The sequence below is a fragment of the Parasteatoda tepidariorum genome, chromosome 12, assembly GCF_982258835.1.
Source record: "Parasteatoda tepidariorum strain Cologne lab strain chromosome 12, Ptep-v5.0, whole genome shotgun sequence".
Lineage (NCBI taxonomy): Eukaryota > Metazoa > Arthropoda > Arachnida > Araneae > Theridiidae > Parasteatoda > Parasteatoda tepidariorum.
The window spans coordinates 32,469,052-32,577,324 of NC_141766.1; the positions used below are offsets into that span (position 1 = coordinate 32,469,052).

The 108,273-nt window shown below is 28.7% G+C and overlaps 3 protein-coding genes across 8 annotated transcripts; 1 reads left to right on the plus strand and 2 right to left on the minus strand.

Moving 5' to 3' along the window:
• Positions 1-12,561: 12,561 nt before the first annotated feature.
• Positions 12,562-43,078, minus strand: ICA69 (islet cell autoantigen 1-like protein). The gene is made up of 11 exons (XM_016053998.5): positions 42,955-43,078; positions 42,008-42,159; positions 40,375-40,447; positions 37,090-37,213; positions 26,882-27,080; positions 25,997-26,221; positions 19,813-19,919; positions 18,313-18,566; positions 15,379-15,633; positions 14,297-14,379; positions 12,562-13,918 (listed from the first exon to the last, which is right to left on the minus strand). Exons 2-11 carry the CDS (start codon positions 42,152-42,154, stop codon positions 13,814-13,816), a joined length of 1,572 nt encoding a protein of 523 aa, XP_015909484.2. The 5' UTR covers positions 42,155-42,159; positions 42,955-43,078; the 3' UTR covers positions 12,562-13,813.
• A 58-nt stretch (positions 43,079-43,136) lies between these two features.
• On the plus strand, positions 43,137-66,721 carry shams (glucoside xylosyltransferase 1 shams). 5 transcript variants are annotated; one of them, XM_043041008.3, is made up of 7 exons: positions 43,137-43,259; positions 43,940-44,102; positions 46,824-46,958; positions 47,912-48,104; positions 48,718-48,867; positions 50,017-50,189; positions 51,304-59,839. In XM_043041008.3, the coding sequence occupies exons 2-7, from the start codon at positions 43,959-43,961 to the stop codon at positions 51,448-51,450; spliced, it is 942 nt and encodes a 313-aa protein (XP_042896942.1). In that variant the 5' UTR covers positions 43,137-43,259; positions 43,940-43,958; the 3' UTR covers positions 51,451-59,839. The 5 variants fall into 5 exon arrangements, with proteins under 5 accessions (XP_042896942.1, XP_042896940.2, XP_087012068.1 ...); XM_043041006.3 differs by lacking the exons at positions 43,137-43,259; positions 51,304-59,839 and adding exons at positions 43,285-43,749; positions 66,591-66,721; XM_087155942.1 differs by lacking the exon at positions 43,137-43,259 and adding an exon at positions 43,285-43,749 and having other exon boundaries at positions 52,804-59,839.
• LOC107440924 (cathepsin K) lies at positions 60,329-102,990 on the minus strand. Of its 2 annotated transcripts, none has more exons than XM_043041010.2 (9): positions 102,870-102,990; positions 78,896-79,011; positions 76,579-76,728; positions 72,889-73,044; positions 70,117-70,240; positions 68,075-68,175; positions 66,064-66,224; positions 65,616-65,726; positions 60,329-60,496 (listed from the first exon to the last, which is right to left on the minus strand). In XM_043041010.2, exons 2-9 carry the CDS (start codon positions 79,001-79,003, stop codon positions 60,349-60,351), a joined length of 1,059 nt encoding a protein of 352 aa, XP_042896944.2. In that variant the 5' UTR covers positions 79,004-79,011; positions 102,870-102,990; the 3' UTR covers positions 60,329-60,348. The 2 variants fall into 2 exon arrangements, with proteins under 2 accessions (XP_042896944.2, XP_042896943.2); XM_043041009.3 differs by lacking the exon at positions 102,870-102,990 and adding an exon at positions 83,238-83,562.
• Positions 102,991-108,273: the final 5,283 nt, after the last annotated feature.

Below are 108,273 nucleotides of genomic sequence, written 5' to 3' on the forward strand. Positions count from 1 at the left end.
GATCAGATCGTATTTTCATATCTTATAATTTGATTTTTTATAGTTAGTAAATTAAATATGTGTTAATTTTTTTCTGCCAAACGTTGAAATATATCTTAAACGCTTTTACAAAAGGAAGTTCCTTAGTATTGTTCGATTGTGTGTTATTTTCATATCTTATAATTTGATTTTTTATAGTTAGTAAATTAAATATGTGTTAATTTTTTTCTGCCAAACGTTGAAATATATCTTAAACGCTTTTACAAAAGGAAGTTCCTTAGTATTGTTCGATTGGGTGTTATTTTCATATCTTATAATTTGATTTTTCATAGTTAGTAAATTAAATATGTATTAATTTTTTTCTGCCAAACGTTGAAATATGTCTTAAACGCTTTTACAAAAAGGAAGTTCCTTCCTTAGTATTGTTCGATTGGGTGTTATTTTCGTATCTTATAATTTGATTTTTTATAGTTAGTAAATTAAATATGTGTGAATTTTTTTTGCCAAACTTTGAAATATATCATAAGAGCTTTAACAAAAAGGAAGTTCCTTAGCATTGCTCGATCAGATCGTATTTTCATATCTTATAATTTGATTTTTTATAGTTAGCAAATTAAATATGTGTTAATTTTTTCCTGCCAAACGTTGAAATATATCTTAAACGCTTTTACAAAAGGAAGTTCCTTAGTATTGTTCGATTGGGTGTTATTTTCATATCTTATAGTTTGATTTTTTATAGTTAGTAAATTAAATATGTGTTAATTTTTTTCTGCCACGCGTTGAAATATATCTTAAACGCTTTTACAAAGAGGAAGTTCCTTAGTATTGTTCGATTGGGTGTTACTTTCATATCTTATAATTTGATTTTTTATAGTTAGTAAATTAAATATGTGTGAATTGTTTGCTGCCAAACGTTTAAATATATCTTAAACGCTTTTACAAAAGGAAGTTCCTTAGTATTGTTCGATTGGGTGTTATTTTCATATCTTATAATTTGATTTTTTATAGTTAGTAAATTAAATATGTGTTAATTTTTTTCTGCCAAGCGTTGAAATATATCTTAAACGCTTTTACAAAGAGGAAGTTCCTTAGTATTGTTCGATTGGATGTTACTTTCATATCTTATAATTTGATTTTTTATAGTTAGTAAATTAAATATGTGTGAATTTCTTGCTGCCAAACGTTTAAATATATCTTAAACGCTTTTACAAAAGGAAGTTCCTTAGTATTGTTCGATTGGATGTTACTTTCATATCTTATAATTTGATTTTTTATAGTTAGTAAATTAAATATGTGTTAATTTTTTTCTGCCAAACGTTGAGATATATCCTAAGCGCTTTTACAAAAGGGATGTTCCTTAGCATTGTTCGATCAGATCTTATTTCCATATCTAATAATTTGACTTAATTAATAGTTAGTAATAATTAATAATTTAACTTAATTAATACTTAGTAAATTAAATACTTGAAAATTATTTCTACGTAAAACAATTTTTGGATAAACGAGTTTAGTAGTGCGTGGAGAAAAAAAAAAGCAACGATAACCCTTAGGTCCCTAACTTTAAATTTAGCTGAAATATTAGGACCACAATTAAGGCTGCACTCAAGAGGAATGTGTCCAGCCTTGACCACTTAATGCAGATTTAGGCTTCTCACCAGTTTTTGATGGTCGAAATTCCAACGTGAAAAAAATGGTTATGAGACGTAATAAAAGTTATTAAGGAAAAATAAGTTTTTTTTTCTTTCTTTTATTATAGGTATTTTACTGTGCATGCTTAAATCTTTAAATTTTAAATTTCTTTTCTATGATTTTCAAAAAATTAAGAACAAGATATGCAGAGCGCCAAAAAAAAATAATAATAATAAAAAACACTTTAAATAACTTTTGGCTTAACGATCGGATTTTCACATTCTAAGACTCAATCTTAATGGTTCAAGAGGGTAACCTCAAATATATTAATTAATAAGTGCTGACGATATACGAAATCAGACACAAAAACGTACTTTCTCTAAATAAACATACATTTTTTTCGACGGATTCGCACATTTGACTCCCAAAATATAGGGAGTAGTCGCAATCTGTGAAATATGGTCCCAATAGTTAGTAGAGCTTTCCAAAGTTTTAAGCAGCTTCTTAGAATTTTTTTTTCTTTTTTTTTGCATACTTCGATATATTTCGAGAATTTTTTAAGCGAATTTAAAAAAATTTTGCGCACAATTATAAAGTTCTTTCATCTAAATATAAATTCATGCAAAAAAAAAAAAAAAAGGTTAAGAAAATATTTATTATTTTTTATTATTTTATTTAATAATGGTCGAAAAAGTTTTGAATCGAATGGAATACAATTTTTTACAAAATTTTAAAAAATGGAATTTTATGTGACAAAATAGAAAATTTGAGCACAATCGGTCTTATAGTTCCTGAGAAATCGAATTTTAAGTACCTGACTTACTACAAATTCAATTTTTCAGGAACTTTTCGACCGATTTCGCTCAAATTTTGTATTTTGTCATGTAAAATTACATTCTTCAAAATGATGTAAAAAATTGTACACCTTACAGTTAAAAACAATTTACGACCATTATTGAATAAAATTATAACAAATAATAAATATTTACCAATTTGGTTTTTTTTTCTTTGTATTTCTTTTTTTTTTTGCATGGAGTTATCCATGAAAAAACAAATAAACAATTTCTATAATTGTACGTAAAAATTTTTCGATTCGCCTAAAATATTCTTGAGATATAGCAAAAAACCCAAAAAGTAAAATTAATATTACGGGGTTCAAACTTTGGAGCTCTATCCTAACCAAACTATTGGGACAATATTTCCCAGATTGAAGCTACCCCCTATATCTTAGGGATCAGAAATCCGATACATATAAAAAATGATAAGTTTATTTGGAGGAAGTGCGTTTTTGTGTCTAATTTCGTTACTTAAAATATCGCCTGTACTTATTAATTAACATATTTGAAATCATCCCCTCCAGCCATTAAGATTCAGTCCAAGAACTAGAAGTTCCGAACATTAGATCACAAGTTATTCATAGTAGTCTGTTTTCTATTTTGCTCACTGTATATCAAATGTTATTCCTTTCTGTGAAGAGCATAAGTTACGGCAAGTAAAAATAAATCTGAACTATGTGAAAAATAAAATTATTCATAATTACAATAATTTAATTTTTATAAAACGAGGAAAAGTCGAATTGCATCGATTTCTCTAAAAGTAGTGATATTTTAAAAAAAGTATTACAAAATACAACAAAATACAGCAAAAATACAACAGAATAATATAACAAAAATGCATTTTAATTCAAATTTTTTTTTTAAATAATCATTCAGCAAAATATATGCTTTTTATTATTTCAATTAGAAAATCATTAAAAGATAAGAAACGTATAACTATAAAAAAAAATTAATATAACATGATAAAAACATTTATAGATGAAGAATTTTTTTTTAATTTCATTATCAAAAATTGAAAAAAAAAAGGCAGTAGTTACAAACAAAAGATATATCTATTTTCCTAAAAATGATGAATGTTTTTTAAAAAAGTGATATTTTTAACAAAAATGTATTTTGAATGAAATTTTAAAAAAAAGTTCGTTCAACAAAACTAAATTTCAGCGTTTAATTATTTCAATTGAAGTGTCATCATTCCATAAGGAACAACTCAAAAAATTAAAATAATATAATAAAATCTCTTATAAATTTTTTTTTTAATTTCACAATCAAAAATATAAAAAAAACTGATGAGAGGTTAAAATAAACGAAATATCGATTTTTCAAACAGTGATGCATGTTTCAAAAAAGTGGTATTTTTTAATTAAAATATATATTATGTTTTTTAAAAAAATCGTTAAGCAAAAATTAGTTTCTGGCTTTTTCAATTTCAAAAATAAATAAATAAAATAAGGAAGAAATTTTTTTTTCAACTTTTCATACTTTTTAGAGTGTCATCAAACTTAAAAAAGAATTGAAAATAAAATAATAAAACATTTATTTTTTTTAAATTCATAATAAAAAAAGAAAATTAGTTGTAGGAACAAGTAAAAAAACTGCTTAAATTTTAACTGTTTAAATTTGCAATCGTAAACTGTATAAATTTTTCTCTTAATATTTTATTTCAAAAGAATTTGTCATAAATAACATTCTTGTTTAAACTCTCCACACAATTCTTTTGATAATAACGATTAATCAGAATAGAATGTACAAACATTTTACGTCTATTTGATTTCATCTGACGTTAGAGGGAAGTTATCAGGTGATTCGGATCTCGTGTTTTTTCTCGGCAGCTCAAAGTGGTGTAAAGAAAATCGAAATTAAGAATAAAATAAATATTTTAACAAAATTAAATTCGATTTTCATTGATAAATACCCTGAGTATAATTTTGCAAAATCCTTATTGAATATATTAATAAATTGTAATTTACAAAATTTCATTTAAGAAAATTAAAATGTATGTATATTGAGAGTTCGAAAAGTAAGAAATGTTCAAATATATTGCGAAGTATTCATTGTATTAAGAATCTGAAAAATATAAGCATGAAATATTTTCGAAATTTATCAAATATTTCGTTGTATTCCATTATATCAAACTCGACTACCTATCTATATCTTCATCAACTGAAAGTGGAATGAGAGCGAATTCAAAATCAAAAACAAGAATCCGTATTTTTTTTCTTTTTCTGACAATTTTGAATTTTTCAAAAAAAAAAAAGGGGGGGCGAAAGAAAGAAACTACGATTTTACCAACTGGTTTTTGAGTTTTACAACACAGATAGCGCAGCAAATTGTAAAACGAATACTGGGTATAAGCTGTTTTGTACACACTTGTATTTTTAGATTTTTAATTCAATGCGTATTTCATGATATATTTGACCATTCTCTTATTTTTTGAAAGCCTAATGTATTAGATATTTCTCAACTTTAAACAGGAATCCCAGAAAAAAATATCCCAATTTAACCAACAGGTTTTTGCATTCTAATTCGAAAAGATGTTTTGTACTCACGTGGTTTCTTTTAAATTTTTTTTCTTCTTTTTTTTAAAGATATTTAAGACTTCATGAGATATTTGACTGTTTCCGTACTTTTCAGACAGCCTGAATATCAGATTCCTCAAAGCGATCGCAAGGTTTTGCATTTTGTTTTACAGATGGCACTGTAATCGGAAAACAAAAAGGAGGTATAAGTTGTTCCGCACTCAATTGTATTTTCAGATATTTGACCCGAAGCGTATTTCATGAGATATTTCACTATTTCCATACTTTTCAGTCATCCTGAATATCAGATTCTTCAAAGAGAAACTTCAAAATCTTGAACAGGAATCCCCATCTTTTATTGCAGATTTAAACTCTCTAGAAAACAAATACCCCCAATTTGATTGACAAGTTTTTACATTTTACTTCACAGAGGGCACTGTAATCGCAAAATGAAAATGTATAAGCTGTTCTGTACACATGCGTCTTTTCAGATTGTTAATCGGATGCGTATTTCTTGCAACAGTCAATCGTTTACATACTCTTCAGACACCTTGTATATCAGATTCCTCAAAAGACTTTGAGGAATCTTTTTTTTTTTTTTTTTACCTCTTATAGTATGATTTTACACATCAAAATTTCTGAAAAAAGCATATTGAAAAAAGCAAAATTTCTGTAAAAAGCATATAAAGATATTTAAAACTAATTATAAATAGGGACTGTTTCGATAAGCAGGTATAAAAATTAATTTGAAATAAAAATCACAGACAGTATGTATTCGTGAACGAAGAAGTATTAACCCCTTAACTCTGTGCTGGAGTTAATTCGAGCGCGATAAACAGGCCAAATTGTGCACACTCGAGATAATTCGAGCGACGTTGTATTTTATGCTGATATAATTTTTCACACTTGAATATAATCGAGAATTGAAAATAACAATGTGAAAGCTAAGAAAAAAAATCGATTTATTGATATTTATAATTTACATAGGATTCAAGAATAAAATCTAGCCTTTTTCCATGGAACAAAAGCGCAGTATATCAAAATTGTCCACCAGAAGAAAAGTTGAACCAGAAGCGGCAACAAATGGAAACCTTGTTCTAAAGTGTGTTTTTTTACATAAATAAAAAAATTTATTTTTCTTTGGTCGGTTTCTTTCAAACAATCTGTGCGTTAAGGGGTTAAATTAAAAGGGGAAAGATCACTGAGATTTCAAAAAAATCTATTTTATTTTTATATATTTCAACAAATGCCTGCTTTTGAGAACGTAGTCCTAAAAATATAAGTTTACACTCAGGCTTCTTAAGGGTCACCATTTTAAATAAATGTGGATATATGTCTCAATGAACTTAGTTCTTTTTTCGACAAATTTTGCTTATGATACAGCTTGATTAGCATACTTAGGTAGGTAGGTGCTTTATTTACGTCGCACTAGAGCTGCACAATGGGCTATTGGCGATGGTCTGGGAAACATCCCTGAGAATGATCCAAAAGGCCTGGTTTCTTAGGACAGGACGCTGTCAGCTGGAAATCAGCACTAACCTCTGATTGGTCCATTTGTGAGTTTGATAGTAAACGTCATCGAGTTCAAGATGAGCGTTCGATGACGTATACTATCAAACTCACAAATGGACCAATCAGAGGTTAGCGCTGATTTCCAGCTGACGGCGTCCTGTCCTAAGAAACCAGGCCTAAAGACATGCCATCGCAATTTTGATCCTCTGTAGAAGGCATGGCTCCCCTGCTTTGGTAGCCCAACGACCTGCGCGCGAAGTAGAGCACTGTAAGTTAAAACAGTGTAATTCGTTCCCTAAACAGGCTGATCAAAGTGGTCACCCACCCGCTTTCTGACCGGAGCCAGTGATGCTTGACTTCAGTGTTCTCCAGGGAACCGTGTTTTTACGATCAGTCCACTGCGGGGCTCTACACGTTATGACGAGGGGGTAACTAATGTCGTTAACAGAGGTATCAGTATTCAATTAAATAAAACAAGATTCCAGGGCATCAAGATAAGTTGATGTAACTGGGGTGGTATTCGGCCAAGTGCACACTAATAAAATATGCAAAATTAAAAATATTTATTTTTAAAAAATTTCACAGTTGAAAAGTCGAATTAATTATAACTTTTTAAGTTTGTAATTAAAATTTTTTAATTGAATCAAAGAAAAATTTCGCAAATTTACGGTGTTATAATTGATTTTAAGAGATCATAGTTATATAATGTTTGAAGCAAAGAAAAAACATATATTTTATACCCGTCATTTTCTCGTCTCTAAATATTCCTGGAAGATGACGCAATGATTGTAGAAAATTTTTTCCTAAATAGGAAACATTTACACAGTTGGCGGGAAAATGATGATTTTTCATGATTTTCAGCAAAAATCAGGGACTTTTTTCTTCGTCTTTCTTAAAACTATGATCCGCATCATGCCTTTCTCCACTTTATTAATTTACTTGTAATTTTCAAATAATTACACATGTTTACCAATAATTACCAATGTTGCAAATTTTCATTGCAATGCAACTATATTTATATTCAATTAAGGTATTTTTCTGTACTTTCAGAATTTGAATACCAAAATTTTTTTTTAATTTCTGGTCTAAAAATTGCATTTTGGACAGAATTTTTTTTTTCCGAACCTTTTCTCCTAAATTTTTTAACAGTTTACTCAATCATACAAGTTATTAAATTGGGCAAAATTATCATAATTTTATAATTCTTTTAAAGCCATTGCAGAACCAGACAAAAATTTAAAAATATACTTTACTTTATGCATTAAAAACCTAAAAAAAAATTTAAATAAAAAAAAAATTCTCAGAACACCAATTTTTGGTTAAAATTACAATGCTTATGGTGATATTCTAAAAACTTAAGAAATTTTAATTTATATGTATTAAAGTAATTTAATTGTAAATAGACAACAAAGGTTTATAATCAGAAATTTTACATTTTAAAACAATCACAGCATCAAATAACATTATTATGAAAAATTTTAAAAATATATGTTCATTTTTTATTTTATTTAATGAAACCATAAAATAAAAAATATACGAGTCTTATAGACTATTAAATTCACATTCCATTTGAAATGGACCAAAATCTCTAATGGACATTCTGTTTGAAATAGGCCAAAAAAATTCAGTTGCTGCCATGTTACAGATTTTTACGATTTTTTTTAAAGGAAAAAGTGCATAATGAAGAGACTAAAGTTTTTAAGACCAATACTAATTAAGCGGCCACATTGAAATTAGGCTCAATTTAGTAAATGGGGTAATTAGAAAAATGTGGCTCCTATCTATCTATTAACAATGAAATTTTTTTTCCTTGCGAGCCACTTTTATCAATTTTGGTGTTATCGGAAAGGAAAAAGGGAAAACTATTTATTAAAATGCTGAAAATATATTTAAAAAATTTAATTTAATTTTTTTTCTTCAAATTTCAAACATTTTTTTTACAGGCAAATCACAATTTATACTATCTTAATTCTTCTTCATAGCGTTAAATATGACACTTTTCAACATAATAAAGGGTATGATTTGTCATTAAAAAACTAAAAAGCGGGTTTTAGCCAAAATACTTGAAGATTTTTCATAGCCCCCCGAAGAAAAAAAACATTTTTATCTGATTTTTTCTTATAATGTTAAATATCACATAATACAATATAACAAAAGCTAAGAAGGCGTTTTTTAATTTGTATATTCTATATGCCTGAATCGTGTATATAATTAGTGGATGGTACTTTAGTTTGAATAACTGAATTTTGCGATTTTATTAATTGAAACAATAAGTTGTTGGATCTATATCTTCCGATTACTGGAATAGATTATTTTAAAATCCGCATTTGTACTAGTAGAAAATGGTATGCTCTGAACATTAACAAAAATCTAGAATATCAAGACAAAGTACTAAAAATCTGAACAAAATATTTTTTTAACGGGAATATCAAGACAACTACAAAAGATATACAGATAAAGTTTTTGGGACTTTCCTAGCTATTCAGATGAAAACTAGAGATTATCTGCAAGTATTGTGCAAAACAAAATTAGAAAATTCAATAAAACTGGAATTGTTTTATTTGGAAATCAAATTTAAAATAAACATTTATCAACAAAGATTACAATATAATTGCATTCAAACAAACAAGAAAAAACTTAAAAGTGATAATACTGCACATAATCTTTTACCCATCACACACACCATTAACTACACGCCAAAATAATGCATAAGAATTTAATATGGTATTCACTAGTTTATCAATATGACTAGACAAAGAAATGCACTCAATAATTTTAAAACAGAAAACAATGTTTAAACTAAAGAAAATGGAAACAATGTTTACAACAAAATTGTATGTATAAAAATAAATGCTTTAAGTAATACATAGCATTAAAACTAAAGATCCTTAACATCATGAAATATACATTTTTCTAATATAGATCAAGTCCTCAAAATAAGTCAAAATTTACCAAAATACATATCACATAATACAAAGGGCTTGGAACAGTATAATGATAAGTTACAATAATACAAGATACCATTTTTTAAGAAACTCTCAATAATGAGTGTGTTTCTGTGCATTGCATTGTTATAAAGTGGAAATTCCAGAAAATTGTAAAGTACCCTGAACTAAACCTAACTGAAATAATTCAATCAAACAGTTTGATGAAAAAAACTTATTGATATAATGAATTAAACCCTTCATATGTAAACAAATGATATTTCCAGTTCTTTTAAAATTAATATAATTCATTAAAAATTAATATAAAAACTGAAATAATAGTAATTAAAATATTAAAAGTAAAGGTTAATACTGTATTAGGAACATCTATTTGTACAATTTAAATGTATAATTCAACAAAAAATTATCAAGACAGTTACTATAAGAATAGCTAGTATTTTGTGTATAAATCGAAAACGGTAGAAAACAATAACAAAGTTCTATCTACCTCTTATTGACAAAGAAACTAAGAATTTATATATATATATATATATATATATATATATATATATATATACATATGAGCTTGAAGATTTCTAGTTATATGTTATCTGAACATAAGATAAAAGCAATGCTAAAACCCATGGAATCTACACCATTCAAATTTTACTAAGAAATGCAAACACAAAATCTAAAATTTAATTATAAAAAAATTTCTGGTGAAATCTTATTTATTCTTAAAGTAAAAAAAAAATAAATTCTGAATTTCTGGAATTCTGCAGACTTTATCTGATTGGGTTTTAAAAACAGAAATGGTATTTTTTTTTCAAGTATATTTAACAAATAATAATACATATGTTAATTTCATAGCCATATGTTTAAAATTCTCCTATTTAAAAGACATACAGATTAAATTATTAAGTGTTTTATCAATTTTAAAATATTAAAAGTAAGTAACAATTTACAAATATTAGAAATGTTTATAAATTGTTAGATATTGAATTTCTAGCTATTAGATCAAATGAAAATCCTCAACAGCAGTTAAAAAATGTAAATACTCCCAAGAAGGATAACAATTTGAAAGATAAAACTTCCAAAATTATTATATTCATCATAAATAATTATGACCACATTCTTCTCGAAATCTTTAAATTTTATAATTCTTAATTTAGAGCTTTAGAAATGAAAAGTTTGCACACTAAATTAGATTATAAAAAGAAATTGAAAACTAATTTCATTAAGAGTGGAAAAGAATTTACATCTTGATTCATTTATTTAATTAATTAAAGTGACCATAGCAGTAAAAAGAATGAGTAAGTTGCAAATAATTTTGGAAATAACTGATTAAATGTTGTTGAGCATTTTAGATACTAAGCAAGAAAGCAATCGAGTTTTACCTCTAATTATCAAATCTTTCATTTTTATGACTGGAAATCCCCATTAGAGTTACAGAAGTTTTAAAAAATAATCTACTTCACACACAAAGCAATTTAAAATAATTTAAATACTATAAAATACTTACTGACAATGTCAAGTCAAAAAATCATAACAAATAATGAGAGCAAATGAGAAAACTCATTAATGCATATGAGAAAATTCAATTATGAAAATTAAACAATTTTGACATGTTAACAATTGCATGTTCCTAGACATAGCTAATGTGAAATCCTAACGATTGCAAGTTCTTAGGTTTAACAAATGCAAAAATATAATTGCAGCTAGTTTTTTTAATAATAAATGGAATGCATAATTAATATAAATTAGGAGCATTTCTTCAGATACTTTTCAAGTAAAAATATGCACAAGTTTTTCATCATTGATGGAGTAAAAAAAATCCTCATTAAAATAATGCATTGATAAAATAAAAGTATAAACAGAATAAAATGGGTCACATCAAATGAAAGATAAATTATAAAATTTATTATAATGTAAATCAACATAAGGTTTCATTGAATTCTTACTCAGTTTTGGAATACAAAGAGTAGGGGAAGAAAGTTAACAATATGTTTATGAGCATATGTTTGTTAATATGCAGAAGCTTTTTGTCTGCATATGTCTTATTGTCACAAACAAACTATTATGTAATCTGAAATTCATTGAGTAACAGTCAGTTTTTAATAGACGATGGTTTGAATTGGATGTACAGTTTATAAGCAATCAATAAATCAGCTAAACTTAAAATAGTAAAATTAAATGATGCAAGAGAAGAGTGAAAAAAATGTAAAATGGTAATCATAAGGAAACCAGACAACTCAAAGTTGTGAAACTGTGTTCACTAAATAAAACAATTCACCAGGAATATAATAGGCAATATCATAAAACCTTTAGACTCATTGAAAAAGGTAAAAACATAAATCTTCAGCTCCTGTAAATCATTTTAAAGTCACAATAAACAATGTGAATGAAATTAGAAAGGATCTAATATTACAATCATTGTAAAATAATAAAACTTTTTAAATTAGTCAAGTTGTTACTCATAATAATTAGTAAAAAACGTCATTCTTTTTAAAAAAAAGTCTTTTTAAAAATATATATAAAATATTATCATCAAATTAAATAAAGAATGATAAAAAAAAAAAACATTTTGAATTTTTCACTAAAATTTTGCAAAAGCTAGCCATTTTATCATTGTAAAAATAAATAAAAATTAATTTTTAGGACATATATGTTTCATTTATTTTTCTATAAGACTAGAACAGGATTTAAAATATCACAAACACAAAAGAAAAAAAAAATGACTAATAAAATGAACACCTTACTGCAACAAATTGATTTAAAGGACTAGAATTGAACAAATTTGTTAAAAATAATACAATAAGCTAAATTATAAGATATTCCACTAATAAGAATTAACATTAAAAAAAAATACTATTTTCATAACACATTCTAATCAATTGAAAAATATTTCTTAATTAAAGATTTATTTTATATTAACTCATTTCTATTTGATATTATTTGCACAGTCATTGACCAAATGCTATCATTTTTTGGAGTTAAATTTTTGTCATTTGGCTACTGGTGACTAGCTGCAAAATGACAAAATTATTTTGTTTTTCTTATGGCACAATTATATAATTACCTACATATAAGTTGTTATATATATATATATATATATATATATATATAGATATATATATATATATATATATATATATATATATATATATATATATATATGGTAATGCCAACATAAAAATAATTGCAAATAAAAAAACAACTATTTAACAATTAAAAAATTTCAAATTTATGAAGTGAATATGAAACATTATTATGGCAAGAAGCTATTGCAAGACAGAAAATGTGATAACAAATAAAATAATAGTTTCATACAATAATATTCACTTAAAATCTGATGCAGTCAACAAATAATTTGAACATACCAAATGTTTTTGATATATAACATCATATACACAATAATTTGAAGATCAAAATTTTTAATTTAACAGAAATTCTTTTGTAAGTGCATAAAATATAATTAGATGATTAAGTGACAATAGGGTGAACTTTCAAAATTCTTTTACACTTTCTTGTAGGATAAATAAAGGCATTGTGTTTTGTTAAAAAATGTTCACATTTAGTATATTTTAAAAAAATTTCACTTCCAATAGTAAACGAAAATAAAATTAATAAATCAGTATATTTCTTTTCTTTTAAAAACATAATTAATACTTATTAAGAAAGAAAAGCTGTTTTGCTTCTAAATTCAAATGACACATGAAAAACAGTTTCAAATACAAATTAATTTCAAATTAATAAAATTTCTCTTGATAGTACTAATATAGATAAAACTTTATAAAGTAATAACTTGAAAATAATAAATAAATAATTTAAAGATAAATATATTTAACAAAAGAATAAAAATAATGACGATATAGCAATTAAGCACACATAATATCTAGAGGCAATATATTTTACAGCAAACATTTAGGTCGTCATTTTTTTCATTAACAAAGATTTCACATATTTTTAGCTTTTAAAATATGATATATGAATCAAACAATTTCAAATTGATAAAATTAAATTGATTGATTATTTAAGAATATAAAACAATATCCTACAATCATATCATTTGCACATTGATAAACTAATTTTAGACAACATAAGATTTTTATTAATCAGTTCGGTGATGTTAAATAAATTTCTCTTACAGATTTTAAAACATTAATTGAGTTGACTCATGCATGATTGACAATAAGAAGAATGATAATGTAATAGTTTTTTTTTCAAAAAAGACAATAAAAATGCATTTAATAATTGAAATGCAAGATTGCTGAGATAGTTTATATCATGCAAAGGAAATATATAAATTGAAACAGATAGCCATTACAAAACATTTGTTTACAATTCAGTAAAGAGCAAATTGAGTATATTTATAAAAAAATATGCTAATCTGTTTAAGGTCTCTAATAAAACGTTATTAGCAATTAAAATCATCAGCTTGTTTCTTTCCGATCAAATCAGGATTTGCAAAAGGATCTAAATCAGCAAATAAATTGTACCAACTAGACATATCCTTCTTTTCCTAAAAATAAATAAATAAAAATAGAAAACATTTATTTTCTTTGATTTAGTATGGCTTTAGTGCAAATAGAGGTGTAATAAAAAAGTTGAAATTAAAATAATAGTAAGTTAATCAAATAAATTTAACTCAAAATTCAGAAAAAGCAACTCCTGTGTCAGCTAAAGTACATAGTATATTTATGAAAATAAAATAAAATTTATATGGAAAGATGAAAACTAATATAAGACTAATATTAGGTCACGATTAATAGTAAGAAAGGTATGACATGTATACCACAGTAAAAACTCAGTGACAACGTAATTTTAATATTATTTTGAACTATTTTTTTGCAATTTTATTTGTTTAAAAATTATACATTATAAGGAGATTAATAGTCACCTTCTTATTCTTGCCAGCAGTAGAAGAAGTATCATTTGACTTTGGTATGCTACTAGGAGCATTAGGAATAATTCCTGAGTTATCTAAGTAAATAACAATCATTAAATTTATTCTGTTAAGAAAATAATACAATAAAACACATTTTAACAGATTTTAATGCACACAAAAGATATTCCTGTAACTAAACCAAAAGAATAAAAACCGAAGAAGAGTTGCATTGTGCAATGTAGCCAGGCATAAAAAAATTTCTGTTGAACAAGAAGACATTTTTTACATTCATGCACATAAAAATTAAAAACAAAAATTATATTAAATTGTGTCCTTTATGTGTAGGTCTGATGTGATTGTTCTCAATTTAATAACATATTTGCATTAAATCTTAGTTAAAATAATCACCTCTTTCAAAGCTGAATTTAAATTATATAAGATGCACAAATGGTGATTTAGAATAAACTAGTAACTGCTTTCGGAAAATAGCTAAAACATTATTGAAAATATATGCAGTCTTAATTGTTTCAGTGGTCTTTCCTTCTCATTAGCATAGCAATATATAAATGCTGAATTATGATCTAAGAATGTTGGTCGGAATCTACCCAAATTGTTGTAAAAAAGCTGATTATTATTTATTTTTCATCATTTTTTTTATTTGGCACCCAAGCTTTAACGGGTTTTACATATTGCACTATGTTAAAAGATTCAATCTAAATGCACATTAACAAAGGCCTTGAAATGATAAGACAGGAAAACTAAAAATATTTTTTTAATTCTTTCTAGTTCTAAGTTTTTTCACTGTACTGCTGTTGAAGATGTTACTAGCATCAGAACTATCAAACTAAATCCTAAAAGGTCAAATATTAAGAATAGATAAAAGTTTTCACCTTACTTTCATTGAAACAATTATGAATAAAGGAGAAACCAGTACATTTGATAGAATTTAACGGATAATGCTGACGGAATATTTAAAATTATTTAAAAATTGCTAAAAAAAATTGTTTTTAAGATAATTAATGCAGGACAGATGATACATGACAGATTAAGATAATAAATACACAACAAACATTCATAAAAATTTAAAATCTAACCTTTTGGCATGTCTATTAGCTGTGATGGGAGATAGTATGTAGATTGGCCAGCAGCAGTCATATCAAAAATAAATTTATTAAGATTGCTCTGCTCGCTTAATGGTGAATTTGGAAGCAAATTATCTTCTGAATTTAGAATGCTATCATTAGAAAAAGTAAAATCAGGCTTTGCATCTAAAATTTCATTCAATAATTCTAAATCATTCTTATCTACTTCCTCACCACCCAATCCTGTAAGTAAATCGGAAGAAAATCCTGAAAAAAAGTAAAGAAAATAACTTCATATTTAATTCATGAGATAAAACTTTAAAATACAGAAATAGACATAATCTATAATATGCTGATTAGTTTTGGCAGACTCAAATTCTATATTTGAATAAAGTTCAACCTGTTTCAAACGCCAGATCAAGTTTTCCAAAAAAAAAAAGTACAGAAAACAGCAGGTTGCGTAGCCAAATTTTTTAACAAAAATAAGCACCTTTTAAGCACGTTTCAAGCCCTCAAAAAATATTTTGAAGCACTCTGAAAAATATCATAATTAGACAGGGTTGGCAAGTTTTTGACAACTGATGGTTTTATTCGGCTTTATTTACAGTGACGAAGACGATGGCGCGTCAAGAACGATGAAATTAACAAAAGAAATGAAACATTCTATCACTAATAGAGTGAAAAAATTGACAATGTTTAGTTGGTCCCCGTAATCAGCAAAAATTCGGGAGATTTTTCGATTCTATTACAGAGGGCGAAAAATGAAGTCTGAAATTGAGAATCTCTTGCAAAATGCAGCAGGGTTGCACATGAGAGTAAAAAATTCTTACCACTGAATCCAGCTCAGTATACGCAAGTGCGGACCCGCATCAACCATGTAAAACGAATAGTGTTTTCATACACTACACATCGGCAGTACACCGAAATAGATTGGGGTTAAATTAATTGTGAAAACGTTGAATAGGAATGTCTTTTTGCATAATTTGTGGTGAAAATCAACATGGTAAAGAAAAATATCACATTTCGGAAAAGGAAAAAGTAAGCATTTTTTAAAGACACCCATGGAAAAAAGCACCTTTAAAGGCTTTTACAGAACGAAAATCGAAAATATGCACCTTTAAGCACTTCTTAAAAACGCCACGCACCCTGTACAGCCATTAGAATTATATGAAATTCAACATATATAATTCATGAAAAGCAGATTTTATTGAATTATTAATGCAAAAAGGTACATATTACTTTTTTATGTGTCAGGAGTTACACAGTTCATTTATAACTTTTATCTTTTTTCATTATTTTCAATTGAAAATACATATTGTCTTAAATATTTCAGGCTCCTTTATATTTAATTTGTATTGATTCAATAGAGAAAAAAATTCAAGTAATATCCATTTTATAAAAAACAATTGGTACAAATGCTATAAGTTGTAATATGGTTTATAAAAATAATGCTAAAGTATGACATTTTCATGTGCACCAACAATCAAGGGGGAAATTACTCCTTAAATGCTACTAAAATAGCACTTGGATATAATAAATATTCATTTGCATGTTAAATGAAGTTGAAAAGTAATGTAAAAACACATTTAAAATCTTCAAATTATTATATTTTTTTTAATCATGTTACATATTTATCGAAGAAAAGTGGGTATTTTTTAGTTGTTTTTGACAAATTAATAGTTAAAAAAAGGTTTCTATGGTATACATTTTAATGGTTTAATTTGGACTTAAAATGGATTATTTTATCTTTCGTTTAAAATTAAAAAAAAAAAAATTTAACCCCCCCCCCAAAAAAAAAACTAGTTTCAATGTACTCAGTTATTTTCCCAAACCTACTTATTTCTCTACAGACAAAAGCACTTAAAGACAAAAAATTGCTTTTTTTTTCAAAAGGTTTTAGACTTGAGAGCAGAACTGGAGCTTCATGCAGATATTGTTCAGAGAATATTAAAACCCTATAATTCCTTGAACCATGCCAAGATAATTACTTAACGATCTTATTCCTTAAGACCAGCTATAACCAGTAGCGGGACTAAATAGTTACAGGTTTATACTGACAGAACTATCACCAAACGTTAGAACAGGAATATACTCATTCGTATTTTCTTTTCTGTGCCTCTCAGAAATCAAAAAACCATGTTTGGCAGAAAAATAATGGCTGTTTATGTAGCACTGGAACAACATACCCCCGCCCTAACTGACTTTCACAATAAAGTAATTTTACTGTGGTAGTTTACCCCAAAGCTGCCATTCAGACTATTGAGTTAAAATGTCTGTTTTAAAATATCTTAATGTGTCTTTAAATATCTACATACGTCTGTCTTAAAATATCCTTGATTGTCACATCTTCCTTGAGCCTGAAGGATGACAAATTATCCTACAGTGACTCCCAAAACATGCAGTATTTTTAATTTTTTATTAAACAGGCATTTATACTGTTTAAGAAGGTCAGGTAAATAATTCAACAACTAAATACACGCAACTCTTTGCATTGAGACTAAACGTAAAGTGTTACTCACTTTCAGCATCTCTTTTAAAGTCGAACATTTTCGACCATAATATTTTGATATTTCGACCATAATATTTGTCGCAAAATTTAGACCTGTAGTGACGCACAACTGCCACGTACACCACAACAGCATTTTTGACAGCCTAAATTGCCTACTCTATGAAATAATACTAAAGTTCTAGACACTTACTAATAAAACAACGACAGTTTTGTTGTGTTTCAAGTTTATTTTTCTGTAAGAGTTTGTCCTTTTCTCTTGTCATTGGCAATAAAAAAAAACATGTTTACTTATTATATCACATAATAATATTAAGTGTCAATAAATTAATATTTTAAGGTAGCTATAACCAAATGCATTTAGGTTATATAATATTTATTTGGTTGGTTATGCACTACTTAAAAAAAAGTAGAAATAAAAATTTAAAGTTGAATCATACTTCTGGAGTTATCTTCTGTAGTAGGAGTTTGCAAAGAAGATAGGCTAGATTGAGAAGAATTTAAAAGTTCATCTAAATTAACTAATGGAGAATCATTGTTTTCTGCATCCTTTTTTCTTGTGTTTTTAGACTTATTTTTTGTTTTTTTCCCAGAAGAAGACTTAGATGTTTTTTTCTTATCAGAGGATTTATCATTTGCAGTTTTTGAATGTTTTTCTTCATCATCATGGTATTCAGATTCAAAAAAGAGTAATCTAAAAAAGAAAAAGAACAAATTTTAAATAACAGCTTTAAAAAATATATGGTACTGTTTAAGAGAAAATGGCAAACCAAACACACCACAGGCAAATTTTAATAAACATTTCAAGACTGGTTTAAAATATAAGTTCAAGAGTTTTCAAAATGTTCTTCAGAGAATATATGATTTTTTTCTCCTTCAATTTAATGAGAATACAGAATTATGGTTTGCCTTGAGAAATTTCTTAAAATCAAAATGTCATGCCACAATATGTCCTTGAATTATATTTAAACATATGAAAGTAGCTATAATTTTTTTTTTTACACTAAACATTGACTTTACACTGATATCATTGAAAGCAAAAACTAGTCAAGTGTTTTTTTAGTAACTCAGAACTGATTATCTGTTGTCAATTAAATTATCCATATGTATTTTAAGATGTGTTAAAGTTGACATTGTTTAATACATTTAATTATCTACACGTATTAAAGTTGACATTGGCCAGCTCACTGAGTTACAAAGTAATTAAGTCAATTATGGTTTGAATCTCAATCTGGATATGCATGCTTATTTTCTTTCTTTCTATATTATGTGTATCTTTCTAAAGGAGATAATGGGAAATTGTATTGAATAAAAAAATGATAAAATTAAAAGTAATAAAATAACTTCCAATGGAAACATTATTTTTACAAAATAAAAGAGACAAAAAGAGCAATAAACAGTAATTTTGGAATAAGACCAAATAATTCATTTTAAAAATAAACAACGAAAAAAAGCGAGAGCTTAAGTTTTTTTAAATATAAAATTTATAAATGACTGAGTCTCAGAATACTATTTAAAATAAAGACCTATAGAGGTGAATTTTAAACAACACAGAATTTGCAAGGTAAATGTAATAGAACCTTAAGTCAGCTTGGATGATATGCAGTAAAAACAGCAAAAACCAATGAAATTTTTAAAAAATCATGTTTCTTAAAACAAATGACAAAATATCCCTATTTTACAGATATCTATAGATAAAAATAATTAAGCAAATATAACTGAGGAAATTTGTATGACCTTTTACAATAAAAAACAATTTTTATTTATTTTTGAAAAAAAAAATATCTTAAGTAATTTTAAGTAAAATATGCACCCTGTTCTAACAAAATTTAAAAAAAAAAAAAATATTAGTTTATTTAAATTCTAACAAAAAGAACATACATAATAGAGGGAAGTATAGAAAACATATCTGACACTTTCAAACCTTAAGATAAACTTACACATCTTTATCATCTGAAGGGACTAATCCATGCTCTTCAAGTAAAGGTATTGTGTTGTTCATTTCTGATGTTTCTTCTGCCAGCTTTTTACTAGTTTCAGTAAGTTCCTAAAACAAAAATTAAGATTATAGAATTAAGTAATATTTTTAAAGTATTTAACAAAATTATTAGCTTCTTGAAATAGCAATTCAGTGCTTTTTACACCTTAAACTGGAATCTACTCATGTTATTCAAAGTAAAAAAATTGTATAGTGGACAAATTTCAATCCAAGGATAGCCCTCAAAGAGTTTATGGGATCAAACTCCATTTAAAAGCAAAAAACTTAAAGAAGTAACGCAGTAATCCCCAACCTAATAAAAGATAAATTTTAATGTCTAACACCAGTTTTTTGGAGTGATTCGTTTCTCATTCAGATGTTCTTTGCTCGTACGTACTTTGTTTTCGTCAATCAAATCGACTTCCATCGTTAAAATGCATTAATCTTACGATGCACCACCTGAAAAGGACACGAATAAACGAAAAACAAATATGTGCACGGACAAGTGCAAGAAAGTACAAAAAAAAAAGAACTTGCGGAATCGAGAGTACTATAATGTATGGATCTGCAAATTCAACAAGCGTCACACCAAATAGGAAAATGCCGGATCACATATCGACAGCCGATATGGAACTGGTTAGAACTCAACAACTAAGAGCCCCATATTTTCTGCTGTACAGAGGAAGCCACGGTTGTCAAGGTAACGGTGCACCTGCTCAAGTTCCACTCATTTTCTCCAGAAGATCATTCTTTCTCAGGCTACTACAGGCAAAAACAGTTCGTCCAAAGTACAGCTATCATTTAAGCAGCTTGGGTTTTGGCTGTTACGTGTGTATGGAGGGGGGTTCTGCAATAAGTGGATCTCACAAAAAACTAAGTTTTTGTATCATTGTCACTAAAAATGGAAGGGAAAACGCACATTTCCGCTTTTTTGTGGAGAATTTTCATTCCTGAATGAGATACATTGTCAATTAGCTAATTGAATACAATAAAGTTATTTTCTTATTGTCATATGCATATAATAAGTATCTATTTATCATTAATATCATTAATGTTTACTTGCATATTTCATAGTCAGTGGGCCTCTAAGATTCTTTTACAAAATTGGTATTTTCTACAGCCAGGATTGGCTGATTTAAAAGAAATGTTTTTCGTCTTCATCAAAAAACCTTAGCCTGTTTTTTTATTAATTAAATTTTCTATTATTTATGCAAATTTCTTCAGTTTGATTATAACCAAATGAAAAAAAATGGATTAAAATTTCTCACAATTACTTGGCACTTGATTACTTTATACAATTTAGAGTTTAATTTAGAATGGTAATCAGTATTACCTTAAATAAACATAAATCTGCAATTTTTAAATGATTACAGCAAATTGGGTATCTGCGTAAAATAAATTAATGTGTGCAAATTGAAGATAACGTTATAATGTCTTTTAAAAATGCTTAAGTTAAAATATTCCAGCAGTAAAATATTGTTAGTTTTTAAAATTAGTTTAAATGTAAAAGAATTTAAGCTTCACAAACTTTAGTTTTAACAACTAGTTAAAGACATATTGTTTGCTACAATCAAAAGAAAAATGGAAATGGGGTGATTTTCCAAACTTAATTTTACTGGTTTAATTTTAGAATTATTTTCAGTAACCAGTGTAACAAATTTATATTGTATATATGCAGTATGCAGACGTGCCAACCTAGCAAAATTAACATTCAGGAGTTTCCCTAACAAGAATTCAGGAGATTTCAGGAGGGGTAAAAAAAGGTGCATGGTATGCAACATTTGGCACTTCTAAGGAATTTTAAGTAAAAAATTTATTAAATATAAGAATGCAAGAAATTTTACACACTAATAGAGCAATAATTGTTTAAAAATATTAAATGGAAATAAAATAATTAAACACAGATTTAGCAACACAAAACTATATTAGGTAGATACTCTTTAAATAAATACCATTTCCTTAATAAAACATTATTCAAAAACCCGACACTGTAATAAAAATACACAAAAACTTTTAAAAAATAAACAAATTGAATAAGTATTTTATTTTAAAAAACCAATTCAATACTAATGTCTGTACAATAAAGAACCAATTATCCGGGATGCTCGGGACCATCGCTATCCCGGATGTCTTAATTTCCCGGTTTCCTGGATCGACAAAAAAGTGTCGTTAATCGATGTTTTATCAAACCCAAATTACAAGGAAAAAATGTAAACACATTTTAAAGTAAGAGAAAAAAGAAAAGCACTCCTAAATCTAAAAAGGAAAAAAATTGTAGAAAAATAAAATTTAAAAGAATAAAAAAATTTGCAAGTTTAGACAAGAAAAACAAGTTTAAAAAATAATTACGATTCCTAAATCAACTAATAAACAAAACCAATGATTAAATAACGCAATATATTTCATGGGGGGGGGGGGCGAAAATAAAAGGAAAACCTATTAATCTAAATAAAATCAACACTTGAAAATTATCGAACCGAAACGATAGTTAAAAAACGGCACCTAGAACAAGGCAAGATCAACGGACTTTTAAAAAAAAAAAAAAAAAACTAATGAAAAAATTTGGTAATACAAATAATTTTATTGAGTGCAAAATTTATCATGAAAAAGAAAAAAAAAACGTAGTGGAATCAGAAAAACGAAACTGCAATCTGCTTCATAAAATAATTGTATGCTTAAATTAATAAACAATTCTCCTTTTTTTTTTTTTTTTTTATAAAAACGCGATTTTTAATTAAAGCAGGTGTGATTCCACATCAAGAAAAACTTGCGAATGATACCGCACTTCCAAAGAATCAGAATTTATTCAAAAGAAAAACATTTTATTTTTATTAATCGATGTCAAATAGATAAATATATTTTTCTCTTTCATCTTCTGTTCACTGATATGCATGTGCAATGCATTTTCCCCACCCCCTCGTAAATCAAACTAGCAAACGAAATCATCATGCCACTCCTTTGAGTTTAACGACCTAAAAGAGAATAAAGATCTAAAATCTTCAAGGTCGCGGAAGAAATGACGTTTCTCTGGGTAAACGGGGAAAAAAATTCTTCCCTTCCTCACATTTTCCTCTACTCAACTTCAAGGATTAGTCCAGTTTCCGCTTTTTTTTTTTTCATATCGTTTTAGTTCAAAATGGCAGGAGAACCAAGCAAATTTTTTTTCCGGATTATCTGGATACCAGATAAGTGGTTCTCTACTGTATGCATGAAAAAAAGAGTTGCAGACTTAGCTCTCCGCAATTAAGTCTTGCTAAAGTCATTGGTACATGATTTGTTGAAATTGATCCATACTTCCGTTTCGACTTAAGACATCCTTGAATTTTTTTTTTTTTTTTAAATATACGAAGACTAAACGAATAATTGATATCACGTTGCTAGTTTACGAGCTTGTTGCCAACCGTGGAAAAATACGCATTAAAAACTATAAAAACAGCAAGATACAATATCAATTCCAACTATCGAGAGTACGAGTTTCCCCACTCCTGAACGGACGTCACTCGATAACGACATGTGACGTCATTGCATTCAACTCCACACGAAAGAAGAGGAAGATTTCACCCGCCCCCAGTGTAAGGGGGCGGGTGAAATAGGAATGTTTTTAGAGGTAACGTTGAAGAGGGGGGAAAATAAAGCATGTTCAGCTAAGCTTCAGGCAGATGGTAGTTTGATAAGAGGGGATGGAATTCAAGCTGAAAGAAAAACTTACCTTCGCACTCGCGGAAAAATTAGGTAATTTTGAGTTTGGCCGTCGATCGCAGTAAAATTCGGGAGTTTTTCAAATCAATTCCGGAGGGCGGGAGAATAACTCAAAATTCGGGAGACTCCCGCAAAATGCGGGAGAGTTGGCACGTCTGAGTATGTTTAGATACAGAACTGTAGTATTTTCAAATAGCATTTTTATATTATATTTAAAAATAATAAAGAAAAAGTTTAAAAATAATCCTAAAAGTATTTTTTCATATTTAATGCTATAATACATCTACAAGAATCATTAAATTTAGAACCCCATTATGCTAAAATAAATAGAAAAAGGAAATATATTCCTTATTTTTCAAACCATTAATACTAAAGTATGTCTTTATTTTTTCACAATGTTACATTTACGCAGCTAGTTTGTCTTTTATTTATTTTCCTCATTCAATTAATTTTAGATATTTTCTAAATGAAAAATATATTGCCTTAAATATCTTATGCTTCTTTTATATTAAAATTTGAATAGACTCAATAAATAAAAAAAATCTCTTAAAACAATTAATAGATATTAATGCTACAAATTGTAAACTGATAAATAATGACATTAATATAAATAATGAAATACAAAATTTTTATACCTATTGGCAATCAAGGACAGAAACTAATTTTTACATACATACATTACTAAAATAATATTTAGATATAAAATCTTGCATGTTAAGTGGAGTTGTGAAGTGATAAATAATAAGCAGTTTAATAATACCAAAGTAAATCTTTTTTAATAATACCAAAAAAGACTTTCTTTGCTTTTTTTTAAAAAAAAAATAAAAGCTGGTTTTATTCCAACCCTGCGCACGACTTAAAAAATATAAAAAATAAAAAAATGAAGTAAAAGAATAAGCACTAGCTAAATATTTACAGTTTTCTAAACCAGTGCTCCCTAACATTTTTATCACCACAGACCAATCAACTTTTGATAATTTTATCACAACCATTTGAGTAGGCGGATGTTGCTTGTTTATATGGTCTTGATTTAATAATTGCAATTTAATTGTATTCAATCATTGTAATTTAATTGTATTTAATCAGTTACACATGAGATATTGGTTTGATTTTACCTTAACCTCTCGGCCATAAAAACTCACACAAACCAGGGAGAAATATACCACAATAAATAAAATGGATATAATTTTATATTCCTTGGGCAGCCTGGTCCCATATTATCCATCAGCATTGGTGCCAGGGCTTGGGAATCACTGGTTTAAGCCATATAGTTTTAAATGATAAAGATCACTGAGATACACTAAAGAATGCTATATAATAGGTAGTAATTCTTATTATGAATAATACTAAAAATATTTATATTTAATATAAAAATAAATCAAATCCTTGAAATAATTTAAAAAAAACAACATTTATACTACAATGGGAAGTCGCATATCCGGAATCGGCGGGACTTTCCGAAGTCCGTATATTTGATTTTTCCGTATAATTGACCTCCAAGGTAAACAAAGCTTAAAATGATCTGAATCTAAGAAGCAGAAAATAAATAAACATTATTTTTCGGGCAATAATGTTTTTGTATTAGAATGATATCTAATCAATCATAAACAAAATATTAGAAAAAAAATAATTATTGCTATTCTAAAAATAAATATAGAAAACGAAAAAAATTCCCAGTTATGAAAATATTAAGTGCTCTCTCCACCATTTTGAACTAGAACGATTCAAGCAAGAAGGGGAAATTCCCGTCATTCAATAAGGTGGGTAGGTGGAGAAGAAAAATTCATTTTCTCCTTACTTGTCATTCAAGTTGAGGGCGGGGTAGAGACAAATTCTTATTTTCTCTCCCATCATTGGCTATCAATCAAGCATAAAGGCGTGGCATGCTAATTGGGTTCTCTTTATTTTTTCTTGTGTGACTAAAGGGGATTCCCCCTCCACTTTAACATTAAAAAGGTTCCAGGAAATGCCTCTTTTACTTGCCAGCTGCATAGGAAAGAAGGGGGAGGGAGGGGACTCAGTTGTGCTTTTTTGAAAACAACCTCCCCCCCCCTTTCCTGCATTCCAGAGGAGGAGCGTCATGGTCTTAGTAGATCTTCTGCTCTCTTTTCTGTTGATTTATGGGTTCAATGCATAGATCTCTAGAAGCTGAGAAGGGGAAAAACCTGTCAAAAGACTTCGTTTTTATTATTATTTTTTTTTTTTAAAGAAGGGAAGATGAAGAAATGTTTGTTTATTTTGATTGTTAAAAAGTGTCCGGGAAATCGACCCTTCTGGAAAAGGGACGTCCGGATATGGGACGTTACACTGTAGTATAAAAGTAAAAATAAGTTTCCCAATAAAAATATTTCCTTACTCTAAAATGAATAAAACAAAATAATAAACCTGTAATAAAAATTAACCGAAAAACGTTATAAGAAAAAAAAAAACAGAACATTTTTACTTACTTTTAGCATTGAAAATTCATAATGCTGATAGCCTTTAGTTGTCTCGGCTACAGAACTCATAGTATGAGACATTTTTTCTGAGATAGCAATTAGAGTATTTTGGTAAGCAGCTAATGCTTGAGAAAAAAGATTACAGCGTGAAAATGACAAAAGATCAACTTTCTGAAGAGTATCAAGCTTTAGTTTATCAAATCTTGCTTTTGTTTTCCTAACATTGCTTTGAACCTAATTAACAAATGAAAATAACAGTATGAATAAAAATTCAATGGGAAAACACAGACCAAAAAGTTCAGAACTTCTTACAATATTAAAACATAATCAAAAATCTCACAACAGAAAAGAAATGAAGTAGGCAATGAAATTGAAAAATTTATAAACACCTATCATGAAGTATTTTTAACCTTTAAAAACAGTCAAGTTAAACTTATTTTTACTTAATCATTCATGAAAAACTCTTGTTGACTGCTATCACACAAGGAAATATTTAAATAAAACACAAACAAAAAGGGAAAAAATAAGTTAACATGCAAAGATTTTAATAGCAATAATTAAATTATGACTAACTTGAATAAATGAATGACAGAAGTATTAGCATAGTAAAAATAGATGATAAAAAATTATATTCTTCTGCATATTTTTTGAAATGTCTATACATTTTGACATCTGACATTTCCCAGATAAATAATTTTACATTTTGAGGAAATATAATTATCCTATTCAGATAAGTTAACTTTCTAATAGAAAATGTTTCAAATTTATAACAACTTTATATATTTGAAGTAAATTTTATTATACAGAACAATGTTTACTCGATTTCTATCAGATTTATAGTTCAAATTATTCTACTTATTACTGGTTACTTGTAAGTATCTAAACTAATTCTACCTTTCGAAATTTTTCAAGCTGTTTACAAGTATCAGGGTCAAGCTGCTGAGAAACATCTTTCATCCACATTAATGCTCCTCGATAGGCAGTTCTTGCTTTTTCCATCTTTTCCACAGTTTGCAAACTATCTACTATTGCCCGATACTGGAAAGTTTCGACTTCATGATAAAGCCTCACAAGAGGTAAACGAAGAGACAATCTAAATAAAAAATATCAGTTATGTAACTTTACATGCAAAATTAAACTTACAAATAAAAAGTTTAACTTTTGAAATCACCAATAATGAATAATCAAGTTTTTTCAACAGAAAATCAAACATGTTATAACTAATATCACCGAGAAAGGAAAGAATTGCAGTCATTGAAGCAAGAAGTAGCATAAAAGTAGATTTCTTTGAATCATAAAATGATCTACAGATATAGAAAAGATTAATAGTTAAAATAATTAAATTACAGAGAACTATCAAATCAAAATCCCTAGCCCTCCACAAAAACAAAGTAGTAAAGATATAACAGTTATAAAGAGATAATATGGCTGACAGGCAGCATACTTTTTAAAAGTATACACAGCAAATAATGTTTCTGTGTTTGTAATATCTTGTGGCAAGTAAAAGACATCTTCCTCTTATAACATACAAAAAGCTTCAGTTTACGCAATATCAATATTTTCCCATTGACAGCATACAGAATCATCAACTGCAACAAAATAACTGAATTTCATATAATCAAGCTCCATGAGATTGGTTCCAATAATTTTCTGCACAATTTTTCAAAAAATTAAATTCTGAAATTTTTTTTTTTCAAATTTTTATTTTTTTTCCCTTTATATTTATGAGAAAAAATTAAATATATTAAGGTAATAATAAAAAAAACTATCTAATCATGATTTATTCAACATTACAAATACAGGAAATTTGAAAGAAGACTTGTCTTTTTTAATTAAAGTTCAGGATAGTAAGGTTAGACTATCTCCCGTCATCACCAACACATATTGCTCCAGAGCAGCAAGCAAGCTTCAGTGATACATAAAAAACAGTATCACTCCACCTCCAAAAAAAGTGAGGTTGGTCCCTGAATTCGATGCCAACCTAGCACCCCATTGCTTGTTGATTTTGGTGGTCAATCCAAGTTGTCAGCTTTGTTTGGTTTGAATTAGATCAGACATTAGATATGGATGAAATAAATATATTTTGGTTAATATAAATCAAACTTAATACTCTTTATTTTTATTTGAAATTTATATGACTGGTGCAACTTATTTTAATGTGTCTTATTGTATGTCTACTTTTGTATGCATCTTTTCAAATAAGTGGCTTTGTTAATTTAGAAGATTCAGATATTTCTTATTTCCTGATTTTAACACTAAACATACCATAACCGATCAAATGATCGTTTAAGAACTTTTGCATCGAAAATGTGCTTATCATCTTATCGTTTTTGCACAGTTGACTTCATGACTTTTTCTAACAATTATGTACAGTTAATATTCCATCATTATTTTATGTTTTTGTATTTTGTTTGTTTTGAAAAATACTTGTCGTATACCTATTTATACCACAACCAGTCATTTGAGTGGGAGAATATATATATAAGGTTATTCAATCAGAAATTAAGATGTAATGCGTGTTCAACATATTGCATTCGATTAGTTGCACATCTCTCCAAAGACTGTTTCGTAGTTAGTTCAATCAGAATAACTGTTAATTCAAAACTCAAGATAATACCTAAAATTTTAGATTGGCATTTTTGTGTAAGAAAAAGTCACAAAAACTAAATGTTTTGGTAAGTAGCTAATATTTTATTTTGATAGCTTTACTTTATTTTTATTTTAACTAACTGTTAGTTTTTACCCGGCTCAAACTGGTGATTACAAGAGTATATCTTAGAGTTTTGTTAGATGATGTGGTGGTCAATATTATTTTAAATCAATTGTTAATACATGAAGTTGACTACTACTTTAGAATTATTGCTTGTAAATGATAACTAACACATGAGTTGTTAAGAAAAGCTAATGTCTCTCTCTATTCTTTAAGCCAAACTATTACTACTTTAAAAAATCATTTCAAGGTATATAAAATTCAAATCACAGATCTTTTTTCAACATTACACCAAATTTTAATAACTGTCTGACTAAATCATTCTCACCTAAACAACAGATTTAGGTGAGAATGATTTTTTAAGTAAATATCTATAACTAACATGCATATGCTGATAAAACATATATAATAAAGTCTAAGGGAAAACTTAAAGAACAGTGAAAACATTTAAGAAAAATGAAAAATAGAATAGATTAAATCCTTTTATTACATTATTAATTTTAAAGTATATTGTTAAGAAATAACACAACAAACAGGATTTATAATTATATAATTATTAGAAAAAGAGGTATGCACAAGATTAATATTTCAGTCTCAGTAAAAACTTTAAAGTCATCAGTAATTTTCAAAAATAATAAACATTTACTAGATCAATTATTACAATTATGAAAATTGTAAAAAAAACTTTTATTTACAAACTTGCCATACAATACCTCAAAGTTTTGGTACTATTTGTGGAGACTTCGTAAGGTAAGAAGTTAACTGAATATGGAAGAATTTACCTCGACCCGCCCTTATTTAGGGCATACGGGTAAATGTTTATTAAAATTTAATGTTTTTGGCAACAGCTGGTAGCCTCTGTTGCATACGCTTTTTCTCGCTCCTTGAATATTTTGATTTTACCCATTGTTTTAAGTCTAATTTCACTTATAATTATAAAAATTTGAAAATATCAATTTAATGTTTTAGTAAGCAAGCTTTCTATACATAAATATTGCTTCAAACAATGTCTTCGTCAAAAATTTTGTGTAAAGCATGTGCCGAACCAATTCTGGAAGACTCAGATGGATTAACATGCAAAGGTGAATGCAATTCTGTTTTTCATTTTCAATGTGGTGGTTTCGCTGAAAGAGCTTTTAGAAGACTTACTGTTGATAAAAAACAAAAGTGGACCTGCGCACAATGTTCAAAATCACAGGAAAATCCAACGAAAATAAAAAGTGCAACTAGCCCAGAGATTCTCGAGGATATCTTACAGCAAAATAAAGACCTAAAAGAGTTAATAACTAACAAATTCAATGACTTAACCCGTTCAATTGAATTCAACAGTGAAGTAATTCAAGAGTTGAAAAATTCTATCACAGAGCTACAGAACGTAAACAAAACTTTACAAGCAAAAAATGATCAGCTAACTAGAGAAAGCGCAGAAATAAAGAAGGAACTGAATGAACTAAAAGAAGCAGTTATTGAACTCAAGCAATATTCCCGAAGATCCAACTTTGAAATAAGTAACTTACCCGAATGTGAAAATGAAGACATACAACAAGTAATATCCCAGATTGATAATGTTGCGAATACTAATATATCCGAAAATCTGATCACCGCTCACAGAGTCCCCAGCTTTAATAAAAATAAACCTAAACCCATCATCGTTCAAGTTAAATCCAAATCTGTACGTGATGAGCTCTTAAAGAAACTGAGAAATCGTAAACTTTCAACCTGCGAAGTCAACTCCAGATTCACTGAAATGCCTGTTTACTTCAATGAACATTTGACTCCCGAACTGAAGCATCTATTTTATCTTTCACGTAAGGCTAAATCTGAAAAGGGATTCAAGTTTTGTTGGGTTCGTGATGGTAAAATATTCCTGAGAAAAGATGAATCGTCCAAAATAATACGTGTGAAATCATCTCAAGACCTTAATACTCCATCCAACTGAAGAAACATTTTTATCTGTGCCGGACTGCCTAAAAATTGAAAATTTGGACGATTTAAAGTTTTTTATTACCTCAACCTGTAAGTTAAACATTAATATTTTACATATAAATATTAGAAGTTTAAGAGCCAACTTTGATAATTTTATTTCACATATTTCTAGCATGATTGAAAATATAAGTGTCATAATTATGTCGGAAATTTGGATTTACCAAAATGAAACTAATTTTTACTCAATAGATGGTTATAATTCATTCTTTAATTGCAGAAATAATAATCGCTCTGGAGGTGTTTGTGTTTTTATTAAAAAATGTCTTGATATTTCAGAGTTAGCTATACATTTTGTTTCCGCAGAATCTATATTACTTTATTGCAAATCTTTAGATTTATTATTTCTATCTTTATATAGATCTCATGATTTTACTGTTGATTTTTTTAATACTGAACTTAAAGTAATAATCTCTAAGCTTAAATATCCTAATATAATACTGATGGGTGATATAAATATTGATATTCTAAGTGATGATTTTATTACTCATGAATATATTAATTTATTATGCCAATTTGGATTTCAAAATTACATAGACAAACCAACTAGAGTAAATTCCTCATCAACTTGCATTGATCATGTATGTCTTCGTAAAAACAAATAAATTTTCAATCAAATCCGGAATATTCATAAATGACATAAGCGATCACTATCCAACCTTTTGCAGTGTTCATTACGATGAGGTAAATAAAATTAAGGTAGCTGAAAATAAAATTTCAATCAACTATAATAAGCTCAATAATTATCTGTCAAATTACAAATTTAATTACAATCCTCAAGATTCTCTTGATCAACAATATCGAAGTTTTGTTTTCAAACTCAATAATTTAAAAAATAATTTTAAATATAAGCATAAATCAAACAAAAAAGCCAAAAATAACTGGATGACTAATAATATCTTGATTTTAATTCGAAGAAAGGAAAAACTATTCAAAAAAACTAGAAAATATCCATGGGATATTATTTACAAAACAGCATATAACACTATAGTTTCTGAGCTTAAGAACTTAATTAAAACAGCAAAATCAGAATATTTCAAATTCAAATTTTTAAATTGTGATTCAAATAAACAAAAATGGGATCTTGTAAATGGTATTATTGGTAATCAGAGCAAATCACTTACTTTACCTGATATTTTAACCGACTATGAATCTTCTGATCAATTCAATAAATCATTTGCAAATGCCTACAATACCTCAAACCCAAATTTAAACAGTTTGCAAATATATATTTCACCAAGTTTAACCTCGTTTGTTTTCCTAGAATTGAATGATTGTGAAGTACTTCACTTAATAAATTCTCTTTCTAATAAAAACTCCTTTGACTATGACGGTATTAATGTAAAATTAATTAAACTATTTGCTCTCAATAATATAAATTTTATAACTAATTTCATCAATACCTCAATCAAGTCATCCATATTTCCAACTTCTTTAAAAAGAGCAACCATAACTCCTATTTTTAAAACCGGCGATAAAAACTGCCTATCAAACTATAGACCAATTTCAATATTACCTGTTTTTTCCAAAATCATTGAAAAAGCTCTAGCTGATAAAATGTACAATTATTTAAAACATACAAATTTTTTCTCTGTTAATCAACATGGATTTATTAAAGGCAAAAGTACAGAAAAAGCTCTTTTGGAATTTTCAAAATTTATTCATAATAGTATTGCCGAAAATAAGACAACAGTAGCTATATTTCTTGATATATCAAAAGCTTTCGATAATGTCAATCACAATCTTTTAATTAAAAAATTAGAATTTGCTGGTTTCAGAGGAATTATGTTAAATTGGTTTGTTTCATATCTTTCAAACAGAGAACATAGAGTTAAAATCCGAAGTAATTTTAGTAATTATATTTTTTCAAACCGTGGTGTTCCTCAAGGATCTATTCTAGGACCCTTATTGTTTATTATATTCATCAATGACTTTTGTCAACTCAAACTTTTTGGTAAGATAATAACGTATGCTGATGATTCCGTAATTTTGTATTCTCGCACTGATTTAAATCAACTAATTTTTCAAATTCAATCTGATTTACGCATAATTTCAAAATGGTTTACAATAAATGACTTAAATTTAAATCTAAATAAAACTAAATATATTTATTTCAGTTTAAGAAAATCAGAATTTAACTTAAATTTAAAATTTCACTCTCTCTCCTGCAAAAGTACTAATGAAAATTGTCAATGCTATATTCTACAATCTGTAAACAATATCAAATATTTAGGACTATATATCGATTCTAATTTAAAATGGAAAACACATATTAACAATTTAGTTAAAAAATTGCGTTTCGTTTTAGTTAAATTTTATCACCTTAAGAATAAAATTCATTTTAATTTTGTGAAAGCACTCTATTACTCCTGGTTTTATTCTTTAATTAATTATGGTGCGATAATATATGGCGGTGAATATAAAACTAATTTACTTCCCTTAATCTCAGTTCAGAATAAATGCTTCAAGATTATTAATTCTCTAAATATAAATAATTCAAGTGTAACTACTACCAATATATATACAAGAATTAACCTATTACCATTTCGCCATAATGTATTTTTTCGTATTTTACTCTATTTACACAACAATAAATTAATATGCAAATTAAAAACTAATGTGTCTGAAAGGAGACCAACTGAAATGTATGAGATTCCCTTCTTTACAAAAGAAATTTCACGAAAACAGTTTTTTTACTTAGCACCTAAATTATATAATAAATTACCATTTCAGTTGCAAAACATCAAAATATATTCTTCTTTTAAGCGTGTTTTATTTCAATTTGTGATGAACATTGACGATTTAGATCTCTATTTTTCACTTTAAAGGAAGCATTTGATTTTTTATACCAGTCTTGTGCCAATCCAAACGAATTTCTTATGTTACCTTTGTTATTTTTTTTTATTTATTTATTTATTTTTTTATATATATAGTTTCATGCATTTTTTTTTTGTTTTCTATTATTACAGTGTTCAACAATATATGACGTCTTATGATGAGCAAAATAATTTATGATTGTATTTTTTTTTTTTTTTTAAATTTCTATTTTAAATTTATTGTATTACTTTTCTTTGTCGCCTGGACAGGATTTTCCTCTTGACGACGAATATATATTCTTTGTATTTATGTGTTTTTGTTCTCAATAAAGTTATATTTGTTTGTTTAAAAAAAAAAAAAAAAAAAAAAAAAAAATCAAAAAAAAAATATCCAGAGAACAGTAGAAACATAAATTACATAAAATACACATCAGACATGGCAACAGCCCATGAACATGGCGGGCGTAGAACAGCTAAAATCATGTAAGTTGCTAAACATTAAAACAGCAATATATTAAAAGTGTCAATTAAAAGAATAATTTAAAAGAGCAATTTAAAAGATAAACGTGCAAAAATTACAAGAGAACAATATTGTAAAACAATTAAAAGCATTACTATTAAAACCAATTAAATACAGTACAGAACCCGTTATCCGGAAATCAGAAAACCGGAAAACCAAAAAACCGGAACGAAATTCGATTAGTTTTCCCGTCATTTTTAAAAAAAAAAATTTTTTCCTTATAAGATTTTAGGATTTTTCGTTCTTTTTTGAAAGATGTTTACCTTACCATCATTTTGGAAAAAATCATTAATGTATTACTTAATCCTTTTTTCTTCTTTTTAAGATTATTTGCAATTTTTTTTTTTTTTTTAGTTGGGTTTAACTATATAAAAAAACGGCTTTTTGTAGTGATTCAGAAAACCGGAAAAATCAGTTATCCGGAATATCGATGGTCCCGATCGTTGCGGATAATCGGTTCCCTACTGTAGTACAAAAGTAAATAACAATAAATTGGAGCAAGTAAAAGAAGAATAGTTTATAAAAGACATAGTAAAAAAAATGAGACACCCAAGCTGGAAGGAACAAGTTCCGAGACATTAAGGACCGTCCCCCAATACATCCTCTAAAGTTTGTTTAATAATCTTTTTTATGATATTTCTACAAGTCAGGTTAGCATAGCATTGATGTTGGCCAATATTATTAAAGTTATTGCCCCGGATTGTCTGGAATTGAGAACAATTTATTAACAAGTGATCAATAGAGTGATATTCACCACAGTAATTGCATTCTGGAGTTTTGTGGAATAATTTATATTGGTGTTCTCCAAACACTCCGTGGCCTGTTAAAAATTGATTGAGATAGAAGTTTGCTTGTAGTCTATTTAATTTCGGGTCTTTAAAAAATTTGAATGTCTGTCTCCCTTTCTCGGAACTCCGCCATTCCAGCCCCCAGCGCTTCATGCTATATAATTTAACCTGAGTTTTAATTTGGGCGATGGAGCTTGGGACCTCAAGGGCAACCCGGCAGAGATCGGTGGCTTTCTTAGCTGCTCGATCCGCCTCCTCGTTGCCTTGAGTACCTATATGAGCTTTAACCCAATTGCAGAGTATATTGGATCGCCATAATTGTTTAGTGTTTTCAACAATTTTTGAGCTTGATACTGGGTTTTGTAAGGCTTGCAACGAGGAAAGCGAATCAGTATAGATAGTGGCGTCTGGATATTCTTTTTTAGAGAGCCAGAGAAAAGCATTATTAATTGCCACCAATTCTGCCATGTAAACACTACTATTGTTTGAGATCCTGGTGGAGGTTGCTTCGATTAAAGTACCGTGCATTTTAGTAACAATGCCGAAGCCAGTTCTATATTCTGTGGTATCAGTAGCGGAGTCGGCAACCTCCATCCTTGATCCATCAGTAAAAATTTCAAGGCCGCTGTTTGTTGGGAGTGATCTACCGTAGGGAACGGAAATAAGTTTTGATGGGTGAATCCTAGTTGGTGGATCATCCATATGTGCTGTGAGGAGAAAGTTAACTGAATACGAAAGATGACATATTGAAGCCTTTTCTTCAAAAGAAAGTAACAGCACTATAATGATATAAATAGGAAGATCAAAGACTTTAGTAAACATTTTCTTAAAATTGAAAGACAATTTTGGTAAAAAGAACACTGGGAGAAGACCCAAAGCTATTTCCTCAAAGCTAAAAGTTTGCAGACTCTTTGGAATATTTTTGGAACCTACCGGAAAATACTCAATCAAAGAAACTTATTCAAGTAACATGTTTGGCTGTTTGTCAAAAAGCGATGCATAACACAATCAGAAGATTTGTTTCTACAGTAAAATTGGCTAAACGTAGGTTATTGCAGAGGCAGAATATAGAGCATTCAAACTTCAACTAGCAAGTCATGATCTGGAACAACCAATGGATACAAAATAAGTAACCACACTATAATGATATAAATAGGAAGACAAAAGACTTTAGTAAACAATTTCTGAAAATTGAAAGACAATTTTGGTAAAAAGAATACTGGGAGAAGACTTAAAGCTATTTCCTCTAAGCTAAGAGTTTGCAGACTCTTTGGAATATTTTTGGAACCTACTGGAAAATACTTAACCAAAAAAACTTATTCAAGTAAAATGTTTGTATGATTGTCAAAAAACAATGCATAATACAATTAGAAGATTCATTTATACATCAAAATTGTATAAACATAGGTAACAGAGACAGAAAATAAAGCAATCAAACTTCAGCTAGCAGGTCATGATCTGGGACAACCAAAGGATACAAATAATTTTTTCTGACAACAAAAAATTGACTTTAGATGAACCAAATGAAAAGATGCACAGTTGGCATGATTTATGAAAAGAAATATTCTCCAAGCAACCCATTAGGTAGAAACTCAGTGATCACCCGGGGATATTTTGCTTAAAATGGTGTGGGCTCAACTGCATTCATTTCGTACAAAATGAATTCACCAGCATATCAAAATATCCTAGCAAGTCATCTTTTAACAAATGCAGAATCTCTTGCAGGAGAAAATTGGGTACATCAGCAAGACAACACACCTATTCATTCAACTAGTAGTAAAAAAAATTGGTTTGAAACCAGTCATGTTGAAACTTAGAAATGGCCAGCTAAGTCTGCAGAACTAGAGAACCAAATAGAGAACTTATTGGGTGAAAAGTATATACAAATAGGTGGCATTTGACATCATTAATAAAGTTGAGAAAACTATTATCTAAGACAAATGGTATAAAACAGACCCTAAACTTTGTCAAAATCTAGTTTCATCCATGAAATCTAGAAAATTTGAAGTAATTCAAAAAAATGGTTTTTACACAAACTTCTAAATTTTGTATTATTTTTATATTATATTTTTATATCATCTTTAAAGTTTCTACTCATGCTGAAATATTAATTTGGTACAAACTACGTTTTTCTGTTAATTACAAATCCTGTTTGCTACATCTCCTAACAATGTACTATAAGAATTCATACCATAATATATAAACTCCCTTTACTTTTATTTTCTCACATTTTTTTCACTGGTCTTAAAAGTTTTTACTCAGACTGTAATAAACATGAGTCTTACTTTTGCTGAGCACTAAAACTCAAAGCTTTCCCAGCAGCAGTCATAACTTTGCCAGCTCTAGTTTTATCATACTTTCCATTTTCCTTTAAAAATCTACCTAAAGCATTCTCTTCTTGTGCTAAAGCTAAAATTATTTTTAAAAAAAATATTAGCTGTTACATAAACAATACAACAAAAACAAGTTATGAATAAAAAAATCAAATAAGAAATTGCAAAATTAAGAAGTGAAGCAAAACAGAAAAATTTACATAATATCAAATGTATTCCATGAAAATAATAATTTTAAAAACATCTATTTAATCAAGAATTTCTAAATGAATATTGCCTTATCCATTGCTTCTGTAAAATTAATTCTCAAGGAATAGAAATTAGTTTATATGAATATACCACATATCTATAAAATTACAAAAACTCTTCAGTATTAGACGTTTTCATTCATAAAATCAGTGAGACTTTCATTTATTATAATAAACAATGCTCAATATTTATTGAAGACAAATTTGAATATAATGTAGAGTTAAATAACAACTTTATTATGCCAAACTGAAAGTGGAAGCATGTTATTCACCATTTATTAAAAACAAGATTTGAATGAATGTATGCTTCACAGCACAAGAGCCACATGTAACTAAACTTTAAAGTATTGCGATTGAATGCAGAATTATAACTATATTTTTTTTTCGAAGTTTATCATTATTAGAATTGTTGACTGCAATAATTTTTTGTTTTAGTTAAAGTGCTGCATATTTTTCTCGAAAATGATAACATTCCAAATTGAGATTTTTTGGTGCTTATTTAACTAAAATTTGCAAATTCTTGTGTATTCCAAACAGTAGAGATTTTGCCGAGTGTATATGTATGGATGGTGCTTTTAGTATAAATGTAAACAATAACAATCTCCAGCTCAATACCTGCTCTAGTTCCGGTTAGAAAGTTTGCAACTGCTTACTACAGCTTATTCCGCGAGGCAATATTTTCAAATGGATAATTTTGTTTTCAATAAAAGAAGTAAACTAGATAATTTCTGAGCACAAATCTGCCGTATATCATAAGATATTAATGTTATTAAGTAGTTCTGGTGAGTTTGAAATGAAAATTTGTTTTAGTTATTTATAGATATATTGTTAAAAAAGGTGACATGGTTGCTAGATTTTGAATAACTCGCTATTTTGGCAGTCCTGATTTGGCCTCTTTCCATTTGTTTATTACAGTTTGTTCTTGTTGCAAGCTGTGCACCATCTTATGTTAGTGTTAGCAGCTTTAGCATTGTAAACACTTTTAATAAGTAAGCAAATACCAGGGGTGATTGTGAGCCCAAGTCAAAATTCCGGAAAATTTCTTGAGTTAAAAAAAAAAAAAAAACAGTTTAAACTGAAAAAAAATTTAAACAAGGTTTTTTTTCCCTATATTTCTTAGTTTACTTAAAATATATTTAAAATTTTACACATACCTATACCATTTACACATAGCTATGATGACCTGGAGAGGTAATTAAAATTTACAAATATGTCTTTCTTTCTTGAGTTTATGATTATAACAACTATTTATTGATAAAAAAGGAATATTAATCATGAATATAAGCTTATAAAGTATCTCTCTGGCTCTCCCTTACAAACAAATAAAATAAACTGTGTTTTTAAGTTCCACCTTTGAAAATTTGATTTCCGGAAACTTCTGCGATAAATGATATTTTGAAACGTCTGGACCTTCGATCTCCGGAAACTTCCAGATCACTGTTTGCGAAAATTCCGGAAATCCGGATTTTTTCCGGAGCACAATCACCCCTGAAATACCATGTTTGCAAGACTCTCAAAACAGAATGATCATGTTGTAAGCCAGATGGCTTTAAAATACACGGAAACAGAAACCCGGAAATATAGGCGGTATGGAGCTTGCAGCGTTCACTATTGTAGAAAACACTGTACATATTCTTATTTTCACCTAAACTTTTTGGAAAATTGCTTTTAACAACAACAAAATTCTATAACAAAGTTTAGTAATTCGATGTACTTCTGTAAAGAATGTTTCAAGCAGTAGTTTAAATTTAAAGAAAATCGGTGAGATTTGGAGTTATGAATTTGAACTACTTTCGAGAGGCTACACAAAAATTCTAAATTAAACACTAAAATATTTTTCATGCTCATAAGCCTTTAAGTTAAGGGACTAAGCCCTCTACCATTTTAAAGTAATAATGTTTTAACCATAAAAAACATTCAAAATTTCAGTGATAATGAATGAAAGGAAAACCAACATGCAAGTTAGTAGAGCAGTTCAAAAGAATTATTTGGCATGTTAAAGTCATGGGACACTTTACTTTCATAACATCTTTCCCTAAGCAGAGAAAAACTAAAACACAACACAAATTGGTTCATCCAACTACTTTCATAACATTAATTAACAATTTCTTCCATTTAGCAAACAAAACAAAAATGCAAATTAAATTGAATATGAATGAGGCAATTACTGATCAGTATTTATTTTTTTCTTTTTCATAAAGAATTTTCACAGAGTAATTTAGAAAGTTTAAGACGCTAACACTTTATAGGCTAATCAGGTTAACTAAAATTCTCTTTTTATTTTGGCACTTTTAAATAACAAAACTGCGTGTATTTATTTTTTGCATTCTATTTTGACAATAATTCTAATAAAAATAATTAATTTTTTCTCCAAATAGTTATCAAGCTTATATTGTTATTATTATAATTATTACTTACCTATAGTTGATAGAAAATTTAACTCTGAATGGAATAAAAAAAAAGTTTTAAAAAAAGAAGCAGAAATAATTATTGAAAACGCTGATACAGTGCTTTAGGAAACATAAATTTATGGAATATTTCAAGAGAGCAATAAAACAAAAAAAATTATAAGGAGGTATTATACTAATTTACATAAAATAAACTCCAGTATACTATATATGTACCCAAATATTAATAATGATATACCCAAAATTAATAATGGTTAGTAAAATACTCCAGTGCAATTAAAAAAATAATGCAAGTACTTCCTGATTCTTTTTGAGAAAATCTTATTTGCAGCTCTTTTCTTTCCCCATGTAATACAGTGAACACTAAAATAAAATTTCAGAAAACTGCTAAAAAATATATTTTTTTATTTATTTATTTACAATATGTAGATTTTTGTATAACAATTCTAAACGCATATAAATCCTAATTTTGAATTTTCTTTTGTCATTTACGTTGATTTTATTTTATTATCAGGTAAAATAAAAAATCTTAAAAAAAGAAAATATTGAATTTCAGATGTTACAAATTTAAAGCAACTCACAACATAATTTATCTTGATAATTTTCTAACACTCTCATTAAAGTCAAGAAAGATTCTTCAATAGTTTGGAATAGCTGAAATAAAATAAAATCATTGAAACTCTTTCATAAAAAGAATTTTTTAAATTATTCAATCACATAGGAAATAACAAACATATTATGAATACACATAAGCGTCCACTAAATTTTATGTTAAGCTAAGGTGTTTATACTTAATTTTTTTAAAATATCCTTCCAAGAATAAGTAAGAAGAATTCCAACTGAAATTTGATAAAACCCTAAATGATGAGACTAAATTTTCAATATGCATTCTTTAACCCATTAATGCTTAAGTCAAAATTTTTAACATTGTTTAGCTGTACAATATTAAATTTTGTAAAATCAATAAAAATGTTTAAAAAAAAATTTTAACTGCAAATTTGTTTCAACATAAAAAGTTGAAAAATTTATAAACATAATGTAAATTACCAAAAATATACGCAAATCTAAAACTACTGAAAATTCTAAGATAAAAAGTATCATGACAGTTGTATTAAATGAAATATTCACTGAAGAATTTATTTATTAATCAATACCTAATTTTAACACACTACTTCTGGATATTGTGGAAAACTGCTATTAATATGGACTTACTTTTATGTTAAATGTTTAACACATGAAGTAATTTCTAAAAATAAATTAATACAGTACTGAACGTGTTACCCGGAAATCAGAAAACCAAAAAACCGGAACGAAATTCGATAAATTTTCCCGTCATTTTTTTAAAAAAATTTCTCTCCTCATAAGATTTTAGAATTTTTCTTTCTTTTTTGAAAGATGTTTACCTTACCATCATTTTGGAAATAATCATTAGTGTATTCCTTCATCGTTTTTTCTTCTTTTTAAGATTATTTCCAAAAAAAACATTGTTTTTTTTTTTGTTGGGTTCAACAATAAAAAAAACGGCTTTTTGTAGCGATTCAGAAAACCGGAAAAATCAGTTATCCGGAATAGCGATGGCCCCGATCGTTCTGGATAATCAGTTCTTTACTGTATTTCATTGCTTATAAATTCAAATTAAATTTATATAGAAAAAATACTTTTAAAAGTGTTATGATGCAGTTTTGAATTGTCTTGAATAGGTTAACCTAAGGTCTAGATGCATATTTCTTAAATCTAATAAAATATGTTGTACATAATCTATGCACATTTTGGTGATTTATCAATGCTATGGTGTAAATACCAGCATATCTGATAACAAAATTGTAAATTAACATTGTGACTACTCAATGGCTAGTTTCAGTGGAGAGAATAAAAAAGCACTAAAATAGCTAGGTAATTCTTAAGATTCAGAGACAATCCAGCCACTTGTAAGCAAATGTTAAACTACAATTTAGCAAAATTTAGGTTATATACAATAAAATTCCATTCTTAAGCATTATACAGAATTTAATCCTTTTTATTTATATTAATTTAAAGCCTTATTTGTGAAATATTTTCCTTAAATAGGATAACCTATCCCATGGAATATATCTTAAATAAAAAGCAAAATACTAATTATAATTGAATAAGAATCATTAAATTAAAATCATAATATTTTACACACATCTTTAATGCTAATTTGTCATAAATTATGATATTAACAATACTTTTTACCTCTAATTTTGCATCCAGTTCTGCATCACTAGCTATTATGCAGTCATCTTCTTTCTTTCCCAATTTTTTAAAAACAGCTTGTTTGGTAGTCCAGTAACGTTCCTGCATTCGACTCAGGGTTGACGATTCGCGAAAGTCATTCATCATTTAACCTATCAAAAATTCAATTATATCTTATCATTACTAATCGCTAAAATTGATTTTTCCTTTCTTTTCCTAAATTTTTTTGTAATTATTATTATTTGGAGTTGAGTTACACAAATTTATATAGAAAAAGAATAGCTTTATTGTTATTTCATGCTTTTTAATTTCAATTAAGCTATGTGTAATAAATATTTACTTGAATCTTAATATTGTTTAAATGCCAGGTTCAGCTTTTAATAGTTTTAATTTACTTATTTCTAAGTTAGATTTAAATTAAGAAATGCAGCCCAAAATAATAAGCAACATAACTACTTACTATCATTTAAATAATTTTTAAATTTTTCATAAAACAACTGATTGAGAAAGTAGTGAAATTAAATCATACAATCAATGTATTATCTTAAATATTTAAAAAGAAATTCACATGCTGCCGATTGCACTTTCCCAGTTTCGTAGGTGATAATTTGTTTTATTACGTTCACATTTTTACTCGATCAGCAATTCCCAGCATAGAATTAAAATTTAAATGAAAACCAATTATAGTCTTTCAATCCTATTTTAAATTCAAAATGAACAAAACGATGAAAAACTAAGAATATACAGTAAATTATCAGTTTGAGCTGAATTATTCTTTCGAGAAAATTAATAACAGAAGTTTTATGAATATTGCTTTCATAAGACAATTTATAATTGCCTACATGTGTATCATTGATTCGTATCAAAGAAGAATTAAGTACACTAACAAAACTTTTCAAAAAATAATCATATAACTAATGAAGTATGATCAACTGAAATAAAATTACCTGCGATTAATTAATTAGTTAACATTTAAAGAAAAAATCTGTCACTCTACATTTGAGATGTTTACTGTTTACGTTTTCTTCCGAAACCTCGAAACCGAATATTCAACTACTGTTGCCAAATGAATATGAAACAACTAAATAATTGAATTAGCTCTCGGCTATCGAAAAGATCGCATTAGCCTTAACATAATAAAGTTTACAAGTACAGAACGTTAAGAAACCACCGGCTTATACTAACCCTATTTTGGCGTGTTTGGCAATGTAACAATCTGTCGCCATCCAAGTTAAAGCACTCATGAAAGCAGGTAAAAAGAGCAATTGTAGCCAAAATATTGGCAAATTTTGTCATTACTTGGCGCCTCTTTCCTGCTAAAGCTTTCTGTTTATTTACAAATTTCAAACATAATTCCCGCGATTATGGGAAAATATTTCATTTTTTATTATTATTCAAAAATTATGCTAGTAGTTGTGAGAAATGACTTTTTTTAAACCAATTATTAAACTAAAAATATAAATTATGATATTTTTACAGCGAATACAATTGTATTCTAAATTAGTAATACTACTGTTATTTATATCGACAATTATTTTGTATTTATATGTCACTAATAAAAGTCCTTATTTAAAATATAGCATACTTTCACCTGATAGGATAGTTAATAAAGATTTTAGAATTCATTTTAACCAAAATAATGATTCGAGTCACAAAGGATTGTTTCCATCTGCGAAAAATTTACCAAAAACGAACTCTAATCTTAATAAAATAATTTCAAATGAAAATGGAAACATAACGAGGTAAATAACCATTTATTTATATATTATTCTTAGTACATAATTCAAATGTAATGAAAAGTGATTATTAGTATTCTACTACTTGTTTATTTCTTAAAGTTCACCATGACAATTTTGTTAGACTTTCTATGTCTTTTATTTTATTTTGTATCAGTAGGATTTTAAATTGTTTGCTTCAAATGCATTTATTTAGGTATGGAAATGGTACCGAAATGGTGAAGCTTGCTGTTGTGCTATGTGGAGACCGATTAAACCAAACACTAATTACCCTTAAATCTGCTTTGATATTTTCCAAAGCACCTCTTCATTTTATAATTGTCCTTGATGAAGATAATCGTCAACTATTGAAAGAAAAGGTTATTTGTACTTTACTTTCTTAATTTCATGACAGATTAATAATATAAAACTATATATATATGTATATGAAAGAAATATTTAAAATACATTTTTACACATAGGTTTGAGCAAAATGTTTGTTTTTCTAAAGTTACAATCATCAATTTTTTTTATATAAATATAAACTAAATCTGAAATGCTGGTTATTAAATATAAGTATATAATATACCTCATTAGACCTATTTAATATTAAAATATTTACATTAAATATTAATCGTGGTACCCAAGTCTCAAAACTCATAGTAATATTTCTGAAACTATTTTTCGGCATGCTTATTTTGCGCAGATTTCATCTTATAATATAAATAAATATGATTTTCTGATCGACGATCATGTCTACAGATTTCCACATGGATTAAAAAGTCATAATTTTTCAATGTCTTATTAGTAAGATAAGCAAAATTCAGATTTAAGTAATCACTTTTGAAAATCTTTATTTGTGCTGATTTCATCATGAACCCAAGTGATTTTTTGACCATTTAGTTGGCTCTTATTCCTTCTGATTTCTGCATGAATTTTAAAATTCTGATATATTTTGAAGTTGGTCTGAAATGCTTATTAAATAATTGAATGCTTATTAAATAATAACTTTTAGACTTTATTTGCGTCGATTTTATCAATGATATGAGATTTTTTATCATAGTTATGCAATTATTTTTCACTTTTCCCCATACTCTTAAAATTGTCTATGTTTTTTATACAATTTTATGACACAAGTTTTAGGGTGACCCGGGGTAATTCACGATCACTCTGTTTCTGGGGTAAATAATGATCACCTAAGTTTTATTTTTAAAAAAAAAATTTTTTTTTTAAATTTGAGACATGGACAATAAAGCTTGTACACTTTACTAAGGTATAACTACATTTACTTAATAATAGTTTTTTGTTTAATTTAACAAAATAAGTATCTTTTAAAATGCTTTCTGCATTTTCCATTTCAAAGATGGGTTTCAAATTGTGCGCATTTCTGCAAAGATCCCCCTCCTTCTCTTAATAATAAATATTTTGAGTTACTTTCTTTTTCTTTGATATAAAAATAGTGTAAGCTTTTGTTTAATTGTTTTACATCTACTGTAAACATTATAATTGATTATAGGAAACTATATCAAGTGTTGCCCCCTACAGATGGGGTAATTATTTATCACTGGGGTAATTCCTGATTATTTTCATTTCTTCTTATAGTATAAAAAAATAGCTAATAAATAGTTGATTGTCTTTTCTTATATAACAGTTCATATTTATTAAGTGGAACAACTATAAAATATATTTTAACGATAATCACAAAATTTGTTTTTAACTGTATACAAGACAAATGTGTTCTGATATGCACCATTTCTAGCTTGTCTTACCTTTCTTCTATCTTATTTTTATGTGTGTACATTGTTAGAATAATTTTTAAGTTGATAAATTAACCTTATATAAATATGGTGAGAAATTATAACCCTAAAAAGGGTACTAAGATTCTAGAAAGCAAAAATAGCAAATTTCTTTTAATGATTGAAAATGAAAATTTCAGTGTGAGAGCTGCTGCCAATCTTTGTCCAATCAATCTGCCTGAAGTGTTAATCTTTATTCCGGCTTTTATATAAAAACGTTTTAATAGCTGCTTAAAAATATCTTTTTGGTTTATTTGTTTGATCTTAATGTCTTATTTGTTAATTACCATTGTATAATTATTTTTAAACAGCCCATTTACTATAAAAACTGGTGATCAGTAATTACCCCAGAAATGATCAAGAGAAGGGGTAATTCCTGATCACTAAAAATTTAAAATCTTTTAAATTCTAATTAGATTTTCAAACAAAAGAAGGTAGTATAGAACTCATCCCATATAGCCTCAAATTTCCAGTAAATATTAAAATTCTATCTTGAATAGTTTTTTCACAAAATAGATGTTTGCATTTTTTGATCAGGAATTACCCCAGGTCACTCTAAATCTTACATTTAAATAATTTATTTTAGCATCCTTTATCTGTGCAGTTATTGTAAAAGCAAGTGGTTTTTGATCATTTTTATAACAGTTAGCGTTATGCATTTTCACATGATATGCAATATATTTTATTAGGAATTGTACAATTTATTATAATATTTAATTTACAAATTTAATGCAACAATAATTGCAACACATTTTATGACTTACAATTCTGTTTCTAATTTTTTAAGGTCAAAAAGTTTAGTTACAAATTTTGGGTTAATAAGTTTTGTTTCGTGCTACTAAAAATACTTAAGCCTTTCATTGGTCAACTTGCTGTTCAAATGGCCCTTCCCTCAAAATATTTATGCGTCACTAATCTAGTGTATGTATTGTACAGTTACAGTAGTTTAGTTACACAATTTTGCAAGAAGTAATCTAAGTTTCTAGCAAGAAAAGTAAATAAAATATTGGATTTTAATTTCAGTTTATTAATTAACAGCTTGTTTTGCAATGCTATGGGAGAAAGATGAATGGACTAGAACCTCATCTTTGGTAACTTATCAATTTCAAGCAGTTTTTCTCAATTCTGAATATGACTTTTTGTTTCTTTATAACATTAATCTGGGATTTAATTTGTGTTGTACATGTACTTCATAAAATATGCTCTATTCACAAAGAATTTTGTTATATTATGTGATTTTCAACCCCAATATCCATTTTCATAATTCTTTTAACATAAGTTCTTAATTTTTTTCCTATTCTAAAGATATTAAAATGGCCAGAGAAAATATTAAAGCGAATATCCTTTGAGATTCATCCTATAAGTTTTCCACTTGGTGAAGAAGGAAATGAATGGAAGAAGCTCTTTAAACTATGTGCCTGTCAACGTCTCTTTTTGCCGGTAATTACGCAGTTTCTATTTTTGTGTAATTATTTGTTTGTCTAATTATTGTAAAATAAGTTATTTAACTTTATCTTGCATTATATTCAATTCAATATTATCTTGCATTTTTATTTTAATTTTAACTGTTTCAAATTATTCTTCCTTTGCTGACTAATATTCCTGAATAGATTGAAATATTAAATGAAAATTTTAAAGCAGTTTTTTTTAAATATTGGTTTGAGAAATATAATATTTGTCAAATAATTTTTCGCCAAATTTTGAAATGAATATATATAGGCTATCTAGAATATATCAGAGATAATTTTGCTCCGAAAAAAATCGGGATTTTTCAGTAACCACAATCCAAAAGTTTCTGGGAATCATCAATCACATTTATGTATAGAAATTCTTGTATATTTTATTTAAAAATCTTAGATCTAGAATTTATACTTGGCATCTCTTTCATTTGTAAATATTTATTTTTGATAGAATAATAAATGTGATTACAGATTAAAGTAAACTTATACATAATTATTCATTTAAATTATGCTGCATATTATTAATTTAAAATTTCATGTTTTGAAAATATCAATGATTTAAATTTATAAAGACATTAATTTTTTGAAATGGGTCATTAACGGTTTTACTCAAGAAATTTTCAGGATTTTTGAGTTGGGCTCAGAATTAGACCTGATATATAGATTTTTTTTTTCAGGTCTTATCTATTTGTCAAACAAAATAAGTTCTTACTAAATAACATTACCTAGTAGTGTTAGATATAGAAATATTTACATAAGAACCAGGTTTAACATAATATTTGATGATATCCAGAAACTTATATTCAAAATGTGTATTCATAGAAAAAAAAAAACCAATTGATTCAGATTTAGCTGTGAAATTATATTTTTAATGTCATAACAAAGAGAAAAAAAATCTTTTTGTAAAATAATAAATAATTAATTTCCTTTTAGTCCTTGCTTCGACATATTGATTCATTGTTGTATGTTGACACAGACGTGGTTTTCATCCATCCTGTTGAGGATCTATGGTTGCATTTTAGCAAAATGAACAACAGTCAGATAGCTGCCTTAAGTCCAGAGCATGAAGATTTTGCCACTGGATGGTATAATAGATTTGCTAGACATCCTTTTTATGAACCATTAGGTAATTAAGAGTTTAATTTTTCTTAAGCTTTTTTTTTATTATTTATTTCCTACCTTGTATGTATCAACCATCAATGTATCTTGAAAACAATTATCATAATTAGTTTTAGTAAATTATACACATTTCTCTTTTACGTAAAAAAGGTAAAGGTTATCTTCAGAAATATTTTATAATAATAAAAATATTTAATTTTTAACAGTCACATCTTGTCATATTTCTAAAAATCTAAAATGTATGAAGTTTTCAGTGTTATAGTTTTCAGTGTTTATAGTATTGACTACTTTTTTCTCTTCTTCAAAAAATAAAATATATAAATTTTTTTCAGGAAATAGTTATAAACTTTATTTAGTTTGTTGAACTTTATTTAAATTTGAACTCAAAAGCAATAAAAAAAAATTTATTCTTTCTAACAATGTTACAACTTTTATATTGTTCAAAATTAAGGTTTCTCCATATTGTTGTGTATAGTGTATTGATACTCAGTTGTGTATCGTATATTGATAAGTTTTTAAATTCAGAATTTAAATATTTTTGTTACTAATTAACAAATTGCTGTTTTTATTACACAAATGTAATAATTTATAATAAAATTTGAATAATCTGAACTTTTTAGGTGTGAATTCTGGTGTAATGCTTATGAACTTGACTCGGATGAGAGCATTTCAATGGGAAAAATATTTGACACCAATTCTGAAAGAATATAAGCTGAATATTGTTTGGGGTGATCAAGACATTATTAATATAATATTTCATTTTCATCCAGGTTTGTAAAAATGTTTGTTCAATGTGATATTAAAAATTAAAAATAAATTTTAGATTATTTGGTGCTAGCGATTCCATTAAACTTAAGAAATTAAAGATCCTTAGAACCCGAAACCAAAGAATTTTAAATCAAAAAGAGTTATATCTGAACTATCAAGTCTTTTTATTAAGACTGATCAAATACCTGCATCAAGAAAGAGCAAAAATGTAATTTGATGCTCAGAATTGTTCTAATTTTCACTTTCATCTATTAACAAAGGAAACGAAATTTGTGTTATGTATATTTAAAGTTTGGTTTTAGTTTTGCCAACATAAATTTGCTAATGCGCTATTTTTTTTTCCCCTCTGGGCTGGAAAATTATAACTTCCAAGGGATGCATCATAACTTAATTTTTGGGTTTGCTATACCGTTTTCAGCGTGTTATAGCGCTTAAACTGAATCATTGAGTAAAAATATAGACATTTATTTAAAAAGCACTTGTTAAACTGGGATGCAAGTTTCAATTTCAGGAAATAGATTTTATATATTTAAAAAAATTTATCATTGTTTGATTTAAATCATTTCTGAGATCACTGCAAAACAATATAAATTTGGGTTAGTTAAACTTAATTATAATTTTAAAATTGTAAGAATTTACTAGGTCAAATTGAGAGAATGTACATAAATTACACTCGAGATATTGATGCATCTTATTGTTCTATTTTGTCCAAGTTCAATTTTAACAAGTATGTTGTTCTGAACTTTTAAAACTCTTGAATAATATTATAAATAAGAAACCATGCTTAGTAAAATTCTTCTCTCGTGAAATTTTTCATACTAAATTTGGAATTATTTACTAATTTTTTTAAAAAATTAAAACAAATATATGGTTTGGCCTTGTATTTGGTAATGTATGGTTTGGAAAACTTGTTTCCGAAGTTTTATATCATCGTCTTAAGTTAAGCTGCTTTTTTTCATGACTTCAGGTTTTACATAATTTTTATTGTATTAATAAATATTATGTATCTTAAGATTTCTGTTGACAATTTCGAATCATCATAATTTCAGTTATGAAATAATATACACTGTGAATATACTTTTGATTACATCTCACCAGAATATATTTCAACATTTATTTTAACTTCTTTCTACTAATCATGTTTAATTTAGATAAGCTGTACATTTTTCCGTGTGCTTGGAATTTTCGCCCTGATCATTGTATGTATTCAAGTGTTTGTTCAAGTGCAAAAAAAGATGGTATTGCAATAATCCATGGAAATCGGGGTGTATTTTACAACAACAAACAACCAGTGTTTAAATTCATCTATAAAGAAATGCAACAGGTAATACTTTTTAGTTACTTATAGATTATTTAGTTTATTTTTACTTATAAATTAGTTTAAGTACAATATAAATGTCTTACCACCATTTTTATAAAGATACTCTTCAAGTGAACTAAAATTATTTTCAAAAACACCAAAATGCTGATTGAAGAAAATGTTCACTAAAAAATTTACTCAATTGGAATGAAAGATAAGAGATAGACAAAATCCTTTTAACTAAGACCTTGACAAAAGTTAAAAACAATAGTCAAATCATGGATTTTATACTATTTTGGCAAGGTTTGATAGCATCTAAAGCTTACCACTTATATGAAATTTTTAGTTTAATATAATCGTTTTTCCATCCCTTTTCAAAAGCATATTCCATTCGCCTCTCTAAATTTTTATTATTTTTATTCGACATTTAATGAGCTCTGCATTAAAAATAAATAGAATGTATTTTTATGATATGTATCATACATCTATGAAACTGTGGTAAATAAGTATTTCATCCATAAATTTGCTTTTCTGCACAATAATATTGTTTTCACCTATATTTAAAATATTGTTCACAACTAGCTAAAATACCAGCCTGTCTCTATCAATTAAAAGTAAACTTTTCAGTTTTTATTTATTAACATATGGGCAAGGAAGCATTTTTTAGATCTAATTTTACTCTACTTCCACTTCACAAAATATCAACTTTTCTCAAGTAATTGTAGGTAAAGCTTTTAGTATTATAACAAGTTTCACACTTGTCACTGAAATTTAAATTTTATATCAATGGTTTTATACCTACATAAGAAAAAACTAGAAAAATCTGTAACAATAAACAATTCAGTTTTTATTTCATGCTTACCATTTTGCATATATTTTATAAAATAAATTAGTACAAAATAACTTAAAAAATTCTCATTTCACAAAATAAAGCAATGATTATTCGAAGTGTACTACCTACTGAATTATTTAAATTATATTTATTTTTCATGCATTTCAAAGAATGGGAAACATATTTTTTTTTAAATTTAATTTAACTGCTAATCAATGTAATTTTTTACTTAAAAAAGTGAAACTAAAAAAATATTCAATGGCTTATATATGTATATGTTTTTTTTTTTTTTTTTTACATACAAAGTATGATTTGGAGAAAGATGTTCCTTCCATGTTCATACTACAGATTCAGAAGTTACTGAAAGAATCAGAAAATACTAATTGTGGAAAACATTTATCTGCAATATTCTCATCTATAAGTTTAAATAAAACAAATGTGTATAGCAGATGATATTATAAATTATTATATAAATTCATATCTCACTTTTTCAAGACTTCTGTATTTTCAATTTGCTGAATGTGATGAAAATAATATCTTTCAAGGTTTTACCATGTCGTAAACTTCTTTTTTAATTCAAACATTGAAATTTATTTTTAAAACAAGGCTTAAAATTGTGAGTACTTAATTTTCTGTTTAAAGTGTGTAAAATTAACAAGATTTTTAATATAACTTCTGACTCTAGTTTGTCATGTATTTTGTTTGAATATTTAAAATTAATTTGTTGATTTTAAACATTGCTGGAAATTCTTATTTGAAAAATGTTTGTAGAGTTGTATTGGTTTTATTTTTGATCTAAGCTAAAATTGCTTGTTTTTTTTTTATCTTTTTAAACTATCTCAGCTCGCTATGTTAATATAAAGTGTATTCATCAACATAAAATGTATTCATTGATGGGAATCATCCATTTTCCGCTTCTTTTTTATTTTTTCCCTCCTTCTGATTTTTGTTCGATTTTAATCTGATTTCCGCCAATATGTGAAAAAAATTGGATATCACCTAAAACGAAATTCCGCATTTCACTACAATGGGAAAAATCGCATATTTTTTTCATGTCTCGCATAAAGGGATTTATACCGCCAAGAATTACACACTTAATTTCAGAGTGCGCAAAAATTTCACATTTTGAAGAATTACGAATTTGAGATGAAATTGTCACAACTAAATCGGGTCATTGATTGCTCAAAAGTGTGAATGTGGAATTTGCAGATCATAAGATTCTGTAAAAAATTAAATCTACATATTAAAAAATTTTTGGAATACCTAAACTGTTGAAATGGTGATCAATAAAACCACATGAAGAATAAGATCATCACAAATCTAGTCATGAAAAAGTAATTCTATAAAATGTGCGAATTTAAATTTGCCATGTATGATAATGAAGCATTGAACTATGAAAATTGGTAACAACTGGCAAAAATGCAATTGTAAATCCATGTGAGATTTCAGGGGGGAGTCGTCAATAATTGAGTACGAAATACGCAATTCGGAGTTTGGTGATCAAAATAATCTATTAAAACATTACAATTTTAAAAATAAAGTGAAAATCCATTTCAATAGCTACCAAAAAAACTATTGGCAAAACCATGTGGATTCACTGTGGAATCGTCCCTGATCGAGTAGATTGAGAAATCGTTACTAACTGAAATGCCGAATTCGGAATTTGCATCCAGATTTTAAAAACCATCTGGAAATCTGTAACAAAATATTTCAAAATACCACAACTACATAAGCCACGTGAATTTATTCACTGTTTATTGAAATTGACGTTAATTATTGTCTATTTGTTGTTTTTTATTGATTTAGGATGTTTTGATATTTGTTTACCTTAAAGACTTATTATCCCAAAAAATCTATTTTCCGAACTTGCTGAAGTCCCAACGACTCCGTATATGAGAATTTTCACTGCATTTCACTATTAGATTATTCCAATATAAAAACAAAGCTTTTGTTTGTATGAAAGAAATCAACTACGAATATCTATTTCCGATCAGCTTTTAACATTCCTGTTTATAACATTTTAAATAATTGTTAAATAAATGATAAAACCATTTCTCAAAAACTTTTGATAAATTAATGTCTGAAATTAGAAAAACTTTTCATCAAGAATCTATGCAATATGGAATCTATGCAATTTTATCAAGAATAGTTTTTAATGTAATTTGTAACTTATTTGATTCTAGAGTATAAAATTTGTATAAATGCAGCAAAGCACCATTTATATACATTTTTATTGAACTAATAAGTATGTGTTTTTGAGTAGAAATGAATATAAGTGAATGCATTACTACTCCAATGGTTCTGCACAAAGAAACCATCTTTTGATGTACATTCTTCTCTCATATCAAACTACTTTTTTTCATATTAGGTATGAAAATTGTTCATCGATGGCAAAAAGTCTTAAAAATTAGCCCTTTAACTTGAGCACATGAGAGCTATGGTATTTTCATTCAAAATATTATTATGTTTTACTCGTATAGGATATTTCATAATTCTCCATTTCCTGGAGGCTATAATCGAAATTCTCTGACTGATACAGTATAAATGAACCTTGCTCAAAATACAAAAATCAATCAAGTATTTTTTTAAGATATCTCTTACAGGTACAATCAAATTTGCTTTTAACGAGACCTGATATAACATAAGCCCAAATTTAGTGAAGAAATCGGAAATACTTGATTGGTACAATGTTAAGTCTATTCGAGCATAGCTGGCTTTTAACGAGCGAACCCCAGTTTTAGCAAGCAATATTTTTATGATTCATGAAATTATTACCTAATTCAGTTGAGCTAATCCCTTCTTGGAAAAATTTCTTTTTGATGTTTTCCGGGTTGTCAAATTTCCTTTCAATGCTTGTCAATGAATTCTTTTGATATTTATAATGTTTTTCAGGTCACAAATCTTATCTGAAGAACAGTAACACATTTCAAAGCAAATTAACTAACTTCTTTTGTACTGTAAAAAATAATAATAATAATAAATCACGTTTTATATTTGTATTGTTAGCTTATGTTAATGAACATATATGATTTTTTCACAAACCCATTTTTACGAGCACTCAGTTGTAATGAGCCAATATTACAGTTCCTTTGCACTTGTTATAAACGAATTCAATTGTATTTGATAAAGAGAATTCTTGTTGTATGGCAAGCATTAATTTGATTTGGTAAAAATCAACATTTATTTCTTATAAGAATTCTTTCAATATGGTACAGTTGATGAGTTTTCTAAAATATTTGTTACTAAAGGAAAATGTTAGCTTTAGATAGCAATAGGGCACATCCTATTAATGCCATCATTGATGGAGAAAATGCTATTAAGGTTATTTTTTATCTGGTGCTGTTTTTAAAGGGTTTTGTGTGTGACCATTCACCCGTAAATTCTATTTAAAAAATCCTTTTTACCCCCAAAAATTTTTTTACCAAATGCTTGTAAGAACTTGAATGTTTTCTCCTTTTAATCTAAGGACACTTCATCTGTCATTGGCACAGTTATTTATAATAATATTGTTATTTTAGTATTCTAAAATCAGGCAAGAAATTATGAGTTATCTTGCATTATGAGTTATCTTAAATTATGAGTTTTAAAGATCTATAATTAATAAAAATCTAAAAATTTTTAATTCTTCATTATATAGTTTTTGGAAGCTTTCTAAAAATAGCAGTTGAACTTTAATGTTCACAATAACTGAAAATATCAAGTTCTCTATTTTTACTCTTATTAAGATTTAAGCCTTTAGATAGGATTAAGCCTTTTTGTTTTAAGTTTAGAACCTTATGCAAGTTAGAAAAAAAATTTGCACTTTTACTTTGAATTGTATATTTTCTTTATTTGACTTATATATTATTTTTTTAAAAATATGTTGTCAATGTTTTGTGTTTAAAAAAAATTCTGCAGAATTAGAAGGTAAAAACAAGATTTAACTGTATAACAATGGTAATTTGCTGTATTAATTTATTTTTAGCTCAATTTTTATGTTCACTTAAAGTACAGTAGTGAATTTCTGTGCATAGAGAAATTTTTAACTGATAATGCATAAGATAAAATTTATTTTGTATGAATATATGCAATGAATAATTTTTTTAAAGTATTTCAGAAAGATATTGTAATATAAATCTTTGTTGTTTAGTAAATTCTCAAATTGGAAAGAGAAAAAAAAACAGTCATAGTTAGAAAAAAGTTAGTTTTTTGCCTTATTTTAGCCTAATTTAGCGAAAAGAAGTTTAAATTTTTTTTATTTAAAATGTATACAACTTAATCATGTAAGCATTTAATGTCATTAATGATTATTCAATGATCATTAAAAATCTGTATCACCTTGTATTAGAGAAAAAATGCTGCCCACAAATCAATACATACTTTTTTCAGATAAGTTTTTTTTTTATATTAATTTTTAAGAATTAATAAAATCATTAACTCCCTTGTAAACATTTAATATTCTTTGATGTTTTAGTTGCAAAAAATTTAAAATTACATTGCTACTAGAACTGTCCCTGGCTGGCTAAGTTCCTTTGGTTTTTTTAATATCTTGGTCACTTTTTTTATGTAAATTAAATTATAATAAAAACAATTGACTGTTTTTTTTCTCATGTCTAATTAGTTTTGTTGTCTATAATTTATTCTGTAGTAAATGATCTCATTTTTTGTGTCAATTTTTTTTAATATTCTAGAAATATGAATTTTTTTTTTTTTTTTTTTTGAATTTTAAATATTATAATTCCTATTGTTTCAATATTGTAATTCCTATTGTATTGTCTTTTTTCTTCCTAATTTTTGAATTCATTTTTTGTGTATCCCTCATTTTTTTTGTTATTATTTCTCACTTTTTCTTATATTTTTCTCTTTTAGCATTTTTTTTATTTTTAAAATACAGTGAAACCTCTTGGAAAGCAGTCTGTATCGACTGTCTCAATTTACGACAACTTTTGGGAGGCACAGAATTTTTTCTATAGACTTTGTATTGAAGAAGAAACCTTTAAGGTAAACCATTAAAACCTCTCCAAGCGACTGGGCTAACCTCTGCACCAAATGCAGAAAAGCTCAAATAAGGAAACACTAAGTAATATCAAGACAGAAAATATTAACAAAACAAATAAATAGATTAAAATGTATTCAAACTATTTATGTGAGGTTCTTATTTTGAGAGGTCTTTTAAACCATCTTTGAAAGAGATCTATAACCTAATGTTGCATTCAAAGTGCACTAATGACAATGCTATTAATGATTTATTTTTAGAGTAGACAGCTAAATTAGAAAAAAAAAGTTATTTTGGAAAAAACTTACCATCTCAAACAAACAAACCTCTTCTCATATTTTAAAGCTAATAATTTTGTACTATATAAAATTAAATGCAAACTTAAACAAAAACATAATTGCTTATTTAAAATAGTTCTATCATTCATAATTACTAAATTTGTTTTTACACATAATTATATGAGTAGGTTTAATTTTTATTGATGCTAAATTGTATTCATTGATCGGGTTTTCATGAGACGCCCACACAAGTGGCATTTCCGCACCAAGAAAATGACACTGACTAAATTTAAAATCGTTTGCGAAACAACAATGTACCTACGATAACATTTTGAAGTCAATGGAGGTAATCCCTATGAACGACCAATCTATATTAACGACCAATATACTGTGGAACAAAGAGTGGTCACTTCTGAGAAGTTTCACTGTATTCTTTATATCAGTTTTAGTATATATCTACAAGTTTTTTAACTCTGACATTAGGCACTTAATTTGGATATAAGATCATTAGATCTTCTCTTGTGATACTAAAGTGCTTTAGGAATTAATACTGAGATGTTTCATTACCATATTTAATTGTGATGCTTTAAAATTTCTAAATGGTCTTCATAATAATGTAGATACTTCAAAAATGTATTTTTGCTGACCTTGTTTTTTAGAATCTCTTTTAATGTTTTAATATTGTCATTAAATGATAAATTTGAAAAATTATATTGTTTTTAATTTTTTTCTGTTTTTGTCACTGTTTGTAACTGTGAATTTCATTACATTTCCTTAATTTTTCCTTTTATATTTATCCTTTACCAGTGATTTATTTTGCTTGGAGATGAATTACTACTTAACTTTATCAACATTGCTGTTACAAATCATTTCGGCTATTTTGATGTGTCCCATATTTGAAAATCTTTGAATATATATATATATTGATTGATCATATATATTTGAGACTAAAATCAATGACGCATTCAAAATTCTTTTAATAGTTTGAAAATAGCTTGTTTTTTTATATCATTGGTTTCTTCTTTATAACATATTTTTTATCAGTGTTTCACCTTTTTTACTGAGGAAGAGCTGTCCATTTGTATAATTTAGATGGCTGAGCTTTTAGAGGTTGTTAAAATTAGCTCTTAATTGCAATAGTGAATTATATTTGCCACCAATATTTAATTAGGTGTATTTTTAAGCAAAATTGCTTCAAAAGTAATTGTCATTGAGAACTTAGAAGCATAAACTTAGTATTTGTATCTTATTTCATCAGAGCTTTGAAGCGTAAACAATTTTTATTTTATTAAAGCAATGCATAATTGAGTGTAAATTGATGAAAGTTTAATTTAAAAGATTATTACCCTTATCTTCAATAGAATTTGAAGTCAAAATGTATAGATTAGTTTTTATTAATATTTTTGTTAATAATAAGACTTTGGAAAATAAAACCATATATAATCTTAAAAAGAAAATTCAAATTCATGACGAATAAAATATTACGGGCAATCTCTTTCAATGAAATGTACTCCGTTAAAAAAGTGATTGAATACTAACAGCTTTTAATCAAAGTGCTTATTTCCCTCTACCCACATTTGAAATTTGCATTGACAACTTAAAATTTAAACAATTCTTTCGATGACAAACTGAAGAGACAAAACAATTAATATAACCATATAAAGATCCCAATTAGTTCAAATTACAAATATTGAATGCATGCCTAACTGATACAGTGGTGTGAATAGGCCTCATCCAGCCACATAATTTAGTGTAAAAGCTCCACCAATGCTCATTTCTTTACCCATTGATAAGACTGAAAGTGTTATAAACGGACCTTATCCGGTCATAGGAAGAAGGCAGTGGTCAAAAACATAAGTTTATTATTGGAAGAGTTTGGAGATAGGCATTTTTCCTTCATTTTCTAAAAGAGCCTGCTATGTTTTCTCGGTTAAAGGAATTCAATTTGGTTTTGGTGGATTCTCTTGAGCAAAAAATAAATAATGAATGCTCTAAAACAGGCATCATTACTTTTCTTTTATAAAATCTGAACTTGGATTTGTCTGGTGTTTTCCAATTCTTTTGAAGCTACAAGCTTGCCAGCTACTCTACTGTGCTTTTGTAAAATATTTTATAGAGTGATAGATATTTAAAAACCACAGCTTGGAGAATTTTTTGTCAATATTTCCAGCATCTTGAAAGCCTCACCACGAAAGAACTGGAAAAAAGTGGCATTGCATTTGAACTTTTAGATCATTTATATGTAATGGTGTTGAAAATTTGTTTAAATGATCAAAAAATAATGTATCAAAACATTAACTAAGCTACAACTAGAATGAATTTTTACAAAAAGCGTAGAAAGTTGACAGCCTTGAAGCTAAGAAATTAAAAAAGGTGATGTGCGATTGATAAGGAAATGAGACTTTCGTTATTTTGCTTTTGATAGGAGAATCAAATCTAAAATGTATGTAAAACCAGACTGTGTAAAATTAAAACAATATGAAAAAGTACAAAAAATATTATATAAGGCATACAATCATTATATTACTTAATTGAAGCTCCTTTTTCATTCTTAAAATGGACAAAGTTAAGAATATGTGCCATTACTTCCATGTTTAAACAGCGAAAAAGGGACTTCATTATAATTTATTGAAATTATGGTATGTTTTTTTGTGTGACATTATTTGTATGGGCTTTTTCAAATTTTTATAACTTATTTGAAATGCATTTTAAACTTGACCCTTCTTTCTTAAATAACCACAGTGACCTTAGCAGCAGCTTGTTTTCGTTTCTTTATTTTTTTCTCTTTTGTACTTTTTAAATTGGAGATGAACTGAGTATATCTTTAAGAGGAAGCCTTCCATTATAGTGCTTCTGAAATAGAATAATTTAAAAACTATGTCAAATTTTTATATAGCCTTCAAAATGTTCAGTGTGTATAATCACTCATGCTAGGAATGTGGCTGGCTGTTAGGAACAATTCCTCTTTGCCATTTTCTTTAATATTGCAATTCTAGTTTTTTTTTCTCTCTTTTTGCTTTTTTGGTATAGTGTTAAGGAAAAGAATTGCAACCCCAATTTTTCTTATTTGGACTGAAGCTTATTTAGCCAGATACTAAACTGTAGGCAAAAATATGCCTTTGTATTTAAAATCCTTAGTGTTCATTCATTTTTTTACTGTTTGTATTTGAGGTAATATTTTTTATCATAATTTTTATATGTACTAAATATACTGCTTGCTATTTTCTGAATTTCAAGTCATTTGATGGGAAAAGTCTATTGTGCATTTATTTTTATTTGTAATGTAGCATTTGAAAAATTCAAAAATTCTGCATTTAAAACTTGTAGATGTTCTACTATTTATTTAAATGTAAAAGTATTGTAACATGTTTAATTATAATTATCACAACTGCAAGAAACTCCAATAATTTATTTAAATTACTGTCCTCGACGCACTTGATTGTATTTCTGTTTTTTGTACCTTAGTTATTTATTCATTTACTTCTGTAGCCTTTACAACATGCTATGCAGTACAAAACCCTTTCCTTTTCATTGCTTTTTGTTATCATGTTCTCATTGTTATAATAAAGATGTATTTTTATGATCTGAATTTTGTTTTCATAATTGTTTCTTAAATTACTGTTACTTATTATGCTCTCTATTTTTATATACAGTACAGAACCCGTTATCCGGAAATCAGAAAACCGGGAAACCAAAAAACCGGAACGAAATTCGAAAAATTTTCCAACCATTTTTTAAAAAAAAAATTTTTTTTTCCTCATAAGATTTTAGTATTTTTCTTTCTTTTTCGAAAGATGTTTACCTTAGAATCATTTTGGAGATAATCATTAGTGTATTACTTCATCATTTTATCTTCCTTTTTAGATTATTTCAAAAAAAAAAATTTTTTAGTTGGGTTTAACAACAAAAAAACGGCTTTTTGTAGCGATTCAGAAAACCGGAAAAATCAGTTATCCGGAATAGCAATGGTCCCGATCGTTCCGGATAATCGGTTCCCTACTGTATATATATATATATAAATTTACTATATAATTAGGAAATATGAAGTGAAAAAACGTTAAATTATTGTTCAGTTTAGTTTTGTAATTACATAATAATTTATTGAGCACGAGGTCCATTCAGTATTGGCCTTCCATATTCATCTTTGTGCATAACTGGGAAAATTGCTCTACTTGCTAGTCCACATTGGTTATTCTTATTTCGTACCAATTTTCCAAATCCTCCTTGGCCCCATGATTTTCCCCAACTGAAAAAAAAAATGCCATTTCAAGAGTCAGAAAAAAATATGTCATTCAGAAAAGTCATTTTCAAATAAATAAAAAGCTTTTGGTGAAAATTGCATTGAATAGATATCCATTCATGTTTAATATTTTATTAGAACAGTAAAAACCTTACCTTATTTACTAGGTCATTTTTCATTATTTTTAACACTGCTTAAAAATGTAAGTCGAAGCTTATAATTCTGTTATCAATAATTGAATTTAAATAAAGTGGCAATAACTTCGTTCGATGTTTCAATTCTAATTAAGTAATCTGCACCTATTTTACATTACTTTCCCTCTGGCTTCCTGTCCAAATAGTTTTTGTTCAAAATCAATTTGTCTATTTAGTTTTAATCAAGTTTGTTATATCAAATACCCACTTCATAACCATCACATTTTTTATAAATACTTCTACAAAAATGTGATATTATCGTTACAGAAATTCCATTATTTGATGATTAAGTATTCTGTCCCTATTTTACCATAAGCTTTTAGGCCATCTAGTTTGTATTTGTTAGAGCTATTTAAAATTGTATAGCATGCATTTCTTATTTAGAAAAAGTTTAGTGATGTCCTACAGAATGTCTTAACAACAATGTAAAAATTAAGGCATACATATGGGATAAAAATTAATTAGGAAAAAATATTTGTTAAAACAATTAATTAAAATGAAAACAATCAAACCCAAAATAATGTAACCTCTTTTCCTAAAGATGTTGTATATTCTCATGATTGTTTTTCCTTTATTTTAATTAATTAAAATTTAGTAAATATTTTATATGAGTTTTTTGAGATCTGTTCTTGTTTTCTATTTGTGATCATTTTCTTATATATACTATATATATATATATATATATATATATGCGTGTGTGTATAGCAGGATAATAATTTTGTCAAAATCTAATTATATGTTTATATATATATATGTATATATATATATATATGTATATATATATATGCATACATACAGACATACATACATAGTTGAACTTATTTATTATGAGGCTCTGATTTGACAAGGAATAAATGTTTCGAAATTTTTTCTAAAAACTATGCATATAACTCAAGACAATCACGACTTATATTTAATGAGGAAATTTTCATAAAAATCTTTAAAATTCCTTACTGAAGCTGACAGAAAAGAAAAAGCTGACTTTTGACTGTTTAGGGTGATTTGATTCCTTTCAAAAGGTTTGAAAAAAAAAGCTGCCTTGTGGTTCAAATTGTATTTAAGCAACAAAAGATGTTACAGTTCCTGTTTGAGAGCTAATTACAGGGATGTGATTCTTCCGCGGATCCGCGGATTTCCGCTTTTTTCAGATTTTTCCAAATCTTCCGCTCTTTTTTCATAAATTTCCGCGCGGAAAAATTTTTTATGCAGTAAATGATATTTTGTTGAAAATTTTTTCTTTTGTTGAAAATCAATTCCCATTCACACAATTTAATAATTCAATATCGCGATTTGTATTTAAGCGCTTTTAAAACCCAATATCGCGATTTGTATTTAAGCGTTTTTAAAACCCAATATCGCGATTCATATTCCCGCTAGTTTAAAATCCGATGTCGCGATTCGTATTCATATATATTTTTAAATTTCAATATCGCGATTCGTTATCACGCGGTTGTAATATCAAACATCGATATTCGAATTTATACGCGGTTTAAACATTACTCGTTGCGGTAAGTATTCACGGACTCTAAAAATTATGCATCGTGATTCTTATTTACGCGATTTAAAAATCCAACATCGCGATTCTTATTCACCCTATTTTAAAATCGAACATCGCGATTCTTATTCACGCACTCTTAAAATCCAACATCGCGATTCTTATTCACCCTATTTTAAAATCGAACATCGCGATTCTTATTCACGCAATCTTAAAATCCAACATCGTGATTTTAAAATCCGATATCGCCTCATTCACGCAATTTTAAGATCCGGCATCGCGATTCTTTTTCACGCGATTTTAAAATCGAACATCGCGATTCTTATTCACGCACTCTTAAAATCCAACATCGCGATTCTTATTCACCCTATTTTAAAATCGAACATCGCGATTCTTATTCACCCTATTTTAAAATCGAACATCGCGATTCTTATTCACGCACTCTTAAAATCGAACATCGCGATTCTTATTCACCCTATTTTAAAATCGAACATCGCGATTCTTATTCACGCACTCTTAAAATCCAACATCGCGATTCTTATTCACCCTATTTTAAAATCGAACATCGCGATTCTTATTCACGCAATCTTAAAATCCAACATCGTGATTTTAAAATCCGATATCGCCTCATTCAAGCAATTTTAAGATCCGGCATCGCGATTCTTTTTCATGCGATTTTAAAATCAAACATCGCGATTCTTATTCAAGCGATTTTGAAATCAAACATCGCGATTCTTATTCAAGCGATTTTAAAATCCAACATCGCGATTCTTATTCAACCTATTTTAAAATCGAACATCGCGATTCTTATTCACGCGATTTTAAAATCCGGCATCGCGATTCTTATTCACGCACTCTTAAAATCAAGCATCGCGATTCTTATTCACCCTATTTTAAAATCGAACATCGCGATTCTTATTCACACAATCTTAAAATCCAACATCGTGATTTTAAAATCCGATATCGCCTCATTCACGCAATTTTAAGATCCGGCATCGCGATTCTTTTTCATGCGATTTTAAAATCAAACATCGCGATTCTTATTCAAGCGATTTTAAAATCAAACATCGCGATTCTTATTCAAGCGATTTTAAAATCCAACATCGCGATTCTTATTCACCCTATTTTAAAATCGAACATCGCGATTCTTATTCACGCGATTTTAAAATCCGGCATCGCGATTTTTTTTCACGCGATTTTAAAATCAAGCATCGCGATTCTTATTCACGTGATTTTGAAATCCAACATCGCGATTCTTAATCTAAATGATCAAAAGTCTGCAAAACGCAGTCTACAGTACAGATCAGTCATGTTAATAAAAGACCATCGGAAAAACAAAGAACTGATAAGAAAGTCCATAAAGGTCCTTTGACCATTAAAGAAATGTTTTTTAATATGATGTGATACATAAAATCGTGCTTATGCATAATTAGTCAAAGTTTTCTAAATTATTAAAAAAAAATTATTTTAATCAAGATTTTATTTAAGAACATAATTACCATTTATTTATATTTATTTGAATAGATAATAATGTAATCATTATCAGATTGGTTATTGAATTCATATAATTTTTTCTTTTGCACGTTTAATGCTACAGTTATAAACTTCCTCTTTTTTGTGTTTTTGTCAATCACATCCCTGTAATTATGGTCCTGCGTCATGAAGCTACAGCACTTAATGAGTGAATTACAATGATGTTGCTCTGCAAAACACAGAATCAATTCATCTTTTGTCATGTGAATGTGTGTATGTTTGAAACGAAATGTTTTTTATTTTTCTGAATCTCACATTGTAAGTGTTTGGAAATGATTGCTTACGCTGATACTGAGTTGAAACACAAACAAAATTCATGATTTTTTCCAACTCAGTGTAAATTATGAAAACAAATTTTAACTTATATAAATATCTTGCTCATTATGTTATATTATGGTCAACTCAGGTTTAATGAGTGAAATTTTTGGGAGGAAAACAAGTTCGATTGTGTGTATATATTTTATTTAAAAACAAATTTTTTATTTTATCAGAAAGTAGACTTGTTGCTATTATATATAAAGCTGCATACCAAGTCAATGTTTCTTGTAGATTTAGTAAAGGAGGCAGCTTATAACCATCTTTCTTCAATTCATTGGTCATGTGATCAGCCATATGGATGACGAAAATTCATGGGATTTACAATTTTAAACTATTTTTTCTGGGATTTTTTAAGTAAAAATTTATATGATCATTTAGCCTTTAGAAGGCTTTAATTATTTAATATTGTAGTTAATTATATCTTATAAAATTTTATATTTTATTTAAAAGGAACAAACACTTATCAGATATGTTCCATGCATAACTTCAAAATGTTTATAATTAAATAAAAATTTCAGCATTATTGAATGGTGAAATTTTGGAAAATTTAAAAGAAGTATACTCTGATTTTAATTTTTCACCTTTATGAAGTAATTATATATATATAACATAAAAAGCTTCAATTGATCTTTTTATGTTATTCCTTTTCTGTAAATCCTTTTCTTAATTTATAATTCAAAATGAAATGCTTTCTCACACTTTTAAATTCACATCTTGTCTTCAAATCTATTTTTGGTTCAAGTATGCATTAATTAAAAGTAAGATATTTTTCCCTTTGCTCTTAGTGGGAATCTCGTGACCTATTGAATATACCAATTACAGTTACTAAGTTTTCCCTTATTCCCTAAAACGAGACATTTTACGGATATCCTTTGCAAGATTTTCCCAAACTTTTATGGAAGAGCACAACAATTTATCATCACTCTCTTTTTTCTCATTATCAGATAATGATTAAATAAAATAAATTTGCTCTTTTTAAAATCCTGTGCCTGTTTGTTCTGCTCACACGACTGCTAACGTTATATATATATATATATATATATATATATATATATATATATATATATATATATATATATATATATATATATATATATATATATATATATATGATAAACTCTGAATTGTCAAACTTTAGATTTAATTGTTCTGTGTGTGTGTGTGTGTTTTTTTTTAAGTCTTTATATGCTAACAAGTCCGGGACCACTAGGCCTTGAAAAAGAACATTAGGTTCTGCAACCAATTGTATCAGATGGCAATTAAGCATTTCATCACACAAATATAAGTATTCCAACAAATCAAGAAATTTAATCGCCAATTGGGATGTCAAATGAGTTGTTCTATCCATATATGTTAGATATTCAAAACTAAATAAAAGTTTCAATGTTATTTTTTTAAAAGAATTTTATTCTTTTTAGAATTTTAACTTTCTACCTTTGTGAAGATATTCTATTTGGGAAAAAAAATCTAGCTATCGAAATATTAGTTTCAGGGAAAACTGAAAACATTCTAAAAAGAAAATGTGAGTTGTATTAAAACTACACTAACTTTAAAAAAACAAAAGCTTTAGAAGAAAAATACTTACCTATTTTTAATAAGCCAATAATCTGTTCCCATTTCAGTGCCGTACCCTATTACTGTTACTGCGTGATTCAATGTTGTATTACTACAGCCATCATAGTCATAAATACCACCCCTGAAGAAATTTGTAAAATAATGAATATCTATTAATTGAAAAAAACACAATGGACCTCTTATAATAAAATGAACACCTTTTTATAATGGAAAACCCACTATGAAGTTTTCAAAAATCCTTTTTTTTTTTTTTTCAACATAGGACATTTTAGAACATTTTACTAAAAGTATATTTTTCCTCGTCAAGATCAAGATACATATGTCCATATTATGGTCGCCTAATACTTCAACAAATTTAATTATTTTGCCAAATACACTACAATATGGCTTATTTTTTGTGTACAAAAATGTAATAAACTTGTTAGGATTTTAATAAATACTGATTTTTGCATTCGTACCTGTAATGTCTAAAATGTTGAGTACTTCCATCTACACCAGCTGCTACTGGTCCAAGTAATGCAACTGCCTTTAACAAAGCATCTTCGTCTCCATACGGAATTTCCAAATAGCCTCCTACTGTGGCACCTAGTCTACCTTCGTGGTATTTACAAGCTCCTGTCTGTATTTAAAAATATTAATTAATAAAACTTGATTCATTAGTTTTCTTCTGTAAAAAAAAGAGCATCGTAAACTTAGCATTTGGGATGGCAAATGAAGACTGATGTAACAAAAAAAGGCCACGTGTATTCAGCCTTATTAAAAGTGACCAAAATACAAATTCATTCAGTACATTATTACCCATGAAAGTTCTTTGTTTTGCGTAGTTCATTTATATTTTATTTCACCAGAATAAGTATTTTTTAAATTTTTTACTATTTTAATAGTCAATTTTTTAAAAGAGCTGCTTTGAGCGTTTTATTATTATTCCTATTTTTTAAATTGAATTTTAGTTTCTCAAGTTTAAATTTTTTTTTTCATTTTGTAGCATATTATGAATGAACAAATGTTGCATAGAAACAGGTATGAGGAAAAGATAGAGATTATGAAATACTTTCTACTAGTTTAACTTCGAAATTTTTGTCACATGAAATTACTTTAAAGTTTCAGGTATTTGATAAGTTTGTCTTAATTTGCTCAATTTGTTTTGATATGTTTAATTATATTCTAACAGCAAACCATCTAAACGTATAACAATAAGAATAATTTTCTATCAGATAGAAAAAAGCAGCATTCAATTAACACTAGAAAGACTGAAACTTAGTATATACCTATATTGCCCAAAAGCAGTCAAAATTACTGGATTCTGAAAGAATAAATAATGTGTAAAGAAACTTAATTTTTAATATTTAAAAACAATTCTTTAATATTAAAGCACTTTAATTTTTAATATGTTTTATATTATTTACCGTTATATGACAAGTTATTAGTAAATATTAACTGTAAAAAAATTATATGTTGTACAAAATTCTAAGAAATTGTGTCATTATATACATCATAGTTTTTCTAATAGAAAATAAAAAGCAGTCCAAATGACTTCCTTGGGCAATCTAGTGTTAAAGAAATGCAATTTTACAAAATTCATGTTTAGGCATTATTAGCTTGATACAACGAAACTATTTTATCTTTAACTTAACGCAACGTTGCTAGATAGCCGTCCCTGCTATATTTAGAGGGGGGTATAGAATTTCAAGTTATTTCTCCACAATTGGAATGCGTTAGTTACCCAGACTTGAGTAATAGAAACTCAGAGTCCAATTCATACAGAATTGGCTTATTTCTCATAAATATTTTAATTGCTTCACTGATAAACGAATTATTTCTATTGACAGTCAGAGTGTTCTGTAATCACCATCCTTAATATAAATATATTTTTACAATCCTTGCCTTAAAATGAGAAAAGTAATTTTCAATCTAGGAAGGAAAAAAAATTCACTAAAATCATGTTAATTGCTATTCAGGTTAGCGAAAATAAATCAAAATCAGCCTTATGAAACTTGAAGGGCTTGTACTAACTGCCCCTTCTCTCTGTTTTCTCCAGAAAACAGACTTTATGTTTTTAATATCGCTATCCTAGTTAATGATGACATTTTTTTAACACTAGATTGCCTAAGGAAGTCATTATGACTGCTTTTAATTTTAATTAGAACAACAATGATGTATATAATGATACAATTTCTTAGAATTTTGTACAACATATAATTTTTTTTATTGTAAATATTTACTAATAACTTGTTATATAACTGTAAATAATATAAAAAATATTAAAAATCAATTTTGAACAAATTTCTTTACACATTATTCATTCTTTTACAATCCAGTCATTTTGACTACTTTTGGGCAATATAGGTATATACTAAGTTTCCGTCTTTCTAGTGTTAATTTCCCTCTTTTTGACAAAGATTCTAAAAATAAATATCAAGCGTGGTGATTACAGAACTATTTATTATATGTAAGTATATTCATCTTTACCTCCTTTGTTAAGGGATAAGATGCCGAGGTGTCTACCCCACCAGCGAATGCTGCATATTCAAAAGCTCTGCACATCTGTCCGCCTTCGCAACCTTTGTTTCCTGTTATAATAAAATTGATATAATTATATATTCTTAGGTTTTGCTCTATAAACTGCCAGATATGGATATCTTCGTTTTTCTATGACTACTAGATTAAAAAGTACTTTTAATTATTGGATTGGTGTTGTAGTTCCTTTACGTCGCACTAGAGCTGCACAATGGGCTATTGGCGACGGTCTGGGAAGCATCCCTGAGGATGATCCGAAGACATGCCATCACAATTTTGATCCTCTGCAGAGGGGATGGCACCCCGGTATCCCAACGACTTGCACGCGAAGTCAAGCACTTTACGGTAGAACAGTTTAACAAGGACCAATACCGCACACCCTCGGTCCCTACACCGACTGATCCAAGTGGTCACCCACCTGCACATTGACCATAGCCAGTGAGGCTTGACTTCGGTGATATGCTGGGAACCGTGTCTTAACGATCAGTCCACTGTGGGACTTTAATTATTGAAAATAGGATATTTTCCAAGTATTTTTCCTTTCATTAAATTAGGATCTGGCGAAAGAATTTTCCTTGCAGTAGAAAGTATACTGAACAACTTCATAAATATATAATTTCTCAAATTTTTCTGCCAAATTTCTTTACGTAACCAAGAAAAAAACTAGCAATAGGGATATTTAGCTCTGATTTCTCTAATATTAGAGTTTTGAACTCATGCAAAAAATACGTAGTAATGATTTTTTTTCCTAACAAATCGCGCTGGGAAAACGCATTGTAAAAACAATGTTTCACACACATTTGAATTTAAAATTTTTCCAAAATAAATATAAGTTAAAATTTTTATTGATTTATACGTTACTTTATATATTTTATGCTATGTTTGTGCATTTCTAATTTAATTTTATTGAATAATTTTTTAAATCTCTCAAAATAAAATTAAATATATGACAAATATTGGTATTAGTTGATGATGACCGTAATTGTAAGCTCATCTTCGCTATGAATTTTTCGAATTATTTGCATTTTCGTTACAGGGGGAGAAACTTCCCACTGTTAGCCGACAACAAAGGGATCCCAATCTATTTATCTGTCTTTGCATATTTTGCTTATCCACTATAGTCAGTGACGCCTGGTGGCTGAGTAATAACGCTTCGCGCTGCCGTGCCACCGGTCCTTGGTCCGGACAAGATTGACTCTTCAGTGGGTCGATAAAATGAGTACCAAGCATGCTTGGGAACTAAACACTGGGGGTTCCGCGTTGGCCTGACCACCCAACTGGAACATCTACTCTTGCACCCTAGAGCCCAATGATCAAGAAAACTGAGATGGACACAGTAGGCCTTGGCCCTCTATGGGCTGTTGTGCCACTGAGTTTAGTTTAGTTTACCATGGTCGATAGAAGCCAAGAGCAATATATCAATCGATTAGCCATTGCCGAGATACGAATTTGAGTCGTTCAACAAGAAGTAAGAGTTCATAAAGGATATCCTATGTTTCAATTGAATACCTTTTCTGAATTCTGCTTTTTCATCGCAATTACGATTTTTATTATCTTAAACAAAATAAAAAGTTATTAGTACTCGAATGTATCATCATCATAGTGATTTTTTCTTCATATTATAATTTTTTATGGTAATTTTAAAAATAGGATGTACTTTTAAATCTTGCGATGGTGCGCCTATGTACGCCACTGCATACGAAAGAAGACTCATTAGTGCAAGAAGAACGTCTCATTAGTGCTCGCTGCTTGCACGAATTAAAGAAAAAATACAATAAAAATTCTTTGGAAAATTTAGATTTAATCTGGTTCATGCACCAAGCCTTTTCTAGAGATGACATTGACAACTTGATACAAAAGATAATTAATATGAAGTTTGAAAATATCTTAGAGTTTTATTGGACATGTGCCTTGAGCATTCTTTCTAAAATAAGTCCCTGGATATACATTTTCTTAGGTTGGATTTATAATTAGAAACAATGTACATAAATTACCTGCTTGGTTTGAACAATCTATTAGATTCTGCTCGCTGAGTTTAACAAGTTTTCCAGTCATTCTCTTTAGTTGCCCTTCTAAGGAAGCTACTGAACAAAACGCCCAACAGGCACCACATTTTCCCTGATTAGAAATCAAATAGATTTGTTTGGTATAACAGACTATTCAACAAACAAAAGTAATAACAGGTTACAAACAAAAGTAAGTAACAGGCACCACATTTTCCCTGATTAAAAATCAAATAGATTTGTTTGGTATAACAGACTAATCAACAAACAAAAGTAATAACAGGTTACAAACGAAAGTAACAGGCACCACATTTTCCCTGATTAAAAATCAAATAGATTTGTTTGGTATAGCAGACTAATCAACACACAAAAGTAATGCAGCCAGAAATACAAATTAGTCAGCACACAATTCTCGATTAAATAATTTTTTCTTCTTTTCAGAAATACGAGTGAATTTATTAATGTAATTTCTTGTAATTTAAAAGGAATTAATAATAATAAAACTGCACCTCTGTGGAAAGTGATTAATCCACAGCTTTATTAATTTTTTGTTTAATTGGACAATTCTCAAGCATTTTCTAAAAAATTACTGATTTAAACAACATTATGATGAAGCAGCTTATTCCAGAATTGCCAACTTGTACGGTAGTTGAGGAAAATAATTCTTAGAGGTAGGCTACTATATTTTAATGTATAAATCTTAGTTTTCAAAATTTTAAAGTAAATTGTTTTGTTTACCATAGCAAATCAGCAATCCAAACGTATATATTTCAGATTTGCAAGTTAAGCAGTTATACGGTGGCGAAGTTTCTTAATTTTTAGAAAATTCTTCTAAGTTTATTCATTCTGTTACCATTTTGTAAAATCTTCCCTAACGACCATAGAAGTGGGCAATTATGTAATTTAAATCCAGTTTAGATTTTTTTCTTCCAAACTACACTGTTAGCAATTTTTTCTCTTCAAAAGTATAAAAATATCAGCTATTTGGAGCTATCATTTCATTTTGACTTTCTTTAAACTTATTTGCTTTCTATGCTAAGTATAGCGTTAATTCTGAAGATCCCACAATTTTATTTTGAAGTATTTTAATTTTGCAACTAGGTTGATGTAATGGAATGCGAAACAAAAGATTATACTAACTTTAGAGAACAAATCTGAAAACTATTTTGTTTACTTTCTCTAATTTGTTAAATGAAGATCACAAGAGGAAAGAACGATTTATGTCCATTTTAAGAAAAAACAAATTGAAAGTAATGAGAATTTTCATGAGCAGATATACATTGAAAGCATAAAAATAAACAGGAATGTCTCAAGTATTTATTCACATTTTTCAAGAATTTTGTCGTTGAAAAAAAAATTTAAAAATCGAATTGGACAAGAACAGTTTTCTCCTCAAAATTTCTTTAAAATCAATACTTCCTCTCTAGTACCAACACTTCCCAGAAAAAAGAAAGCCTCAGTACATATCAATTTCATAGTCCGACTAAACGAACATAAACTGCGCTGTGGATAAAAAATAAGAAGGATGTCATTACGTTTGGACTACTAAAGGGTCAATTTCTTGTTTATGGTAACCCTACTAAAATAATAAATAAAAACTTAAATAAATAAATAACGAAAGATAATGAAAAGACACCGCTAAAATTTGGGTGATTAAGCAAATGTTCCTACCAGCAATGTTTTCCCGATATCGAGTTCATTTTCACCTTTCGTTCGCTTTCTGAATTTCCCCAGTCCATTTCTATTCTGAAGTCGTCCTGCCCCCAGACGTTTGTGAGGTTTTCCTAAAATTCTCGAGACTTTGATTTTACCAAAAAGGTTTTTAGGATCTATAAATCCTGATGCTTAGCAGCCTTCATGGAGACACTGGTATCATAACGTTTTCTTTTTGGCGACGTCTGTGCTGATGGCCTATTAATATTGTTTTTCACTTCTTTACGTCCCCGTGAATGATCTGCTAATCCTGATGATTAGCAGCCTTCATGGAGACACTGGTATCATAAAGTTTTCTTTTTGGCGACGTCTGTGCTGATGGCTTATTAATATTGTTTTTCACTTCTTTACGTCCCCGTGAATGATCTGCTAATCCTGATGATTAGCAGCCTTCATGGAGACACTGGTATCATAAAGTTTTCTTTTTGGCGACGTCTGTGCTGATGGCTTATTAATATTGTTTTTCACTTCTTTACGTCCCCGTGAATGATCTGCTAATCCTGATGCTTAGCAGCCTTCATGGAGACACTGGTATCATAAAGTTTTCTTTGTGGCGACGTCTGTGCTGATGGCTTATTAATATTGTTTTTTACTTCTTTACGTCCCCGTGAATGATCTGCTAATCCTGATGCTTAACAACCTTCATGGAGACACTAGTGTCATAAAGTTTTCTTTTTGGCGACGTCTCATGGCTTATTAATATTGTTTAACTTCTTTACGCCCCCGTGAATGACTTACAAATGGAGCGGTAGTTGTGAATATAATTATCGTGTTTGGACAGGAACCTCCTGTACGGTTCATCTTCACTGTGTAATAACTCTCCAGGAAAACTGATTTTACACGTTAGTGCTTTGTAAAATTTTAGTAGTCCTGACAAATTGAGAACATATGGCGACAAAATTGACATTTTTGTGGAAAATGGACATAAACCGTTCTTCCTCTTTTATCTTCAAATGTTTTTTTTAGGAACAATCATCCATTCACACAGTTTCATACTCTTAAACATTAAGCTGTTACATTTAAAAATAATTGGCTACAAAATTGTTTTACCTGATTTAAAACTTCAGTAACGTAACCTTTTTCGTTCCAGTCAAGTGCAGTAGGTATGTCATTTGTTTTAGGAGGTGAGTAAGTCATGCTGCTATTACTTTTGCATTCCATCTCGTTTTCTAAACCTGTTAATGAGTTTTGGAAATCTTCATGATCCTAGAAATTATATGTGGAAAAGTTTAATTTTGTATGACTAAATTAGTAAATTATTTTATTTTAAAATGTGCATGTACAGTGTGCGGAAAAAAAACCGACCACCCTGAATTACTTTTGATCTTCACGTTCTAGGATTCATTCTTAATGGCTCGAGGGGGTGACCTCAAATATGTTAATTAATAAGTGCAGACGATATTTTAAGTTACAAAATCAGACACGAAAACGTACTTTCTCTGAATAAACGCGCCTTTTTCTGACGAATTCGGATTTCGGACCCGATTCTAGGAATCAGACCCGATTCGGATTTTAGGAAATATGGTCCCCACAGTTTGGCCAGGAGAGTGATTCAAAGTGTAGACCCTTAAATGTTTATTTTACTTTTTGCGGATTTCACAATATCTTGAGAACTTTTTTACCGAGTTAAAAAATTTTTCCACACAGTCATAAAATTCGTTTACAAGGTCACAGTCATAAAATTATAATTATATTAAAATAATTTTTAGTAAATATTTATTGTATTTCTAATTATTTTATTAAGAAACAGTCAAAAAAATTTTAAATTGTGAGGTATGCAATTTTTTACGTCATTTTAAAGTATGTAACTTTACATGGCAAAATACAAAATTTGAGGGAAATCGGTTGAGTATTTTCTGAGAAATCGAATTTTAAATGAATAGCTTCTTTTAAAAACGATTTCTCAGGAGCAATTCAACCGATTTCGCTCAAATTTTGTATTTTGCCATATAAAATTAGATTCTTATAAATGGCGTAAAAAATTGTATACCTTACAATTCAAAATTCTTTTCGACCAAATTTTTTTTTTTTTATATAAAATAATAAATGTTTGCTGAAAGTTATTTTTTGACATAGAATTATTTTTGAATAAACGAATTTTATAATTGTGTGCAAAAAAACGAAACGAAATGCGCAAAAAGTAAAATTAACATTAAGTGGTTCAAACTTTGGATCGCTCTTGTGAACCCAACAATTGGGACAAAATTTTCCACATTGCTGTTACCTCCTATATTTCGGGGATCAAAAACCCGTATCCGTCGAAAAAAAGGTATGTTTCAGAGAAAGTAAGTTTTTGTGTCAGATTTTGTTATTTAAAATATCGTCTGCTCCTATTAATTAGCATTAAGGTCATCCCCTCGAGTTATTAAGATTGAATCCTAGAACGCGAAGATCCGATTATTAGATCAAAAGTTGTTCAGGGTGGTCCGTTTTCTTTTCTTTTTTTTTTCGCACTATTTAATCGGACGAAAAAGAAAGAAAGAAAAAAAACCTTTTCACCAAAAAAGAAAGTTTGTAATTTATTTATTTTTGTAATTTTATCTGGTTGTTTTCTGTCACGATCCTGTTCAATGAAAAAAATCACTCTGAATAACTTTTGTTTTTACAAACTAAGGAAAAATCTTAATAATTCAAAGGGGTGACCTTAAATATGCTCATTAAGTAGTGCTGCCTATGAACTAAGTTACATAATTAGACAAAAATGTATATTTTTTAAATAAATATACCTTTTTTGTTTCAACGATTTTGGAATTTTGACTATCAAATCAAAAAAAAAAAAAAGGGGGGGTATGTCCGCACTTTTTGAGTTTGTCACCATATACCGGAAAATTTTAAGACAGATCGAATATTTTTGCGACATAATTATTAAATTCATTTATCTATCCATGTAAAAAATAATTTTTTAAAGTTATCTATTGTTATCTTATTTAATAATGGCTGAATTATTTTTAATTGTAAAGTATACAAATATATTTGCTTCTTTTTAAACTGCATATTTTAAAATGCCGGTATACAAAACTTCCGCTGTGGACTGATCGTTAAGGCACGGTTCCCAGCAGATCACAGAAGTCAAGCGTCACTGGCTGCGGTCAGTGTGCGGGTGGGTGACCACTTGGATCAGTCAGCGTAGGGACCGAGGGTGTGCGGTATTGGTCCTCGTTAAACTGTGCTACCGTAAAGTGCTCGACATCGCGTGCAGGTCGTTGGGCTACCGAAGCGGGGGTGCCATCCCCTCTGCAGAGGATCAAAATTGTAATGGCATGTCTTCGGATCTTCCTCAGGGAAGTTTCCCAGACCGTCGCCAATAGCCCATTGTGCAGCTCTAGTGCGACGTAAATGAACTACAACAACAACAAAACTTGAAAAAAATTGGGCGAATAATTTTTCACAAATAAAAATTTAAAAATAGAGCTTTTCGATAGAAAGATAAACTATTCGACTGATTTCATTCAAATTTTGCATTATGTTATTTAAAATTACAAATATTAAAATGAAGTTACGATTGGTATGCTTTACAACTGAAAGATTTTTCATCCCTTATTATATTAAATAATAAATACTAATCAAAGAAAATTTAAAAACTTGGATGTATCTTTGTAACAAATGAATTTAACTCATGACTAAACTATTGCGACCATATTTTCCGAAGTTCGGTTTTCCTAATCGGTTAATGGTAAAAAATCAAAATCCGTTGAAAAAAATTTTTGTTTCTTCAAAAAAGAAAGTACTGATTCCGTAGCTAAATTAATGTTGTTGTTATTGTTGTCGTATGCCTATTAAGGCAGAGGGGTGCGATCTATGACCAAGAATTCGACTTCTGCCACACCCATACGTCACGCCCGTTTATAGGGCGGACCCATTCATTCATCCACAGATCGTAATTTTGACCTGAATCAGAGAACGATCAATCTCCAATCCAGTACCCCCAGAGGTATTGACCGACCAGGCTATCCCGGTCTTAACTTAATTAATAGTTAGCATTAATTAATTAACGCATTTGGGTCATCTTTTGAAATATTATGATTGGCCCTCTAGTTCGTAAATATCCAATCATTAGGGCAAAAGTTCAGGGTGATATCTTTGTTATTATAATTAAAATGTTTATTACAATAAATATATCACCGTTATACTACTTTTTATTGTATATCATCTCAGTGACTAGTTCTGAAAAAATTGAATAACGTTGCGACTGCACATTAATGTATCAATAAATCAAAAAATCTATGTCTGACTGACAAATCCTGAGAGTTTTAGCAATTATTTGTATTTCAACGTAAAAATACACCTATTTGAAACGTAATTTGTATTTTAACGAAAAGTACACCTATTGAAATACACCTATTTAAACGTAAAAATACACTTTATCTGAAATAACCATATAGAAATCTGAAGAAATATTTAATCTGTAGAAATATTTAAATCTGAACAATTTTCTAGGTAGCGCTTCGCTCTCCCGTGCCACAGGTCCTGGGTTTGATCCTCGGGACGGATCCTCAGCCGTTCATCTCTTCAGTGGGTCGATAAATGAGTACCTAGCATGCTTGGGAACTAAACACTGGGGTTCCACGTTCGGCTGGCCACCTGACCGGAACATCTGCTCCTGCACACCGGAGCCCAAGGTCAGGAAAACTGAGATGGGCACAGTAGGCCTTGGCCCTCTATGGGCTGTCGCGCCACTGAGTTTAGTTTTTTTTAGAAAAATTTTCTACAGAAATACGTAGTTTTAGTGTAAAATATTACCATATCCGAAAATTGATTCATTCCGACATGAAAACTTTCTTGTCCAGCATGATATGCCATGTTGTGATCAAACATCAATTTCATTGATTCCATCCATCTTGGTTTACGTAATCTATCTTCTTCGGGTGTATAATCTTTTTCATAAAATTTCTAAATGAATAAAGGGAAAAAATATACAGCTGGCTACAGTGTACTTCTTAACTTACACTGACTTTGTCTAAACATAAAACAATTTAAAAAATGAAATAATAATGCCATGTGAGCAGACATGCGGTCATTCGATATTATTATGAAACACTTCAGTGTCAAAACACAGAGTTAAAGTATTCTCATTCTGTGTTTCGACACTGAAGAAAGTGTCGAAATGAAGTATCGAAATGAAAGTATCAAAATGAAACGATTGTGTGGCCCGTTATTTTCTAAATAAATAAAAGGAAAAAATATACAGCTTGCTACAGTGTACTTCTTAACTTACACAGACTTTGTATAAGCATAAAACAATTTTAAAAATGCACAAATAATGTCATGTGAACAGGCATACGGTCATTTGATACTATTATGAAGCACCTACTTCAGTGTCAAAACACAGAATTATGACTGGCAGCGCTCAGTGAGCTGGTGGTTGACCATTTTGATCAGCCTGGAAAGGGACCGCAGATGCGCGGGATCGGCCCTCGTTAAACTGTTCAACCGTAAAGTGCTCAACTTCACGTGGAGATGGGGCTGCCATCCCTTCTGCAGCGGATCAAAATTGAGATGGCATGTCTTCAGATCATCCTCAGAGATATTTCTCAGATAGTCGCTAATAGCCCATTGCACGCCGCGGTGGCTGAGGGGATAGAGTGTTCGCCTTCCTATGAAGTGGCCCATCTTCAAATTTCAATGGTGGCTGGTTGATACGAATTCTGCTACCGGCTTGCACCGACCACAGTGCTGACGTAAATATATCCTCAGTGGTCATGAATTAGAATCCTCTTGTCACCGGGCTAACCGTAGAAGATTTTTGCGGTTTTCCCCTCCACGTAACGCAAATGCGGGTTAGTTTCATCAAATAGTCCTCCCCGAGGGCTAGTTTGACTCAATGCTTGATCCAGGAGTTACCATGTCAACCGGGTAAAAAATTACAAGGCTACGGAGTTGAACATTGATAGTCGTAAATTCAATTAAGTCGACTGTTCAACGTCGGTTATACCCTATTTACCAATAAGTATTTGGACACCTATGCAAATGAATATATCTGCGGTCCTGAGATACGTTGCGCCCTCCGCCAGTATATATCGTGTAGGGAACAACATCGGCATTAGTCCCATGCAAGATGCCTACTGCACTATTTTGGATGACAATGTGCTTCCTACGTTGAGGCAGTTTTACGGGGTGGACCGCTGTTACTTCCAGGACGACAGTGCCAGCTATCATGTTGCGAGGGTCACCAAAGCTTGATATGGTGCCAATGGGGTTAATCGAATGGACTGGCCTGCCCAGACCTGAGCCTGAATCGAGAACCTCTGGGACGAGTTGGATCGCTGAATTAAGGGGTGTACTACCCGTTTAAAATCTGTGAATGAACTGACATGTCTTCTCCAAGCCGAGTGGAAGAAAATACCACTAGTCGTCACACAGGGACTTGTGGAAACTATGCCCCGGAGGGTTCACGCTGTAATTGCCTCTCGTGGAGGCTCTACCAACTATTGATTATGAATAAAGTTAGTTTTTCTTTTCAATCACGCGTGTCCAAATACTTATTGGCTGTTGTTGTTGACGTATGCCTGTTTAAGCAGAGGGGGTGCGATTGTTCTTTGTTTTCCAGTGGCGCCATCTATGGCCAAGAATTCATACTTATTGGTAGATAGTGTATAAGGAATAATAAAATAGTCCATTGTGCAGCTCCGATGTGACGTAAATTAAATGCTACTTATAATATGTACCGTCTTATTTGCATAATTATCAATTTTTTATCCATTAATATTTTGAGTAGACTTTTAGCATTAGTGAGGGACATTAAATAACGTTTTCTTAAAAACGCATTTTGCTAGATGATCTCCATATCTCTTACCCTTCTCTACTAAGCCGATTTTGCTTATTACATAATGGTTAATATGACATTATATTACTTATAACACTTTCATCATTGTTTAAATTATAACACATTTCTAGAAAAAAAGCTTAAAAAAAAAAAAGTGCTTAAAAGAAAAATTTAGAAATTTATATTATTTTCATAAAAAAAGTAAGAGACCCATATATATTTTAATAATTTGTTATACATGTAATATCTAATTAATCAATGATTGATGTTGAATTTAAAGATGAGATATCTTACTTTGTATTCGTCCCAAAGGTTATCATTTCCTGTTCGAATAACAATTAGGCGATTGGAAACTAAAGGAAGCATTAATAATAAAAGTAAAATGGCCAGAGTTGGCTTCATTTTTTGACCTGTAAGAAAGAGGAAGTATTAAGTTATAATACAAGGTTATTAGTTATTGTGTTGAGCAATTTTGAAACTTTTTGATGGTAGTCTTTATTTTTTCTATTACAAATCACAAGGAATGTAACCATGGTCTTCTATTTTTATTAGCGCACTTTTATTACTTAATAGTTTTGGACGATGATATCCCGAGGTTCAACAATTGAATCGACTTTCAATTGCTTAACTGCCTTCAGTAAATCTATGAGTATTTTCGGAAAAAGGGTACACTTCCCTAAAAGGCTACATTATGACAATGAAAGCCATACCCATCAGGTTGGCTATGCATAACCATAAGATTTACAAAGCAAATCCATAGCCTTAGTGGTTTTTTACCATACAAGAACAATTTTTTTTTGTAACAATGACGAACAAACAATGTACAAAGCAAAACCATAGCCTTAGTGGTTTTTTACCATTACAAGAAAAAAAAAATTTGTAACAATGACGTAACAAAATTTTTTTTTATCCCAACAAAACAAGTTCTTACAACAAAAATCTGCCACTGCGGCTCAAGTGTTTTATTAGGAAAAAATTGCGATAGTGAAAAAATTGTAATAGTGAAAAAAGTTGTGATAGTGAAAATCCGTAATAAAACTGTTTTTTTCCAACAAAACAAGTTCTTACAAAAAAAATATGCCACTGCGGCTCAAGTGTTTTATTGGGAAAAAATTGTGATAGTGAGAATTTCACTTCATTATTATATCAATTTGACTGTAAACTCAAATAGCAATTTTATTTATATGCTGTTTAAAAATATAAAGTAGTTGTTAAAAAGTATAGAAAATAATCATAAAAGAATTGAAGAAAAGGTTAAATTATATTATGAAACTCAAAACTGCATGGCAAAAACTAGAATTTCAATTGATGGTTTTAATCCATTTTTTGTTAGGTTGAAAAACCGTTTTGCCAACAAAACGGTTTTAAATCATTAAATCTGTGGAGAAATAACGAGTATTTTTTACAGTGCATGATATGAGCTTAAGTTGCTTCTGAAAGCTTTGAAAGCTTACAAATTACTGATAAGTGTTACCAATGACATAATTATCCTTCTTGTTAATTATATCAAGTAATTAGTTACATCAAGTTATTAGTTACTTCATCCTGCAGATTAATCACGTTATTAGTTAAATGAAGTTATTATCAACACTCTGTCCACAGGATGCTTACTACCTTGAACACCGCAAATATTTTCCCTCATTTTTAATCTGAAACCATAATTTTGTAACAAAATATGCTATGAGTTACATGTAGTATTTAATGTGAGTTAAATGATGTGTTTAACTTATTTCAATTTTTAAGTACGCTGATTTTTGTCACCGTTCGAGACTTCAAGAATTCAATATTTAATTTTTGAAAAATTGAATAAAATATAAAGAGAAAGTGTAAATGTAGTTTGAAAGAAAAAACGTTTCGTAGATTCCAAAATAAAATGACAATCTAATCTGTAGAACTTAAAACTTTTTTAAAGCCAGTAGTATAAGCAAACTGCTGTCTAGTCAAAAAAAAGTTGGTGTATATCTGTTCAGTATCTTTAAAAGCTAATTAAAGAGGATTTCATTTAGTCAATATTCCTCTATTACAAGGGATTTTCATTAACACTTGGCATCACCTCCTACATCAGAAACCCACCACACGGTATTTTATAAGTAGTGTACGCAGACTATTTAAAAAGTGTACCAGTTGTGCGCATGTACCCAAATTCTTATTTAAAAGTAATTGAGATAATTTTACCATATATATTTGAGAATTAAATCTGTAGTGGCTGACAAGTGAATAGGACAAACCAATCATATTCATAGTTTAAGCAAATTTTTAGACATATATTTGCTACCACTTTCTTATTTTTACTAGATTTTCTATTAAATGGCTCTTTCGTAAACTGGTTTGCCTTCATAGTGGTCTGATCAAACTACTCATAAGAAACCGTGTGGAGGCTTGGTCCCTTTCAATGCTAATAAGTTTGTAATTATCTGTCAATCAAAGCTTGGTTCGACAAAGGTATAAAATAATTTTAATAACGTTTGCTAAATCATGTTTGTCTGAGGAAATGCTTGTCGAAACCTTGCGACGGTGGCTACTATATACAAAGCTGCCAAACTCATTTTGAACAGGGATGTACACCCTTTTCTACTGTGATTAGAGAATCCGGCAAATATACTCAAAAGTTCCTGGTTTAATCCAAAGAACATATCTCACGCAATTCTAATGCTTGGGGGTAACTGTACAAAACTGCCTATCACACCCTGATTGGTGCTGTACACATTTTTCCACGTCATTTAGAGCTTCCGGTTATGGGCCTGAAATTCCCTAATATGATCTCTGTCGGTGCCAAAGAGCATCTCTCGTGCAATTCTAGCGTGTGTCGGTAAACATACATAACTGCCTATCTCACCCTGATTAGAACTATACACCTTTTTCCACTTTGTTCACAGCCCTCTGTTATGGATCTAAAATTCTCTAGTATGATCTCAACCGGAGCCAAAGAACATCTATCATACAATTCTAGTATGTGTTTCTAAACATACAAAGTTGCCTATTTCATCCTGATTGGGGCTGTATACCTCTTCCACGAAGTTAAGAGCCTCCGGCTGCGAACTCAAAATTTCCTGGTTTAATCCCTGCTGGTGCAGACGAGCAATAGATCACACTGATGAATACAGACAACAAACACGCAACTCCATCATTTCTAGACAAAGCTGCAGTACGCTTCAACCACCTTGACTCGACTCATACAATGCATGACTCTTAATTAACTTAAAGCTCAAACTGCACTGAAATGGTGACTTGCCACATGACCACGCGACCTTTCAATCACGAGAACACTTAAGTCTGACAATGAGTCAAACTTAACTCGGTCACCAGAGAAGTGTGTGCAGCGACTTCAATATGAATATTTGTAATTCATCCTAGTCGGGGGTTAAAGCATCCGGCTACGGATTTAAAGATCCTTGGTACGCTCCCAGAAAGCGGGGTATGTAAATCGTACTTTGTAAGGAGCACACAAGCCTAACTATGCATGTGTAATTATTAATGAACAATTGATAAGAGACCACCTTGGCCGAGGGATTTTGCTGTTCTGTCAAACGATATGCAGCGGTAGTGGGTTCGAATCCCAACGTGACCCTGAATATATTGTTGTATGTCCTTCTTTATCTTGTACTATCTGTACACTTCGACAAAAGCTTATAAAACATACATGTAATGAGTACACAAGCCTAAGTATGCGTTACAATTAAATTTTTAAAAAACTGAAAATTATTTCATTATAGCATTTTAGAATATTAATTTGTCTATTTATGAGAATTTCTGGTAATGCATATACTGTCTTAAATTTTAAAACTAAACAAAAAATTGATTTTTAATTACTTTTTAGGGGTTGAAAACTAGGGAAAACCCTCGATACTTAGTCCCAACTTTCCCGTCTCAACATTAAAAAATATTTTTTGTGAACTTTCATTTTGTTCTTTGTTTCAATTTCAATGTGAAACTTTTTTATATATTTTTTAAATTCTGTTTCGATGTAAAAAACTTTTTACCTTTTCTTCATAAAGACATTTATGAAGAAACAATATTTAATATTCGCTATTTTTAGCGTTTATTAGCGCATTTTTTGTATAAGCGATTGTCTGGTCCAATACCGTAGTTTTACCTAAAATAAGATATTAATTGATACAATTACCAATACATAAAAAATATACAACAACTGAAACATAACTGCTTAAACATTCTCTTCATTTTCTGAGCGTTAACTTGTCTTCTATAATCATTGATTTTAATATTTTGTTAATTGAAATATAATTTAATTTTTTCAGTTTATGCTTGCTGACTTGCTGGAGATAACTTAATGCAAACATCCAACTTGAAAATATATTTACTATTTCAAACTTTTTTGAATATATTTTTTTTGTGTCTGGGAGGTAATTTGGTCCAAATATACCCAAATAAGATTAACAACAAAATAAAATTGCCTAAACGTTCTCTTAATTCTCTGATAGTTGACTTGTATTTCTAGTAGCCAATTTTGATATTTCGTTAAACGATGTGGAATTGGGTTTTTCTGAAAATATTTTCTTCAATTTCATTTGAATATTTTCAGTTGATGCTTAATAAAAGGTTTCACTATCCGAAAATTACTTTTTTTCTTTTAATTCGAATGAATAAAAGTAAGAAATCCAAACAAAAAACAACTTACCTTCTCAGACGTCTTAATTCTTAAAAGAGTGGATTAATAGTGAAGCTGGAAGTTATGCTATTGTACAAGCTAAAAATTAAGATTATCCAAAATTGAAAAAAAAAAATATTGTGTGTCCAGCAGTTTCACGACTGATTATCAAACATATTAATTTTTAACTATTGACTTTGACGTAAAGAAGAGGTGTCTTTTCTGCCAAACCATTTATTTAACGCCAAGCACAAATGTGAAGAAGCTAGCCGTTAAAACTACCAAGGTAAGCAAGGTTCTGTAAGTGCTGATCACTATCGCATCTATTCTCATTTCTTCAGTGATTAAAGTGCAAAAAAATGTATTAAAAATTTCATGACTGAGAATCATTTAGCCATTTACGATTTCTGATACAAGTTGATGGCTTGACTTCAAATAATATACAGCAAATGCTACCTAAAAGAAAATTTAGCGTCAAATATATTGGTATATAAAAAATGTTGTTGTATTTTATCTATATATTCAAAAAATTCTAGATTCGTATACAGTTTCAAAGCGTGAAAAAATGCCAGGTGAAATGTAGTTTTTTTTTTTTTTTTTACCTGAAGTATCTCATTTGCACCAAACATATTTTTATCGCATTCCAGTGAATGGGAAATTAAATCATCCTTTACAGCTTGGAACAGTTTGCTAGAATAACTTTTATGTATTATACATCAGTTCGTCTTTTGCTAATATTATGACTTTGAGAATATGATTTAACGCGATCAATAGAGCCGAGATTCAGAATCGTGTAAATTATCTTTATGTAAAGTTCATGATCATTAAAAAAATGTCTATTGGTTGAGGAAGAAATACTGATATCATAATGAAGAGATATTTAAAGGAAAAAGATATCCTCAACTTGAACGAATTTTCAGAAAACATGAAATAGCGCGTTTAAGAAGATATGAAAGAGAGTACTTAAAAAGGTATATATAAAGATAGATGGCGAAAAAACATCATCTTTAAAAGATAGATAATGAACATCATCTAACTATGGTCTGACCACCGTAAAAGATGATTGAAAAATAAGCATGGTACGAGAACATTAGTTAAAATAGGAGTTGTATAGAAACGTATTTAAGGAAATTGTATGATAAGCAGGGAAAAATATTATAAGCTGATATATATGCTGAAGAATTATCACTTCAGGCCAGTGATAATTCTTCAGCATATTTAAATTACCGTATTCAAGTTTATTCTACGAAGATCAATCATGCGGTGTCAGGATTATAATTAACTACAAACCCTTTCCGTTGCAATACAAATAACAGAGTGGCAGATATAAGCAGGTTTTTTTTCCATTTTACCTGGGTTAAGTAAACTAATATATATATATATATATATATAATATATATATATATATATATATATATATATATATATATATATATATATATATATATATATATATATATATATATAATATATATATATATATAATATATATATATATATAATATATATATATATATATATATAATATATATATATATATATATATATATATATATATATATATATATATATATATATATATATATACTCATGGACAAAACAATTAGCGCACCTTAGCTTGGTGCGCTAATTTTTTTGTCCATGAGTGTGTCTATATATTCCAAACGATTCCATGCGAATTACTGAAACTTCGAGCATTAATTATCAAGAAAGTCATGACTTGTTTTATGCTTATGGTCTTTGTCTTTAGTTGTCAATTTGTGATGGATTCATATTTTTATCTTTACAGCTGAGCTACATTGCTGCACACTATAATAACCCATCTTTTTTGTTAGGATTACATTTCTGAACCACCATTGCTATATAATCTCTGTGTGTGTGAGTCGTCTACTTTACTTATACATAGTTATAACCTGACTCGCCGAGTTATATTACCCTTCCTAGAAATTTGTTCGTCTAGTTTTGAATTGCCCTTCATATTTTTTAATACAACAAATAAAAACTTTAGAGTCATACTATTGAGGTTAGAAAAAGGGAATCTACTGTTTTGTTATAGTACTGAAATGAAAGTTGAAACTGAGAAGCTACTTAAATTTTCATTTTCTGCATCCCAACCAGTTCTGTATAAGCTAGAATTGGTAGTTAAAAGTCAAATTATCATTGTGCCTAGTTAACTGATAGCACGTCGGAATAAGTTTTACTTCAAAACATGTTTCGCATATTTCAATATTAAATGCATTGAGCTGCAGTAAGATGCACACCGAGAAAAAAATTGTCGGAATTAGGAAAAAAAAATGAACAGCTGAGTCAAAAACTGTTGTTTGCAAATAGTACTTGTCTGTATCATTAAGCTTTACAAATGATACGTAGTATAGCAAAATCTGTGATAAGCTCTGAATATGTTTAAAATGCTCCGCTATTGAATGTAATAAAAAAGTTAACATCCTGAGTAACTTTTGATCTACTGATCGCATCTTCACGTAATAGAACTCAAACTTAATGGTTAGATAGTCTAACCTTAAAAAATATGCTAATCAATTAATGCAGACAGTATTTTAAGAGACATAAAAACTGTCTGAATAAATAAGTCTTTTTCCGACGGATTCAATTTATTGACCCTCCCCTATGTTAATTTATAGTGTGTAGACTGTAGAGATTGAAGCTAAAGCTCACTTCGGGGGGAGAGTGTTAATTTCAGATATTCATATTGGGCCAAAATCACATTTCAAAAACAAAAAAAAGGGAAAAAAAGCGATTTACAGCTTGCTGTATTCAATTTACTCACGAACAGTTTAAGCAATAATTTATAAAATAGTTGAATCTGGAAATAATTAATAATAATTAAACCTTAGAACATTGAACTTTGATCTTCAGTTCAAATTTCCATTGAAAGTATTCATGTCTTAATATTAGGGGGACCAGAAAGTAATGACGTTTCGGTGCATTTCATATTTATTATCTAGATTTTACTTTTAATTAATAATGAATTCACCCTCATTAGCAGCAACTTTTCACTGCCGGATCGAAAATGAATCGAAATGGATAGGAAAAAAAATTAATGTTTTTAGGACTAATGAATATTTAATGCGCCGTAACGACATTACTTTTCCGGTCTCCCTAATAGTAATGTGTCGAAGTATGTAATTGAACACAAAAAAAAATGTTCCATGCCGTCTTTCACTCATTTAACTGCATATAAATAGACGTATTTTCAAGAAATTTCAGAGGATCTTTAGTTTCACCAAAGCCTTGAGGGAAAAAAAACTTTTTGTCAAAAATAGAAAATACTTGTCTAATTTACATAAATAATATATCCTGAAAATTGCAACATAATCAGAAATGTCAACTATCCAGCCTTGCCAGCTTTGTCCGGTTTTTTTGAAAAAAAACTGGCTTTTTAAATCATGCCTGATGCCGATAAAACTCTACTTAGAGGCTGCGATGAACATTAAATGTCAGAAAGTAATATTCATTTAACCCTTTAACGGGCCCTTTATTTCTTGTAAGAATAAATTAAAGTATTTTTGGAATTGAAATTGTTTTAAGAACAGTAATTGATATATATTAAAAAAACTCATTTAATTTATAAAAATGCCATTTTTTTGGTGGTAAATATGGCATTTTTATAAATTAAAGAGTAACTATTTAACATGACCCTATTAGGAACTTACTGACTTTTATTTTTCTTCATTTATAAAATAAATTCCTTAAATGCTACAAACTTCAGTAAGAATTATGTATTTTATAACTTTTATACGTTTTTTTAAAGTGACAAATGGTTACCAATTTTATTCAAACTTACTTCAAGAAAGCTGAAGTTTTTGAAAAATGGAAACCTAAATTAAAAGTGGTAAAACGTGGTGGTAAGTATACTTACCACGGCCTTCAAAAGGGTTAATCCCAAAACTAACAATGAAATTATGGATATCTGGAAGAAACTAAATTATTTTCAATACTGAAAGTTCATTTTTTGTAATAAAAAATAATACGAAGGACTATTGATCTAGCGAACCTTTCTTTGATATAGATGTAACCAATAGAAAATTGATAATCGTAATAATTGATAATCAAAAATTGATAATCGAAATTGATAATAGAAACACGAAAATAAGCCCCCGTCTAACTGTTAACTACTACGTCTTTTGAAAACATTGGAACCCAAAGAGAAATATGTTATATATTATTAAAAAAAAGGAAAACTTTATTTGAAGTTAGGACTTAAGTTAACAAAAATACACCGTGTTTTGCAATTCAATCAATCACCATGTCTCCAGAGCTACATAGATTTTAGTACTAAATTAAGAAATAATTCCAAGACCGATTTCCATAAGGATTTCTATAAGCTAATGAGTAATTGAAATTTTTAGAAAGACAATAGAGAAACTAAGGAGCCAAGTGGATATTCGAATGTGTACAGTGCACCAAAAAAAAAAGAACGGGCCACCCTAAATAACTTGTCATCTAATGATCAGACTTCACGCTCCGAGACTCAAGTTTAATGGTTAGAGGGGGTAACTTTCAATATGCTAACTAATTAGTGCAGATGATATTTTAAGTTGCGAAATCGGACACAAAAACGTACTTTCTCTGAATAACCACATAACCATACCTTTTTTAAGACGGATTCAGATTTCTTTTCTTCAGATATAATGGGGTAACTGCAATCTGGGAAATATGGTCCCCATACTTTGGTCAGGAGAGTGCTATAAAGTTTTGACCCCTTAATGCTAATTTTACTCTTTGTGTATTTCGCCATATCTAAAGAAATTTTTAAGTGAATTGAAATATTTTTACCCACAATTATAAAATTCGTTTATCCAAAGTTTATTCGTAATTCCAAACAAAAAATTAATTTCAGTAAATAAATATTATTTTTTATTATTTTATTTAATAATAGTCGAAAGATTTTGAGTAGTAAGGTGTACAATTTTTTACATCATTTTAAAGTATCTAGTTTTACATGGCAAAATGCAAAATTTGAGCGAAATCGGTTAAATAGTTCCTGAGTAATTGAATTTTAAATATACGACTTTTTTAAAATTTGATTTCTCAGGAACTATTAAACAGATTTTACTCAAATTTTTTTTTTTTTTGCAATGTAAAATTAGATACTTTTAAACTACGTAAAAAAATTTCTACCATGCAATTAAAATATTTTCGACCATTATTAAATAAAATAATATCAATAATAATATTAATAATAATAATAATTAATTTAATAATAATAATAATTATTATTATTACTAAATTAAATACTAAATATTTGCTGAATTTTTTTGGCATAGAAAATAAACTTTCATTATTATTTAATAATGAAAAGAGTCATATTTTGGAGGATGGCATTATTTCCCTTGCCCACAGACACTATAGCTTGCGAAATGATGATATGTCAGTCAGCTAAGTAAATATAAATTTTTCTTGAATTCGCAAAAAAAAGAAGAAAAAAATGTTTGCATGATTTAATATTTATGTAATATATTTCTTGTCTATTGATCACTGAGTTTAATGTACGCATCGTTTTATGCATAATAAATGTCTCTAATAAAAAGGATGTATATTTTGTTTATTAATGACTCACTTATACAAACTTCCAACTTCTTTTAAGATTTTTATTATTTAATTGATTTCTCCCAACTCCTTCAACATCAATGGGTGTCGAAGCTCATACTAACAGGTAGAGAAAAAGCTTGTAATTACTTAAAAATTAACTTTTAAATTTAACTTAAAGTAATTGCTTAATTTTTTTTTAGCTTAACTTATTATGATATCAAAGGAAGCTAGATTTTTTCGATTCTCTATGCCTTAATTGGATAGTGGTTTGAACAACTACTACACCTTCTGAACATTTTGAGGAATGTAAATCTTATTTTATTTTTGGGTGTTAAAAATTTTTTTAACCATTTCAACTTCGTTTAAAATGAATTTGTATTTAAATTGTAGCCGGCATCATTAATTATAGCACTATTTAATTTTTTTTCATTTATTTCATTCCACTAAAGATTTCCACTCAAAATTTTTAGGACTCTATTAACTACGGCCGGCAATGATGTAATGTTACCATTCGATAAATAATAATGAAGGCATGGTCACAGCTAAGAAGTAAAATAAATCAAAATCTCATGTGTTTAAACTATTTTAATTTAATATTTAAGAATGGTCATTTCAAAAACAAAAAAAAATTAAACTAAGTTTTCACCAACAACTGCGTGCGAGTTTGAATTTATAGCTTAAAATCATAAATTTCCTTTCGTACTGTATTCGTTTATTCGATACTGGTTAGCGTACCTGACAAATCAGTATCCAATGGAAGCATTTTGTCTTGGTGCTCGCGGGTTAAAATCCCATGTCGAAGTATGTATATTTTTATAACCAAATATTATTTTTAATAATGTAATTAGTTATGACTTTTATACCTAGATAGCGCCATCAGTGTCAACACCTATGACGTATAAAAATGTATAGTTATTTTAATCATCAGATGGAACCACGAGTATCGGATGAACTAGTACGGAAACGGAAACCAAAACTGTTCCGCCTACATATTTTGTAAACCGAAACCAAATTGAGTGTTGCCATCTTCAAATATCAAATCTAAATAAATGAGTGTTGCCACCGCTAAAAAATACTAAAACCAAAATTGAAATTAAAATAAAGCATTCAAGTGGGCAGAAATGGGAAATGTGCGACTTTTTTGTAACCAAAACTTAACCAGGTGTTTCCACCGGATGCTCGAAATTTCGGAAACCGAAAGTAAAACTAAATTAGGTGTTACCTCCAGAAATTTTCGAAACCAATACTATAACAAGAGGCGAACAATTCAACTCGACCACTTCTTTTGTTCTGGAATCTGCTTTTTTATACGGCTGCTAAACTCAAAACAAAAATTTTTCAGTTTAAATTTTAACATTTTTGTATGGAGCATTTTACGGATACCTTGCTATTTTTTTTTATAATTTTTTGGTTTAAAAGAGAACTTTAATATTAGCATCAAGTCAAAGGATAGGTGTCGAAATTTCTAAAAATTATACATATGCAAAAAAAAAAGGAAATTTTTTTTTAAATAAAATTATTTTTTCCTCGTTACTCTATATAGTTTGCACAGGTTTCGCTAAAATTGATGATGATGCAAGTATTATAGGAGGTGGGTTAAAAAAAACTCTGTGTAGCTTACATATAATGTATATTATTGTCTGTGTCGGTTGTCGGTATCGCTCTTTTTTTCTAATTATTATTAATAGCTGCTTTTGAGGGGGTCATTTGGCGAACAATTTAATAACTCTGTATTGTTTTCTAGTCCAAAAGAGAACTTGGATATTAACATCATGTCAATGGATGGGCGTCAAAATTTCTAAAAATATATGGATGGTTGACTGTATGCAAACAATAACAAGCTTCCTGAAACGGTAGAAAATTTAGTTAACTTCCGGTGTATTCTTCCGCTTATGCTGTGCTTACGAGGCGATGTGTAAACAAGCTTAATATTTATTCTAAGAAGTTTTATTATTGTAATTGGTGATTAAATTTACTCGTGAGTTTACCATTCATAAGAGATTCTTGTAATCAACAAATTCTAGCTGGTTATGAGTCAAAAACAAATTCAAGAAAATTAATATCAAAACATAAACAAAGTGCAAAGTTTGCCATGTTTTGAGTGGCTATCCTTGTTTGGCTATATTGATGGTGTTTTCAATTTAAATGTAAACAATAACAATCTCGAGCTCCATACCTGCTCTAGTTCCGGTTAAAAAGTTTACGACTGCTTACTACAGCTTATTCTACGAGGCGATATTTTGCGAGGCCAAACGGATAATTTTGTTTTCAATGAAAGAAGTAAATTACATAATTTCTGAGCTCAAATCTGCCGTATTTCATAAGATATTAATGTTATTAAGTAATTCTGGTGAGTTTGAAGTGAAAATTTGTTTTAGTTATTTATAGATATATTCTTAAAAAAGGTGACATGGTAGCTAGATTTTGAATAACTTGCTTTTTTGGCAGTCCTGATTTGGTCTCCTTCCATTTGTTTATTACTGTTTGTTCTTGTTGCAAGCTGTGCACCATCTTACGTTAGTGTTAGTATCTTTAGCATTGTAAACACAAGTAATAAGTAATCAAATACCACGTTTGCAAGAATCTCAACACACAATGATCACGTTGAGAGCCAAATGGCTTAAAAATACACCGGAAACAGTAACCCGGAAGTATAGGCGGTATGGAGCTTGCAGCGTTCCCTAGTGTATAAAACACATTTGTGTAAAATATCAGTGCTTGATATTTTTTATGTTGCATCATAGCATGATTGAAAAGTCTTCCGAATTCATTTGTTGTTCGCTTCGTTGAAATTTAAATTGAAAGAATGCGTTATTAAAAACTATTAGTATAATAATATTGGATGGCGCGCTTTTTCTAGTTTAGGCGTAAAAATCAATCGGAAGTAGTAACGTAAAGTCTTTCGACGAATTTTAGCCCCTAGCGCCATCTTTGCTTAGCTTTACATGGTCAACCATCCTTACATTCACTAAACAATATTTATAAAACAATTTTTTAAAAATTTATTTTGTACTTGTCATCTATATAGTTAGCGCAGGTATCTCTGAAATCGATGATAATGCAAATATGATATGAAGAGGGTTTAAATATTCTGCATACTCTATATTTGATGTATACTATTGTCTATATGAGTTATGAGCATTGCTCTCCTTGTTTTCTAATTACTAATAATCTAATAACAGCTGCGTTTGAAGGGATCATTTAAAGAACACTTTAATAATTTTTTATAAGTTTTGGTTCAAAAGAGAATTTTTGCCAAAATTTCTGAAAATATATACGTATGCTAAACAATATTTATGAAACATTTTTTTAAAAAAATATTTTATTCTTGTCCTCTATATAGTCAGCACAGGTGTCGCTAAAATCGATAATGATGCAAATATGGTATAAGGTGGATTAAAAAAATTTTTTAGCTTTCATTTAATAAATACTATTGTCTATTTCGGTCATAGGCATTGCTCTTCTTTTTTTTTTCTATTTATTATAAATAGCTGCATTTGAGGGGGTCAATTGGTGGACATTTAAGAAAAAACTTTTATAATTTTTTGGTTAAAAATAGAGCTTGATATTAATATCAAGTCAAAGGATGGATCCCAAAATTTCTAAAAACAGATACATTTTTTGAAAAATATTTGTAAAACATTTTTAAATTTTTTTTATTTCATCCTTGTCACTCTATGAAGTTAGCACAGATGCCACTAAAATCGATAATGAAGCAAATATGATATGATGTGCTTAAAGTCTAAGCTGCTGAGGGTAAAGGCCTCTTAATCAATCTAAGATGAATTCTTCAGGAAAGAAAAAAAATCACGTTCTCGTACGACCATCAAAACTTTGAGAGATGTAAAAAGGTTATAGAAAACTACCTTTGGCTTTGGCTTAAACCACAGTTTGGCAAAAATGGAGATAGGACCTTTGTCTTGAGAACAGTATAGGACTACCAATATTTTGGAACCCATAAAAAATATTTACACGTCAGTCGAAATAAAAGATAATTCTAAAACAAATGTGCGAAGTATGCCAAATTCTGTTGGAAAAAATTGCATGGTGTTTGGTTTCTTAACGCTTTATTTGAATAGATTTTTTTTTATCAACTATTAACATTAATTGCAACTGAAATAACACTTGAAAGTATTACATTCAAAATATTTATATTATCATGAGAAATTTCAAAAATAAAGGGGCAAATTAACATTTCTTGTTTCGACAAAGATATTTCTTGTTTCGAACATCACCCTAAAAAGAGTGATATATTTTTCTAAGTTTAGTGACAATTAAAAAAATATTTCTAATTTCTGACTTCATCACTTCCATTTTAATCTTATATATTGATATTATGTCTTTACAAGTCTTCAACATACTGTTCTTCAAATATCTTTTCATTTTTAATTTTTATTTTGTACAAGTTGCCGTAAAATAGTTAGGATAAAACAGAGGAAATACAGAGACTCCAACTACTACGGATTCTCCATAGTTTTAAAAAAAAAAATTTTAGTGCTATCCAGGTAATGTATTTATATTCTAGTAAATTAAGAATTTAGAGAATTTTGTCCACCACTAAATGCATGTAATTTCAACAGATGTAAATATATCTACATATATATCGTGTAGGAAACAACATCGGCATTAGTCCCATGCAAAATGGCTACTGCACTATTTTAGATGACAATGTGCTTCCTACGTTGTGGCAGTTTTGCGGAGTGGACCCCTGTTACTTCCAGGACGCAATGCCAGCTGTCATGTTGCGAGGGTCACCAAGGCTTGGCATGGTGCCAATGGGGTTAATCGAATGGACTGGCCTGCCCAGAGTCCAGACCTAAACCCTGTCGAGAACCTCTGGGACGAGTTGGATCGTTGAATTAAGGGGTGTACTACCCGTCCAAAATCGGTGAAGGTCTTCTTCAAGCCGAGTGGAAGAAAATACCACTAACTGTCACACAAGGACTTGTGGAAACTATGCCCCGGAGGGTTCACGCTGTAATTGCCTCTCGTGGAGGCTCTACCAACTATTGATTATGATTAAAGTTTGTTTTTCTTTTTAATAACACTTACTTATTGGTAGATAGTATATATATATATATATATATATATATATATATATATATATATATATATATATATATATATATATATATATATATATATATATATATATATATATATATATATATATATATATATATATATATATATATATATATATATATATATATATATATATATATATATATATATATATATATATATATATATATATATATATATATATATATATATATATATATATATATATAAGCAGAATCCGTAATAGACTTGCAGTCTACGGAAATGTATTTGACAGCAGTTTCCCATCTCTTACGTATCATTAAACAAAGATACCTGATTTGCATTAATTAAATTTCAATCATAGAACACAAAGCTAAACTACTTTAAAAGACTTTTAATATTTTTCTGATTTATTCCGATTTATAAATTGTGTTCCAAATCAATTTCAAGACACAATATTTCTCCAGAGCAATATTTTTTCAGTTATAAGACTACGAGAAAGCACCTGTTGTTCTCAATGTTAAAAAATGAGATAAGATCATTATATTCTGTGTTTGTGTTTACACAATACTGACACTCACGTTTTAAGTTATATGTGATGGTATGGTATTTAATTTATTGATTTCTGTTAACTTAGCTATTTACTCTGTTGCTATTTACGTTCTGAAAGTAATAAATTTCATAGATTTAGTATTTGAAGTAAAATTTTGAGTATTAAATGCCACCAAATAGGAGATGAGAACCTGGAGATGCTCAGATTTAGCAGAAATACCCATCAACTCTATTATAAAGTTAATTTATGCTAATATACTTAGCAAATTATTTACATGCGTCTTATCTGTATTGTTTTATCACGCATGGTGAAAAACACATGATGAATTTATATCACATATAGAAAATGAGCAATGCATATGGTGTTTTGATAAATACACGAGAACATTAAAACTGTACCCATTTCTAGCAGCATGTTCTAAAAAGTATTTACCAAAGATCCATAATGTGAGATATTTTACTTGACATTAGGAGTACCTAATTCCATTGATGACAACTTTTAGTGGAATATTTCCCCGAGTTGTTAATACACAAGAACATTAAAAATTTCACCTATTTCTAGCAGCATGTTCTCAAAGTATTTAAAAAAAAAAAGCCAAAATGTAAGATAGTTTATTGGACATTAGGAGAACCTAATTCCATTGATGACAACTTTTAGTGGAAGATTTTCCTAAGTTGTTGATACACAAGAACATTAAAACTTCACCTATTTCTAGCAGCATATTCTCAAAATATTTACCAAAGAGCCATAATGTAAGATATTTTAATTGACATTAGGAAAACCTATTTCATTGATGTTAAATTTTACACTTTAAGTGGAAGATTTCCCTAAGTTGTTGGGAAATAAAGCAAAAACTTTAAAATTTGAGTAGAGTTATTTAAAATAAGAATTCATAAGCATTTAAGTAATGATTTTCAGATCTATTACATACAGAATATAACTGTAAGTAATCGTTGTAGTAAACTCTTTTTATTTATAGTATATTAAGCGGAGAATCTCACATTAAAGTATAAATTTTGCTACTGCTTCGGGAAAACACAGCAAAAAGCGTAAAAATTGGCGGAAGAGCAATTTAATTATTCATACCTTTATTTCTTTTTCAAAATATCGATTGATTATTCGAATGCAATTTCCTTTAAAATAAATTTTATTTCATTTTATTTATTTGTTTATCTCTAACATTATCAATCAGGAACAATAAATACTCATTAACTTCTTGATACCTAGATAGCATTTAGGAATGCAATTGCATTTGTATCTATGCAATAGTTATTGTATACTAGCAAATTGCAAGATTTTTATGATCATATTATTCAGAATTATTAAACCCAAATCTTATATTTTACTTTCCTTCTTTATTTTAATTATATGTTAATATCTTGAACAGTTTTGTATTAGTAAACAATTGCTTCAGATATTTGTTCATGCTGATGTCTAACGAGAAACTACATTTCAGATTTTAAAGTTGAAATTTTACAATTTATATTACGTTGTAGATTATTGCTTAATATAATTTAACTTTCACAAATGTAACAATTGTGATTATTCGTATGATTAAATATTTGCTTCAGATATTTTTACATGCCGATGTCTAAAGGGAACTTGCATTTCAGATTTCAAAGTTGAAATTTTACACCTTAATGTTGTGGATTATTACTTAATAATTTGAGGTTTCCAATTGTAACAATTATTATTATTTATGATGTTTACAAACCAAATATTTTTTTCAAAAAAACAAATATCAGTACGGAAATAATTAGAGGAAAGCTGGAAAGCTTTGGAATTATTTCCAATATATATATACATATCTAATGTTTGCTCTTTCCTCAAACCTGAGTTTCAGCTGCCATCTTTAATTTACTGAGGGAGAAAAAAGTAAAATAGAGAGCATATTTTAACCTGACATTGCTACCTAGAAAAGAGAGGTATAATTTCTCATGTATTTTGTTACGCTAAATCAAATTAAGCAAGACACAAATCGATAAGATTAATAGTTAAGAAATTATAAGAGTTTCGTCAAATAAGATCATATTTTTTGACTTAGACATATATCCTCAAAGATACATATAAATCCTTCACATTTTTGAAACTATAAGTTCTATCAACTTGAATTTAATTTTATTCGATTAAACATAAGAGAAAGAAAACAATGTTTCACGCGTCCTTGTACCAATTTCAGATGCGTAATTTGGTATTAGTCAAAAATTGCACTTTTTATACATGAGACATACTAAAGCTTAATGACTTCTAGACGATTAGTCATTTTGGTTTCAAAGAAATCTTCGGATATCCATAATTGGCGAAAGCTGCAGCATTTTTTTAAAAAAGCTAAATCTTTCTCTTAATTTATGTCCTTATTCAACTACTTAAGAGCTGGTTTACAAATATTTTTTTTAACTCTTAGTTTAAAATTTTTCACATCGAAATGCTGATATTTGACCACAGGAAATATTTAGCACTTTTTTAACTGAATTTTACACTTATCGTGCATTTTATTATTCCTATCAATTTTACATTTATACGTCTATTTTCATAGTCATATTTAAACTTTTATATATAAAACTTTTATAATTTTACTTTCATATATAACACTTTTATTAAAAAACTGAAAAATATGTGCAAAGTTATGAAAGCCAGTGTTGACTATGAAAAGAGAGAGAGAAAAAAAAATTAGTATCCTGATCTTTCTATTAACGAGATGACACTCAGTATACAGTCTTGTGATTTACACTGCTTTCATAATTAACTTTTAAAATAAAATTCACTAAATGAAATAAAATGCGTGTAAAACCTGGGAATGCTAGACAAAAAATGGGAAATTAAATAAATATGAAAACCAAGCGCATTTCGAAGCTCAGTAAATTGAAATACAAAACTTATGAAAATGAGAATATAGTGTGTGTGTATATATATATATATATATATATATATATATATATATATATATATATATATATATATATATATATATATATATATATATATATATATATATATATATATATATACAAGGGGTGATCAAATGAAAAGGTACGAGACGACGAACGTAACAGTTAAATATTTGCATATTCCGCTAAGGGAGAACGTGGCGAGACATCTCGGGATGCGATTGGAGTCTCTGACTGGGATTGTGGTATTGGAGCATGCGCGGGTGCCCGCCTTAGAGGAGTAGAGAGAGCCAGTCTATTGTTTGGGCTCGGAAAACTTGTTCAAAGATGGGAGTTACCTTTTTGGCGAAAAATTCATAGCTGGCGGTCGCATCGTACAGGAATATTTTTCAGAGTACCTAATGATTTTTCTCTCTTTTTTTATTTTATTTTGAATGCTTTCCCAATTTTACTCGTGATTGTAAGAAATAAGTTTTCTAATAAAAATACATTATAATATGTGCGCTACATGAAATTATTTGCTTTTAATTGCTTAATCATAAAAAGCTAATAACATATTAGTTAAGCATGATTTTACTAAACAATGAAATAAAAATAATGATTTTTTGAATCGAAAATACACTTGAAAGTGTGTAAAATATAAAGAAACAATTGCAAATTATTATATGTTTTAATTATTTTTGTCAAAAGGTCATAAGAGATAAGAATCTTTGTCTATCAAATGAATCCGCAGTAAAATGCTTACAGCATAACATGACTATGAATTCTTCTCTGTGGACATTTACTTCCCACACTTTTCGTTTTATCTCATCTTTAGGAAATCTATGTATAAACAGTTAGCTATTAATACTGGGTGGTTTTAAAATTATTATTAGACAAATAAAATAATAAAGAAGCATGCTAAAAAATACATAACAATTTTTTTTAAAATTAAATTAAAGTTGAAACTATTAACTGAAATGATTTGAAAAAATCTCATAATACACTACACATTTAGTATCTGATTTTTAAAATGCAGAATATGTGTGAATAAAAAAATTAGCAATTTTATATTTAAGTTAAACAATTATGTAAATTGTTACTAAAAAACAAAGTAATTTAAAAGAAAATGTGCGTCTTCTATTAGTACAAAGAAGAATTATTAATTCAGGTTCAGATCGATGGGTCAGCTTATCCATGAAGTAAAGGCGGGCGGTACGCAATGCTAACCACATTGTCACTATTATGACTGTTGATCATTAAATTGTGCTAGCTTAACCTTCATGACTTTCAGGCACTCAACGGGCTATTGTGAGAATGCTTTGCTTTAAGAATTGTTAATACTTTACTTATCTTTTATTTTTTCTTAATTTTTATTATAAAAATATTTAGTTAAATTTTTAAAACATATTTCCCTAACATTTATACATACTTTACAATTAAAGCCTTTTATGGTTAATTTTAATCGATGCATAATTTTTCTTATTTAGATTACATATAATAATTAAAAAAAATTAACAGGACAACTAAAATGGCAATTTTTAATTTTTTTATTAGTATATATATATATATATATATATATATATATATATATATATATATATATATATATATATATATATATATTAATAAAAAAATTAAAAATTGCCATTTAGTTAATTGCCTGAACTGTATAAAATCTACAGAGAGCCAGATATTGTGAAATTCATTAAAATAAATCGAATGAACTGGGCAGCTCACATTTTCAGAAGGAATGATGACTCAAATTTAAAGAAAATCCTATTACACAAACCCCTAACGAACAGGAAAAGAGGTAGACCCAGGCTGAGATGGCTAGATTTAGTTGAGACTGATTTCCTTGCTCTAAAGGAGAAAAACTGGCGAACAAGTGTCAAAAGTAGAGAGAAGTGGATTCGAATTCAAAGGAAGGCACTGGCCCACCCTGGGCTGTCTAGCCAAATATGATGATGATGATGATGATATATATATATATATATACACTGGTATGCTATTCATCTTTTGCATAACTCTATTATAGTTTTAGTGTTATTCATAATTTTTCTGATTTTGTTTCATTTTTAAAATAAATATTAATATTTATACATGCTGCACAATTTGGAATTCTAGTTTGCCTGCCATGCGGTAATAACTTATTTCAACCAATGCATACAATTAAAATTTTAGTGAGTTAGCGTAACATAATAAAGGAATTTAAATTAAAATAACAAATTTTGATTTTGTCATTTGTCACTTTATTTTATTTTAAAAAAAAAGTATTACGAAATTCTATATAAGAACATACTATCTACCTGTTTGAAATATTGATAGTTCTCGATTTAATTAACATTTTATATTAAAAAAATTAATTAATGTTCAAAAAAAGAATTATTCACTTTTTACTCTTAGAAATCAAGATAAAATACATATAATAATAATAAATAGCTACTCCTTTGACAATCCTATAACAATTATTTAATAGGACCTATTATCAATAATATAACCAAGTTAATATTTTCCTGAATAATAAATGAACAGTAATAAATATGAAACTTCCTACATAAATATGAATATCCAAACAATTTTTCCTATATCATAAAAAAAGTATTCTTGAACTTATAAATTTTATTTAAAAACGTAAATTTTAAAAAATAATTTTATTTTTGATCCAAAAAATTATTTTTTACATGAAATGCACTTCCATATCTTTTATACTAAAATATATATATAGCTAAAATATATAATTAAATTCACCTGAAACTATTTAAGAAAATTATTTTAACGCATCATTACAAGTTACAGAGCGAAAATAAAATGCGATTTATTTGTAAACATTGGCGTGAAAAAAATGCGCCAAATTCGATGCGCGTGCTCATCAAAAAAGGAGTAAAAATATCAGAATATTTATATCAATATGAAATTTAATTGCAATGAAAATGCCTATAAATGTTAACTACATTATAATCTATTAATTTAAATAAAAATATAAAAAAATAATAGCTATTTTGCTAGTTAAAAACCAATTAAATTCATTTCCTAACCTGAAGTGCGAACATAAAAATTGCAAATAAATGTTTATAAGTGAATATAAAAAAATAAAAATCTTATTTGTGAAATGTAAAATGTCCTCCTTTAATGAATTTTTCGTCACACCCGTATGCGCAGCAGTATACTACCATTTTTTTAAAATTTTATAGTTCAAAACGCAGCTTATCAACCCACTTCCATAGTAAAAGACTGGGGATAGGGTTTACTGGAGGGAAAGTCGTCCAGGAATCACGTGACGATGTTCTTTGCAACGAGGGATGGGGGACTGGTTCTCTCTACCTAAATTACTCCTCTAAGGAGCCCGCGTGAGCAGGAAAGAGCAGAGGCTCTTGTCAAAAGCGGCGTCCAAATGATGCGCCAGTCCGTATGAGGACAGAATGGAGTTCGCGTTGCAAAATTCGACGATTGAGGAGCAGCGAGGTGTTATCCGATTTCCTTGAGCACAAAAAAACCATCAACTCCGATGTGTACTGTGAGACACTCTGACGCCTACGCAGGTCCATCGAGAACAAAAGATCGGGGCTGCTCACGGAGGGTGTGGTTCTGCTCCATGATAACGCGCGTCCACACGTCTCCACAGTCACACACATGGAACTGGCCAAGTTCAAGTGGGAGATGTTGGACCATCCGCTCTACAGTCCGGACATGTCGCTCTGCGATTTCCATGTGTTTGGTCCACTGAAGAAACACCTGAAAGGGAAGCTCTTCAACTCGAACTACGTACTCAAAGACGCTGTGAAGGACTGGGTCTCGTCACGGCCACAGGAATTCAGGGAACAAGGAATCCTGCGGCTTGTATATATATATATATATATATATATATATATATATATATATATATATATATATATATATATATATATATATATATATATATATATAGGATTCAATGCCTTAGTGTAACAACTGCGAACATTGCGTCATCCAACATCACGTAATACTTTAAGATCCTCCTGCATCATCCTGTTCGTCATTGAGAGGTGCCAGCCAGTCCCGAAGGGGAAGTCCCGGAGGGAAACTCCCGAATTTATAATTAACTCTTACTTTATACCATAGAACAATCTAATTCTGATTCACATGCATTCCGGAGACCACTGCGCGAAGGCAGCTCTCACGAGTCATGTCAATAATGTTAAACTTATCCTTCTATACTTTTTATTTCTATTAAATTGTCATGTTTGTTATATTATCGTCGTTATTTACTCCTATGATGCACTAACTCCCACATATATATATATATATATATATATATATATATATATATATATATATATATATATATATATATATATATATATATATATATATATATATATATATATGTAATAAGCGAGACAACAGCCTCTATGTTATCCCGCCAGATGTCGCTCGTCCGAACGAGATGGATAGAACTTTCTCGATGTAAAGGAAGAGTCAGTTGATAATGTTTTCTAAGTGAAACGGATAACCTTAGTGGTTAAGAGTCTAGATGACTATATTATTAGTTAATTGAAGTTTGTTTCTGTGTGAAACTTGGAACCTGTGTGGTTCGATCCTGTGTAACTAAATGTTTCTGTGCGAAACTGAGAACCTGTGTGGTTCGATCTTAATTGTTTTCAGAGTCTGTGTGACTCATGTTATCATTAAAGAATAAGCATAATCATTAAATGTCTTGATCGACTTTATTAATGGTAACCAAGGCATTTACATGTATATGTATATATATATATATATATATATATATATATATATATATATATATATATATATATATATATATATATATATATATATATATATATATATATATATATATATATATATATATATATATATATATATATCGCTCATGGGCTGCAAAAGTGCCACAACTCAAAAAACACGCGTTTCGGAATAAGAACCGGTGTAAACATAAAAATACACATTCTTTCAGTAGCAATACTAGCACAACTCATAATTCAACTTGAAGGTAATTTTCGTTTAAGCAAACTAAAGCATTTCCTATGCATTTTGCTTAGCAATGAAAACTTTAAACCCACTTATCTCAAAACTTGATTTTTTGAGTTGTGCCGCTATTGCAGTCCATGAGCGATATATATATATATATATATATATATATATATATATATATATATATATATATATATATATATATATATATATATATATATATATATATATATATATATATATGTAAGTATGGTACAATAATGTTTTTAATACAAGTTTTTCAGCAAAAAAAATGCCGTTGGTAACATTTGCATTTGAGTTATTTAGACATGGAATTTTTTCAAAAGCGTTGTGTATACTTTGTATGAAGTAACATATTTGTTCTAATAAAAGCCCTAATGTAAGGTTAATTTTCTTATTTATAAAATTTAAATACTAAATTTATCAAAAATGAAAAAAAAATATATGTGTTTCGAATTGAACTCGGTGTTGAATATAGTACAATAAATGCCTTGTACAAATTTTTCAAAAAAATGTAGTTAACATTTCATTTGCGTTATTTAAACATTGAAACTTTCAAAAGTCATTAAAGTACTCAATATTATTTAATTTGGTGATGCTATTTCAGGATAACAATTTTCAACCAAAAAGAAAAATGAATAAAATACTCACTTCTCGACCATTGACTTGTGTTAGTCTTTTCAAAATAATACTTTTCTCAGGAAAAAAAGGGTGTCATTTTCTCTTCCATATGATCATAAATAACAGAAAGCGCGTCTAAACTAAGAAAAGTCCTTCTTTAACAAAGAAGGCAAGTTGATTTTGAGAAGTAAAAACCGAAATTTAGTTTTTATGGCGCAGTTAAAGACCTTTTATGCCCCTGATGTTTGGTTAAAGATTTTTAAAATAGAGTATTTCAACATTCCGTTGAAAATTTAAACAGATTTAAAGCCTTTGAATACTTTTGCTAAATTGGATTGCAACAGAATACATTATTAAACTCGGCGCTATAAAAAAAAGAACATTTTTTATGTCCAATAAAATTATATTGCTCTTCATACTTTCAACTGTACTGTCTATAGCGGAAAGTTAGATAAAATCTGTAATCGGCATAACTACAAGATTTGTTTGAGCCGATTCCTTATTGAATAATATATTGATATATAAACAAAAGCTACTAATTCCTCAAATAGCTACAGTTTAGATTGCTACAATTTGAACTTATTTATCCCTTTATAACTGAACTTGCACCATTGTGAGGGCTATATATTTACCCAATATGTAAAGAGTGGTAATATATGTGTTTTAAATCATGATTAAACCAATATGTAAAAATTTTCTTCTCTTAGCTACCTCTATATGCTTCATTACTAAAGTAAACATAAATTTCAACAGCATTAATGTATTCTAGTCGATTAATGTATTCTACGATTAATCGTCGTAGCGAAATAACTTTATCACTTTTTACGTTTTGTGTTTTTCTATCGAGAGAAATGAGTAATATCAAATATATGAGAAAAGTGAAAAATAATAATATATGAGAGAAGTAAGTAATAATAATATATGAGAGAAGTGAGTAATAATAATATGTGAGAGAAGTGAGCAATAATAATATATGAGAGAAGTGAGTAATGATAATATGTGAGAGAAGTGAGTAATAATAATATATGAGAGAAATGAGTAATAATAATATATGAGAGAAATAAGTAATTTCAAAATTGTGTCCGGTCTTAAAGAATTAGATTCCTATCTATATATCCTCTGAGTGAAAAGAAAAGCGTTCGCAAACTTTCAAAGTTACGCATAAAACTAGATTTATTTTACCATGTTTTGTTGAAAGTGTTTGTGAAGTTTCGTCAACTGAAATTTTACCACTTTCTAACAGACTAAAGAGTGTTCAAATTTCAATTAGAGCTTTGTGACGGATAAGAAAACAAGTTTCAGTCATTTTTTGACCCATGCTAGCAGAGTTAATCACCAAATATAATTCATCCTAAATCGATATTTCATACGATTTCCGACGTATCCAAACAAACAGACACAAAACTAAAATGACGAAAATGAAAACAAAAAAAATCTTTAAAAAACCACGTTTTTTTAGCGGAAAAAAAATAAATAAGTATAGTTTTATTTCTCTTAAAACTAAAAATGTGAGGGAGTTTTAGGTAAGGCAATAAGTTTATTTCGAAGTGGTGCATCGCAAGTTTTTCGTTTTATCATTTTTTTTAAACCCTTTGACACCGAATTTTTATTAAACATACTTTTCATACTTTCTTCATTATTTTCTATTAATTTAAGTCAAAATAAATGAAAAATATTGTGTTTAGCATCTTAATAATTGTTATGAAATACATCATCAAACACCGGTGTCTTTTACTGCGTTAAGGGTCTTCTAAATATACTGCTCACTTCAAATCAATAATTTTTTAAATTTGCACTTTTTTGCTGTTATTTAGTTCTAAGAGAAACACTTACTCATCATTGAAATTTTTTTCATCTACTAAATCAGTTCTTGAGAAATTTTTTAATATGAATAAAAAAAAATTTCAAACTATTTTTTAGGGATTTTATATTTTAACACAAATATAATTCCAATAATCTAACAAATCTTTTCGTAACTATTTGACTGTTTTCATCATTAAAAAAGACCAAAATATATTTTTACTTGTAATTAGAGTGTAAGATATATATATATATATATATATATATATATATATATATATATATATATATATATATATATATATATATATATATATATATATATTTATATATACATACATACATACATACATACATACATACATACACACACACACACACACATATATATATATATATATATATATATATATATATATATATATATATATATATATATATATATATATATATATATATATATATATATATATATATATATATATATATATATATATATATATATATATATATATATATATATATATCTGTGTCAAAATGTTAATCATTTTTTTTTCAAATCTTAATTATTCCTTTGTTAGCCCGTTCGAATCCATACGCCTACGATGTGATTTTACATAAACAGTAGACTGACCAGAGGTCTTCTTCACCACCAAAAAACCTCTAACTTCCTATGTTCTCATTATAGCTGGACATCGTATTTTTTATGATTATAGCTTAAAAGTGCAGCAAATGAATCACCGTACTAATAACTGTATGTGGTATATATTAGCGAAGGATATTAGAACTCAGCAAAACTTATAATTAGACAAACTTAAATTTCTTTAAATTCCAGAGTTTTAAAGCTACCTCTTTTAAATACTATATCAATGATACTTCATTTTCATTATCAATATTAATTTTTTCCCTTAGATTTGACCAAATTGTGAAACCATTCCTAAAGTACTGATTTCAATCTAAATTATGTACATGCTACTGATTAAAATACTATATCAATGATATTTCATTTTGATAATTAATATGCATTTTTTATTCCCTTGAAGGGTCCAAATTATGAAATTACTTAAAGTATTGAATTCAATCCAGATTGTGTTTAAGCTACTGGTTTATTTTTTATTTATAAGCATAGAAATCTGCATGCTTGTGTGCCAAAACAGTTTAAATCAGGCACTTAAATGCTAAATTTAAGTACTTGATTTATTTATTTAAGTATCTTCATTTTGATAATTAATATGCATTTTTTTTCTCTAGGTTGGACAGAATTGAAAGATCTCCTGAAGTTCTAAATTCGATCCTGATTTGTGAATAAGCTGCAGTTTTATTCTTTATTAATTGACACATAAACCTGCATGTTTTGTGTACTCAAATAACTTAAAGCAGCTACTTCATGTTGTATATTGTCATGACTAGATGTTCATTTTTAAATGCTATACGAATGTTGAGTATTCGTATAAATCTCCGCATTTTCAAGGTAGATAGAATTTTTGACTCTTCATTTATATCAAGAGTTTTAGGGTTATCTAGTTATAGAACGATATTATTCTATTTCTTTTTGATAATAAGCAATTTTGTTTCCTTAGGTTGGATTGGAATTGGTTTATTGGAATTACAAACATTTTCATGCTTGTATGCTGAATTTAGGCTTAAAAATCTGTGTAAATTAGAAGGACAGATAGCACAATACAGAGAAGGACAGCACGAAGATACATCCAGGGTAACAGTGGGTTTCAAACCCGCTACCTCTACGCTTTGCACAGCGTTTGGCGGGCAATACCGCTCGGTTAGGAAGGCCCCTCCTTAGGTTCAATAGAACTGCGAGACCACCTGAAGTACTCAGTTCGTTTTTGATTGTGTATAGACTGAAAATAACTGCTTTATTTATTTTTCATTGGCTCGTAAATCTGCATGTTTGGTGCAGTTACTATATCTTATCGTGTCCTTCTTTCAATTCGAAGTGAATGTTTATCGTTTATACTTAATTCACATAAATAGCATCGTTTTCATGGTAAATTAAATTTTCGCATTAACACTTTTAGAGTTATATAATTATTGAACTATGCACTTTATATTCTATTTCAGTTTAATAGTTAATTTGCACCTTTTTTCCTTAGGTTAGACAGAGCTGACCACCTGAAGTACTGAGTTCGATTCTGATTGTGTATAAGCACAACAGCTGTTTTATTCTTTATTCATAGATAGATAAGCATGCAAGCTTTCTGTTCAAACGACTTAAAGCAGCTACTTTGTGCTCAATCCTGTCATAACTAGTCCTTCTTTCAATGCGATTTGAATGTTTATTGTCTACACTTTAATTCACATAAATCGCATCATTTCCAAGACAAACATAAAGAGTTGACATCTATTTCTACATCAACTTGATACATCCATTCAAATTTTAAAAATGCCCTAGTTATTTAGTACTGAGAGGCTTTTATATTTTGTGAAATTATCAAAGGTATGTGAAAGAATGAGAACCTCCGTAACAAAGGCGGATTTCTCTAGTTTTTTGCTTTATTGCAATTATATACATTTGCAGGCCTGTATGCTCAATTTAAGCTTGAAAACCTTTGTCGAGTAGAAGAGAAGATCGAACAGCATCGAAAGAAAGAAAAACGAAAATAGAAAAATAGAACATCACGCAAAATACGTCCCGGGTTAAGACGGGAATCAAACCCGCCACCTTCACACTTTGCACAGCGTTTGACGTGCTATACCGCTCGACCAGGCCCTTTTTCTAGTTCGATTATCGAAAATGATGCCTTGTATTTGTCATTTTCTCTTTGTGATGTTTACCTACACTTTTAATGAAAAGTTTTCTAATTAGACAGGAAGTAATTATTTACACCGTGTACGCAAGTTTGCAGATCATTGCGTAAAATTAATAAAAATGAGGGCATGAGTAAACAAATCCATCTTAAAGTATGAAAAAACTCGAACCTGCTACCTTAACATTTAATAATTTTGTGCCCAAAAGCAACAAAATGTGGTCGCAGATTACCTAGTCTGGGTATTCGTCCCCAAAATAAAGAGGTACGGTACTTTTATTTAAGTCGCGCTAGAGCTGCACAATGGGCTATTGGCGACGGTCTGGGAAGCATCCCTGAGGATAATCCGACGACATGCCATCACAATCTTAATCCTCTGCAGAGAAGATGATACCCCAGCTTCGGTAGCCCGACGACCTGAGCACGAAGTCGAGCACTTTACAGTAGAACAATTTAACGAGGACCAATGCCGCACACTCTCGGTCCCATCACAGGCTGATCAAAGTGGTCACACACTTGCACACTGACCGCAGCTAGTGACTTTGGTGATCTGCTGTAAACCATGTCTAAACGATCAGTCCACTACGGGACCCCTTTTTAACAGGGAGGACACATTCATACACCAATTATCCGAAGGTCGTAATTTTGATCTGAGCCAGAGCATGATCAATATCCGATTCAATACCCCTAGACGTATTGATTTGGTAAGGGAACGTGGAGGACTTCATGAACTTTATCATATTAGGGTGCACCAGTCACCATTTTATACACGGGGAATTTCCGGCCGGCTGGGATCGAACTCACGACCTCTTAGACATAGGCCCAACGCCCTACCAGCTAGGCTATCCTGGTACTCTGAAATAAAGCAT

What these genes read in the sequence shown, in the direction of transcription:
- LOC107440924 (XM_043041010.2), bottom strand. Translation starts at nt 79,003, where the DNA reads ATGAAGCCAACTCTGGCCATTTTACTTTTATTATTAATGCTTCCTTTA. An exon ending in TGAATCAATTTTCGGATATG is followed by an intron (nt 73,045 to 76,578) that starts GTAATATTTTAC and finishes TATAATTTCTAG; the next exon opens with GATCATGAAGATTTCCAAAA. An exon ending in CAACATTTTAGACATTACAG is followed by an intron (nt 65,727 to 66,063) that starts GTACGAATGCAA and finishes AAATTTCTTCAG; the next exon opens with GGGTGGTATTTATGACTATG.
- ICA69 (XM_016053998.5), bottom strand. Translation starts at nt 42,154, where the DNA reads ATGATGAATGACTTTCGCGAATCGTCAACCCTGAGTCGAATGCAGGAA. An exon ending in TTATCAAGATAAATTATGTT is followed by an intron (nt 37,214 to 40,374) that starts GTGAGTTGCTTT and finishes AAATAATTTTAG; the next exon opens with CTTTAGCACAAGAAGAGAAT. An exon ending in ATGAATTTTCAATGCTAAAA is followed by an intron (nt 19,920 to 25,996) that starts GTAAGTAAAAAT and finishes TTTTTGTTTTAG; the next exon opens with GAACTTACTGAAACTAGTAA.
- shams (XM_043041005.3), top strand. Translation starts at nt 43,472, where the DNA reads ATGATATTTTTACAGCGAATACAATTGTATTCTAAATTAGTAATACTA. An exon ending in GTCAACTATTGAAAGAAAAG is followed by an intron (nt 44,103 to 46,823) that starts GTTATTTGTACT and finishes CCTATTCTAAAG; the next exon opens with ATATTAAAATGGCCAGAGAA. An exon ending in TCTATAAAGAAATGCAACAG is followed by an intron (nt 50,190 to 51,303) that starts GTAATACTTTTT and finishes TTACATACAAAG; the next exon opens with TATGATTTGGAGAAAGATGT.